Here is a 144179-nt window from a genome sequence, read left to right as displayed (position 1 = left end):
AAGACATGTATTTTACTTCCTAGGCAAAGAAATAGCTCAAACAGAAGCTAAATCGGCCAAACACTTGACAGTGTCACAGAAAACAAAAAGTGAAAAACAACCGCCACTCCCCCCCTCAAAACAACAGAGAACAATTTTGCATGTTTATATTCGCCTTAGCTAGACCAATATTCAACCAGCCTTAATAAGGCCCTTTATGTCATTAGAGGAGAACATTTCCCTGAAGCAAATTCTCAGAGGACATTAATAAGATATGACTCCTAGTTATTTCCATGGGGAAGTCTTATGTTGCTATATATATAAATTAATGTCATTACAGATGCGTTGCCTATTGTAACATGTTTTCTCTGGGAGCCTTTGGGAATCTCATTAATTACTAAATTATTTGTTGTTTGCACAGAGCAGAGAAAAAAATTCTATTAGTAGGACCCTTCTGTCACAAGGAAAAAAAAACAAAAAACAAAACACTTGGCCAGGAAATGTTTCCCCTAGAACTAAGCGTGATTAAGAAAGTCTGCCAATTTTCTTCTTCTTTTCTTTTCTTTTTTTTGCTGGTGGCAGTTATTTGCTTCTTTTCTTATTTATTTATTTATGTCGTCATTTATTTGTACCTTCATTCTGAAAAAAATCTTGTCAATCAGGAAAGGGGTGGTGAATAGTGTTTTTGTTTGTTCTTATTTGCTATAGTCTGAAAATATGGGCTCCTGCCTCTGGTATTTCCCCTGTGGACCCCTCCACCCAGACAGAGACATTCTGATTTTACTTTAAGGGCTGACTTTACATTAATGTGGATTTTACATTAAAGTGGCCTGCAGATTTTTTTTTTTTTTTGTAAATTCCATCCCAGGCAAGTTAAATCTCTTCTATGGAAGGAGAAAGAAGCCCCAACGTGATATTGGGGGACAGGGGCCAGGCAATGCTGAGGTGCAGACAGGGTTTGAGACCCGCTGGGGTAGACCGGGTAAGGCTGTGACTCCAGCCCCACTAGGCACAGGCCTCATTTTAGCTCCATCTACAGCACTTCTCTTCCCCAGATCAGATGTGTCCTTTTAAAAAAAGATTTATTTATTTCAGAGAGAGAGAGAGCGAGCGAGTGTGCGCGCGCACCAGCAGAAAGGGCAGAGGGTGAGGGAGAGAGAATGTCAAGCAAACACTGCACTCCTGGCGGAACCTGACGTGGGGCTCGATCCCGTGACTCTGAGATCACTTCCTGAGCTGAAACCAAGAAACGGTAGGCTTAGTCCACCGTGCCCCGCAGGCGCCCCTCTGATGTGTCATTTTTAAGAGGATGATTATCCAATTCACGAACGACCCACCATGCAACATACTAGAAACCAATCAACATCCAGGGTAAAGTACTAAAAAATTCAACGGTAGACAAATATCCTATCACCGTCACTCCGCTCCCCAAAACAAATAGCATCTAACCAGTGATGCACAGGTTCTCTGCAAACACACACACACACACACACACACACACACACACACACACACACTTAGTAAATCAGAAAGAAGAGAGAACTAAAAGGTCACACTTGCAACTAAATACCTCTCAACATGCCAAAGGGCTGCTGAAAGGCTTCCAGAAACATTACCCTTTTAGTAAATGAAAATTCTCCCTGTTTTGAATTGCTATACGTACAGCGCTGAGTGACTCCCAGGATCCTAGCTGTGGGCGTTATTGGACCGCAACACAGCGCCCACCCGGGTCAGGGGTTCAATTTTGCTTTACCGAAGCAAAGGGCCAGAGAAGCCATTGCTCTTCTTTGAATGCACCCTGGTCCCTGACACTGTATCCTACTGCACTAACCAGACTGCAGTCTCCTTGCATTCCGCTTGTCCTCCGTGGGCAGCCAGTTTTCTCCAACAATGTTTTGACGAGGCTTCCCGAATGGTTCAGGGGTGGGGGGCCACCAGAAGACAGAGCTCGCAGAACTTCCGTCAGGTGGCCTGGGCTCCAGGTGCCGCTGCTGTCCTGGGTGGAGGGTCTTTCTGTCTCAGCGGGAACAAGGCTGAGGAGAAGGAACAACGGCACCCCCAATACTGGAAGCTTCACCCAGAAGCACATTTCCACCCTTCCTTTACCTCCAGTGGGTGTGTGATGGAGTTGGGTGGCTTGCTGTCGGTGTAAACTTGTAATCGGAGGAATTTCTGTGGTGAAGGGGGAAAATAAAGGGTTTAATTATTGTGCCTGCAACGTGTTTGAAAGGATTCATTAGTGGGCTGGCTAAGCGGCTTTGCAAGGCAAGCCGGTTTCCTAGCAGCGGGGGGTCTGTAGGTCATTTATAACCGCAAACAGCAGGCATCAGGGCTGTGGACTTTCAAACGGTAGGACAGCCAAGAAGTTTGTGAGATTGCCTCTCTCTAAACTCAACAGAGAATCCGAATTAGGAAGAAGAAGTTTCTCTGTTCATTCTGCAGGTGGTACCAGTCATAGGACCCGGGCAGGAAATGCTCTCGTTTTATCCCATCCGAAAGTAGAAATCCCAGGGCTGGGTGGTCCTCATCGCTCAAATCAGTAAATAAAAATAAACAGAAAATGCATTTCAAAAAATGACCCATATCACGTGGAATGAGACGGTTTTAGTTAAGGAAGGGCACTAGAAGAATATGCCCAGAAAACACTGGTCATTTTTTATTTTTTTGTTTATTACCAGGACGAACCAGCAGAAAAGCCCAAGGGTTTCAAGATCACAAGAGCCGTCATAAATCCACATACTCACTCAACACTCACTAAAGGCATGCTGGACAGCTTGAGAGCCAATCAGCTTTCTGCAAAAAAAAAATTGATCTCTTCCACCAATTGCTCAAGGAATATAAAATGTTAACAGCATCTCATGGCAGATCTCCGCCCAGAGATGAGCTAGTCATGACTGTAGGGGTAGTAACAGAGATATTGGGATAACTTCTACAGTTAAGAAAAGAGAGAGAGTTTAAGATTTTTACATTAGCATTTAAAAAAGGACAGAAGATGAGACAAACATTTCTAAATGCCGTGCTTACCGTTAAAGGAAAGATAAATGATTATTTATCTGGAGCTCTGTGGCCTTTAAATCTCCGAGAGTATTTTGTGGTTACAAAGTCCTCTGTTTTTAAAATTCCTGACTGTGCATCGGGAGCTGGAGAGGATTATTTCAACCCAGAGAAGTTTTCAGTTGCTATGGAGAGAGCTGCTCTGTGGGTAACAATGAAGGTGGATAAAAATGAGAACTTTCTGTCTGGCAGATTTTCAGGAAAATCAAGTAAAAGTGGCAAATGAACCTGACTTTTTATAGCAATATTTACGAATGCTCCTAAAAGTCTAAGAAAAACTTAGAATTTCTTACAGTCACTTGCCTTTTAAGGGACAGATCTAGGTCAAAGGATTTCACCTTGCAGAATGGAAGGGCTTTGGTGCTAGATCAACATTTTTTCTCCTTTCCAGTTCATTCTGTAACTGTTTTAGCCACACTCAAGCCAAAAATTTGTTGAAAAGATAAGCTGTTTAAAGCCTTAATTATATAAGGTGCAGAGGTTTAAAAGACTTAAGGCGTTTGAAAGTCTGTAAAAAGAGGTCTTCAAACAAGAAGAATAGTATGTGTTGGAGGCATAAAGTTTTTACCTGGGAAGTAAGCGAATGGAGATGGGGAACTTGAATTAGCGTATATATTCTGATCCCAGAGTCTGCAGGAGAAGCGATTACGTAAGGCCCGCAAGGCCCTGGGAAACGCACACCCGACAAATTATTAGCAAAGCAATGACTGAGAGATCAAAGCGCTACATTGTGGAGGAGGTAAGAGATGTTCAAAGCCATGATTTCAAAAGGGACAGAGTGCATGTACGTGGTACATGAAACACAAAGTGATGCTGAAGGATGAAGGCAAGGGACGGAGCTCTGAGTTCAGTTCTGGGGTCAGGGTGAGGGTGGAGGGAGCGGGGCTTCTCGGGGTGGGGGGCAGAGGAAACAAAAAGAGAAAGACATTGGGAGAATCCACTTTCTCTGTCACTAAGGATGTGAAACTGGGAGCAACAGCGGGAGACCACGTACGAGAACGCTCTAACACTCATAGAAACACAGGAGGCAAAAGCTCCCAGAAATGCCCAGCTTCTCTCTAATGACACATCACAGAGCACGTGGATTTACCGAAACTGTCAAGGGACTTGGCCTGTTCCTCCTGAACCCTCTGGTGAGCTCAGGGCTCACCGGGAGGCCATGTCCAGAATCATCAGTCCATGGACGCCTGGGTGGCTCAGTCAGTTAAGCGTCTGCTTTCCGCTGAGGTCACGGTCCCAGGGTCTTGGGATTGAGTCCCGCAATGGAGCTCCCTGCTCGGCAGGCAGGGAGCCTGTTTCTCCTTCTGCCTGCAGCTCCCCCTGCTTGTGCTCTGATAAATAAATAGCATCTTAAAAAAAGAAAAAAAGAAAAAAGAATCATCAGTCCAGCAGGGAGAGGAAGGAGGAGCGGGTTAGCACTCCCCAGCGAGGGCCCTGAGTGGGGGCAGAGGAGGGAGTGGGCTCGGGGCAGAGGAGCACGGAAAAGCTCCTTCCAGGGGGAGGGTGGGGACAGGACACCTCAGCCTTATCTGTCTGAGGGATGGGTTGGGAGGTATCTAAAGCAAAGTTGTCCAAAACCAACACTGAGCACATTACCCAGTCCCCCCATCACGTGCTACCTTTCAGAACCTTGGCTTGGCCTTGTTTTTGGAATTAAAGCCCTGGCTTCCCGGCCCTGCCCTGATTAGCAGCTGAAATCTGTCCTCCGTGCCCAAGACTTACCGGTTGCAGGCGAACCGGATCTTGATTTGCTCTAACCCGGGGTCCCAGGACAGTGGCGCTTCTGAGACTCTAAGAAATCTTCCCGATTCCTCTGTGCCAGCGTCCACCCGGGAAGGCCTATTTTCTAGTCCAGGCTCCCCGTGGCCACGGATTCCCTCCTAATAGCCTCCAGGTCGTTACCTCCTGCAGGAACTCTCAGCTGTTCCCACCACCTGCGCCAGCCTACCCACGGCCACACGACCCTCCCCCCACCACGTCTCCCGATGCGATGTCACACGGCCAAGCCTGCTCTGTTTGTCCCCAGGGCTTGCTGCACCCCACGGTCAGCCACCAGCCACGATCCTGTCCCTGTCCCAGGTGAGACGCCGTTCAGGTGGGGCAGGCAGAAGCCCAGGCTGTAGGGTCTAAGTCAGGCCAAGAGAGGGCCGGCAAGAAAAAAGCAGGAGTAGTAAGGGAACAGAACACTTAGCAGAACCTGGTGGTGTCGCCTTCCGGGCCGGACCCTGGGTTGTAGCTTTAACTGCTTGGGCGCGGCCTGCCTGAAACCAGCCTTTCTTAAACATGCTTGCATCTGCAATCCAAACCAGCCTCTAGGGGTCATGAGTTTCAGATGTTAGCTAGCCCCCTACGTAAAGAAGGGGCCAATTTACCCCTGACTGATAGTTACAAGGCAGTGAGCCCCATTTGGGACCACGCTCATGTGATGCAGTATGTCCTGATACACAGACGCTTTGCGCTCTCACAGGGAGATGAGCGGACAGGAAGTGGGAGAGAAGGAGGACCAGTCTTTCCTTCAGTTCCGATTCTTTGCCTTTTGCTATGGCCTGTGTTTCAGACTTCTACAGGTCTTAGAATGTATCCCACGTGTACCTTGGCTTGAGCTAGGGAGAATTTAAAGGGTCCTCCGGGAAACCTGAAATAAATGGCAGCAACTTAAGAGACTGAAACCAGGATAAAGCCATCTTGTGGGTCTAGTTCAGGGCCGCCCTGTACAGTTCTGCAGGTGGGGCACTGTACAACTTTAGGGATCATTCACTTCTGTGATCATCACAGATTTCTATATTTATTTCAACAATGGTGGAGGGCAGCATGGGTGCTGTTTCAACATCCAGCCTACCCCCTGTGGGGCCAGCTCTGGCAGTCATAGGAGGTCCTAACGTTCTGAGCTGCCACTGGGCCCAGTTTCTCCCCATGTGCCCCTTTACACGGTCTTCTTCCGTTTTTTCCAACACACTAACCTCTCTAAATAATAATAATAATGATAATGCTTATTAACACTTTTTGAGTATCTTCTATGCCTGGGCACTGTGCTAAGCCACTTCACGTCTATTTTCTCACGTTATGTCAATAGAGCCTAATGAACTTCTCGCAGTCCATTTCAGAAACAGCCAGTGTCACACAGCCGGTAGGTGTCTCCAGAAATCCAGGCCCGTCCACATCGAAGCTGGTGCTTATACCACCGAGCACCCTTCGGTTGTGATGAGTTCCCTTGGTTTTATCTGTGTGTGCAAGCTTTTTACTGCACAGCGTGGGGTGGTCAGGATGCACAAAGGAATCCGATGAGAGCCCATCATTAAGGAAATAATCTGCTACATTCTGATTTGTCAAATCTTCCCCAAAACCTTTCAGTCCAAAAATTCTCAGAGGAAGAAGAAATGTAAGCAAAAGACAGAACTTTAAAACAAATAGAACCCTGGGCTCTACTCTTGTGTAAGACTTAGCAGGACTACCTACCAGGCATTTGAAACAAATGCTACTTGTTCTGTAAACGATTTCTCAGAGGAAAAGCGGAATATTCCACGGAGAAGGCAGCCCCTACGGGGTCGGGACTATCTTACCCATCTTCTGATTCTGTGACACTACCTACATCACTGGAGAAATAGCAGTTAGAACATGTCAGTTGTTTTGAACTTAGACCTTTGGGCCATCTTTGATGTGGAAGCTGATCGTAAAAAGAACTTAAGCAAAACATACGTTTTTATCATGTGCGACTTTCAAACAATATTTTTCTTCTCTATAAGCCATCTATGATCACTAATTAAAAAAAAAACTATAGAAAATACCTAAGAGTATATAAAAAAAAGAGAAGGCGCTCTCTGTATTATATCTGTTGCCTTTTAGTGTATCTCTTTTTATTATTTTAACCTAATTTGGATTATGTTATATGCATGACTTTAAAACTCATCATTTTTACTCATTATCAGTGTCAGTCTTGCTGCAAACAGATCCGTTTTATTAGTCATTTCAAAAATTCACCTGCCCGTTTGGCTTTGATGAACCCTCATTTATAGCTTGTTCTCCTCGTCCTTCGTTTCCGCTCTTTTTATTCCCCCCTTCCTTTTCCCTGTCTTTCTGTGGTTCTTTCTGTGAGAACAAAGCTTGGAGGGGCAGATTTTGCTAGGTGTCTACCCCATGGCCATCCTTCCTCCTTCCATCTGTTCAAGGCAGCAGGGTGCCCAACGAAAACCCCTCACTTTTCCAGACTCCTTAGAAGTGAGGCGTGTGAGAACACTGAAGTTCTCAGCCATGTCACCGTCGGAACGCTGGCGGCCTGTCCCTGCAGTTTTGGGGCCCCCACCTCCGCAAGGTCCATTTCGCCAAGGCTTCTGTTCACGTGTGCCACATGCACACGCTCGTACCCCTTGAGACAACAACGGTATGTCTTGTCATCTTTCTGTTTCTGGAAGTGACATTTGCAGACGGGGGAAAAGCTGATAGAAGCGGAGAGTGGGTATGAAGAGGCCTGCTGGCCACTTAATTTCACAACTAGTTTCTGACTCAGTCTGGGTGAATCACTGTGTAAATAGGTGTATTAGTCATCTCTTTCTGCATACCAGATTCACCCAAACTGAGGCTCCAAACAGGACACATTTTTTAAAATTTATTTTTATTTATTTTTTATTAACATATAATGTATTTGTTTCAGGGGGACAGGTCTGCGATTCATCAGTCTTGCACAATACACAGCGCTCCCCACCACACATACCCTCCCCAATGTCCATGACCCCGTTACCCCATGCCCCCACCCCGCTCCCCTCCAGCAACCCTCAGTGTGTTTCCTGAGATTAAGGGTCTCTATTGCCTCACAGTTGCTGTGGGTCAGACACAGCCGATGTGTGCTCTCCTTTCCAGAGCTTCATCGGGCTGCAGCCCAGGTGACCGGCAGCACTGGGATTTCTCTGGAAGGCTTGCGGGTGGAAGGAGGGCCTTTCAGACTCACATGACTGTTGGCAGTGTTATGAATTCTAATCACATTTCCTATTTCAGCCGTCAGAAGGGAGTCACATGTCCCACCCACACTTGGGGGAGAGGGGCGCCAGAAGGAGGTGAATACCAGGAGCTGGGGATCCCTGGGGGGCCTAAAGTGTCAACGGGAGAAGCATGGAGAATTAGGACAGTTCACATTCCAAAAGGCTGTATTTTTCATCCATACTCTTTTCTGGGGAAGTGGAGACGGTGGAACTTCTTACAACATCTTTCTCGATCTTCCAGCCACACCCCAGCTTCACTTGTTTCCAAGCCCTCCTGGGGTTAGCCACAAATATGACAAAGGATATACTCAACATTTAATATTTACTCAGAATCTTCAGCACCAGTCTAACACACTGGAAATTTTTTTCCTTTTTAATTTAATGTCTTCTTTGCTTGTTCCTAAAATGAAGAACTAATCCTTTGTAATTTGAGATGAAAGGATATTAAGGTACATAACCCTCAAACATAGTTTTTACTCCACAAACCAAAACCGTTGAAGTTTCTAGAATATTTTTAGAAAAGTGGTAGAGTCCTGATTTAACGTTTTAGCCTGCTTTTAAGATTAAGATGTTGGTGTCAACACATGGGTATTTCAGAATTATGTGATGCGCTGAAATTTCTATCTTTTGAATATCCTTTAAGTGAATGACAATTTACAAATTTTTTTGGACTCAACTATTGCCAGTGATTCAACATTATTTATACTGATTTAACTAATGGCATTCACAAGAATTCTACAAAAGAAACTGTTCAGTGCTTATTATTTGGTGATTTTATTCTCAGTATGGAAAGAGATCTTATCAATATTTATCCAGTTATTAGGCACATTGTATAAAAATAAAAAGTTATTTTTAAACATTCGTGTATAATGTTATAGAGATCGCAACTATGTCAAATATATTCGTGGCAAGAATATTACTATAAATTAAGTAGTAATAGTTCCTCACTGGTGGTAGAAATATAGGTGACTTTTCTATTTTTTTTAATAATTTCCACATTTTTTATAGTAAATATGTGTAATTTTGCACAACAGGGGAAAAAATCCTCATTTTTAAAAGAGGATTGGAATACATCAATGGTTTTCCTTTTCTAATTCATTTGAGCATCAAAACGCTTCTTTTAAAGGAGGGAATCCTAATATAAATATCTGAGAAGAGTGATAATTGTGTTTTGGAAAGTATTTTTCATTGTTTGTGGAACTCCACAACAGCTGAGGACTCTTTGAAACACTTTTTAAAACTGCCAGCTGGGACAGTTTTAAGAGTTCTTTAAATCAGGGTGTGGTGATGATAGGAATCAGACAGACCTGGGGGAAAGCACACCGGCCCCACGTAGGCTGTGTTACGGGCCCTTTGAGCCTTCTCCTCATTTTTAAGATGGGGCTATCACCAGCTTTTGTGGCATTTTGGTAGCTAGGACACCTGTGAGTTCAATAAAGTGACTGTCATCACTCTGCAATTAGTATGCAAGCACTCCAGTATAATGCCATGAAAAGTCGCTCTCCTGTCTCTCTTTCTTTGGCTCCTTCTGCAGGCCACTTACCTTCACTTCTCTGACCCTGACCTTCTCCAGGTTCTAGCACACATGCTATTCTCTCAGGCGGAAATGGCCCTTCTCCCCTCCGCTGCCCAATCTGTAGTTCCTTTTGCTTGGGTCGCTTTCCCGCAGACCCAGCTCAGACACCACTTTCTTTTAAAAAGCCTCCCGTGATTCCCATTCCTAGCAGAATCCGCATCTCCCGTGCCCGGGGATACTTTGTTGTTACCCTACTCGTCCCGCACTGTGGTGATGTATATGTTTATCTCATCACTGAAATGCCAGCTTCTAGTTCAGAACAGGGCAGGAAATAGAGAGGGTTGTTTGGGAGAAATAATCCCAGCAGAGGGATGTTAGAAATCGGAAGGTGTCCTTAACCATTTACTGAAAAAAAGGTTCCCTTAATAGTAACTTTTCCAGACATAATTTCTAGAAAACCTTGAAATCAACACATGATAACTCAGTTCAGCCAGCACCTGTTTAGACCCTGCGATGTGCAAGTTCCTGTTACAGCTTGGGTGAAATACAACGACATACACTCTCCTATCTCCCGGGCCCTCGTTCTGGCGGAAGACCTCAGCCCAGCCCCAAACAGCAATACCGCAAAGCGGTTCAGGGATCGTCCCGTGTTCTGTGTGTGGGTGGAGGAATTGCTCAGCTCTGATTAGGGAGAGAGGGTAGGACTTCATTTTTAGTGGACTACCTCCAATGAGAAAAATAACTCATTCCAGGGATTTCCTTTTTAATTAAACTTTGGAGAATCGAAGGGAAAATAAAATCATTTCAACTAGGTGTTCCTAAAGACTGGGAGCTGAGACAGGGAGCAGCCTCACCCCCAGCAGTGGCCTTCCACCTTGCTCACTCTATACCTTTTCACCTCTGTTCCTTCCCACACGCTCTTCCCTGCCCACACCCCCAGCCCTCCAATGATCAGTTTCTCTGTACCCTGGCTCATTCCATCCTTTTCAACTTTCTCAAGACTTCTCTGACCCCAATACATACCTTCATGGCTTCTTATAAGTTTTCTCCATTATACTTGCGTCAATAACAATTAAAAGTTCTTCATGAAATCATTTGTTTAAATTCTGTCTTTCCTACAGGCCCCCAAGGTCCACAGGAGGAAGGACTGTCTTCCTGTCACTGCTGTATCCCGGTTTTCACACACAGTGCCTTGCATATATAGTGAATGCTGAATATAAATATCTGATGAATGAATCAATGAATAATCGAATGAACAAGCCAGAGGAGGAGAAGTAGATTAGAACTGTGTGATCGCTGTACGGCTAAAAATCATCCCTGTATGATCAGGAGATCTGCTGCTGGGGAAGGAGGGGACTACCTTAAAAGAAAGTAGCTAACCCACTGCAAAAGAAAAACTCACGTCAAGATGATAAGGTGCTGAAAGGAGAAAATGGTATCATGGGGAACCATGCTCTGATCTCTTGTTCTACTTACAATCCTCTTCTTCTATAGACGAAATGAAGGGAAAAAACCAAAAACACAAAACAAGAAAAACTCCAGCTAATGTCTGGGCCTCGCTTGCTGAACTGAGCACCTTTGTTCAAATAACTGCTCTGTCCCAGGATTCTTACTGTGAAGGGTACATTGAAACACCTAGATCGGACCTTCCTTGAACTGGAAGGCGTGTCTGTATTATAAGGAGAAGCCTCACTGGTGTCCCATGACTGCTGGTAAAGAGCCCTGGATTCACGGAGAGTGGAAGCCTCAACTTGACCTGGTATCATTCACATAGTCCATGAGGTGAATGGTGCCCCCCAGAGACGTGCAGTGCAGTGGCCCTATTCACTGTATTTTGGGATTGCCCATCCAATTTTATTAGTCACTTTCTCCAGAGAAACAGAGCCAGTAGGAGATATATAGATAAAGTTTAGATAAATGATGGATAGATGATAGATAGATAGATGATAGATAGATAGATAGATAGATGATAGATAGATAGATAGATAGATAGATAGATTCACTGATTGTAAGGACTTGGCTGATGTGATTATGGAAGCTGAGAAATCCCAAGACATCTAGTTCAAAGGCCTTAGAACCAGGAGAGCTGATGGTATAAGTTCTAGTCCAAGTCCAAAGGCAGAGGAAGACCAATGTCCCAGTTCAGAGATCTTCAAACAGAGAGTGAATTTCCCCTTCACCTTTTTCTATTCAGGCCCTTACCTGGCTAGATGAGCCCCACCCACAGTAAGATGGGCCATCTGCTTTACCCGGTCTACTGATTCAAATGCTAATTTCATCCAGAAACACCCTCACAGACACTTCCAGAAATTATGTGTAATCAGTTAGTTACCTGGGCAACCCATGGCCCTGTCAAGTGGACATATAATACTATGATATCAATATAATATTATTGAAACCCAGCTTCCTGTTACGTTAAGAACTTCTGGAAACTCGGCTTCTCTTTGAAACTGCATAGCATGTGCCATTTGCACTTTTAGACTTTAGACTTTAAGAGAGTGTAAAAAGATTAAGGCTAATCCAGGGGAAGGCCGGAGGCATAGAGTGCTTTGGGATGGCTTCAGAAATCATAGCTGCCATGTCTTCAGGTAGAATTAAAACTGGTTCTCATCAACCAGTTCCTAAGATAATACTATTCTTATTTTTCAAATGCCATTTGAAGAGAACAGACCCTGGAAAATCGCACTCAGCATATCCTGTCCTCATGGACATACATCATTCACAAAACTGAAGTTTGAGCCAATCTATTCATGGTGGCCAGGAATTAGCCAGAAGAGTATATAACGAGCAGCCCCGGAAGTTGAGAGAAAGGTTTCAGACAGATGTCAGTTTAAATTCTGGCCTTATGACCTTGGTCAGTTTACTGGATCTTTGTAAGCTTTGGTGTCTTTGTCTCTGAAATGCAGATGATGATTTAGTCCCTATTTTATGGGAGGATTAAATGAGAGAGACAATGTCAAGTACATCACCTAGTGCTGATAATGTCAAATGAATATTACTGTTGTTATTATTAAAACCAGGATTTTGTTAGATTGCTTTCTTCTATGAGTTGACCCAGCTTCCCATAGATCATCAGTGATCGCCCAATCCTGCGCCGTCTCCAGCGGCGCTCCGTCAATACCTTGTAACAAGACTTCTGGTGAAACATGGTGTGTGTTTCTCTCAGAGCTCTCCTCCAAACTCCACTATAATGACAATAGAAGATTTTTTAAATAAAAGATGCATAGCTCATCAAATAAAGGGAAAAAAAGGAAGAAAAGCTTAGAGGGATGAAAATGGATGAATGGACATTCCTATATATACACATATATGTGTGTGTATATACACTACTGTTAAGAGTTTCTTATATATTCTTCCAGAGAAGTGCTGTGCATATATAAATATGTGTGGGTATGTGTATGTATACGTGTGTGTGTGTGTGTGTGTGTATTTGATCACTAGAAGAATATACAAGAAACGTCCAACTGTGGTTGCCAGTGGCTGATGGAGAAGGTTGTAGGGGTGGGTGGTGCGGGGCTTCACCATCTTCTTGAATCTTTTAATTTGTGTACCCTATATTTGCATTATCTATTTATTCATCCTGATGATGATAAATGTAACAAAGTGAAATACCTCATTTGTCATTCTCAGTGCTGATATTGGCAATTCATCTTGAAATCCTTGATATCACACCCTACCCCAATGGCCCAGGGGAAGAATTATATCCTGGAGAAATCTGCTGGCCCTGCACCCCCACCACTATGACCCCCTGTTCTGGGGGGGCTGTCTCTGGGGAATACTGCTTTGCTGCTGGCGTCTTTGGGTTGTGCTGGCCCTGGCCTTGGTTTTCACCCAGCAGCTACCTCATGGCCAGTTCCATTCCACCCTGACCTCTTTCACCTTTGGGGACCTGTGCTTCCTTTTTCCCAGGAAGGGAGTTCAGATAAAAGTACTTGTTTTCCCTACCTCCTTTCCTTTTTTATTTCTTTCAAAGTCAACTTATGGACTCAAAAGCCAAACTTCCCAGGCTCCATTTTTGGTTCAACCACTTGCTAGCTGTGTGAATTTCGATGACTTTCCTAAACTTTTTTTCAGTTTTCTCAGTGACGAGAGGATAAGAATAGAAACTTGCCTTCATAGAGCTGTTGTGAGGGTTCACCTAGATTAAATTAAATACTAATACAATTCATGATTGTACATGGCACATAGGAAATGCTCCATGAGTGTTAGGCGTTATTTGCATATTTACATCGTATCACGCTCAGATATTTATTGAGCATGCCTACCTCACCGTGCGCTGGTGAGACAATGACGAATGGAGCATGATCGCTGCACACGATCACAGTTTGTCAGAGAAAATCCTGGCCAACAGTCCACCAGCTTGTAGCAGGGTAAGTACAATGATACACATAGCAGGTTCTGTGCGAATCCCTTATCCCACGTGGGCGCCATGGGGGCCAACAAAAGGCAAGTTGACTCAAACACTAGTAAAAACAGAGAGGTCTGTGTGAAATCAAGTGAAGCAGAGAGGTTGGAAATGCCCTTGAACAAAATGATTATCACTGAGCACGAACTGCCATCTAGCTTCAACTCTCAAGGTTTCCTCGGGTGACATATAAATAAGACTTCTGAAGTGACCCCATGGGGAGTCACGGCTTTTTTCTGGCTCATTAGCAGACAGAAGCCTTCAAGCACTTCCTTGGTCTAATGGCTTAGCCTGTGCAGGCTTCTCGAGAGGAAGGTAAGGGAGTGTTGAGAAAGGCAAGGGCAACTCTACCTCCTGCAACAAAAGTGAGGTCCTGAATGGCCCTGGGGTTCACATTTCTGTAATCTAAGCAGAAATCAGGTGCAGTCAGGTGGCAGGCTCTCAACTCTCTTGGGTATGAAAATTTTCATAACACGAACTTAATGTTTTCTTTCCATTTTTTCATCAAGCGTATTCTGCTTGCTGAAGTCAGCAGGGGTATAATAGAGTAATAGTAAGGTATAGATTCTTGACAAATATATATATTTAAAGCCTCCCGCCCTGAACTCAGCAGACACCATGATTTTCTCTCCCAGCCTGACATTGTCCTCTCTAGATGGGGCCAGAGAAAGGGGTCAATGGCTTGGCCTATCTATTCCCTTGCACACTTTGTAAGCCTCTAAGTTGTCTCAATCTTACATAAAATAAGCAGCACAGATTGCCCAGAAATGAGCAGCACTGAGAAATATTTCTCTTCACAGGTCTCTAGGACTGAGTGAGAGAAAACTTTAGAAGAGGCTGTGTGCACATGTCTTCCCCAGACAGGAAGAACCTGACTGGAGCACATGATCTGTAACTGTGTGTAAGTTTTTCTTTATTTTCCAGATGTTAAAAACTTCTACAAGAAAAGGAGAGCCAGGGCATTGCTAAAGTCCAATTTACCCAATCCTAGCCTCCCCCAGGGTGGCGATCCATTGAAAAATCCAACAGCACCCACTACAGCCTGACTCAAGAAATTCTCAAAAATAGCACATTTGCAAGAGTAAAAAAATAAGTGACAGAAAACAGTGTTGCCAAGGATGTGAAGAAATTGGACCTGTGAAGAAATATGCACTGTTGGTGGGAATATAAAATGCTGTAGTCACTGTGGAAAATAGTATGGTGGTTCCACAACAAATTGAAAATAGAATTACCATATGATCCAGCAACTCCACTTCTGAGGATTACTCAAAAGAATGAAAAGCAGGGTCTTGAAGAGATTTGTGCACCCATGCTGAGAGCAGCATTATTTACAAGCACCAAGGGTAGAGCAACCAAGTGTCCAAAGACCAATGAAAAGATAAACAAAATATGGTCTATACATACAATGGAATATTATTCAGCCTTTAAAAGGAAAGGAATTCTGGGGCCTCTGGTGGCTCAGTCGATTAAGCATCTGCTTTTGGTTAGGTCATGATCTCAGGGTCCTGGGATGGAGTCCCACATCGGGCTTTGCGCTCAGCATGGAGTCAGCCTCTCTCTCTCTCTTTGTCCCTCCCTCTTGCTCGTGCCACCTCTCTCAAATAAATAAATAAAATCTTAAAACAAAAAAAAAAAAAAAAGGAAAGGAATTCTGACACATCCCACAGTATGGATGAACCTTGAGAACGTGACGCTAGGTGTAATAAGGCAGTCACAAAAGGCCAAATGTGCATGATTTCACTTACATCGTCTACTCAGAGAAGTCAAGTTCATAGAGGCAGCAAGTAGCATGCTAGTTTCCAGGAGCTGGGGTTAGGGGAATGGAAAGTTGGTTAACGGGTACCGAGCCTTAGTTTTACAATATAAAAGAGTTTGGGAGATTGGTTGTACAACAATATAAATATACTTACTGCTGAACTATACACAAAAACGGTTACAGTTGCAAATTTTATGTTAGGTGTATTCTACCACATTTTTATAAACGAACGTATGCGTGGATTTAAAGCAATTCGGCTGGGTAAAAGTACCCACGGACTTCTTCGCCCCTTCCTGCTGGTACCTGTCAACTACCCTAACTCAGTGTTTGCACAGCAAGGAAACTACCTCACAGCAAGTGCTATTTCAACACACCAAAGAAAGGTAAAAACGGTCATTTAAACTGGCATTTCTCAACCATGGTCCGCACATTGGAAGCGCCTGGATGCTTTATAAAAATATCATATCTAGACCCCAGCCCTACAGATCTGATCTAATTGGATTAAGGTTGGGCCAAGGACATTGATACTTTTAAAAGCCCCCCAGATGATTTTTGCAGTGACTCTAGAAAAGTCTCTTCTTTCTTCCACCTGGGCTTTGGGTTCCACGGAAGTAGATGCCAGGGAGGCTGTATTCCACTGATCATGGCCTCTCACTGCTGGTTCTTACACTTTCCCTCTCTGCTAGTTCCTTTCCTATACTCAGTTGTACTGAAATCTTTCCCTCCAGCAACTTGTGCCCGATGTCTTTTCTCCTTCACCAGTCTTCTTGAAACTGCTCTTGCCAAGGCCACAAATGACTCTTGTAATGCTAAATCCAACAGACAGCTTCAACCTATGTCTCACCTGACATCTGGCAGATTCTGGCAGAGCCTACCCCTCCCCCACCATCCTTCTTGAAGTGCTTCCTTTGCTTGGCTTTCAGAATATTCTAGCAGAATCCTTCCTCTCTGCCAGCTTCTTTTGAATTTCCTCGTAGGTTTGTATCCTGCTCCTCAATGTTGATGTTAGCCCTTCGCTGGATTTTGCCAGAAGCCCTCTTGTATTATTTTATTTTTTAAATTCTTCCATTGATTCAGTGGCATTAACAAATGTTATTGAACACCATCATGAGCCAAGGACTGCAGAAGGCACCAGAAATTCACTGACAAATCAAACTAGACATTGGTTCCTGCCTTCATTACACTGAGGAAAGAGAAACCAAACAAATAGAGAAAATATTAAAGAATTATGAGCATTATGGAAACAAGCTGGAGGCTGAGTTGAAGATCAATGGAATCGTTGGCTGCCTTAATGAAAATGACCTGAGGGATCTAATAGCTGTAGCTCTTGAATCTGGGAAGAAAGCACGTTCCATGTGGAGGGATCAAAATGTGCACAGTCTCTGGAGTGAAAGAGTTCTACCTTCTGAAATGCTGAGAGGAGGAGTTGGCTGGATTATGGGTGGTGAGCATGTGGCAAGCCAGGGGCAGATCACGTGGATCCTACCAGTCATGGTAAGAATGTTGAGTGGTCTTCTAAATGAAATTAAAAGCTATTGAAAGGTGTTGAGTTGTGGAGTGACATAATATGACTCACATTTTAATAAAGTCACTTGCTGCAAAGTGGAGGACAAATGGAGGACAACAGAAGCAGAAATAGGGAGATCAGGTGGCAGGCTACTTTTCTATTTCAGGCAAGGGATAATGGAGGCTTGGACTGGGGAGCAGCCATAGAAAGAGGAAGGCGTAGACAAGTCCAACAGCTTATTTGGGGAGTTGAATTGAACAGACTTGGTGACAGTTATAGAGAGTGAGGGAAAGAGATGAAATAAGAATGGCTCCAAGTTGTCTAGAGTGAGCGGCTGGATGGCTTATGGTCCACTGACAAAATGGAGATCAGAGTGGTAATAGCATGGGAGCAAGGCTGTGTTCTATTTGGTTAAAGGTGAGATATTATGAAATATTCAAGTAGAGCCGTCAAGTAGGCAAGTTAATAGTTCCAAGCACAAGTTAAGGCTTAAGATATAAATTTGAGATTTATCAGCACGAACATGATATTTTTTAAAATGTTTTATTATTTATTTGAGAGAGTGAGTGAGAGTGAGCAAGCACAAGTGATGAGTGGGGGCAGGGGCAGAGGGAAAGGGAGAAGCATACTTCCCACTAAGCAGGGAGCCCAAACAGGGGCTTCATCCCAGGACCCCGGGATCATGGCCGAAACCCAATGTGGATGCTTAACCAACTGAGCCACCTCGGCACCCCATGAACATGGTATTTATTCCTTCTCACACTTATTTATTTTTCTAGGATCTTATTTTTCATTAAATGACTATTTACAAAAACAACACTAATTACTCACCATACATTTCACAGAGGTTCTAACTAGAATGGGCTATAAACATAACATCATATCAAAAGGGAGAAAAAAAGGCAAGATCCACAAGAATTCTTTCTTTAGATCTGATTCAAGTTGAAAAATGACCCAGTAAACTAAGTCCATGATGAACTTGGGATCACTTACATCTATGCTGACAGAGTTATTACACTTTCCTGGTCTATAACATAACTTTTTTTTTAATTTCAAAAAGAGGAGGGAGCTTTTAATAATACATTAATTTCATAACAAATCTATTAAGTATCTGTCATCTCTCTCAAACCACATCAAAATAATACATAAAATAATACCTAATTCAGACTTAACAGATAACAAAGGAACGAGAAATGTCCCAGAGATTTCCCAGCACACTTAATATAGAAATTGTTTTTTGTGCAAGTGTCCTTCCAATAATTCCTTCATAATCATCTAAAGCCTATTAGTTAAGCACTCTGTTGGGTGTAGTTCTTCTGGTAGCTTTTAAAGATAAATATGACAAGAAAAATTAAAAGGGGGGCGCCTGGGTGGCACAGCGGTTAAGCGTCTGCCTTCAGCTCAGGGTGTGATCCCGGCGTTATGGGATCGAGCCCCACGTCAGGCTCCTCTGCTGTGAGCCTGCTTCTTCCTCTCCCACTCCCCCTGCTTGTGTTCCCTCTCTCGCTGGCTGTCTCTATCTCTGTCGAATAAATAAACAAAATCTTTAAAAAAAAAAAAAAATTAAAAGGGCCACCAAGGGTAAAATCTGTTTAGTGCCATTCGGAAGATTTGTGACAACAAGCATGTATTGCCCAATGGATCTGTGCTGTCTTGAGTTTGTTGTTGGCATCTTCAGCATTTTTATAAACTCTGTCAAGACAGTGCTGACAATGGCCTCAACTCTAGATTTTTCTGTCATCGGTAATCTGCATATTATGTCAACCTCCTTTTTTTTAAAGGTTTTATTTTAATTTATTTGACAGAGAGAGAACAAAAGCACAAGCAGGGGGAGGGGCAGAGGGAGAAGCAGGCTCCCCGCTGAGCAAGGAGCCCGATGTGGGGCTCCATCCCAGGAGCCTGGGATCCTGACCTGAGCCGAAGACAGATACTTAACCATCTGAGCCACCCAGGTGGCACCCTCAACCTCCTTCTCAGAAATTGTAAGTTTTCATACTGTGCATGTGATATTGGGTGTGGCCTTCAGCCCCCTGGTCAGTACGGATGGTTCCTTCATTTCTGACTCAACTCTTCACGCGCTGGTGGTGATCACTGTTGTCTTAGATAGGACTCCTTAGCGGTGATGGTGTTGACCATCCCCGTGATGGTAGTTTTGGCCTCAACACAACCAAACGGACATAGCTCTGCATTCTGTACTAACTACAGAATCTCCTGCTGGAATCGCAGGGGTGACTGCCTTCGCGGATTTGTCAAATATTTGGGGAAGTTGTCATGTTATGATTGGTGTGTTCCGAAGAACAGAGTGTGTCTATTTGACCCATTTACCCCTGGCTAAGTCCCAGCAACAGCTTTTGGGTTTGTAGCTTACTCTGTTGTCATTTTTCTGTTTTGGTTCTTTACAGCGTTTTACTCCTGGATGGACACTACTATCAGATACAATGGGAACTGAAATACCACTGAATGAAGAAAAGAAAGTAAGAACCAAAAAATGCATGACTATGGATGTCGACGGCTACCCAGGTGTGGTACCTGTTATGGTCACTGAGGTACCACGTTTTCCATTGTCTTGGTCATTTTTGAGTGCCACAGGGGTGTGGCAGCCCCCAAAGTAGCTTAGGTTGGCCAATCCCAGGAACTCTTGGAAGGAGAGTGACTGTGTTCTTTCCACCAAGAACTCACTCTCATTCTCTTTAGACCTTTTTTTAATCTTTTCTTTTCTTTTTATTGTCTCAGTCTATGTGATATGTGTTGGCAGAAATGTCCTCTTAGCTAAATCATCCTGCTTCTTACAAGAGAGAGAGTATTTTGTGAGCGGTTCTTTGATATCCTGAGGCTTGGCACTGGGAAATGCTTGGCTGAAGACAGCGCAAAAGAACACAGTGGCTTGGATACTCTAATGATCGACTTCAGGAAAAGTTACCTGATACTGTGCTGGCCTCCCCAAACTTGTTCTCCCTGTTCCTCTCTGCCCTCATGGCAACCCCGGAGGACTGAGATTTTGCTGCCTGTCGCGGGAGAAATCTGGCTTTGAAACAAGAACAGGGAGGAAGCAAAACAAGCACAATGACTATACCCATCTTGAGGGGGAGCTCAGAGGAAAGCTGTGGCTTCACAAGTTCCAGTTGGCGGAGGCTCTTCAGAGATCGTGCCAGATTCTCTGTTGCTTGGCAGTGGAATCTTTGTCAGCTGCTCAAGCAAAGAAGGCCCCACACTGGATCTGCTTCCTTCTTCATGTTCTGCAAGGTTGGCCTGGGGGTCCTCACTGGGTGAGGAGTGGCCCCCTGGATGGTCAAAGCAGGAGTCCTGCTACCTGCTTTGTGGTACACACACCACTGGTGCTTGAGTCCAGGTGTTTCCAGCAGGGATGTGGGGAGGTGGCCCACAGCAGAGTCAGGGGCCGATGGGTACATAGGATATGGAAGCAAGACTCTTTCAACAAAAGCAGTTCTTGCATAATCCATGTCTAGTTACAGCCTACTAACACGTGAGAGCAGAGGCCCAGAGAGAAGTCTGGACACATCCAGAGAAAACCAGGACATTTTATTGAGACCCAAAATCAATAACACAAAACACACAGAGATTTTGCTCATCTCTTAACCCAGGATTTCCTCAAGGGAGTCAAATCTTGCCTGATAAAACAAACTGTCATATTCAGAGACATGGATACCCAGAGACTATCAATCCCACATCCTTCCTTCTTCTCTGTTAGAAACTTCAAATCTCCTCTGTCCCCACAGCTCAAGAGCCAGGACCTGTGGGTTTGGGAATTAACCCCTAGGGTGGCACATGGCAGTCAGCAGAACACACTTCGGGACCATCTGGAATTCATTCAGTTGCAGGCCATTGTGTCTAGCATGACAGGAGCTTAATCAGTTTCCCTGTTACCTTCAGAGCTAAGAGCTGCTCCTGATTTCCACAAAATTGAGGGAAAATAAGAGACAGAATCCTCTTTTAAGTACTTATTACAATTTTTATCAAAGAAGCTGATGAGGTTCCTTTTCTCTCTCACTTCTCGAGAAAATAAAGGTGAATTATAGAGTTCTGATGGTCACAGCATTAGAAGTTTTCCGTGTACCTCCTTTTATAACATGCGCAAGCCCTGAACACCACAACTGACATTTCCATGAGCTGGGAATCTCTCTAGGGATAATTTCTTTGCTTTCTCTTACAAAAAAGAGAAATGGTGCTTTTCATAAGGATATAGAGTTCTGTCCAGGACCATATAATGTCTGGCTTTTCCCTTCCCTGAGTTGATGTCCTAAGACTGGACAAGAGAGACAAATCATCAACTCACACATATTCGTTAATGGTGATTATAAAGGGGGTGTAGGCGCAGGATAGCACTGGGAGAATGCCTTAGACCATTTGGGCTGCTCTAATAGAATGCCATGGATCAGGTGGCCCAGAAACAACAAATATTTATTTCTCACAGTTCTGGAGGCTGGGAAGTCCAAGATCAAGTTGCCAGGAGATTCAGTGTCGGATGAGAACCTGCCTCCTGGTCCATAGACAGTAGTCTTCTTTCTGTGTCTTCATACAATGGAAGGGACAGGGAGCTTTCTGGGGTCTCTTTTATAAGGGCACTCATTCCATTCACAAGGTTCCACCTTCATCACCTGACCACCTCCCGAAGACCCCATGTCCTAGACCATCACATTTGGAATTAGCTTCTCAACATATGAATGGGGTTGGGGTGGGGAGATGCAAACATTCAGGAGAGAGCAGAGAGTATAAGGGAGTTTATGAAAAGTAGGGCGGAAAGATTTTAGCATCAACAGTTCCTGGTTAATTAACAGAAAGAATGGAAAAACTGAAACTTTGGTTAACTCCCATGCTGTTTGGCTATCCTGCTTTTACCTCACGGATTATGGGATTATGTGAGATTTCTAACAGCTTTGAGGAAATGCTATCTCAATGCAAAATGATTCCGAAATAGAGGCATCAAAATCATAGCCTGAGGCCATCAGAATCTCTCGCGAGGCTTGCTGGAAGGCATATTCCAAGATTCCAACCCAGCTCTGCTTAATCAGAATCATAACCATGAGCCCAGAGGAACCTGTATTTTGAATAAACTCCCTCTGTGGCTCTTACCGCCCATCAAAGTTTGAGAACCCTTGCCAAAGCCCCAAATCAGGAGTAAGCCCAAGGAGTCTTGAACTTTTCTGTCTTTAAAGAAAACAAAAGTTAACAGAAAAGAGAGCATGATTGCTTTATGGAGTTCTCTCAAACTCCTGGAGAACTGTGTACATGAGCTGTAATCAGACCCAGAAGGAGAAAGCTGTGATAGGAATGGTTTTCACTCAACCCACAGAGCTAGTTGAATGAGATCAACAATCTTTGCCAAAATCTAATCGTGCAGAGCCGCCATGAATAACTTTAATATTTTAAAGCCCCCACAGCACAGCCAGGATCTCCAGCCAAACTCAGGGAGCCTTTCCAATGTCAGTGCCATCTTTTGTTTAAAATTGCTGCCTGTCAGGGGCTCTTCCAAATCAAAAACCTTATTTATAGAATGCTAAGGAAATTCTAATACCAAAATATGTGTTGCACCAGTTTGGACAAAAGTTCCAGTGGAAGGAATCTCCTGAAACCTTTTTATGACAACATCTATTTAGGCTTGACCAAAAACAATGTTTTAAGGAAATTTTCTTATTTGATATTTGGATACCATATGAATTCTCTAAGAAAAACCAGAAGTATGAAAGGGCAAATTATAATATTACTGTTTTGGGTTGTATCTTCTTTTTAGTAAAAAAAAAAAAAAAAGTTATATTAAGAGCAGACATCCTACATTGTGAAATTCACTAACTGCCCTCTGCTAACTTGAGAATATTACCATATTCATGTTCTCAAGAATTTTGACCTACTAGGGAATCCTGAAGAATAATTAACACCTTCAAACTTGTACTATTTAACATTATTTCTTCATTATCCTGTTCTTAAAGTCACTGGGAAGTTTTTGTTGGTTTGACCTGCTCTGTTCTGCTGGTCAAGCTACCTGAGTCCTGATGCCTGAGTCCTAGATTCTCGTTTCGTGGGTCTGAGGTGAGGCCCAGGCAATTACAAAGTACAACCAGGGTTGAGATACACATTTATAGCCAATGTAATAGGTTTTCCCTAAGATATTAGCAGAAAAGAAATTCTCACTGTGTCTTACATTCTTCAAATTCAAGGGTTTCTGAATTCAGAGGGTTTGTCAGCCTCCGATTTTGTTATGCAAACAAGCCAATTGTTCTATGAATCCCACAGTTATGGGATCTAAGTCTCCAGGAGTCTCTGAGCCTAATTCTTCCTGCCTCTGCTGGAGTAACTTAGTAGCTCCAAACTCGAACATTGGAGTAAAAAGGAGTGTTATTTCTGAGGCCCTCTTTCAGTGAGGCCAGGTTTTGTATACAGCTTTGATAATGTGTGTTACGGTAATGAACTAGCGGGACATGTTGTCTTCTTGGCTAGGTCATCTGGGCAGAGCCTGACATGTCAAGGTGCTCTGAATGCAGATGAAGTGAGGAGAGGACCAAACCGAAGACTGCCTGCTGTCAGTGTTTGAGGGTGTGACCTCTAAATTTGAGTCCCTACCACGTTGACCCCACTTGACTCCCTATCTATCACCAGCACTTTCTCATGGTTGGTTTTGCTCATTTCCTCTGCCTGGCATCTGTTCCTACCTTCCCCCTCCCCACTGAGATACTCTTTTCTCTCATCTTATCAGACTGTGCTCAGGTCTCCTCTCCAGTGGCCCCTCTCTCAGAAACTACTCTGACATTCAGACTGGTTCTCTAGTGAAGCTTTCAAATGAAGCATAGTTTAGGGGGCCCTCACTTGCTTGTGTCCCTTCTAAGCCGGTGGACAGGGTCCTGGCCGTGTTTTCACACGGTTGTGTTTTTAAAATAAGATGTGCTGAAGTAAGATGCTCTAACCCTAATTGTTTCAGACTCTCTACTCCTACTCCCCTTCCATTAAACTCCCTTTTGTGTCGGGTAGCATGGGAGTGACCGGGAGCACTTTGGGAATCAGGGTAAAGGGACATTGAGTTTGGAACACGGTTGGTTTAATGGAAAAATATACTTATGTGGTTGTCAATATAGGAATGGTCTATCAGTCAGGGTTCAGGCAAAGAAAGAGGACCAGTAGGAAATACTAACATGATAGATGGATGATGGATAGATAGATAGATAAATAGATAGATAGATGATAGATAGATACATAGATAATAGGCAAACCTCTATAGAGACATAAGGAATTGGCTCATGTAACTGGGGCAGACTGGCTGAACAAGTCCACAAGGCAGGCCATCAGAAAGGGAGGATAAGGAGCAAGCCGAACTCCATTGGCCAAAAACGGTTTCCTAAAACCAGGAGTTTGCCCTCAACCCCCACCCCAGGGAAAGCCTAAGCCCAATTTTGAGGGACCTTTTAACTGATTAAGTCAGGCCCATGCAGGATAATATCCCCAACTTAAAGTTACCTGATTAGGGACCTTAATTACTTCTGCAAAAATCCCTTCACAGAGCAGCTAGACTCATGCTGGATTGACTGAGTACCTGAGTTCAGCCCCGTGAAACGGTCACGTCTATCAGCCACCTCACAGCTTCTGGGAACGTACCTACCATCCACTGTATCAGATCGGCCAGCCCTGGCTGAGAACCGGAATTTATTCAGCAGCATAAGCATATCCTAAGGTACCCAGGAGCAAAGTAAGTGGATTTAGAGAAGAAACAACATTTGAAATATTTGAAACCAGATGCTAGTCTAGAGAAATTCCTTCAATTACCACAGGGAAAAAAACTGAAGTAGAAATTTCAGTTGTCATCATAGCCGAATCAAAATGGAAGGTTGAACTAATGCAGCATATGCAATATAAAAGCATTATGTGGTTTTCCTTTCTCTCTCTCTCTCTTTTTTTTTTTTTTTTTTGCTGGGAATGTGGTACAGAGCTTAATCAAATATGCCATTTTACCTGTAACTTGGAAAAACATTTTTGGAACATTTCAAAAAAAAAAAAAAACAACTGAGAAATTCTTATAGGTGCTGGCAGACTGCACATTTGGATGTGTAGAAAATATACCTTTTTTTGTCATTTAAAAATTTATTTGTTAAAGGGGCACCTGGGTGGCTCAGTCAGTTAAGTGTCTGCCTTCAGCTCAGGTCCTGATCCCAGGGTCCTGGGATCCAGCCTCACATGGGCTCCCTGCTCAGCGGAGAGCCGGCTTCTCCCTCTGCCTCTGCTGCTCCTCCCCCTGCTTGTGCCCTCAATTGCTCTCTTGTGCTCTCTTCCTCTCTCTCTCAAATAAATAAATAAATAAATAAAATCTTAAAAACACATTTATTTGTTAAAGAATCAGAATAAAATGCAAGTCAAATGAATGGGAATATGAAACAAAGCAAAAAATTAGCCAATAGAAAATTGAAAATGAAAACTTTGAAAATTGCAAAACGAAACCAATAGAAATTATTCTGACATCAAGATGGAAATAGGAACAAGAAAATTTTCAGATCATTCCCAAAGCAATAATTTATTAATAGGAAGAGATTAATTTCAAGTTGGAGTAGTGAAGAGACTCTTAGATTATACGGTAATTTAGTTAATGATGAGAATGAAGAGAACTAAATCACAATAACCATTAGAAAAATATTTAAATTGATAGCTGATTTGACACAAAATACCAACCTCAGCAAGCACTCATAATATGCCATTATAAAAATGTCAACAAACTGATTAGTGATTATGACCAGATTCAGAGGTATTTACAATTACTCGTTATATGCACATGCACACACGTGAACTCAAAATAAATGCCCTAAGTATTAGTGCTTATAGATGAATGAAATTCAAAAGGTTTTCCCATATTTGACCTTAAGCCTAAAATTTATACTACATTATCAATAACAAGTTATAGAGTTAAAACTATAAACTATCAAAGAATTTTTCAAAAATTTGCTCTATCATGCTGAAGACTGCCTTATCTTTCTACTCTCTCTATAAAAAATATTGCAAAACCATTGCCATACAAAGGGGTCTGATGGTTAATTTTATACGTCCACTTGGCTGGGCCATGGTGCCCAGATATTTGCTTAAGCATTATTCCAGATATTTCTTTGAAGGAGTTATTTTGGATGAGTTTAACATTTAAATCAGTGGACTTTGAGCAAAGCAGATTACCCTCCTTAGTGCAGGTGAGTCTTGTCTAATCAGTTGAAGGCCTTAACAGAACAAAGAATGAACTTCTTCCTTGAGTGAGTCTGCCAACAGACTGCCTTCAGACTCCAACTGCAACTCTTCCCTGGGTCTTCAGCCTGCTCACCTCTTCTGTACGTTTTGACTCACTAGGCATCTGCAATTGCATGAGCCTTTTCCTTAAAATATATCTTTCTCCATTTAGGTAGATGATAGTTAAGTAGATAAAAAGATAGATGAATGATAGATCGATGGATAGATAGATAGATAGATAGATTCTATGGGTTCAGTTTCTCTGGAAAATTCTGACACATGGGATAATGAAAAAGAAGTGTTCTGAAGTATCTGATAGGCTGAACTGCGTCCCCCCCCCCAGCCACATTCAAATGTTGGAGCCCTAATCTCTAGTATCTCAGAATGTGTCTGTATTTGAAGATAGGATCCTTAAGGAGGGTATTAATTTAAAAACAAGGTCTTTAAGGTGTGATCTAGTCCAATCTAACTGGTATCTTTGTAAGAGTAGGTAGGACACACACACAGACGCAAGGGACTCCTGCACACAGAAGGACAGCTATATGAAGGGGCAGCAAGTGGGCAGCCATCTGCAAGCCAGAGAGAGAGGCATCAGAGGACCCCACCTCCCCGCCAGTACCGTGACCACAGACTTCCAGCCTCTAGAACCGTAAGCTGTAGGAAAGCTGAAAGAAAAAAAACTTGCATTGTTTAAGCCACCAGTCTATAGTATTTTGTTATGGTACATCCTAGAAAACAAATAAAAGGATATCAGGCAGTTAATTATTAAAAATAAAGTATAATTGTCCTGAATTTTATGATATTTGTTATAGCTGCCAACTTCAAAAAATTTGTAATTTCTCATTTCTTTTTTCATTTTGAATAAATTTTCACTTTTGTACCTACTTTTTTGTATTATCTTTCTTCAAGAGGGCCCCCCCAAAGTTAACTTCTCAGACCCACAAAACCCAGCTCTTGCACTGCCGAAACCATGTCTGCATCTGTCACTGCTCCATTAATACCTTAGGCATACTTCAAATTGAAATTATGTGAAGTGGGGCTTGTGTTACCTAACCTTACTGTGGTCATCATTTTGCAATATATATGAACATCAAATCATTATGTTGTATATCTTAAATTTACACAGTTGTATGTCAACTATATCTCAATAAAGCTGAAAAAATGTTTTAAAGGTTTTATTTACTTCAGAGAGTAAGAGGAGAGAGCATGAGCAGGGGGAGGGATAGAGGGAGAGGCAGACTCCCTGCTGAGTGGGGAGCCTGATGCAGGGCTCAGTCCCAGGATCATGTGCTGAGCCCAAGACAGACACTTACCCAACTGAGCCACCCAGGTGCAAGCTGAAAAAATACCTTAAGCCTATTTCTACCAGTGCGTCTCCCACATTTGATGTAAAATGATCTGTGCCCAGACATCTACTAGGCTGTGCACGTCTTGTGAACAGGCACTGTTCCTAACCCATACTTGAATCTCCAGGGGGTAGCTCAATGTCCGGCACACATAACAGATGCTCCAGAAATATCTGACGGATGAATGGGCAAATACACAACCAGATGCAGTAGCTAATACTGAAAAATGAATCAAGAGTCTGCCGGTCTCTACAGATACCAATTTTGACTTTAGAGTTCAAGTTACAGACTATTCACATTGCCTGAGCTCAACTGGGGGGAAAAATATCCTTAAGAATCTTCCAGCTGCTGGATTCTGATACAAACCTGAAGCAAGCAAGCCACTGAGGAGAGTACTTAAACATTGACTCCTCCAGATAGAATATCTGGTTACGAAATGAAACAGCTCAACTCCAACAACCAAAACCAAAACCGCATAGACTGCTCTTCACCACTCTACATGCCTCTCCCCCACCCGCAAAATAGCCTAGATATTTTAGTATTGTACTTGGATACATGTGTAGATACAAATGATTTCATTACCCGATTATCTGTTTGAGTGGATAAAGTGAGTGTGAAATACAACGCTCAGTCCTCTGCCAAATACGGACTGTTTCTTGAAAAAGTAAGACATTTAAGTCTGAGATACATATTTGAAGTCCAAAATATTTTCTGTGCATCTGCCGCTCTGAGTTAGAATCACTTTTGTGAAGAATTTTTATATCATGCTATGTATTTCTCCTCATTTTATATTTCTAATTCTCTTTTGTATCTTGAGGGGCAAAAATACATATATTAGGAAAAGGATATATATAGAGTGAATATATAGTGTATATATATATTAGGAGTATATACTACATATAATATATCTTATACATATATAGCATATATATGTATAGTATATTTTAGTATATGTAGTATATATTATATATATTATATAATATTTAGTATAGTATCTATATAGATAATATCTATATATAGTATCTATGTATAGTATCTATATACTATGTATATATACTATGTATATATAGTATATATCTTTATATATATCTATATATACTATATATACTATATATACTAAGCATACTCTATATATACTATAGTATTTATTACAGATACTATAATATAGATTATATATAATATATATACTATAGTATATCTATATAGTATATCTAGGTCTATAGATCTATATATACTATATATCTATAATACATACTCTATATATACTATATATACTATGCATATGTATATATCTATATATTTATCTATAATATATACCTAAATATACTATATACTATATATAGTATATATATCTAACATATATAATAGATACTATATATAATATATATGTAATATATGTGTACATATATGTATTACGAATATATGCCATATATATTATATATACACAGGTATAGCATATATTCCTAATACATATATCCTAATATATATATTAGGAAAGTCATGTCTTTAGTATAGTTCACTACACACAGATGTGATACTACTGCCATCTTTCCCACTGAAACTTCTTCAAATGGAAAATGCTCCATTCCTACCAAGAAAATAAAAAGCAGCCTGTTTCCTACTGTTTCAAGTATGAGAGGGAATTGCTTGTACTCAGCAACCTTTCCACAACTGCCCACCTCGCACTTCCTATTTCTTTCCACCCATTATTCATCTGAATTGGGGTATTAGAAACTCCATCCCAATCCCGCCCAATGTTCAGCTTCTCCATCTGCTTTGAATTACAGACTTACCTGAAAATCTGCTCTTTTCTTCCCAGAAAAAAAAAAAGGTCACAAACACAAACTGACACAGTGTTTTGCATGCAATTTTTGGATGTTCCTAGATCTCTTAACGCCACCTGAGTCCCGTCCCGAGACCTCAGGTAAGGAATTCCTGCCCAGCAGCAAGCCCTTGACAAAGGCAAGAATGAGCTGATAGTGTGGTACTTGTGTGAGATGAGAACCCTCCAAAGTATTACAGTGTACAGGAAGCTTTATCGAAGGCAACATTTTTAGGGCAAAAAGGAATTATTAATTATTAAAGTGAGAAAAAGATATTTAAAGACCTAATTCGCAGTAACAGTGCCTTTGTTGAATCCTAACTTGAATCAATGTTATAGGGGAAGATCTGGGAAAATTATGCAAGTCACTGTGAGAAAAAATTCATTTTATACCTAGTGTTTAAGCAACGTATCTTTTCAAATAGATGGAGGGTTTCAAGGATTCCTCTACTAATGACAGTGTTTATTTTCAGAGTAAAGTATAAAGTAAATAGATAAATAAGTCACACTTCAAAGAAAATTGACATTTACCAAGATCACCAAAATACACATATATTAAAAATAGACCTTGTCTTTGATGTTTATTTCACATTATCTAAGTACATCCAGTTATGCAAATTTACATTTTTATTTCACATCTTTGTGTTCCTGATATACATATAACAGGACAAAGAACACATTTGCAAGATTCAGGCTGGAAAACCTTGGTCAGAGAAAACAAGATTCTCAGCTGCCTCCTTCTTTCTGCATGTGTACAAATACAGTTCTAAATAACCGAAGTAAAAATCAAGATTGGTAAGAGAAAACAGTGACTAAGTTTTCATGCCACCCGAGGTTATTGGTACTTGATTTTTTAAACGGCCTTCTAATCTCCGAATTACAATTCAACAGGTAACATTTCTTTGGGAGCTCCTTAAACTATTTCAGGAAGCTTAGGTCTCTGGGGTTCTTCTAACCCGCATGGGGTTGACACTCGCTACACAGCAGTGATGCTTAAATTTTAAGTTGGCATTCCTGTGCCGTGTGTTCACCTAAGCTGTTTTTTCAAGTGGTAGTCAATATCCTTATCCCTCTGTTGTGAAAATCCCTTGCCAGACTAGAACATGAGCAATTATTTCTTCAATTAGGCAAAGAAAAAGGATAGGCCAGGTCAATACAGTACTACTTTTAAAGAAAACAATCACATTGCATTAAAGACCTTAACATTTTAGTTATAATGTTATGAAATTCAAATATACCTAAATCACATTAGGATACTAGATGCCTGCATGTTCATTCTGTTCAATGTTGCCCACGAGATCTTTCATATCACTAGTTCCTGGACTTGATCTGCTGTTAAAATAGAGAGTGTTTTCAAAAGTGTTCTCTTGAGGTAAGTGCACACGTCTTTTCTTATAAAAGAAATACGCTGCGAGGCCAGCACCTGTTATGATTAGGAGGACCACCATGACGACGACTCCTGCCACGCTGGAAGACTGTTTGGAAGGGCCCATCTTCCTTGGGTCAGCTAGGAATGAATAAAATCATGAGGAGAAAGGTGGAGGGAAGCAAAAGGTAGAATGCTATGGAGAACAGGACAGATTTTTTTTTTGGAAAAGCTAAATTGCATAAATGTCCTTTCGTGTCAAATATTCTTTGACATTCGTCAGATGGAAACGCAGGACATGAAAACAGGAGTCCGTGTGGCATCAAGGATTATTTTAGAAGTTAAGATTATTATTCAGTTGCAGGAATATTCCATCTGTTAGTCCATGTTTTTTTGTTTTGTTTTTTAAAGATTTATCTATTTGTTTGAGAGAGAGAGAAAGAGAGTGAGAGCGAGAGCATGGGGAGAGGCAGAGAGAATCCCAAGCAGACTCTGCACTGAGCATGGAGCCCTGCCCAGGGCTCGATCCCAGGACCCATGAGATCATGATCCAAGCTGAAACCAGGAGTCGGGTGCTCAACCAACTGAGCCACCCAGGGACCCCACTTACCATCAATGTCTTAAAATATGTACACCTGTTTCCAAAAAAAGGTAAGGCTCCTTACAAATACATCATATGAAGATAAATAGAATAGTGATGATAATGATGATCTTTTTAAGAAAGCAAGGGAGAAAATTAGGGAAAAGAGAAAATAAGAGTGGTGGGAATCTGAACTCAGGAGTATGATGACTTAACAAATAGCACCCAGGAGGCTAATACGGTTTGCAGGCAAACCATACATCTCACTGAGTTTTTTTTAGCTGCCAACAAAATTGGTGAAGTAAGGTCAGTTACCCTTAGTTACCAGATACAAGTTGTCTATAAAAATAAAATTGAAAACATTGCTTAAAAAAAAAAACCCACAAGGATTCCTGAGAGAAACGTCTCCTGTGGTTTCCACAAGGCACCTCTGGAATGCAGCAATGTCTTCAATCATCACTGTGGTAAAAACACCAACCTGACTCCAAGGTCTGCTTTCCTAGGGCATCATTCAAGGGAGGTCGATGACACAAGGACAAAGTCTAATGTAGCTCACGCAATCGTACCAAGAGTACAGGGGCATATGAAGGGATTATTAGGGTTTTTAAAACAAGCAAACTATTGATATATTACGAATACAGAACTTAAAATTTCATAATGGTCTTACCTTTTGTTGTAATTAATGTGTGAGTAGGTTCAATGTCAACAACTGTGAAATAAAAAAATTAATTAAATACTTTAAAAACCCATAATAATTGCATTCAGGTAGGGACTATTATTTCGTTCATAGATACAAGGAATCCTCCATATCTGGTTCGTGGTGATATGCTATATAGAGATAGACGATAGAGGGTAGATAAAGAGAATCTAGAAGACGTATGTGCATATGTATGTATTCATACATACATACACTGCACCAAAGTGTCTCAAACAGAGCTAGAAAAGACTGAAGAAGTACACAAGTCCAAAATAATAAAATCTACTGGGGGATAGAGTGTTAATGTATCTAATCCATTTATTTAAATCTATTATCTAATTAATAATTTTATCTCTCAGGAAGGATATTATGTGAAGTGGAATGGCATAAAATATTATTAAAATCTAGAGAGTAACCACATCGTGGGCATAGAACACTATTAATTCCACCAATCCCTATCTTTACATGATCTGCCACTTAATCTCAAAAGAAGGTTTAATTGGTTTTACATGATTTATTCCATAGTAATCCCTAATCCCTTCTGGTTTGGTGGAGATGACAAACTTTACCCCTTTTCCTTTGATGCTGTAAGGCTTTTGTAAACTCACCCTCCAAACCGCCTGCAACTTCACAGTCCATATGCCTGGGTATCCCATCATAAATGTCTTGATATACCAAAATTATTCCGTCAGCCACACAGGGTATGCTCCCTCAGAGCTGTGGACAACTGGTCAGCAGGGCAGACTGGATTTTCCACTTAGGCAGGGGGAGAGTTTGCATGGGACCTGTAACTGCATTATAATCCCACACCTGACCCCTTAATAGTTGAAAGAAATAATGGCCTGTGAACATAGGTACTGCAAGGAAAATTCTTACTTACTTTTTGGTCTCTTACAAATATATCCTTTGTAGGAAGAACAGTGAACAGTATTCCAAAATCCAGACGATGCGGTTAAAGCTACACAATCATTTCGTTCACTAGAGGGATCTCCTGTGTTCCAGTTGGCAAAGGAGACTGGATTGTTGTTCACCCACAACCACTTCCCTGATGATCAGAAAAAGTCAGTAAAAACAGAAGCTAAAAATCACCCATCTTCAAAAAAATTCAACCTATTCTTGCACAATTTCTCAGCATATTATTTTATACTATAATCAATAGTTATTTACAACCAGACTTTTAGTATGCAAGATTATAATGACCAATTATTACAGAGAAAAAAAATGAAAAGAGTATGTTTCTTATATAGCTTAGTTCAAAATTGATTCCTAGTTAGTACAAACACATATACTTATCCTTCCCTAATTTTCTTTCTGGCAAAAGATAGAAATTATTTTTTTAAAGCTCTTAAACTAACTTAGCTACAGAAAACACTCTTTTAATCAACAGCCTTCAAGAAAGCATAATATGTGAGTCACTTAAACTTTCAGTTCTTATTTTAAATGAAAATACAAGTTCGAATTTTCAAACTCTTCATAAATTAATCGTTACTTAAGGCAAGAGTTTCTGGAATGGAAAACTTGTTTTGCACAGAACATTTTGAAATATCTGTGATTAGATAATTGTTCTGCAAATTCACCTTCAACATTTCTGAACAATCCTATCCAAAAATTGGTTTTGCTTTGAAGTGGCTCTACTCGATAGGATAGAAAACTTGATTCAGCAGCACTTTCAATGGAAGCCAAAGAGGAGCCTGCAAAGTATAAAAAACAACACAATTTAAGTACTAAATTTTAAGTACTAAAAATATATTTACAATATTTTACAATGACAGTATTGATAGTAAGAGCAATAAAAATCACCCCAACATCTCCACTTAAGGGGAAGAATTCCAAAGAGTAGACATTTGACTTCTCAAAATTTCAGTTTCCCTTCTGAAAATATGATTTTGGGGTGGGGGGACTGGGTGGCTCACTCATGTAAGCCGCCAACTCTTGATTTTGGCTCAAGTCACGATCTCAGGGTCATGAGATGCAGCCCTGCATTGGGCTCCGCACTAGGCATGGAACCTGCTTAAGATTCTCTCTCTCCCTCTGCCCCTCCCCTGCTCATGCACTCTTAAAAAAAAAAGGATGATTTTTTTTTTTAAGCATAATTTTTGTACAAGCCCTGAACGAGCTGTTGCAGGACACGTGAAGACCAGTAGGACAATGTGTCTTTTTGTTTGTTTGTTTTAAAACTCTGCTTTAATGTTTCACAGGCACTTCAAGCTCAACATGTACAAAACAAAACTCATTAAATTCTTGCCTAGTAATCGTATTTCTCCTTAGCTGTTACATATCAGCAAGCAGCAGCCTCTTTCCACTTGCTCAAGCCTGAACGTGAGAGTCATTCTTGACTTCCACCCTTTCTAATGCTTATGCCCACATTCTGTTGATTTTACTGCTTAAATATTTGTCACACCTGTCTGCTTCTCTCTGTTTCTACTACGTCTACCTTAAGAATGGCCACTCGCATCTCATACTCAAATTATTGCAATAGCTCTTGTGGCAGACAGAATCTACGATGGCTCGTTTTGATCCCTGCCTCTTGATATTTAAGCATTTATGTAACATCCTCCTCTTGAGTGTGGGTTTGGGTATAGCGACGTGTGTGTGTGTGTGTGTGTGTGTGTGTGAATTTTTTTTTTATTTGAGTACAGTTGACACATACTGTTACATTAGTTCCAGGGGTACAACCCAGTGACTTGACAAGTGTATATATTATGCTATGTTCACCACAAGTCTAGTTACCATCTCTTCCATTACATCAACTATAATATCACTGCATTCTTTTTGCTCTGCCTTTATTCCCTTTACTTACTCATTCCATAACTGGAGGCCTGTATCGTTCCCTCTCTCACCTTCACCCATTTTGCCCAACCTTCTACCTTCCTGCCCTCTTGAACAAACCATCAGTTTGTTCTCTGTATTTACGGTACTGATTCTGCTTTTTGTTTGTTTCTTATTTTTTCCGATTCCATTTATGAGTGGAATCATATGGCATTTGTCAGACTTATTTCACTTGGCAAAATACCCTCTAGGTCCATCCATGTTGTCTCAAAAAAAGCTCAATCTCATCCTTTTTATGGCTGTGTAATATTCCAGTGTGTGTGTTTGTATGTGTGCATGTGTGTGTGTATTTTCCTTATCCATTTGTCTACTGATGGACACTTAGGTTGCTTCCATGTCTTGGTTATTATAAATAATGCTAAAATTAACATAGGGGTGCATATATCTTTTTGAGGTAGCATTTTTGTTTTCTCTGGGTAAATACCCAATACTGGAATTATTGGATGATATAATAGTTCTATTTTTAATTTTTTGATGAATTTCCATATTGTTTTCCACAGTGGCTGCACCAATTTACATTCCCACCAACAGTGCATGGGGGTTCCTTTTTCTCCACATCCTCTCCAACACTTGTTCTTTTCCTTTTGATTTTAGCCATGCTGACAGTTGTCAGATGGCATCTCATTGTGGTTTGATTTGCATTTCCCTCATGATGAGTGATGTTGAACATCTTTTCATGTGTCTGTTGGCTGTCTGGATGTCTTCTTTAGAAAAATGTCTATCCAGGTCATCGTAGAGTATGTCTTAACAAGGTTATGGTTCAGGAGATAACATAGATAGATGGGTGGATTAGAAGAAAAAATAAGTGCGATATGTAACTGACATGTCAAATAGGGAGAAGATGTGTTTTAGGTGGAGCAACTAAAGGGGAGCATGGAGAAAATAGAATTTAAAATATTAAGAAGCATAGGATTTCAATTGGAAAGAATAGAAAATAATAAAGAGAAGGAATGAGAGAGGAGACAGAGAGAGGAAGGCATAGAGCTTCCTCAAGAATGTGGCACGCAGATACGTGGATTCGTCCATATTTGATTTATGATGATATGATATAGACAAATGATGGATAGATAGATCTATCTACTGGAAGGAACTTAGACTGTTAATAGATGCCTCAGTTTGGAGGGACTACTCTGGTCAACAGGTGAAAAAAAGATTTGGGTTAGGCTTCCCTGCAGATGCAAAGAGATGGGTATTTAAGGTAGTGATAAGAACACTTAGTTTTTTCAGGCAGCAGGATTAATTATGAGTCCCGCTGTTAGGTATAGGACTGTACAAAGTAACGAGAGAGGGGAAAACTGAAAGACGGTCTAGATCACTATGGTATCAACATCTCACATTACATTAGGGTTGATTGAGTGTTGGCATTAGAGTTTATAGCAAAAATCCATAGCTTTATAATGATAACAACTTTATAATAATAACAATAATACATTTTAAGCACTTTATTCCAGACATTTCACATTGTGCTTTACAAGTATGATCTCACTAGGAATTTATAACCACCTTATTAAATGAGCACTACTGTTACCTCACTTTATAGATAAGGACCCAAAAGTACAGAGGGAAAGTAATTTGTCAAGATCCCAATAATAGTGGAGGGCTGAGTCATAACATGATCCAGGCATTCTGAATCTCAAAACCCTACACTTAACCGTATGCCTGCAAGACAGGTTCCTGGGTCCTGTATAACCCCCTTGATGATTGTTTTTATTGCATGATTATATACTCCACTGTTTAATATATTTCAAAGATAATAACCATTTCAAAATACTTGTGACATGTTTTGATAAATGAGAATCATTCATTTTATTTACAGGAAAACATAGTCACCTAAAATTGAAAACAAATTTTCTCCACATTCATTGCAATTAAAAAAAAAAAACAGCAACATGAAGGAAAAATATTTTTTAATTAAAAAATTCCAAAGCAGACTTCGGTGACACCATAAGGAATGGCAGAGTTAAGTGTCCGTGAAAATCCTGTCCTCTACAAAAGCAGAAAGAACACTGACAAATTTCAGAACCCTAAAAATTAATCAGCAGCTTGTAACAATCCAGAAAGTATTTATTTGAAAAATATTCAGTCTTTGGATGAAGAGTGAGCTTCATGGTGTTTTAACTTGTTCTAATCTCATTGCCTTATCCTCAGCTCTCTATTTACCTTAAAAACAAACAGCACCCAAATCACAGTGAAAACCAGCAGCCTAGAAGCCACTGGAATAGTCAGAATGGGGTTGGAGCTCTTTCAAAGTCCCAATTCAAAGAATTTCCATTATTTTATCTCTCTGACAGTTCCATGGAAAGTCTCACTTGCAAAGCTTGGCTTTATTTGTTCTAATTCAGAACTCGACGGTGTAAACAGCCTTCTTTCTGAGGGCATTTTTCAAAAACTTTCAGGGGCAATTGTCTAACATCACAGATGTCTGAGGCAGGGATAACAGGTGAGGAAAAGAAGATAACAAAGAAAAAAAGCTTACAGGGAAAAATGGGAATAAGAGGTCCATAGTGAGCTCCAAAAAACTTCAATCCATTCTTGGGAATTTAGAAGGCGACCGACATCTACTGGGGCATGTACACACCAGGGACCACATGCATGCTTATGAAAAATTTGAAGGACTCCTAAGCTCTCATCCCTGGCTAACCTTGAGGGTCTGCACAAACAGGAAGTGAGGACTAAGGCAGAGTTTTAAGCTACTTGAATGAATGTGGAAAGCAAGATCTTCAGGCAGAGTCCCTCAGGAAAACCTGGGAGACTTACTGGTTCTAGGCATTTAAAGAAATCTGTTTCCAATCATTAGCTGACCACTAAACTAACTGAGTATGACTGCAGTGACCACACATGAAAAAGAATACAAACTTTACAGAATTAGTGAAGGAAAATCTCTAAACCAGAAGGAAACAACACAGAGCAACAACAGTATACTCTGTGGGATGGAAAGAATCTCATTGCCAGAGTTGCCCATCATATTATTTAAAATGTCCAGTTTTCAGAAAAAAATTACAGGAAATGCAAAAAACAATAAGGTATGGCCTATATCCATGAAAAGAAGCTGTCAATACGAACTGTTCCTGAGAAAGCCACACCTTCGGTTTACCAAAGACCAAATCAACTATGTTAAAGAAATAAAGGAAAACATGTGTAAAAAATGAAAAAAAAAAAAAAAAGTATGAGTAATGTCTCACCAAATAGAGAATACTGAGAGAGAGATGGAAATTATTTCTTAAAGTTCTGGAGTTGAAAATCACAATAATTGAAAGGAAAAATATACCAGAGCAGCCTAACAGCAGATTTGATTAAGCAAAAGAAATAACCAAAAAAATGAAAACAGGTAAATTGAAATTATCCAGTGTGAATAATGGGGGGAAAAAAGGAAAAATTTACAGAGCCTCCAAGATTAGTGAGACATCATCAAGTATATCAAAACATACTTAATGGGTGCCTGAGAAGGAAAAGAGAAAGAGGCAAAAAGAATACTTGAAGAAATAATGGTCAAAAATTCTGAAATTTGATGGAAAACATTAGTGTACACATCTAGGAAACTCCACATCTATCCAAGCGCCAAGTAAGGTAACTGCAAGGAAATTCACATTGCAAACTATCAAAAGATAGAGATTCTTAAAATTAGCAAGAGAGAAGTAACTCATCATGTACAAGAGATCCTCAAAAAAAAACTAACACTGATTTCTCAACAACCAGGGAGGCCAGAGGGCAGTGCACGAGATACTAAAAAAGTCTGGAAAAAAAAAAATGATTGTTGACTAGCAACTTTCTATCCAGCAGAACTATCCTTCAAAAGTGAGGGGAAAATTAAGACATCCCTAGATAAACATGCCCATTTTTCAGCCTTCTCTTGGAGAGGGACTGACTGCATCCTTTACAACCCACTGCCCTGTGGTCCAGCTGCTAATTTGCATGCATCTAGGGTCAAGATGTGATCTTCCACAGAGCCTGGGGGGTATCTGGTGAGTACTTCCGCCACCTTTTTTCTCTGGCTTGGCTCAATGACAAAAGCAGGTCACCAATATTTCTATGGAAGGAGCATGTACACACACCTGGCTTACATACTTTCCTAGCTGCTACTTGAGGGTCTGGCATACAGTTATGTGCTGACTGTGATTTTCTCCTTTGGAACATCATAGGACCCTTGCACACACTCAACTACTGGGAGCCACTAAAAAAAAAAAAAAATAGATGGCAGTGTAGACCATCACAAAGGTTTGAGAGACAAGCAGGAGGTTGGGTTGGGTTGACTGATGAGGTTCATCGCCTACATGACACCAGACTTTCAAAACTGGGAGTGGTGTTTGTTTTATGCAATGTGCAGAAACCAACACAGAGAGCCAAGGAAAATGAAGAAAAGGAGAAATATGTTCCAAACAAAAGAACAAGATAAATCTCCAAACGGATCTTAATGAAACAGAGATGACTGATTCATCTGACAGAGTTCAAAATAACAGTTATAAAGATGCTCACTGAGGTCAAAAAAGCAATGCACAAAGTGAACATTTCAACAAAGAGAAAGAAAGAATCTAAAAGTACCAAACAGAAATCACAGGGTTAGATAATGGAACTGAAACACAACGATAGTGGGATTCAACAGCAGACCAGATACAGTGGAAGCAAGAAACAATGGCCTAGAAGAAGGGGGAGTCAAATATATCCAGAGGAGTAAAAAGAAGAAAACAGGTGGTAAGCTCCTTGTCATTCTTCTTGGGGATAATTTTTTTTTTTATATATTTGACACCAAAAGCAAAAGCAACAAAACCAAAAATACATAAATGGGACTGCAACAAACTAAAAAGCTTCTGCACAGCCAAGGAAACCATCAACAAAATGAAAAGGCAACCTATGGAAGGGGAGAAAATATTTGCAAACTGCATAGCCTAATAAAGGTTTAATATCTAAAATACACGAGGAACTTACATAACTCAATAGCAAAAAAACAAATGGCCCAATTGAAAAATAGGCAAATAGAACTGAATAGACATTTTTTTCCCCCAAAGAAGACTTAAAAATGGCAAACAGGTACATCAAAAAATTTTCAACGTCACTAATCATCAAGGAAATACAAATCAAAACCATGATGGGATGAGGCATCACCTCACACCTGTTGGACTGGCTATTATCAAAAAGATGAGATAAATGCTAGCAAGGCTATGGAGAGAAGAGACCCCTTGTACACTGTTGGTGGGGAAGTATACTGATACAGCCCCTATGGAAAACAGCATGGAGTTTCCGCAAGAAATTAAAGATAGAACTATCGTATGATACAGCAGTCCCATTTCTGGGTATATATATCCAAAGGCAATGAAATCACTTCTCAAAGATACCTCTCTACTCCCATGTTCACTGCAGTATTCACAACAGCCACAGTACAAAAACAACCTAAGTATCCATCAACAGATGAATGCATAAGGAAAATGTTGTATGTGTACATATATGTATACTACACATACACAGTATATATATCTGTGTGTATATATGTGTGTGTATACATACGTGTGTATATATATACATATATATACACATGTATTTGTGACATATGTATTTATTTATTTGTGACGACACTGACTAACCACATTATTCTAAGGAAATAAGCCACACAGAGACAGATGAATACTCCATGGTATCACTTATATGTGGAATTAAAAAAAAAAAAAAAACAGAAAGAATGGTGGTTGCCAGGGACCGTGGGGTGGGGTGGGGGAAAAATGGGAGATGCTGGTGAAAGGGTACAATGTTTCAGTTACAAGATAAATAAGGTTTTAGGATCGAATGGATAATATGGTGACTATAGCTGATAATGTCGTATTATAAAATTGAGATTTGCCAAGACAGTAGAACGTAAGCGTTCTCACCAGAAAAGAAAAGAAAATGGGTAAATACGTGATATGATAGATATGTTAATTAACTTGATGGTGAGAATCCCTTCCCAATGTACACCTGTATCAAATCATCACATTGTGCACTTTAAATGCCTTATAATTTTATTTATCGATTATACCGCAATAGAACTAAGGGAGAAAAAAGCCTGAAAGTAAAAAAAAAAAAAAAGTCCAAACTCAAGGTTGACTTTTGAATGAATTTGAAGGAAACGAGAATATAGCTCTTGTGTGTGTGTGTATGTATATATATATATATATATATATATATATATATATATCACTGTTGGATAAAGAACACGGACTTAGAAGATAACCAAAATTTAGGAAAAGAAGAATTCAGTAATTTTTTTAAAGTGGGATTTAATTAAGTGGATTTTTAAATGCACTCTGAAAAATTAACTTTAATATTTTTATTTTGAGAGGAACATTATCCATCTATGTCATGTCTATTTGAATTTTGTCTTGTTTTTCTTCACAGATAAGATAATCAGAGCTAAATGCTTTTCTATTAACAGTCAAGCAAAATGGTTCCGGGGCACTGTGGAACCCAAGTTTCTAATGAGAAGAGGTGAACACAGCACTCTGGACAACTGAGAATGACAATCCTAACAATTTAGAATATTAGGGCAGAAAGTAAGAAAGACTTGTTCAGCAACGATTACTTTCTACTGTAATTCTTTAAAATTTTGAGGCTACAATGTTATAAATCACATGGGAGGGGCATGATGTTGCCCATTCTGTTACAATATAAATTATGGAGAAACATAAACAGGTGTTCTCACATCCCATATGATTCTAATGTACCGTGTTATTAGTACCATGGTAGTCCAGAATAGATGATGATGGGATTTTCTTACAGTAAATGTGGCACTTACCCATTCGGAGGCATTCCAGAGAGGCTTGACCCCAGTTTCTTGTGTATGACGATTCAATATAGTAGCAGTGACTGTGGAAAGGAATCCACGCTGTGTGCTCTGACTCGGGGCATCTTCCAGGCAGCTGTGGGGGCTCGGTGGCAGGGTTTTCTGTTCATAAAAAGACATTTAAAGTAAAATAGGGGGGCCTGGGTGGCACAACGGTTAAGCGTCTGACTTCGGCTCAGGGCGTGATCCCGGCGTTGTGGGATCGAGCCCCACATCAGGCTCCTCCACTATGAGCCTGCTTCTTCCTCTCCCACTCCTGCTGCTTGTGTTCCCTCTCTCGCTGGCTGTCTCTATCTCTATCAAATAAATAAATAAAATCTTTAAAAAATAGAAATTAAAAAAATAAAGTAAAATAAAACCTGAAGTTTCTGTAGTATAATAGTGTAGCAGCTAAGGAAAATTTTATCACCAATCATTATTTTTTAAAAAGGTTCCCTAAAAACAATTTGCCAAGAGAGTCCCCCTTCAAGACAATTTTTCTGGAATCTTAACCCCTATTAACACTTGTTAGCTGTGACTGATGTCTGTGATATAACGAAATGTGACAGTTAAAACTCTAGGCCTGTATCCTTATTCACTTCTAGGACTGTATTCTAGGAAAGCTAAAACCATAATATCACTGACTCTGATTAATCTATTTGCATTCTGATAAGAATTATTTTGATACAGGTGTGCTGTTGATATAAAAGGTAATCGTGATTTCCAGACAAATCTGACATCATAGATTCAGAGGATAATCTCAATAATAAAAATTCAGAAATCCAAAAAGTGCAAATGAACTCTAGCACTGAAGAAAATTTTCTATCTCCATTATTCGGATCTCTAGGCATTTGTCTATTTCCAAGTCAGTCTTTTGTGAGGTGAAGGGATATGTTTTAGTATCTTATTCTTAAGACCCCCAAGACATGTTACTGTTTAATAATACCAATAATGAGCTTGTTGAGAAAATTTCAAATCCCTCGATTGTTTTTGTGTATTCAATTACCATCTGATCTTTTGCAGAGAAAATAAAAACTTTCATTGCAGGACGCTGTCTTCCAGTAGCCTTCAGAATCCATATAAACGCAGGCTGATTTCAGTCTGGGCTCATCGGCAGCCCAGTTAGTATACCTCACCCTCCACTTGTCAGTCCAAGCATACTCGTTATTGGTCTGCAGGGAGGAAAACACCGCTAACATGGAGTCTTGCCTCAGTTAGAAAACACCAAGAGCCATATGCACCCCACTGGTCATAGCAGCATTGTCCACAATAGCCAAATCGTGGAAGGAACCGAGATGCCCTTCAACAGATGACTGGATTAAGAAGTTGGTCCATATATACAATGGAATATAACTCAGCTATCAGAAAGAACGAGTTCTCAACATTTGCTGCAACATGGACGGCACTGGAGGAGATAATGCTAAGTGAAATAAGTCAAGCAGAGAAAGACAATTATCATATGATTTCTCTCATCTATGGAACATAAGAACTGGGAAGATCGGTAGGGGAAGAAAGGGATAAAGAAAGGGGGGGGTAATCAGAAGGGGGAATGAAGCATGAGAGACTATGGACTCTGAGAAACAAACTGAGGGCCTCAGAGGGGAGGGGGGTGGGGGAATGGGATAGACTGGAGATGGGTAGTAAGGAGGGCACGTATTGCATGGTGCACTGGGTGTTATACGCAACTAATGAATCATCGAACTTTACATTGGAAACCGGGGATGTACGGTATGGTGAGTAACATAATATAATTAAAAAAACATTAAAAAAAAAAAAAGAAAGCACCAAAAGAACCCAGGGAGGAGTAAAAGTGCATTTAGGACTGTGATTGGACCAACAATCGTCAACATTTCAGAACAAAAAGGACATTACAAGTCATTTCTACCAACTTAAATTCAGGGGTTGTTACTTTTCTTTTAGAGAGACTCTTGGAGTTCCCCATAACTACACCCTTGAAAGCTACTTTGAAAAACACAGACTTAGAAAAACCGATGTCTTACTCTATGAAACTCTTTCTTCACAGGTTTTCAGTGTAAAATACAAATTTTGTCTTCAGAACAAATAAAATATTTATTGTATTATCACTGAAATAATAAAAATTAAGTAATTTTCACTGAACTTACTAGACCTTAGAGAGAAATACTAATCTCTTCTGATCTTCTCCCTGAACTTAATAGACCTTGGAGAGAAATACTAATCTCTTCTGATCTCATTTTTTAGTTTTTTAAAAAGTGCACACGACAAATGACAGGCGAGTTCAGATGGACAGGTAACAGAGGAGCCTAGGGGTCTTGCTTTCCAGCAAGGTGGTCTTTCAACAAATCATGACAGTAATTTTTACACAGCTGATTGTTTTATTCAATTTTCACACTTACTTTCTTATTAAATTTAGTAGAATGAATTTATGATCACATATCAGTTACTAACATCAAAAATATTACTTATCAATAATATCCTTTTAACAGTCTAAGAGAGAATTTACAAGTAATGCCTAAAAAATATGATATATATAGTATTAAAGAGATAAATGAATTTTGAAATAATTCAAATAGTCTCCATTTTAACTGCATTATTTAATTTACCAAGCCAATTACCAAAGATTTAATGACAAAAGCAAAAGCATGTGTTATCCCAAGTTAAGATTTTGTAGTATTCTATCATGTTTAATCAAATAATGCTTACATAGTCATTAATTCCACAGACATAAGGAAGATAATACTACTGTTTTAATTATAAATATTGGTATGGTGGAAAAGCTGCTTAATCTCTCTAAAAATAAATAAAAGCCTATTTTAAACTCACGAGAGAATTGTGACCATGTCTATGAGAAGAAAATGAGTGAACTATCAAGCAAATTAATCCATAAAAACAGAGTCAACATAGACATAAAAATGTCTTGCCTAAGTTTAATCACAAAAATCATTATGGAACCACTTACTTTTAAATATTTATTTCCCTACTCAGGAATTACTCTGAGCACGAAGTGTACGTTTTGATCTCTGTAGCACAGCATTAGAAGCTCTATCACTCTGACGCCAACCTACTTTCCAGTTCTATCTCCTGTCTTTTCCTCTCTTCGTGGTTCTCCTTCCTTGTGTTCCACCACCCTAGACTACTTCTATAAAGTCCACTTTCTCTGAGGAGCCTCCTCAGCCTTCTTCCCTGACTCAGCCCATCCCTTTTCCCTCCTCTTGTTAGCACTTTAATATACCTCTCTTCGACATTTTCGATCTTGTCTCTTAGTTACTTGCAGACATCCCTATTTCTTCTATTAGGAAGTTTGCTGGCTGGCTAGCGAAATAGATGGAGGATAGACGGATCACAGGGCATCAGAGAAAACTCGGAGGGATATTTCGGCAACTTCATCACCACTCTTAGTTCTGTGCCCACAGCCCCCGCCTGCCACCCCAATCCTCTGCCAACATGCCTTTTTCTTTTACGGAACACAGAGAATTGACTGCAGTGAAATTCTTCACACAACTTAAGGACTGATAACTCTAGAATGGCTTGCCACAAAAAATAAGAAGTGTCCTCATGATCCAAGAACCATGCCCCTGATCTGCTTGCTTAATTCCGATGGCATAGTTGTAATTGGGACACTAGAGAGGAGTTAGTTAATAAATACAAATGCTTAGATGCAGAATCTAATTTTAATATTCAAAAGCAATATTAAAGTTAATATAAGCTATATAAATCTTAGTTTGATTTCTGACACATATCACTAGCTTGCTAGATCCTTGAAAGCATTGGATCCTTGCAAGATTGGGTCTAGTTCATGTCAGCATCATATGTATCTCCCAGTACAGTGTCTTACATATAACACATGTGCAGCAGAATGAATAGAAAGAGAATCATGCTTAATCACAATTTATCAATCATGTCAAGTCACACATGCTTCCGGCATCTTACCAAGTTGCTGTTCAGGGCGATCCACACAGGTTCATTAAATCTTTGCATTTGCATCCACGCAAATGCATTGCTGTAGGGATCGAGAATGCTAGCAATAAGGGAACTGTGAAGCTTGCAATACTTCTCTGCTTCATGCCACTCTAATTTTAATTTCATGAGTGAATAGTTACTTTCACCATATTTAATAAAGCCATCTGTTGGAATTGTTGTTGGAGGATTAGGCAAGGAAGAGTCTGGAATAAAAAAATTCGTCTTCATTAGCATTATCAATATACATTACTTTGAGCGTTAATGGTACACTTCGTCCACTACCGTATCTTGTACATTATAAAAATAATCAGAATAGCATAAATCTAAACCATCGGGTGCTAAAAATATTTTCATGAGTCATTTCACACTGAAAAACAAAGTTCTGTTTTTTAAGCAGTATGGCTGGTTGAATGAAATAATTTCCAAACTGTATTTAGACCATTAGTATAGATACGTGATCAAGTTTCTAAACTAAAATAAAAAACCCAAAAACCAAAAAATGGAAAAAAGCAAATAAAACCAAAAAGCTTGCAAATTCAACGAAATCTAGTATCTGAATGAAATCACACAGTTTAATCCCATCAATTAAAGAATATCTATCATCCTGTCATTACTAATCTTTATTTTATCATCTTGGTCATATTTCAAGGTCACCAACAGTCTTCCTCCCCCTCCTCTGTCTGTTGCACCCTCTCCATGAATTTGCATCTATTTGTATCTATTTGACTCTACCTGTTAGTAATGCACCTTTGGGAACTGGCTTTAAGTTTTGGCATGACGCCAGACACCAGTCCTGGGCTCATTGAACCCCTATCCCAGGATCAGGCTTTTCTCCTACTGATGATTGCCTATGCCCTTCATCCAGGCCTCCCATATCTTAACCAAACTGACTCAGGGGCTAGAGCCCTTCTATGCAGAGCCACTTTGGCTTTCTGAACTTTTTTCCTCAGTCCTCCAGCATGGGTTTCTAATGGCTGTTGTAGGCCCATCCATCCTTTGTGCCACTTACTGTCAACACCCCAAAAAAGATCTTCTTTCTGTGTCCCCTAATGGATGGATGCCCTAAAGTGAGAGGTTAGTGAATGACAGCCACAGGGTGAAATCTGGTCTGTTGTCTGTTTTTGAAGCCAATGAGCCAAGAATTGCTTTTAAATGGCTGACAAAAAATAATAATAATAATAATGAAATAAGAATAATTTTTGTGACATGTAAACATTATATGAAATCCAAATTTGTGTCTATAAATAAAGTTTTATTGGATCACAGCCACGTTCACTTGTTTACATGTTGTCTATGACTGCCTAGTATCATGTCAGGGTTGAGTAGTTGCAACAGAGAATGCATATTTACAGCCTAAAATATTTACAATGTGTCTCTCTACAGGAAAAAAAATGCCAGCTCCTAGTCTAGGGTTCTACATGTCCTTGCCTACCAATTTTGTCTTGGCTAATTCTCAGACGTGTTCCACTATATACCGCCCTAATCTACCATCTGCCTTGTTCTATCACTATCCAAATGCCAAACGTGCTTTTGATTACGCCTAGTGTGGTAATGACTTTATTTTGGCAAGGGGCACCTTCCCCTTTCTACTGCTGTTGCTGCCACCTTGTGTTAGTAGAAGAATATCATCAAACCAAGAGACCCAGATCAGCACCCTCACATGGTACAGCTTGAAGAGACTGAATAATCTTACAATTTACCAACTCGGGGAGGTCTGGGTTTGTCTTAATACCTGCGGAGGATTTGGGGGCCACTAAACGTGGCAAATGAGGCTTGAAAGCTTAAAAAAAAGTTTCACAGACAGCTATATGCAATTAGGAAACAGCTCATCTGTCCAATTGGCTTGTTTATTAACACATTCATAAAATAATTATAAGGAAAAACTAAAATATTGAGAGGTTATTTTCAGGTGGTTGGATTGTGGGCGACTTTTTCCCCTTCTTTATGCTTTTCTGCATTTTCTAAAACATCAACAAATATGTGTTACATATTTTTTAAAAGTTTTAAAATGGCTAAATATATAAAACATATTTTTAAAAATATATATTCATATATTACATATATATGAATGAAAACACAAATGTATATGTGAATGATAAATATTTTTTATTTCTCAATAAACTTTTATCAGTGGCAAATAGTCTATCACTTAAGTGTATAATAAGGAGAAAAAGATTTTCAAAGAGCTTGTGAGTCGTCCTTCACTCCTGGAAGGATAGTCCCTCCTTTCCTCAAAACAGAGACTCAGATGGTATGTGTGCATTTCTGGTGGCCTAAGATTCTGGTACCATAGGACATAGCACAGAGGCAAAGCGACAGGTCCTGGACCAGCTTCTGAATTAATGAAAGTTTAGAATTTCTGCAGTACTTTTCAATCATCTGAAAATAGCATAAGTGATTTTCACTCTTGGTCATGAGTTGACCTTAGCTCCCGGATTCCCTAGAAAGTGTAGAAAAATTGATTTGATGTATTAGAAGAAGTACCTTCTAATTTGAACTCTAAGAGCTGTTCTCAGGATGAGAGCAGCTCACCCCACCCTGCACCTTCCTCTCTAAACCATCTTTTAATTTCTGACCCTCTTTTTCTGTAGCTAGCCATTCGTATTCTTCTTTCGCTGGAGACTAAAGCGCGTACAACCATAATCTGGACTCTCAGTAATTATGCACATTTTCTGTTTTATTTTTGTTTAACTATAGGGCTTCTTAAGATACAAAATGAAACACAAATCCGATATCTACATTTTTAGGGGTGCCTGGCTGGCTCAGTTGGTAGAATATGAGACTCTTGATCTCGGGGTTGTGAGTTCAAGTCCCACATGGTGTATAGAGATTACTTAAAAGCTTAAAAAAAAAAAGATATCTAAACTTTTAAAGGCAGAGGATACAGAACCAATGAGGCATATATGATGTTATGTGCCACTGGTTCTAAAATTAGGCAAGCAGAAACAAAGTATTCTTATTGTGACATTTTTTAAAAGGTACAGGTAAGTGAAAATCCTACATTTCTTACGAAGTTGGAAAAAGTTCCAACTTCAAGTGTAATCTGCACAAAATTTTTTGGTAACGGATGAAGGGGTACGCTCATGAATAGTTTCTAGAAAATGTCCCCCTTTTTCTCTGTCACAGGCACCCATGGATTGAGGTGAGAAACAATTGCATGAGAATAGCCATTCTTTAAATAAAACTTTATGTCTTTAGAGCAGTTTAAGGTTTACAGCAAAATTGAGAAGAAGGTTATTTTTTAAAAAAAAATATTAAATAACCCCAGCTCTATGGGCAGGCGAGGTTTAGTAGAACTTACCGGAAAGTGTCTGGCATATGTAACCCCGCTTACTGTCACACGTGTCATCCATCCATTTTCCTGCATCCCTTGATTTCCCTCCAATAATAACCACACAGTCAGCCTGTACATTTTCAGAGAAAGGAAAATAAAAAGCAGTGTGAATCAAAAATTGTTTAAATCAATTCGTTATTAAGCCAAAAAAAATCCCTCATTCCTAACCACCAAATTTAAAGACCATCCTAAATCATTTACAGTTACATTCAATTCATCCTTACTTGCCATGCAACTGCTCGCACTTTCCATGTGGACCTCTTACACTGAACTATTTTTAATTAAAAATCAGATAGCTCTGGATAATTTTAGAGACAGGTCTGAGAAACTTCGCTATCAGAAATGGCATTAATCTCTAACAAAATTTAGCAATCAAATCTTAGGAGAACACAATATCTTCTCTGTATAAATTCTCATGATTCAAGCCCCAAAACAGTAGCCTACCGTAAAAGAGAAGTAAGTATAATCTATATTTTTCATTGCTAATTTAATTTATACAAGTATCATTATGGGTTCAGAGCAAATTGCTGGTGTGTAGCTAGAAAGTTGCACACATTATTTGCCATCTTACAGGGAAGTATGCCAGGCTGGAAAGAGTTTTCTATTTTTTATTGTGAATATGTTTGCAATATCAAGCTTCGTAGGACAGTCTATGAGCCGAATCAAGTAAAAAAGTCATGAAACCTGCACCTGCCAAAGTTTTCAACCAATGTCAGATGAAGATTTTGATTTATCATGTGTTGGGCTTCTTTAACCCATCAGTTCTAATAATTATAGCTCACACCTGTAATATCTGACATTGTTGAGTACTATATACATATTAATTCCTGTAAACTCACATCCATCCTTAGGTTGGTACTATGAGTATGCCCATTTCATAGATGAGAGATCCGAGGCACCTGTTCATTGGGGCGCAGGTTAACTTGCCCACGGTTATACAGCTAATAAATAAGAGGCAGGATTCAAACCCCAAGCATTCTGTCTCCTGGCAGAGACCTGAGCCACTGCACTGCCCTGCTTCCCAACAAGTGAGGAATTCAAAGCGTACTGTAAGCAGGGTTTCTTGTTGAGAAAGAGCCTCAAAGGAAGGGAAGATTGTCCTTGAACGGACAGAATGACTGGAACTTCTCTCCAGTAATGAAGAGTAGGCCAGCATGCCAATGATGAGAGCAGAAAGATGGAAAGAACCCAATCCTTGGCTTTATCCCCCTCATTCCCTGATCCGTAGCTTACAAATGCTGCTCTGGCTGCCTTTGCAACCTTCCAGCCTCCAGCCTCATTAACCCACGAACTTCAACTCCCAGGAACTCCCAAGCCTACATTTAGATGCTCCACTCATTCCCATCTTCCTTCTTAACTATTCTTATCTTGCATTATCCTGGCTTACAGCCTATGCTCTACTCCAGAAAACCTGTACAGAGCAAGCATGTTTCCACCACAAAAGGCATATGAAAAGTTCTCTCACGCTCTGTTTATCACACTGAATTTAATCCTCTTCATCTTTCAAGTCCTGAAATTGTAACAACACAGTATGTGTATTTTGATTCCATTTTTTTGTGAAATAAACTTTCTATTTTTCACAAAGAAAAAGCCTAAAAATAAATTCAACAAAAAATTAACAGTGTTTTTCCCCTGGATGGTGAGATTACGGATTTTGCTTTTGTTGTTTCTGCTTGTCTTTATGTTCTCAAAACAAAAAAAACTTAGGCAAAAATAAGATTTTTTTGCTTTACACAAAATTCACCTCTGATCTAGAAATTTTTTTAAGCAAACCTCACCCCACTCCATTCTAGTTCAACTTCTTCAGTAAGTTTTCAGCGCTCAGGAATGAAATGAAGATTCAAAGAATTTCTCCAAAGAAAATCACTAACCCGTCACCTAAATATATCTACCCTACACAGAGCTCACCCAATTAATTATCATAAAGGCACCATTTTGATCAGATCATTTTTCTACTCTAACCTTTTTTTGCTGCCCATCTGACAAAGTCCAAACTCATTCCCAGGGCAATTAAATTTCTCTAAATCCTGCTGTCAACCTTTCAAAGTTTATTCCTACTTCTTTTCTGTATAAAAGCCCTGCTATATCCCAAGTCATTTACTCCTGCCCAGACCCACCTGGTGCCTTTTTCTTGAAGACTTTATGCACCTTGCCCACTTAGCATGGTGTTTCCCACCTCCCACACCCAACTTCTCCAATCACTGTTTTAAACCTCTTGAGGAAAAGACCCATAGTTGATTCTTTCTCATATTCCTTCTCTGCATCAAATGAAAGGCTCCCTAAATAAGTATTGACTGCTTAGATCATTCCTTCCCACAGTAGGCTTCTTTCCTTCTAATTGCTACAGGGCTTTATCATTGATCCTGTCATCATACAGTTGCATTTCTTAACTCTCTTCTTTCCTGTATCAGACTTGCAGTCTAACATGAATATAAGCTTCTTTAAGGTCAGAATGAAATCTTCTGTTTCTCCATGTTTTTCTCAATGCCTAGTGTGGTGTTTAGCATGGACTGGTTGACTGTTCAATGATGCAAGATTAAAAGTACTAAAATAAACACTCGCCTGTCTCTTAGGTTAATGTACGAGAGCAGCTAGCATGGGGTTTGGCACATGGTAAGTACTCTACAAATGGCAGCTCAGTCAGGATAACTTCTATCTTTAGAAGGAGTAGTGCTGCCAATCATACAGCCCTCATACTACAAGCTTCAAGGGTTAGAGGCAGCTGATACAAATAAAATTGATAACTCTGAGTTCAAGTGTACATCCTGACCGAGAACATAGATCCAGGCTGGAGCTGGCTTTCCCATCCCTTGAGACCATCACCACCTACCCCACAAGTTGAAGAGTTTGTAATTGAATTTATACGCCTTCCCTCAAGGCTGGCTCAGTCTGAAACACTTAAGATTTGTGAGAATGAACCAGATCAAGGAGAACTCTGGTGGATTTTTTACAGAAGATGAATCACTAATAGGCTGACTCCAAGCAGGCCGACAGTACACAGAGAGGTGACCTGAAACTGATATTTACATCTTCATAGGAAAGACTGCTCCTTCTTCCACCAGGATAACCTTTCCCCCAGTTTGTGTAATGAACTCCTCGCCCATCCGTCCAAAGGAACGTGTGCTCTGAATTCACGTCATTCAGCCCAGTCCAGGCATTAAAAGTGGAGTTCTTCATATGATAAGTAAGAAATGCTGAAAGAAAGTTCCACAAGATAATTTCAGCCTTTGGGGGAAAATACTCAAAATACGGAAAATATTCAAAATACATAATTTTAAAATACTGAGTATGTGATTAAGGTCTTTACTATTATTTAAAACCACTTACCAGGAAAACAAACACATTCTAACCCTAGTATTACCTTATCAATTCAGTTCGTACTTTGGAAAGTTTCATATAATAAAAGTCTAGGTTTTATCGGGGCCACTGCAGATAAATGGACAGGCTGGACTGTGCCCAAGGGCAGTGGGGAACTGGGACAAGGGTGGCTGAGTCCACCCAATGCCCCGTGCAACACGTTTCTTTCTCATATTTCTCATACACCCCAATCTGGGCTGTGGCTGCCTGCCGTCCTGCAGACAGAGATACTGTTTCTAATTCATACACACTCATCCTATGAGTTAGCAGGTGTCCTGATTCTTTAAATAAAATAATCTGATCCTAAAAACTAGGGGGCAAACAGACTTTTAATTCAGAAAACTTCCAAAAATGAAACCTACTTGTCAAAACAAGAAGCATGAGGCTGTCAAGTTATCACGACTTTGGATTTCCAAGTCATAAGAGCTACCCAGTTGGAACCCTCACCCCCGGGCAGCAACTGCTAAGGGGTCAGTGGCCATCCACCCTGTGTGCTTGGACCAGGGGGGCACCCTGACACTAAGCACTTGCATTATTAGGAGAGAAGATCTAGAAAAATGCAGAGAAGGTAGAGCCAGTGTGGCCTCTTTCTTCCTTGCTCATTCTGTGGCAGAGAGGAGGGTGGTAAATATCCAGAAGCTGTAAAAGGCTTCAATGAACACGTGCCCCATCCCTTGTCTATGTGCCCTTGCGTGTGCCCCCCACGCCACCTGGCTGCCTGCCAGGAGCCGAGGATGCCCAGGTGAATGAACACCAACCGGACAGAACACCTTACAACACTTAATGCTTATACTCGACTCCTGAATGCACATAGGAGACTGAGTGACTAAGCATCTGGGTCACGCAAAGGAAATGCAAAATAGAGAGAAGCCCAAAGAGATACAATTATCTGTTTCTTCATGAAACAAACATTTCCACGGAAAGGCCATTGTTACATGTTTATTTTCCTGCTAGGGTTCCAGAGGCAGTGACCGCTCTGCTCAGAGGTTTGCTTCTTTCTCAACTGAAGGTAAAAGGGAAATTTTTTTTCCTTTCAACATTTTTCAGAGGGAGAAGAGCATGGCTAGATATTTATTTTGGTTTTATTTTATTTCCTAAATAAGGTCTTAACTTTCCCCATCCCCAAATTAAAATGCATGTGGAAAAGGACTACCTGCCAGTATTTCAGCACTGACTTTTTTTCTGCCAACAACCACAATAAAACTTCAACAACGTGTGCCGGTTTTGCCAGGAATAATGTTATTTTATCTGAAAATTGTTTCCTTCTGCACATCTCTATTACACAGGTTCTAATTTTGTGATGCCAGGAATCAGCACTTTGTGGTTAAGAGAAGAAATCAATTATTATGTTTCTCTGCTGGGTAGCTAAGCCCAAAATGTGGTAGGCCAGTTGGAGAAATATGAATATTCTATTCTGAAAATGTTTCTATTGTGTGCTATGGTTTGACCCTTTTCTTTCGGTGTCTGGCGAGTTGCTGAACTTGACAAAGGCTCTCAGTGAAACCTTGGTTGATTTATTGTGTCATGTGTTCCAAGAGAGCACTGGCGGCACTTACGGAATAGAGAAAACATTTGAGAGATGGCCGGAGAGTGTTCCTGGGGCTTTCTTTGTATATTTTCTGAGACATACCATGTCTTCCAGGTAATGATTTTGGAAGTCAACCTCAAACCCAAAAGGGAATTTAGAAATTATGCAGTTCCCCATCTCCCCCTTAACAACGCACATAAATTCATTCGTACAAATATTTACTGAACATCTTTCATGCTATGTACCATTCTGACTACAGCATCCAGTTGAGAACGTTCCAACGTAAGCATTTTCACAGCTCTGTAGAGAACTCACAAAGCAGCTCATTTAATCAGTTCTAATTGTGAGAACGACCTCGCAATTTTGAGCCTAAATCTATTTCTTTGTAACAGCCATTCATTTGTCCTAAGTCTTCATTCTGGAACGATACGGGTCTACACCTTCTCTTTTCATAGCCCACACCCCCTCTTTCCAGGCTGTGAAAGCAGAAGGTCTCTCAAATATGCCTCACTTGCTGCCTGCAGAGCTTCCAAACCCTCCACGAATTTAGTTACTGCATCACATCCGGCTGGTCTGGTCTGCAGGTGGCCAGCATCCTCCTCCAAGTGATAAGTCACTAATCCAGCTTAGTATCTATTTCCGGTAAGGCAGCCATGAAAAGACCATGCAAAACTGGTCAACTATCTTTCTCTTGACAATATACTGAACTTTACAATCTGCTATATGGATATGATGAGTTTTCTCCTTCAGTGTTTTCTTCAAAGCTCTGGTTTATCTTTATGTTTTATCGGGGGGGAAAAGTCCCAATTTGTTCAAATTTCCTATTTAAAAATCAGTTTTATTGCATTTTAAGGTATGTGATCAAGTGATTAGAATTGCTAATTTTCCATTTCACTCCTAGAACTACTCAACTTCCTTGGCTCTTTGGGGAATAAACTCGTTTGGTGGAAACAGAATGGAATGTAAGTTGAAGGAGCCAGTTTGATTCCCAACCCTCCCGCTTAGCAGTGGGTTCCCTGAACACCACTTCCTCATTCACAAGTGGGGTGATGATAACTGGCTTAGCAGAGTTGTCCTAACAATGAAAAAGGTCTTTCTATGTTAAATGCCCAGGGTGGTGCCTATAACTGAATAAAATAGTTCTCCATGTGAGTTTGGGTTCTCTCCCCTGTCTAGAGTTTATTCTGGAAAACCAAAATATCATTTACTATCAGCAGGGGGGGAAATTACATAGTTAAGTGCATCACGGATTGTACAATGTCAGCATACCTTGCTCTTTTTCATTGCGGATCGATACCAGATTTCCCCCAAATCCTATGCAAGCTTTTCGTGCCTCTTGCCAATTTTTTCTTTCTTCTTCCACAAATCCAAAGATTTTGAAACACTTCGATGAAAGGAAAAAAAGGGACTAAGTACAGATCATAGTGTTTCCTCTGAAGAAATGAAAAATTTTCACAAAGATTATAGCTGCATATAAATTTTCTCCAACCAAATAGAGATCCAAAAGGTTAAGAGAGTTTTATCACCCATGAACTTCCTTCGCAAAGTTTTTTTCTTCCTCAGAACAAAGGACACACATCTCTAAGTACACTCTCTAGTTCCATAAAGCATTTGACATAGGAACCTCTATCTATCCTTGCCTACATTTTTCTGAAGTCCTTAGGTAAGCAAAAGTTACCTCTGAGCTGAAAGATTGGCACTGTCACTCTCTGTATTGATCAATACCAAGACGACCACTAATTTTCTTAGTACCTTGTTATTGTAAAAATTCCAGCCTTCCTTACAACCTCCTGGGACTGAAGGCACCGTTGGAGTCACGGTGGCATTGATGCTGCTATTATGTCTCTGGCAGATGAAGGCATTTGGATAACCACAATTAATGTCATTCCAAAACCCTGGCAAAGGACAAAGAGCCAAGTTAGACTTTCATATTTGCATTTAAAAACATTCTTTTTTTAAAAAAAAATGCATTTATGTTTTAGAAGGATTCTCAGAAATGGCTTTGACTACAAACATTTTTACACAAGTGGCTAGAAAGATCTTTGCCCTGCCCTTTTGTTCTTTCACTGAAACTGGTCAGAGTTCAACTTTATAGAGAGCTTCCTGGGAACCCAGAATAAACCTGGTGTTGCAGATGTATTATCTAAATAGCCAGTAAGAGCTAATAACAATAATTTAATAATACCTACACTTAGATATACCAAGCATTTTCTTAGTGTTTTAAGGTATGTTATATCTTTAATCTTTTCAACGACAGGTAAGTTCCGTCATTAATCTCATTTTACAGACAAAGATGTGGAGACAGATAAAGGAGATAGATAAACATTCTGGATATTTTGCTCAAATCAAAACATAAAGAAATACGTAAAATGAGACGTGAGAAGACTGTGTCATGTATTAGAGCAAATGTTAACCATCAATTCTCACAAACCAAACAGTGATGCTGCTGAAATTTAACGTCTTTATTTTCTCTGCTTTTCTGGCCTGCTTTAAGTGAACAACTTGCTACCTTTAGCCTAGGGACGTAGCAAATGACACATCACACCACAAGGCAAATTCAAGATTTTTATATTGTCTACCTGAATTTGAATACATGGTCACGCAGTTTTCATCGTCATTTGCAAAATTAGGTTCACCTGTGGCCCAAGCCACGTAATCCACTTTGCTTCCGTCCATCCAACTGGAGAAGAAAATTCAGGCATTTAGCAATAATAATCCAAACATTAGGATAACTGGCTACAGCCTGGTGTGGGGAACAGGTTAGTCAACGAAGATGAACAGGGCACAGGATTTTAAGCAAACAGAAGAGAGGATTCTAGAAGACCAGCAGGAAAACTCCCAAGTGGTTGGTGCTTCCCGTGGCACTGTGCTCCTTCCTCTGCGGCAACTCAGTGCCCTGGCTAGTCTGTCTTCTTTTCCCTCCCTGGAAGAAGCTACCTTTTGTCTTGAAGTGAGAGAGGTCATGGAGACCCCGGTTTCTCGGGAAGTGGGCCAGAAGCAAATAGCCTCTCGGAGTGATTCCCGCAAAACAAAACCACCCATAGAGAGAGACCAAGAATTCAGAGTCTCTCATTAAGCCCATCTTCTGATTTTCATGTTTGTTCTAGGCTTTTCCTAAGGTATGTGGGCCAATGCTTATTTTCATAAATTATAATTCAGAGTCTGTTAGCTGGAAAGAGAGCAAGAGATCATCAAATGGACCCTCTCATTTAAGAGATGATTGAAACGGGTGCTTGTCCAAAGAAGCATAAAGCACTTCCGATCTTTAAAAATAATGAGTGTGAGTTTGGGTCTCTATTGCTCAAAAATGGCAATTAATGGTCAAGCGGAACATATGTGGCTAAAACATCTGTGACTGAGCCAGGAAGACATATCTGCTCTTCAAACTTAGGAGAACATGTGTATTAATGAACAAGGACGGAAACCCCAAAAATGTACTAATTTCCTCCCTCCCACAGCTTTTCCTGGCCCCTGTATCTAATGGAAAACAGTACAGTCATTCCTTTGAAGGAAAAGCATTTCAGGCAGTGCGAGGGCATTTCAAAGTAGTGCTGTGAAAGCAGTAAGTGCGGCAACATAAAAGGACCCTTTAATTCTGTGCGCCAAGGATGGTCTAAATGGGAATCACAATTTTCAAAATAAGTTCAATATTCACATTTGTATAGCACATCTTCTTACTAGATCACTGGCTAACGTGTGATGATACCCTAAAACAAGATAGGTGTTTTGCAAGATTAAGTCAAACTTTGAGTTGTCTGTTTGAGAATTACGATGTTGAAAATATTCAACAGGATTTTTAAAAATTCTTTTTGTCTTTTTAAAGACCCTTTTTAGATTGAGAACTCGGTAGGATTTTTAAAAATGTATCCAGCAAAGCTAAAGTGCCAAAATAACTCTTACATGTTTTATCAGATCACTCTCCGAAGCAAAGTTGTTTCATTTGGATGTACTTACATAAACTTTTTATCCAAGCTGATCCGTAAGCCAATAAAATACGCTGGCTGTGCATCATTCCTGTTTACCTGAAAGACGGAAGTTGACATATAGTTCAATCCTTACTTATATAATGAGAAAATTATTTTTTAAATAAAGATTTATTTATTTATCTGCGAGATAGAGCATGACTGGGGGAGGGGCAGAGGGAGAGAGAGAGAATCTCAAGCAAACTCCATGCTGAGTGCAGAGCCCAACGTGGGGCTCGATCTCAGGACCCCAAGATTATGACCTGCGCCAAAACCAAGACTTGATGTTCAACCAACTGAGCCACCCAAGCACCCCTATAATAAAAAAAAATCCTTAAATAAAACCTACTTATTAATTAGGCAGCCCATCTGGGACCTTCTCTAAGGGGGGATTCATGCAGAAATTCTGTCGTACATTCAAAGTTATGTTTTTCATAGAAATAATAAGGAAAATATTAGGGTGCTTGGCGAAGTCAGAGGAGCATGTGACTCGATCTTGAGGTTGTGAATTCGAGCCCCACGTTGGGGGTAGAAATTACTTAAATAAATAAGCTTTAAAAAAAAAGAGAAAGAAAAATATGCGCACTATATAAGAACCTGAATTTATAAAACGAATATCTTAAATCATTCTCTATAGTACCAAATGCCTATAGTTATAAGGTTGTTGAAGATATCCTTTAAAACAAAGTAACCATTTAGTACTTGGCTTAAGGAAAGTCTTCATCCACATATATATTTGTGCAATATTAGGAAGTTCCCTAAAAATTTCAAACCAAGATATATCCACAAAGATGAAGATAAGTCACACTACACTCTAATACCTTGTAAGCAAATGAATTTTTATTTTCATTATGTTCACCTTATTTTTTTCTGCTTTCCCTCCTAACTCCCTTCTGGTAAGCAGCAAGGATGCCATGAAGATTTTGAAAAAGAAATACTAAGCCAACTACCTTTGAAAAGAATAAACTATGCTCTCACTGTTATGTGACAATTTTGGTACAACCAAGGAAGACTTTCATGTGAATAATCAAGCTGTACTTTTAACCAACAATTCGGTTCAACTAAGATGGATTTTTAAATAATCAACCTACACTATATACAAAGGGTCCAGGATTGATCTATAACAACTAGTTAAGAATTATGATCTTTGAAGATCAAATTAGTGAACTCAAAGCTATCACGTCTGGGTCCTCACAAAGTCTTGACTAAAAACTTTCTGGGGTCTGTGATTCTGCACTGAATATTTAAACAAACAGGTCACTCATTTCTGTTATGGCCAGCATCCACCTCTCCTCCTCTGGCATTGACATCTTTGTCCTGACCTTAGAAAATTCAAATTCAGCCCATAATTTGAAACTGCACCATGGGATACTAATAGTAAACTCTATCTTTGCTTATTGCATCACTGTTTCATTCTCCAATTAATCAAATTCTTACATATTTCCATAGAAACTTCTTTTTACTTTCACTTTGAATAGAAACAAGATCACCAAAGTTCTTCTTGCAAAATTCTCGGGCTTTGTCCATGGTTTCCTTCTCTTTGCTAAAATAATACTGGTAGTCTTTGTAAATAACCCACCCATCTTCAGTGACTGGTGGATCTGAAAAATTAATGGAAAAAGGGTGAATTTTACAGACAAATTCAAGAACCCAGCCTGTGTGGTACACAAAACAGAAAAGGACAGAGTAGCTTTCTCAGCAGTATCTGCAACTCTGAGAGCGCAAAATAAGCAGGCTGTTTACGCCAAATACAGACTGAATTACCTAAGGCCTGATATCCACTTTGCACCAACTCTGGAACTTTTCTTCTCGATTAAGTTCCATGTATCATCATTGCATCAAAGAACTCCCAATGTTACTTTTATCAATAGATCACATAGCTGGCAGGACTTACCAGGACTAACTTCACCCCTGATATTCTGAGTTCAAGAAGGGGAAGCAGGGAGAAATCAGCTTTCATATCAATATAACAAAGAGCCTGTAATAGATGGACTTGGGCGCTTCAGTGTATAACTGGAGAAGCAAGGAATTCACACACCAGGGGGGCTCCTAAGCCTTCTTCCAAACCATGGTATTCTACAGTTCATGCTACTACAGGCTGACTACGAGCCCCCAAAGATACCCATGTCCTATTCTCTGGAATCCGTAACTGTTACCTTCTATAGAAAAAGGCACTTTGTACATGATTAACTGAAGGGTCTTGAGAGGGAGAGATGATCCTAGATTATCCGGTAGGCCCTAATGTCATCACAAGTATATGTAAAGAGGGAGATCTGACTATGGAAGAAGAACGCAATGTGATCAATGAAGCAAGATCCTACACTGCTGGTGTTTCAAGACGGAGAAGGGGGCCACGAACTAACAAATGCAAGGAATGCAGTTCTAGAAGTTAGTAAAGGCAAGGAATTAGATTCTCCCTTAGAGCCTTTGAAGGAAGCACGGTCCTGACAATTTTAGCCCAGTGAAACTGAGTTCATATTTCTGAATAAGTGTGCGTTGCTTTAAGCCACTGAGTTTGTGGTAATTTGTGAGAGCTACCCCTGGAAACCGATACAGTACTCAAGAGGAGATCTGCCCCCTTAGATAGGATTCAAGAGCCCTTGAGACATTGTATTAAAATGCCTTGTGTTTGTGCATATGAGCATCTGTCTAGAGGATAAGATCCACACTTCCACAAGATTCTTGAAGATATTGAGAACTCTGTTCTTCCCAGGTTTAAGAATGTTTCATAGAGAAAGGAAAGGGGGGAGGGAAGGCTATCAATATGGAGATCACGAAATAAGGAAACACCTACTGTCTTGAGGAGCTGGTGTTGGCTCAGGTTTTGGGGTTTGTCCTGGAAAACAAAAGAAAATCAGATCATAAAGTGTGCTTAAAATTCTGCACTCACATATCCTTCTAATTTTACTATTTTCCTGGATCAAAATAGCTAAAAACATAACTGTTCTCTCTTTCTCTTTCTCTCCCTCTCTTCTACTCCCCAGTTCTCCCATCATGTCATGGAGTTGGAGAAGGAAGGACACAGAATTAGGTAAGTCATAGCCACCAGAAACTGGAAGACACTTTTCAGGCCCGACAAATGGTGTCATGGAAAGGAAAGAAAGGAACACAAGTTTTGGATTCAGAAAGCCCAGTTTCGGGGCGCCTGGGTGGCACAGCGGTTAAAGGTCTGCCTTCGGCTCAGGGCGTGATCCCGGCGTTATGGGATCGAGCCCCACGTCAGGCTCCTCTGCTATGAGCCTGCTTCTTCCTCTCCCACTCCCCCTGCTTGTGTTCCCTCTCTCGCTGGCTGTCTCTATCTCTGTCGAATAAAAAAAAAAAAAAAAAAAGATTTAAAGAAAGCCCAGTTTCAAATTCCAGACTGGGGTTTAAATTGTCTACCATCAATTCTGTCAACTGCTAAAAAGAGTTAGGAATATGTTTAGAGAGGCAAGGTAAAATACATGTGCTGTTGGTATATAGAAGGTAATCAGTAGATGTTTGGTTGACAGTTATGCATCCCATAATTAGCTGTGAAATTACTTAAAATTTCATTATTTGAAACCATTAAAGACACTATTTATTTACAAAATATTTTCTTCAAAGAATCTTATTTTTGTTAAAGGTATGTTTTGCTAAAAGTTGAAAGAAATATTTTTGTTTTCAAGTAGTTAATGATATATCTGGACTTTTCTGGAACCTGATAAAAGCACTCAGGTTACCCACAGCTTGGCTTAATGTAGTTAACATCTGTAAGCATAGAGCTACTAACAATACATAAAGAAACTAGTCATTGGTAGCTTGGAGACCTCTAAAGAAAAACTCGCCACTATTTATTCCTCCATTCTGAAAACTGTGAAAGCACTAATCTATGCAAGAGTGAGGAAAATAGGCAGACGGATGGTGAGAGAGCAATGGTGTCTCTAGCAGTGGAGCTGGGACAGTAGCCAAGGTCCCCAACAGCAGAGGGCAATGTGGTTCCACTTAACTGTTTACAAGGAAGGAAGATTATGTATATTGTGGTTCAAGGGAAGATCTGTTCATTCCTTTATCTTAACATGAGAACCTGGATCCTCTTACCTCAATGCCTGACTTGGACATGTGGAACTTTCTGAGTCCACATGATCATGACTGACAACATGCAGTGATATTTTTTTGACCACTAATAACATGGTGGGTATAATAGCACCAGGTGCCTCAAAATGGTGCTTGTTCTTTGCACTGAACATTTATTTAAGAAATCCATATTTAGAATATTTGGGAAACTTTCACCTATCGGATGGCTAACATAAGTCAGAGAGGGTAACTATTCCAAAAAAGAAATGGCATTTGCATTACTCTGCTTACAGTATAGACTACCCCAGCCACTCCCACCCCTGCAGAAGCTGAGCCAGAAACACAGCCTGTGGGAACTATTTTAGAGGACGTGACTCTTGTCCAGGATTCCCGGGTGGCCTTTTGATCTTCTGTTCCTTTGGAACATTTATCTGTGCTCAGTGACTTCATTCTTATCCTGTGAAATGATGGCCCCTGCCAGTTCCCTTATTTTGTTATTTTGTTTGTTTGGTTCTGCTAATAAAGGGAAAATATTGGGATATCAGCAGGTTGCTTTCCAATGTGAGATAAAATAAAGGACAGGTCACCATACCTTTTTGTATCTGGCAAATCCAGTTGTTAAGATGTTCGCAGTTAATGTCATTCCAGGACATACCAGAGTCCCCTTTCAACTCACCACAGTATTCAACATTTTGATAATTGTTAGGTTCTCCATAAGCCCAATTTTCATATGAAACCTATGTCCGAAATATTACATTGCAACGATTAATCATTTCTATCAGGCCACTTCCTATCATTTATCCAAATGGGAAAGGAAAGGTATATCAACATTTTAAAAAATCTATTTACTTTTCTTTGCAATAGGTTTGTTTTGAAAGCAAGGTTTATGAAAATGGGTGGGAAAGAAATAGCTTTCATTCTATGGAAACTTCCAAAGTTGAAGAGAATATGCTATTAATTATTTAAAATTTTCTTTGGTCTTATTGATAGAATAGATTCAGGGTCACAGAGGTGGGATTTATATCTAGGAAAAACTTGGTAAAAAAGCCCCACTTCTCAGTATTGGGAGTTCCTAAAACTCTAATATCCCTAATTCTTAAGGGGTCGTCTTTCAGTGTGATGTTGGAAACTGTCTCTTCGTTAGATAGGTAGGATAGAGAAGGACAATTAGTTCTTCTTATAAAAGAAAAAGACTCATGAAATACTGCTAACAAAGCTACCTCACTTCACCTAAATTAACAGTGGAAACCAATGGGGGGTGGGCTCAGCTCCCCTTTGCTGTTTTCAGTGTGGAATCAGAGCCAACGGAGTCTTAGACAAAGCATCTTCCAGAAACATCAATACGAAATCCAAGTGTCCATGGAGCTATCATATAAATCACTTAACTCAAGTGCCTTGAAAAGTTGCTGATGGTTTGTAAGAGGAGGTAGAACTGAAATTACATAAAATCACTTCCTGGGATGACCAGAACGCTAAATGCTGCCAGCATGTGCCTTAGCCTCTCACTTCTCCATTCCCAAGAATGGGGAAGGCTGACAAGTCCCAGTGGTTACTAGTGGATTCTCGAAAGCTGTTTCCACATCTCCTGATCTATAGGAAGCTATAGAATGCTCCATTTTTTATATTGTTTTTAATTTTAATTCCAGTTTTAATTTTAAACAATTTGAAAATTCCAGTTTCCAATTTTAATACAGGGTTATATTAGTTTCAGGTGTACCATACAGTGATTCAACACTTCCACACATTACTCTGTGCTCATCGCAATAAGTGTGCTCTTCATCCCCTTCACCAAGTTCACCCATCCCGCCACCATCTCCTTTCTGGTGACCACCAATTTGTTCTCTATAGTTAAGAGTCTGTTTCTTGGTTTGTCTCTCTCTCTCTTTTTCCTTCGCTCGTTGCTTTCCTTCTTAAATTCCACGTATGAGGGCAATCACACGGTATTTGTCTTTCTCTGACTGACTTATTTCACTAAGCATTATACTCTCTAGCTCTATCCATGTTGTTGCAAATGGCAAGATTTCATTCTTTTTTATGGCTGAGTAATATTCCATTGTATATAGATATATACACATATCACATCTTTACCCATTCATCTGTCAATGGACATTTGGGCAGCTTCCATAGTTTAGCTATTATAAATAATGCTGCAATAAACATAGGGGTGCATGTATCCCTTTTTATTAGTGTTTTTGTATTTTTGAGGTAAATACCCAGTAGTGTAATTGCTGGGTCATAGGGTACTTTTATTTTTAACTTTTTGAGGAATTTCCATACTGTTTTCCACAGTGGCTGCACCAGTTTGCATTCCCACCAATGGTGCACAAGGGTTCCATTTTCTCCACATCCTCGCCAACACTTGTTTAGAACTCAATATTTAAGAAGTTTAACTAACTACTTGCACACAAATTTTGTGTGATAGAATGAAAACATTGTTTTATTTAAACTAGCAAAATGAGTTTTCTAATTCTTTTTCATCCAGCCTACTGTGCTTATACCTTGGATGAACAGGAGAACAGTATCAGGGCAGGAGCAGAATCATGATCCAAAATAGCATTTCCTTTTGCATAGAAAAAAGTTTCTAGCTATCATAATAACCTGTTTTACCAAAAACTTGGATTAAGCCCAAGGATAACATCAAAATAAATACACAATAAAGTAAGAAAATGAGATATTAAATCAAATTACTCACAGGAGAGCCATCACTCCAAGTAAAGCCCTCTGAAGGGCTTCCATATGTCAACCCCAGCCAAAATAGTTCATGGTAGCTTCCGCTAGCCCTGCAATTTACAAGACATAAAGACAGCTTATACTATTGGATGAACCAAGGCTGGTTACCTACGAGAGCTAATCAAATTTGAAAGTTATCTTCCAAACCAGGTTAAGAGATTCAACAAGTAAGTATAAGCATTATGCAATTACTATGCATTTTGGTATAGTCCATAAGTATACTGAAAATGAGCCACCATTTGAGAATACCTAATTATAAAGCACTGAAAGATAGTAATTCATTTATTCATTTAATAACATGGATTGAGTGTCTTGTACTTTTATAGAGCAATTCATCACAGGATTTATATGTATAAAATTAAAGCATTTGGAACTGAAACCAGATCAAAAAGGTCTTATAGGGGCGCCTGGGTGGCACAGCGGTTAAGCGTCTGCCTTCAGCTCAGGGCGTGATCCCGGCGTTATGGGATCGAACCCCACATCAGGCTCCTCCGCTATGAGCCTGCTTCTTCCTCTCCCACTCCCCCTGCTTGTGTTCCCCTCTCTCGCTGGCTGTCTCTATCTCTGTCGAATAAATAAATAAAATCTTTAAAAAAAAAAAAAGGTCCTATGGATTTGGGATATAATTTAGGCACTCAAAGTAACATTATGAGCCAACAATTTCAGAAATTGAAGAATTTTCTCAACATCATTGGCACCAAAGAGGTAAAAGAAGGGAGTATTATGTAGAACAGACACTTACGCTATCAATCGCCAGATTGTTTGCTGTTCTTCTTTATTATTGATACTAGCTAGGTCACCGCCCAGAGCTTTACAAAAATCTCGAGATTCAAACCAGGTTTTCTTCTCATGTTTTCCTTTTGCAAACAGCTAAAGATGATATAGTTTCAGAAGTTATTTTGGGGTACTCGATTGCTTATCAAATCAAAAGACAGAATTATTTACTTCTGATGAGATTTCATTCTATAGAAATTAAGACACTGCTATGGTGCAAAACAATGTAATTCTCTTGGTTGAAAATCAATTTAGGAGTAAGTATTTGGGTAACAAAATGTGTGGGATGATATTTTGCTGAGAAAACCTTAGAAAATAAAAGCATTTTATAGCACAGGAGAAATTAGATTAAAATCTTATAAGTTTCAGGCACATGGGTCAGGCATACAGCTCACCGTGGAAGACAGGATTAATTTGGTTAAGTGTGAAAAGTAGCACTGAGATGGGAAAGAAAGAAGAATTTTATTTATTTATTTTTTTTTAGAGAGAGAGAGCACATGCAAGCAGGGGGACAGGAGGGGCAGAGGGAGAGGAAGAGGAAGAGAGAGAATCTTAGGCAGGCTCCATGCTTAGCGTGGATCCTGACACAGGACTTGATCTCACGACCCTGAGATCATGACCTGATCTGAGATCAAGAGCCAGACACTTAAATGACTAAGCCACCCAGGGACCCCAAAAAACCTTTGATACAGAGAAAGTAAACACAAATGAGGAAAAAACTTCCAAACAAACAAAAATTGTACCACAATTTGTTATCCTGTTTAAACAATGAATAACCTGGCAGTCTTTCAATACTTAGTTGTTGGTGTCCTTTACAAAGGTCTTGACTTTTTTGCTTACAGTTGCATATTTTAACAACTATTGGAGCACATGCCACAAAAGACACTTATTTGGCAAAGCATCTAAAAGGTTATAAGCTGAACTAAATTTAATAGATTATATAAATTAGGGAATATCTCATATTATCCACAGGTCTGTGGTGAAATGGAATCCCAGACTGGGAAATACCTATCTGTATGCAAATAGTATAGGAGTCCATTGTATCCACCAACTTTTGTAACTTTCATTCATTGTTTCTCATGAGTCATGGTCCCCACCATCACAGGCTTGTGGGAAATAGGATTTGCTCCCAACAGACTATGGGTGCCCAGCTGTCACCAAGCAACCCAACCAATCTTCACCTTGACCCTAACTTGAGCCATCTGGACAAAAGTATCTTGAGCAGGTTTCCACATCAGTAACTCCCAAGACTCCTGTGAAAACCTCAACCTTCTTGACTATGAGATTTTATTTTCTTAAATAAATTTACTATCACTTAAATTTTATTAATAACTCCCCTATCTTAATCTGTACAAGGATGGTCTATATATTTCCAAACAAACCCTACCTAAGCACCTCCAAAACTATATAATTTTCTAGGGAAGCCCATATTCTGATTTGTTGACTATCCACCTGGATAACGTCTCTACCAGAACACTGTTCACTTCCCAGCTCTGGAGAATTCTGCCACTTCTCTCAAAATCCTGCAACAAATCTCCACAGCCTACTACCCTTGGAAGAACGGCTGTGTATAGGATGAAACTGGCCTTTGTGTAGTTAATTCCAACAATTCCAGACGCCACAGTAAACACCTGATTCGCTTTGTGTTCATCCTCAACTAACCCATTTACATAGTCCTCTCCTGTCTTGGCCCTAAACATTCCCTCCTAGGTAAATTATGTGTTAAGTCCAGACTGGCTAATCAGGATTGAACAGGTTAGCAGACTCTGTGGCTAGTAGTGGGACTGACTAACCCAACCAGGCACACCCCTTGAGTTACAGAAGACTAACAGCCTCATTCTGATACATGTGAGTAATTCAAGTTTTCCCTCAACCTTCCCTACCTTACAAGGCATGCCATGGCCATATGCCACTGAACACAAGACGACCTGAGAGTGGGACACTAGAGAACAGCGTCATGAAGCAGTAGATAAGCACATTTCTGTATTTGGCTACATCTAACCTTCTCAAGAAAGGATGTGACTTACAAGAGTGAAAAAAACACCCCAATGCATCATTCACGGAGGTTTTTGTCTCATTTGTTTTTCAACTTGACTCCCTAAGAAGAAAATGGATGGGACTTGCAATGGATGAAATGATAGCAGAATATCAAATTATCATTTAAAAGGCACAGAGCAGCCATGGGCCCCTACCTTGCAATGCCTTCATCTCCCAGCAGACGTTTACAACCAGGGGCTAACTCAGAACCACGGAGCATTACCTCTCGCATGCCCATGTGGCATTATCAGTGCACTTACCTAAACACTTGGGCTTTAAGAACAGGGCAAAATGGGATAGCATGAGTTGAAACAGAAATTTTCATTAAGATGCAAGGAGGTGGGAGCTCAGACTAAGGCGAGGAAGCTTGCGAGAGAGGAGAGACAGAGGGAGAGTGATGACAGCAGGGGGCATGAAGACAGTTTCTGTGAGTCATGTTAGTTGGTTAAAATGCAATTGGTCATTAGCAGGCACCCAAGAAGAGCTTTTTAAAAAACTGAAGCCCAGCTCCCCTTCCAGATTAATAAAATTAGAATTTCTGCAGGTCGAGCCTGGGCACTGTGGTTTTGGCTCTATGTTAATTCCTCATGTGATTCTTTAGGTCGGAACATATTCCACATTCTTTTTTAGCTTAGCAGTCGATACTCACCTTGAAACACAAGCTTGTTTTACTGCTGGTGCCCCAATCCTCTGGACATTTGGGTTCGGGAGTTGTCGTGGGCTCCGGCGGGCGAGTGACTCCTTCTGCCCAATGTTTGCATACAAATTTTGCTTTTTCTTCACATCTCAAAACATCCCACAAGCCCCCTGCAACTCCAGTTCTCATGGCAACACATCCTGTTTTCCGCCCTGTATTAAATATATAAAGTAGAATTCACTTAACAGGTGCTACAGACGGCTGACCATGCTCGCAGAACACAGTACAAACTGGACTGTGAAACTAAGTGGTAAAGTCTGCATGTGGAGAGGGACGCCTGGTGGCTCAGTTGGTTAAGGGTCTGCCTTCAGCTCAGGTCATGATCCCAGGGATCCCTGCTCAGTGGAGAGTCTGTTTCTCCCCCTGCTTGCGGCTCCCCACGCCACCCCCCTCATCTGACAAATAAATAAAATCTTAAAAAAAAAAAAAGTCTGTGCATGAAAAGAAAATATGGAGAAGAAATCCAGTAGCATTTGGCAATTCATTTATGCTATTTTCAACTGTTATTTACCTTTTATTTGTGTGGCCTACATCCCTAACAGAATTTTGATCTCATATGTCAGGGTTTTTTTTGTTGTTGTTGCTGTTTTTTAAGATTTTATTTATTTATTTGTTTGACAGAGATAGAGACAGCCAGCAAGAGAGGGAACACAAGCAGGGGGAGTGGGAGAGGAAGAAGCAGGCTCATAGCAGAGGAGCCTGATGTGGGGCTCGATCCCATAACGCCAGGATCACACCCTGAGCCGAAGGCAGATGCTTAATGACTCCGCCACCCAGGCGCCCCTCATATGTCAGGGTTTTGATAACATTTTGTATTTCTAACATCTGTCAGGGTGCCCCCTATACAGATATTTAACAATACAATAATTTTGGTATGATAAAATTTACCATAATGTTAAAAATAATGATTTAATTTTTTAAAAAGTTTTTTTAAAGCCATTTTTTCCCCATAGGGCCTTTGTAGGTCTTTCGGAACAGAAGTTCTTCTCACACTCCAAAGTGAAATACAACTGAGCTAGAGATTTTAGCTATTCATTGAATATGCAAATACCTTGGACTTGTTTCCTCTACTTAAAATGCAAATATCACTACCTACCTTACAGAGCTGTGATGAGGGCCAATGTTAGTGGATAAAAAGGCACATAAAATAAAATGAGGACTATAGTCAGCTGAACAATGTAAAAAATCTGTTTTATAGTTGTGATTATTTCCAAATAGTAATTCCATAAGATGGAACTTTGAAAACAGCAGGAGTCTTTGCTGCTAGAATGAGATCATCTTTTTTTGTTATTCTCTTAACGGACATTAAGTGTTCAGAGGAAACTCTCACAGTTCTGAGGAGGCACATCTTTTCCAAAACATTTTCTCTATGATCTCTGATTCTCTATGGCTCTGATTTCATCCATTTTTGTTCCCTAAGGACATTCCAAGATTAATCTCTCAGAGTCCTACTACTGAATGAGCAACACCAATAAAAAAAAGTTTAGCCTAGAAAGTAAGAATTACCCCTCCTACTGATGTTTAAAACAAAACAAAAAAGTGTATACACAGTTCTTAATATCCTGCCCGGTTAATTAAAAAAAAAATTGAAATCATACTTTGAGAACATTCAATAATTCACTAAGAATCACACTATCCAAATTATTGATCTATTTTCTTTATTTGTCAATAATTTGAGAATACACATTAAAAGAACTTCTGAAGATTAGGGCTTATTAGGCCAAGTAGTAAGTTCATGCACTTGAGCTAATGGTCTTCCTTTAGCTTTTAGCCCAGGCACAACAAAAGATTTGCTATAAAGGATGTGGAATTTCCGGACAGTGTCATACAGAGTCATGTCCTATGCTGTGATACCAGTGTATAAAGAAGGCAAACAATCTTTCAGAGGCTACTTCCATTTTGTTTTATTTTTTTTAAATTTTTTTAATTTTTTAAAAATTTTTTATAATAATTTTTTATTATGTTATGTTAGTCATCATACAATTCATCATTAGTTTTTGATGTAGTGTTCCATGATTCATTGTTTGCATATAACACCCAGTGCTCCATGCAATACGTGCCCTCCTTAATACCCATCACCGGCCTAGCCAAACCCCCACCCCCCTCCCTTCTGAAGCCCTCAGTTTGTTTCCCAGAGTCCATAGTCTCTCATGGTTCATTCCCCTTTCTGTCAGAGGCTATTTCCAGAACTACTTACTAGGGAAAGCAAATCAAAACTGATAGGGAGGCACAGTGTTTTGAGTGCAAGTGACACAGATTTGGGAATCACATGGGTTAGTCTAAATCCACGTTTGGAATATTTCTAGTCACGTACATTTTCTGAGTTCTAGTTTCCACATCTTTAAAATGAAGATACTTCAACTCACCTGGTAGGTTACTTACAAGGATAAAATAAAATCCAGGACATATAAAAGGCTAAGTAAGGCAGTGCCTACAAGAGAGTCGAATAATGCGTTCCACACAAATGCGATTCCTTGTCCCGCCACCGAAGCCCACTGATGGTCCCATTCATCATTGCACTCTAAAGTTTTAAATCCCTTTCATATAGTTTTAACTTTACAGAAATAGGTTAACCATTTGGAACATCTGTGGCCATTTAGGATTTCTTAAATTTTTTTCAAACAGAGTAGTAGCAGATAATGGGAAGTTTTATCTTTCCTGTTTTCTTAGACCACTGTGAACTAATTAGAAAATTAAAAAAAAATAAAGAATGAAATATAAAATGCTGAGAACATAATTGATACACACAGTCTATGCCAGAAAGGTACATGGAAGGATAATGGACTTGTAGGGTAAATGAAAGCCTCAGCCCCAAGCATTGCACATACCTGGCATATCTGAATTCCAGTGGGTGAACTGAACCTTTTCCTCAATGGTCCACTGAAAGGTCCCTTTGTTTTGCACATCCGAAAGTCCTGTCCAAAAATATCTTTCAGGCCTCAATCCAACCAAACTAGTCAGAAAGGCTTGTTCATATCTTAAGGAAAAAAATTAATTAAATTTTAGAAATTTGAATTTTTCCAATTAGCCACATGAAAAGTATCTCAGTTGTATGTTTGAGTTATGATTTAGTTGGTAATCCAAACATCTCATGTTATATTGATAGGTCATTTAAATTATGCAAATTTCTACTAAGGAAATGAGGGGAAAACACCAGAGAGCTGAGTGAATAAAATCATTCAAATATACTCAAACTATTTCTCTCTATTCCTCACCAGCCCCTCTGCCCTTCCTCAAAATGTAAGAGAATTCTGAAAAGGCAAAGGAGAAAACTACAGCATTTCAAAATACACTGTTTAAAAAATTAGTCCAGGGGTGCCTGTGTGGCTCAGTCATTAAGTGTCTGCCTTCGGCTCAGGGTGTGATCTCAGGGTCCTGGGATCGAGCCCCGCATCGGGCTCCCCGCCCTGCTAGAAGCCTGCTTCTTCCTCTCCCACTCCCCCTTCTTGTGTTCCGTCTCTCACTGGCTGTCTCTCTGTCAAATAAATAAATAAAATCTTTAAAAAAAATTAGTCCACTTCCCCAATATTTCAAATGCTCTTGGTTAAGTAAATCATGAGGGTGTAACATTATCAAGGATGATACAGATGGAAAAATCTGTGTGGATTTCCCCCTCAATTTTATTCTCTTATCTCAGGTCTGAAACACAAGAGAGAATTATTGAGGGAAAATAGAGAAGCAGAGATTCAGTCTAGAAAGAACTGGGCACAGAGTCACAAATTCCCACATTTTCTCTCCCTTTGGATCTCATCCCTACATTTGGCGTAATCTGGCAATGACACAATTTGGTTAGTAAAGCAACCAAAGTCTGTCTTCACGGACAAACATTACACAGAGGCAGCAATGCAGGCAAAAATGTTTCTTTGGAGCAAAAGAAAAGTGAGTCTTCAAGTCTCCGGGAACAAAGAGAGGTGGATGACTCCAGAGAGAACAGAGAGGGAGATGCAGAGGTTACCGTAATAGGATATTTATATGACCCTACTCTGAGTAATTTCATTCCCTAAACTGAACAAACAAGAAAATGTTAAAGTCCTAAATTCAATTTTTATCAAATGTCTAGAAACCAAATTTAACCACAGAGTTAGTGAGCTCCTGAATATAAATATCATGGAAAACAAACCTAAAATATAAAATATAGGGAAATCTCTGCTCCAATGAACCAAAAGATCAATTACAGTGCAGATCAGAATAAGTTCCTATAGTACTTAAAGACATAAAGTTCATCTTGCCATAAGATAAAAAGTATCTATATTCAGATTTTCAGGTATTAGCATTATATGAGTGTGCTACACTATATTAGACATGTAATTGTATATAAAAAAGGGCATGGTTGAACCACAAGCTCTTTTACAAAGACTATGCAAATTCTATTATATCTTTCTGGTTTTGGTTTTATCAGTGGATTTTTAAAATATCAATAGCATTCTCTACATCTTATTGGGTATGCCTTGATAGGTCAGTGGATATAACTTAGAGTATTAAAACTCAATACCTTCTTACCTTTTGATTATAAGTCAAATGCACATTTTAAAATTTTCTTTTAAGTTTCTTCTGTGCTTAATCCAGTGCTTTGCAAAGATTAAGGGAAAAATAAATAAAAACTAAAACCTCTAAGATGGTTGGGACTCTAGAAGTCAAAAGTTATATAAAATCCTCTACGTCTATGTGATTTTTCTGGGTCTATCAGTCTAGCAAACCTAGCAAAGCAAAAAACAAACAAACGAACTAGAAAAACAGAAGAATGTAAAGGAATAATAAAATATTCAGTAAATCTCTTACCACCTTTTTTGGCGGAGGTAGTGGTAAAGACAGCGGCATTTTTGAACTAATACATTTTACTTCGCCTCCCTACTTGAAACAATTTGATATATACTAGATCAGAAAAAAGTCTGATCCACAAACTATGCTGACTAGCGTATTAACAAAATTTTCTGAATATCGCTTTATAGTTCTAAAAGGAGCAAAATAGTTTACACTACTTGCAATGAAGAATCCAAATAAGGATATGATTTTTAATGCTCTTACTTTCACAAGCCATACCTCAACAACACACATAATTTACAGAAATTTAGAGTGTGTTGATATCTAGGCTTCTCTGAAAACGTTTCATTATCTGACATACATTCAAATAAAATTAAAATAGTTGCATACCTGTCTTCAACAGTTGTTAAGTAAGCCTTCTCATTTATACAGGTTTGGTTTGCTTCCATAAATGTTGAAAGTGTGTGTCCAATCAAATAACAGTAGAAGCCATGTCTTTTCCAGCCCTATTAATGTTATCAAGCAGATTATCAGGGATTTAATTAATATTGAATAATACTATTTGAAAAATTGCTCTATCATGAAACATAAATTGATAAATGACAGAAGTATGTAGAGAACACAAATGTGGAAAACTTGCAATGCAATGAAAAATATTTATATGAATAAAGAAAACAGTAGTACATTGTTCCTCTCATGACACAAAACTAGGGTCAGGGCATTCATTCTCTCCCCTCCTGATACATCTTCCAACAAAGGTGATTTGTGAAATGCGTACTGAGGAACCTGAACAGAATGGCCAAGGTTTCTGTGTTAGAATAGGTAGCCACAGGAAATAATTTGCTGAGTAGCAAACCTAGTTGCATACTAAAGCCAAAAGTAGGTAGTGACTGTAAAGCTGTATCATCTGGTCCAAGGAGAATTCTTATCAAACTTCTGGCAACATGATTCAGCAGGGTTCCTCTCCCATATTTCAAAGACACAGAAATGCTAAATAAAAACATAACAATAAACAAAATATCCATACTTAAGGAAATCTTCAGGTACGGAAAACATATGGAAAATGAAAATGCTAGAATGGGAAATGCTCAAGCCAAGACTATAGTTGCCCCATCATGTACCAGACCCAGACTAGGGTACTAGAGTCTAGAGGCAGGGGTACTCCTGTCCATATAAATGAGGGTATTTGGCCATCAGCCCACCCGAGGCAGGGAAATGGAACTGAAGCTCTTACATAAAGATGATCCCACTGGGCCGTTTGAGTGGCTCGGTCAGATAAGCAGCTAACTCCTGACTTCACCTCAGGTCATGATCTCAGGGTCCTGGGATCGAGCCCCATGTTGGGCTCCATGCTCACCAGGGAGTCTGCTCTCTCCCTCCCCCACCCTGCCCTGTTCATGCTCTCTCTCTCTCAAATAAATAAATCTTTTTTTCCCCAAAAAATATATGGTGCCCATTAAGGAGAGCCCCTCTGGGAAAGGAGAGTGAGAAAACTCTATTCGCAGAACCAGGCAATAGCAGATTCTTGTCATCTGCCTGGGGTTCCAGGTGCAAAAAAAAAAAAAAAAAAATCCTTCTGTTAAAAATAAATACTGATTCTGTGCCAGAGATGGGTGCTGGTCCCAACTTGACAGTATTCACGTTGTATTAGAATCCACAGCCAAAAACATAAAATAAATCTTGGTCTACAAAAGGAGAAATTCCTAGGCACTCAGAGAATTAAAATGCAGAACCACACAATAGAAATATTTCCACAACACAGGTCATGTAAGACTTTGACGTTTGAGGCTTAGGGTGGGGATGGGATGGGGACTAATCACAGTCAAAAATTACAAACCATGTGAGTCTCATTTTATGGGAAAATCAGCAAGTAACGTAATAAAATAATCTGGAAAAAATATAAAATAAAATAAAAAATTAAAAAATTAAAAAAATAAAATAAAATATAAAAATAAGCCTGTGTGGCTCAGTCAGTTAAGTATCTGCCTTCAGTCTGGGTCATGATCTCAGGGTCCAAAGATTGAGCCCCATGTTGGGCTCCCTGTTCGGTGGGGAGTCTGCTTCTCCCTCTCCCCCTACCCCTCCACCCCACTTGTGCTCTCTTTCCCTTTCTCAAATAAATGGATAAGGTCTTTAAAAAAACGTGTTTCAGATTACTTAACAAGAGAAGACAAAAGAAGAAGGAGAATGAATAATGAAAGATCAAAGTGCTATGAACAAAGAACAAGAGGATCTGAACACACAAAAAATAGAATTTCTAGACATATATAATCCTATAATCCTGAAACCATGTGGTTTTAGGAAGATTAGTCGTTTGAATGAATGTAGCAGAGAGATGAACATATTTAAAGAGATTTGCAAAACATGGAAAGAAAACAAAAAATAGAATGAAAAGCTTGAAAATCAACCAAAGAAAAGTTTCAGAATCACCAAATAAAATTGACTGATAGTTTTCAAGAATTAAAAGAGACAAATTCTAAAAATGAAGCACACTAAGTACCAACAAAAGAAAACTAATCCAAGTCTCAAGATATTGTACTAAAAGCCTGCAGAATGACAATGAGTACAACTTAAAATCAGAGAGAAAATACAGAGTACCCACTTTTAAAAAAGAAGAATTAGCTTAATAACAGGAATGCCAATGGCAAAAATAAGGGCCAGGAGAAAATGAAATGATACACACACAGTGCTGTCTGAAAACTGCTCTCAACCTAGCATTTTAAAACAACCTACCTAAACTATTCTGCAAAGTGAGAAGGGATCAAGACATTTTCAGATAAAGACAGAGAGTTTTCCACTCCCATATCACCAGTGAAAAAAAGTCACTCAAAGATTTACTTTGGCAAGAAGGAATTTTAAGTCAGGAAGAATAAATGGCCTAAAAGTCACATGGAACAAAGAAACCAATAAACGTCTTAGTGAATCCATGTCTAAATGCCTGTATGAATAGCAAAGATAACAGTTGCAGGGGAGAAGTTAAGGAATGGGAGATCAACAAGATACAGAGTCTAGTTAATATCCTGTACCCATGTCAATTACCTCACTGTGCTACTGTCCTCTAGTTACATAAGAAGTTCTCACTGGAGGGAGGAGAGTAGATGGCACCCGGGAATTCTCTGTGCTTTCTTTCTCAGTTCCTTGTGAGTCTAACATTATTTCCAAGATTAAAAAAAAAAAAATTGTAATATTTAAGTGGAATAATAAACTTCATTTTGTTCAGGAAACAGAGACAGATACTGATTAACGTCGAATCAGAAATGCATGTTAAAAACCTAAGGTTAGGGTGCCTGGTTGGCTCAGTCTGTAAAGCATCGGCCTTCGGCTCAGGTCACGAGCCCAGGGTCCTGGGATCGAATCCTGCATGCCGTTCCCTGGTCAGCGGGGAGTCTGCTTCTCCCTCTGCCTCTCCCCACTGCTTGTGATCTCTCTCTCTCCTCAAATAAATAAATAAAATCTTAAAAAAAAACAAAACAAAACCTAAGGTTAACCATTTAAAAAAAAAAAAAGTGGAATATATTTTCTCAAACCTGTAGAGGAAAATGGGATCAAAACATTCAACAGAACCAGGGGAATGCAGGAAAGGACAAACAAGAGAGAAAAGAAATCAGAACAGTAAATAAAATAAAGCTCAGAATAAGATGGTAGAAACAAATGCAAATATATCTGTATGCAAAAAAAAAAAAAATCTGAACTCGTGTTTGCCAATAAAAAGCCAGAATTCCTCAAATTAGATAAAAAATAAAAGTGCAGATATATATTTATAAGAGCCATTCCATGACATAGAAGGATTAAAAGCAATTAATTGAAAAAAAGAGATTCTAGGGAAATACCAAGCAAAAAAAAGCTTCTGCAGCAATATTGATATTATTTAAAATTGACTTTCTGGTTAAAAAACATTATTTATAAGGAAAGTAATTACATAATTAAAGGACTGATGTATCAGGAAGATATAACACAGATGAAAGTATATAAAACAAAAACTGACAGAATTGCAAGGAATATAGAACATCTAAATAATATAAACTGTTAAGTTTTCTTCCCATCAACATATATAGACCTTGAACTGAACAATCAAAAGTCATTCTGTCCAAGCACACTGAATATTTACAAAATCTATGAACTAGACCATAAACTCTCAGCAAGTAACAACAACCAAAATTCTATATGATCACAATGAAGTGAAATTAAAATCAATGGTCTCTAATTATTTAGAAACTAAAAAACAAAATTCCCATCACTACCACCAAAAACCTCACTCATATCAACACTCACAGACACACACACACGCACTTCTAAATAATTCAAGGATCAAAGAAATCTTAATGAAAATTAAAAATATTTGGAAGTGAATCATAATGAAAGCACTCAGTAAGAAAACTTGGTTGGTTGGTCCAGGGTTCCAAGTTTACCTTTCATTTCTGTAAGTATTTAAAAACATTCATCTGAATGTCACATCCATTAATCCCACACCTAAAGCTACTGGTACTAGATTTTATAATTTCAGATTTCAAACTCATCCACAGGATTCCTCCTCAGCCGGGAAAAGGGAACTTCTGTATCAAGCAGTGTAACATTTGCATTTGTCAGACATCGTGGAATTTCAGCGACTCAGGACCACGTTGCCCCAATTTTCCACAAAGCAAGGAATTGAAAACTGAACCCCAGATCTGTATAACACACCTGTGGTTTTGAATTCTCAAAAAGATCCCCACACCACCAAGGGCTCAGGCCCAGAAAGAAAGAAAGAAACAAAAAGTCGTTATCTTTCTTTGCTAGTGAGTGGATTTTTTTGTCGTTGTTCAAGTCTTCCCAGCCCTCTGAGCTATAGCAGGTATTTTTAAACTGGTCAAATTATTTAATGTCTCTGAGCTTCAGTTTCCCCTTCTGTCTAATCAGGAACATCATGTTTATCATTTAAGATCATTGGCAGCATAATAACTACACTCAACTAACAGTTATGGATATTATCTTATTTTTCTTATTACCACCCTACTGATTAAACTGAATTTTACCAGACATTGTAGATACGACAATTACTACACTATATATATAACTATTATCTGTATAAACTGTTACATGTATATAAACTTTGATCAATTGTATAGAAGTAATGACATTTAAGGATTATTTCTTATTTATGGAACATTAAAATAATATACACTGTCCCGTATATCCATATGATTAGGCAAAGAATATGTAAGTCCACTGGTAGCGAACCCAGTAGTCCCACTGGAGAGACTTGCGGTCGAGAGGCCAGGGTTCTAACCTTGCTTCTGTCACTCTAAGAAAGTCGTAACTTCTCTGGGCTGAATTTCCAGCACATAAAAATTAAAGGGGGGGGATTTCGATTATCCCAAAGATCCTCTATATCTCTAACGGTCTCTGATTTTGTGTCTGCTCGATGTTTCCTGATGGTTTATTTGGACAGTCCTAAATTATGTTTTATGAACTCTCAGCCTTCTGGTGTTTGTGACAAGATGATCTGATCACAACATGACATGCTTGGAAAGAAAATTAGTTTCTACTTTATTTTTATCCAAGAGAAGTGAGAAAGGAAAAAAAGAGGAAGACAAGCAACTCAGCAGTTAAACAGGAAAATGATAACCATACACCCTGTATTTTGTTGTTTCTCTATGCTGTAGAAATTGTTTCACAGAGATTATTTACTTTAACCTCAAAGAATTATCAGAGCTGCGGGGAGGTAGTACGAGCCGAGGGACAGGGTGACGGATACTAAGATGACAAGGCTTTATGCCGTGTAGCTGGCTCCTGCTGGCTCCACCAGCTAGTCTGAACTACTGGGAGCAGTCCCCATCAGCACCAGCATCCTCAATGGAGGACATCCTTATAAATGGAGAAAAGGACAGCATAGCTGGCTACCTGAAACTTATGGTTATCTACTGGAAATGTTTCTACAAGCCATAGGCTAATCGACTACCAAGGCCTCAGTGACCCTTCTTCCATGACCATAACCCACCTGACTCTCGTTACCCTCACCAGGCTCCATGAGTGGTTTTATTCTCTGTTCTCGCTCCCCCATCGGGGTGGGAGAATTCCCACGGCGTTCTGAAAGTTGCTGCTGACCGCCTGCACCCATAGTAACCGTAGAGAACACCCGAAGAGGCTTTCAGGAGGAACAGTGATGCCAAGCCCTAACAAGAACCCGTTGAATGTCTAAACAGCTAGAACACTCGGCTACCCTATGACAATAAAAAAGCACCTTAGTCGCCAAAAAAATAAAGCCAAGATATCACATCATATTTTCAGGTCTGAACTTACTGTGCACGCCCTATACTCACTTTCCGGCAGCCTTGTTCTACTTGCACTGCTCCCGAGGGTTGGGTTTGAGATCTCATCTTACAGATGTAGTCAAGAGGCCGCTCGCAGGCCCGATCTGCCCAGTACCCATCCTGCGGAAAGCCAAGAGAAAAAAAAATGAAGGATTACCAGTTGTTTGACTCTGAGGCTGTTTTCTTGTAATCGGGCCTCAGAAAGGAAAACAAAGGCTGTTAAGAGAAAAATGGCATCTCTGAAAGGGAAGGTAAATTGACATTGTATAGGTCAACAGCAAATTTGGTTCTGGCTACAGAGATGTGAAAAGAGATTAGAGTCCCCCGATATGTTTTATATTTTGGCTGTCCATGCCACTGTGTAGAGGAATCTAGAGAGAAACTAAAAAGCTGGTAAGCCTTTAAGTGATGGTGTCAACAGAAGGCCTACATGCAAGCAGCCTCTTCCGTCAGCTGTTTTCAAGTTAACCAAGTACCTAGAAAGCCACCCAGAAAAACTCCCTCACCCAACACACCAAACTTGAAAACACACCTGAAACCAGTCATCTCTCCTCCTTTTCCAATTCATATTCATGAGTGTCCTCCTGGGTCTAAGTCTCCTCGTCCCACTCTGTTTCAGATCCGGCCTGCTCCCCCTTCCTTAGCGACATCACATCAAAATGGCCTCTCCTCTCCTTCTTGTAACTACCAACCACCTTGAAAAAGGTTTTCTATATTTTCTGCCTCCGATTCCTCATTTCTCACTCGGTCACAACCCACTGCCATCTGGTACTCAACCTTCAGCCAGAGTAATATTTCTACGTTGAAAAATTGGTCTTGCCGCTCCTGGGCTAAGGCATACTTTCTCCACCTCAGTACTCATTAGTGTCCCTACTCACCCTTCCACCTCTAACTCTGGGCTTTCGGCCATACTGTCCTTCAGTTCTTTGCAAGAATACTGCTTTCTGGTTTCCTCTTCCTAGGACACTTCTGCCTATCCTTTCAATAGTTAACACCTGCTTTTTTCTTAAGCTTTCAATTAATCACAATGAAAACAACCCCAATGACAAAATAGCAGCTTATACCTACTGAACAACAGGCTTGGGTCTGTCACTGTGCTTCTTATACGCACCAACCCCTTCAATCCTTACACCCACCATGAAGCTGGGTACAATTATTATGCCCATCTTATAAATGAGAAAATAAGCCATGCATCGAAACCCAGCCTTTTAACCACCATGTCCGTTATCCATTGGCAAAAGATAATTTGATGATATTCTTCAGTCACTAAAGTCCTATTTAGGACACGGAAGCAATCTTTTCACACATGACATCTCCATGTAACCTAAAAGAACAAACGTAGCTCTCCAAGTACAGACTGCAGATTGTGGAACAGAGAATAGACCTAAGTACATCTACTCACAGCAACCAGTCAAAAATAGAACCAAAGCTCTTGTTTGATCAGTCAAGCTATATGTATTGCCCTTTAGAACCCAGCACAGGAACCATACGAATATGGGTTACTGGTTATTTTCATCCTTGACCTGAAAGTTTCTGTCTGTGGCTTTTCTAGTCCTCTTGAAAGTTTGACTTTACCAAAGAATTGAAATATAGATAGATCACCTAGACTAGAAACAACCTAAGTGATGATATGTAGTGAGTGAGGCAGGAAGAAAATAGCCTCTGGTTTTTGCTAGATATCAGCAAATAAAGTTGCCTTACCTTGCCTTTCATTACAACACAGTCTTCTTGCCTGTTGTTTTCATGGCTTGGTTCCCCACGAAGCCATTTAGTAAATGTAACAGGGGTCCCATCACTCCACTCAAAATACATTTGAATCTTGATATCATTTAAGCCGATCCATAACTCATCATTTGGCTCTAAACAGGAAGAAAAACACAAAAGTAATGTACATATGTTTTCTTTCCAAAAATCAGGAGGTTATCAGGAAAGGAAGGCCCCCTGCTTTATTAACAAAAGTTCTACTCCCTTAATATTATAATGGATAAAAGACCATCCTCTTGAGTGTTAATCTGAGATGTCAATTACATTTTATGCTGTCAATATTAGTTTAATTGCACAATGTATTCTTTACACTGTGAAGGCAACCTTATTCTTTAATTGTGGGAGTATCATATATCTCCTGGCAGTTGCTGAAATGAGCCTGAAGTTGCTCCATCATTACCCCCTCTCTTGTGAAGCTACTTTTTTGTTATAAGTAACCTTCCATAACAGCTCCACTCACAGTGTTGGAAATATGATAGCTTACTTATATATTAATCTATTTAACTATTACTCAATCTCATGAACGTTTTAAAGTACTATTAAAAACCACCTCTATTTTATTACTATGTCCTTATGAAGAACATTCTAGGTGTTTCTGTTAAACTTCAATATCTGTAATAGGAGTGAGAAGATACATAAGCTGAGGTGTTGAGCTGTCTCTCCTGACATTTGGGACTTATTTACTAGTATATAAACATAAATGAATCTGTAATCATTTTCACCATGATATACCAGAAAAACTCAAATAACAAATAAAGGTTAAAACAAAAATAACCAGGTACATATATAAAATGTGATCATTTTGTTTTATTCTACGAGGAACATTATTGGCTTTACCTGTAGTTAGAATTCTAAAAATTCTAAATATAACTAAAATGGGACAAAATTTAAGACCTAAGTTTTCATGGCTAGAAACATATATATTTGCAAATTCAAAAAATGAAATACACACTTCAATATCCATTTAATTTGTACTACTGGAAATTTCATCATGAATGCTTGATTTATGTTCTTCAAATGGTAAAAATAAAATTGTCACAGGATTATAAAGATGATGTTGCAGTAGAAAATAATAAAAATGCCACACTATGGAGGAATTTCCCTAAATGGTTTCATCTCTTCCTCCTAAAAGTTGTCACTCAACTTTGCTTTTGGAGAAGTCCCTGACTGGCCCATTGCCAGCCCCAACAGATGTTTCCAGTGCCATGGAGCATGAATGACATTGTCAGGATGATCCCCTTTTCCTTTCACTTAATTGGCAAATCATGATCTTTGGGGCAGCAAATATAGGCTTAAAAATGACCTCATGTGCCCTTCCAGGATTTAGGTTCAAGACTAATAAAAACCTAAACTCTCAAGTCCCACAGTTAAAATAAAGTATTAAGAGTTCCCTATAAACATTTTTTCTCACCAAATTGTGCACCTCCCTCTAGTTTTTCTAATTCCTAAGCACAGTCAAGACTCTATTAAACTATATAATACATGAGTGTAAAAAGTTGTTGGACCAATTGTTATGATTCGGTTCGGGAAGCTGTCTTAGTTGATGTAGTCATAACTTACCCATGCGAGTCCCGATTTCTCCACTGTACGTCCACAATTAACATAAAAGGTATTATCTCAACTACCTAAAAAGTTTTTCTAGGCTTTTGATTTAGAAACAATAATTTTCTTAACTTTATTTACCTTTATCAATACTATTTTTACTGTTTTAAATAAATAAACCTTATCAATTAAAAAGAAAGGGAGGATTTCCCTAGTGAAAATTTATTAATTCCTAAGCTGAATTTTAAAGCAAGCTTTGCCAGAGGTGGTTCAAGATGGCTGACAGGCAGACCCTGAACTAACTTCCTCCCACGGATACAACAAATCTATAGCTACATATGGAACAATTCCCCCTGAAAGGCACCTGAGAACTAGCTGAATGACAACTCTACAACAAAGGATAAAAAGGCCATGTTGAGATGGGTAGCAGAACCAGAGACCCAGTCTTGCTAAAAACCCCACCAGGGTGTAGTGACCCACCATCAGGAGGGGTCTCACAGATATGGAACTCCTTCCCAGAGAGCAAGGGGTTTGTGTCTTACATCAGGCACCCCAACTATCCGGATGTGTACTACAGATGAGCCCCCAAAACATCTAGTTTTGAAACTAGATGGGGCTTAAATCCAAGAGAACCAAAGGGCTGTAGGGAATAGAGATTCTACTCTCAAAGATCTCATGTGCAGACTCACTCACCCTACGGCCCAAGGCAAAAGCAGCAGGTTTTTTGGAAAGACTCTAGACCATATGCAAAGGAGATTCATTTGCTAACCCTAAAAATTCTGCCAGAGGGGCAAAAACCTGTTGGAACCCTCTCCAGAGAAAACTGTGAAAAGGCACCATTTTTGCATTCTTCCTCTACTTTGCTAGTGTGGGCACGAGCGAGCGCTATTTTTGCACCATCACTCTAACCAGCTAGTGCCTACCCCACCACACTGATGCTGGAGCCCTGCCAGAGGCAGGTGGGGGGCCCCCACTCCCCCTCTGCCCCTCCCCCAACTCACATTTGCTCTCTCTCTAAAATAAATAAATAAATAAAAATAAATCATATTATCATCTCAATAGAGGCAGAAAAAGCAATTGACAAAATCAATATCCATTTATGATAAAATCTCTCAGTCACTTGGGAATAGACAGAATGTACCTTAACATAATAAAGGCTATATATGGTGAACCCAAAACTAACATACTCAAAAAGCTGAAAGCTTTTCCCTTAAGAACAGGAAAAAGGCAAAGATGACCACTTTTGCCACTTTTACTCAACATAATACTGGAAGTCCTAGCCAGAGCTTAGGCAGGAATAAGAAATAAAAGGCACCTAAGTTAGAAAGGAAGAAATAAAACTATGACTATTTGCAGATGACATGATTTTATAGACAACCGTAAAGACTTCACCAAAAAAACCTGTTGAAACTACTAAACAAATTCAATCAAGTTGCAGGATACAAAATCAATATATAAAACTCTGTTGCCCTTTTATACACTAACAATGAACTATAAGAAAAAGAAATTAAGAAAACAATCCCACTTTCAATTGCATCAAAAAGAATAAAATACCTAGGAATAATTTGACCAAGAAGGTAAAAGACCTGAGACCTGCTCACTGAGAATTATAAGACTTGATGAAAGAAATTGAAAGCAACACAAATAAAGAGAAAGAGAGTCCATGCTCAAGGATTGGAGAATTGATATTATAAAAGTGTCCCTGTTACAGAAAGCAATATACAGATTCAATGTAATCCCTATCAAAATATCAGTGGCATTTTTCACAGAAATAGAACAAACCTAAAATTTGTATGGAACCACAAAAAATGCCAAATAGCCAAAACGGTCTTGAGAAAGAACAAAACCGAAGGTATCAAACTATATTACAAAGCCAAAGTAATCAAAATAGCATGGTATTGGCATAAAAGCAGACCCAGATAAATGGAACAGAATAGAGAGCCCAGAAATAAACCCATACATATATGGTCAATTAATTTACAACCAAGAAGGTAAGAATATTCTGTGAGGAAAGGATAGTCTCTTCAGTAAATGGTGTTAGGAAAACTGGAAGCCACTTACAGAAGAATGAAACAGAACTACTATCTTACACCATACACGTAAATTAATTAAAAATAAAGACTTAAATATAAGTCCAGAAAACATAAAACTCTGAGAAGAAATAATAAGCAGTAAGCTCCTTGACATTGCTCTTGGCAGTATTTTTTTGGATCTGACTCCAAAGGCAATGGCAACTAAAGCAAAAATAAGAGAATGGGGCTGTAGCAAACTAAAAAGCTTCTGCATAGCAAAGGAAAACATCAACAAAATGAAAAGGTAACTTCCTGAATAGAAGAAGAGATTTGCAAACCATATATTCATTATGGGTTCATATCTAAACTATATAAAGAATTCATACAGTTTAGTAACAAAAAAACCCAATCTGATTTAAGAATAGGCAGAGGATCTGAATAGACATTTTTCCAGAGAGTACATCCAAATGGCCAAAAGACACATGAAAAGATGCTCAAAACCACCAGTCATCAGGGAAATGCAAATCAGAACCATAATGAGACCTTACCTAACACCAGTCAAACTGATTATCAAAAGGACAAGAAATAAGAAGTGTTGGCAGGAACGTGGAGAAAAGGGAACCCTCTTGTGCTGTCGGTAAGAGTATAAACTGGTGTAGCCACCATGGAAAACAGTACGGAGTTTCCTTAACAAATTAAAAATAGGATTACCATATAATACAGCAACTCCACTTCTGGGTATTTATCCAAAGAAAACAAACACTAACTCAAAAAGACGTATGCCCCCCACCAATGTTCATTGCAGCATTATCTACAATAGCCAAGATATAGAAACAGTGGATGGACGAGGTTCTCTTCAACAAATGAAGAAGATAAGGCATATATATGTTCCATTGTGTACACACACACACACACACACACACACACACACACGGGTTATTATAAAGCCATAAAAAAGTATAAAATCTTTCTATTTGCAAGGACATGGATCAACCTTGAAGGCATTATGCTAAGTGAAATAAATCAGACAGAGAGAGACAATTACCATTTGATCTCACTTATATGTGAAATCGATAAAGCAAAACAAATGAACAAATAAAACTCTTAGATACAGAGAATAGATGTGTGGTTGCCAGAAGTAAAGGAGAGAGAGGGTGTTGGGGAGAGATGGGTGAGGGGATTAAGAGGTACAAACTTCAGGAGCACCTGAGTGGCTCAGTCAGTTAAGTGTCAGGTCACAATCTCAGGGTCCCGGGACCGAGCCCTGAGTCGGGCTCCCCACTCAGCAGGGAGTCCGCTTGCCCCTTTCCCTCCCGCCACTTGTTCTCTCTCTCCCTCTCAAATAAATATATGAAATCTTGTTTAAAAAAAGAGGTAAAAACTTCCAGTTATAAAATTAAAAAGTCATGGAGCTGTAATGCACAGCGTGGTGACCATAGTCAATATTGGTAACTAGGTTTATCGTGGTGAAGATTTTGCAATTGTGAAATCATTATGTTATACACCTGGAACTAATAAAATGTGTGTCAATTATATTTCAATAAAAAATAAATAAATAAAAGCAAACTTCATCAGCCAACTTCCCTAGGTAGCTATAGCAATAAACATACAAGCTTCTCTTATACTATATCATGTTACATAAAGTCGAGAAAAATTTGCACTTTGGGTCTATGGCATCTTAACTCATCTGTTTTCCAGTGATTCCTCTGCAAACTTTATTACCTGCTATAAGTATCATGACTTGTATGCCATGATATTATTCAGACATACCAGTCCTGCTTACATTATCATCGTCTAGTCTGAACCCTCCAGAATGGACAGATAGAAAGTATCAAGAAATTGTTTACAGGCTGCCGCAGGCTATTATCAGGGCCTGTTAAATGGAGTGAAGTACACAGAGTAGAAAGAATTCCATTTGGCACAGGTGCTAGAAGTACTGGTGTTTTGGGGTCTTTGCAATCGCTTTCTGTGCCTACACTACTAATTCCTGTCTATTTATCAACTTTTTCTTCTCCCCTCCCCCTGACTTCTATCAGTTTTCAGGCAATAAGTGTCAGGAAGCAGTCCACCACCATCCATTTCCTCTTGTTTTGCTGGGTGGAAATGAACAGCTGTAGCTAGTCAGCAGGCTCGGCGGGGGGGGGGGGGGGGGGGGGGAGCAAAAAATGATCTTCACTTAACCAGCAGGTACCCCTGAGTGCCAGGTAGCATTCCATTCCTCCTCACCTGCCTCCTCTTCGGGAGAAGGGTTCCTAGGTCATTTTCCCTGGTTTTGTTTTTTTTTGTTGTTGTTGTTGTTTGATAAAACCAATTTTTGAAAACTTTACAATATTTTGTTTGGTACCTTTTCTATATAATCTTTAAATTACATACCTAAAATTGAGGCATACCTTTCTTTAAAGGTTTGAGGCCAACACCTAACCACCCCAATAAAAATATCCTGTTTCTTTCACTGCTCAACACCAGAGCAGTGCTAGCTAAGTTAATAAAGAAAATAAAATCCAGAGTATGAGATGGTTCGTTTAGAGATGTTTCTGGTGAGAGAAAATATGGCATTTAAAAAGGAAAATACATACACGCCAGTGCTTCCAAGAAATGAAATATTACTGACAAACTTCAGGTAGACTGCTCTGAATGCAGATTATATTGAGAAAAGTAATATTTTTTAAAATGTCAATTGACTACGTATTAAAAGAAAAATCAAATTATCTCTTTGAAAAAAATTCTTTACATTTCAGGGTGTCTGGCTGGGTCAGTCGGTTCAGTGTTTGACTCTTGATTTCAGCTCAGGTCATGATCCCACGGTCCTGGGATCAAGCCCTGAGTTGGGCTCCATGCTCAGCGCAGAATCTGTTTGGGATTCTCTCTCTCCCTCTGCCCCTCCCCCACTCGTGCTCTCTCTCCATCTCTCTCTAAAATAAATAAATAAAATCTTTAAGAAACTCTTTAAATTGCTAAACAATTTTAACTTTTTATGCATGATTAATATTTACTGTATGTATTAAATAATCTCATTATTAATTTTAAATTATTAAATTAAATTTAACATTTATGATTAAATGGGTGGAGAGTGAGGGAGGTAAGCATATGACTGCTGTAAGGTTTCTCACCATATCCCAGTTGGGAGATGATAAAGTCAAATTCCTCAATGCTGTGGATACTGGCTAGATCACCACCTTCCTTCCGACATGCAGTCAAGGCATCTCTTTGGATTTTCTTCTCCTCTCTGTGAATCTTGTAGCAGTGACCTGCGTACGGCCACCACTGACTTGGACAGTTAGTAGGTACATCACTTTCTAGAGAAAAAAAGAGTTTGGAAAACATTTAACAGGGAAGTTTTTTAAAAAAAATGATAACAATTTTCTATCATTCGGTATACAAAACAATTCATAGTTATAAGCATTTCAAGGTAATATTTATTTTTCCTTTTTGGCTTACATAGTCACAAAAGATAAACTGGGTGGGGACAGAAGGGCCACCAAGGAACCACAGAAACCACAGGAGCGTGAGCTGGCCACCTGTGGCTCTGGATTGACCCACTACCTCCGGTTTGCTCCCGCAAGACGGCGTATGATACTGCGGTGACCACAGGGATTTAGTCAGACGTCTTTCAGGCAAAACCTGAATTTGCCACAAGTTGTGTTATCTTGGGCAAGTCACATCGCATAAACCAAAATATGCATATATTAAAAAACATTTCAATAATATTGATAACAATACTAATTGGAAGTTATCCATCCTCACTCCATTCTTCTGAACTAGAAAACATTTAAGATAATGTTACTTTAAATTATAAATACACAATTATTATGTAAGTCAATGAGTAATAGTGGCCAACATCCTAATTATTGCTACTAAGGGTTATGGTCAAATTTCATAAATCTTGATTTCGTATTGCAAAAATGAACTGTAATAGTCACGAGCTGGGGAAAGGGAAGGGAAAGATGTTGGAAGGCAGAAACTCACGTTATTTATCCTTGGATGCCCTAGGACTGGCACGCGGCCCCGCACGTGGCAGGTGTAATGAATGTTGGTCGAGAAAATATATTTGATATGCTGCAGCTTATCATTGCCATTTACAGATACTCTTTCAAACTGCAATTTAGCAGTGTACCTTGCTTAAAGACGGATTGTATTACCAAATGAATGTTAATTTACACCTTTGTTGGGTAGTGACTGTTCTCAAACGTGCTGCCTTAGCAAATGGTCAATACAGTAAATGCCTGTTACTCGTTTAATGAATCCGTTAAAGCCCTTTCTCCTTACACACCAGGACTGTCTGCCCACATCTTTGAGTCCAGGATTCGGTTTACGGTAGTCATGTAAGTAAACAGTCACCCATGATGACCAAACACTGTATTACTATCACAGAAAAAAATGCACATACTTAAAAAATTCTAGCCCCTCAATACGACTTAGATATTCGACAAGTTGGTTTAGCTCTAGAGCCCTCTGGTGGGATGTTTTGATTTTGCTACCTAGGAAGCTGAAAATAATGTCAGCAAATGCTGAGGCCTTCAAAAACCGAACAGGTGACCTTTAAAACTATCTTAAAACGCGAAGTCCGCCAGTGAAAAGGAGTTCCATGGGGCAGCCAGAAAAGGTCACTTGTTCCTCAAGAGCGACACTGTCTAACAGAGATACGGTGTAAGCCACGAATGAGAGTTGCATACAGAGTTTTTAATTTGCTAGTAGCCATGACAAAGGTAAAAAGAAACAGGTAAATTTAATTTAAATAATTTGCTTTATTTAACCCAGTATATCCCAAATATTATCATTTCAACATGTAATCAATAAAAAAGAAATCATGAGATATTTTCCTTTTGTGCATGGGAAGTCTTGGAAATGCCGCATGCATTTTACACACTTAGAGCACATCTCACGTCAAACTAGCACCACTTCCTGCTCTCAGTGGCCACTTGTGGTTACATGGCTACTGAACTGGACAGTGTGGTTCTAGAGACCCAGGAATTACGACGAACAAGGTAGCATTGCAGGGTACAAGGTAGAACTCTTGCCCCAGGGGGTCACCAATCATGTGTGCTGCATAATTTTAACTCTCCTAGGCTTTTCCAAGTTCTAGATTATCTGAGTTTATAGATAAGACAGAATGATTCATCCAGGAAATACAGAGAAATTCAAAACCCCATGTCAAATGAAGGTTAGGAAGTGAAACAATGTGAGGCATAGTAGAGAAATTAGACTAACTTATGGAATGCTTGACAGTTTGAACAAATTTTCACAGGAAAAACAGGTATTAATATTTCCCTTTACAGATGAGGAACCCAAAACGGGGGGTTAAGTAACAAAGCCAAGTTCCAATTCTGCTTCCTATACCAGGGAAGCAACAAAACAACCATTCTCCTCTTCCCCTAAGTGGCAATTCCAAATCTTCTGAAGGAGAATTGTATGAGCTTTTCCACGGAGAAAGAATTATACTACTCCCCTATGGGAGGAATAGAGGAGATGAAGTACAAAATGATGGAAGTCTCCTGGACACATGCTTGCAGTCATAATGGTGCCTCTGTAAATATCATCGAACCCAAGAACCAGGACACTCATCTGTACCCACTGGAGATCCTGACCGTATCTGTCTCTATTAAAATTGCAAATACACCTACTCCTTGTTCTGGCAACTCCACTCCTAGGAATAATCATGTGCATGAAATGACATGTGTATAAAGTTATTCACGGTAGGATTGTTTGTAATACTGAAAAATCAGAAGTAAATTGAAGGTCCATTAACAGGCGGCTGGTCAAAAAGTATACATGGCCTCTCACTGTAATGGCTATCGTGCAGCCATAAAAATAAACCAAGAGGCTATTTATGTACCATAGAAAGATGTCCAAAATTTTTTATCTGGAAAAAGTGAAGAACATACGCATTGCATGCTGCCATTGGTAGAAAACAGACAGAAATGATCATAAACGTATCTGTTTATGTATTTATAGAATAACCAGATAAGGATAAACACCTAGAAACAGTTACTTATCAGGGAGTACAACTGGGTATTAGAAGGTAAGAGGTAGAAGGAAAATACTATTTTTTCTATCATTTTGTACCTTTTAATTTTCCAGCCATGTCAATTATATTTTAAAGTCAATTTTATTGACTTCAAAAGTCAAGGAGAAAAGTCAAGAATGCCACACTGTCAGATTTCTCAAGCAGAACACACACATACATACATATTCCCTTTAGAGTATTGAGTATCTCCAAAAACAGCTGATAGTGAAAAAAATGAAGGTTGTTTGCTTTTTGTCAATTTGAAAAAAGGGTGCATTCTTATGTTAGTAACTTAATTCTTTTATAAAATTATAAGAGAGAGCACAACTGAATTCTTTCCCCAGAGTCTAACCTATATATAAAATTCAGTTAGTACTTTTTGGATGTTTTATCCATTTCTGTGTAGACTTCCATTGACAACGCTAAACTTACGGCCCTAGAGCGCAGATGCATCCTTAAATAGCAAGAATATAATAAAACATCCTCTGCAGATATTTATTCCCTAGCTTGGATTCCAGTTTTGTCACGTGTGCAAGTTTTATATATCCTCTGAATATTCTCTTCCTCATCAAGAGTGTGTGAATAATAATGCCTTACTCATAGGGCTGCTATGGGGATTGAATTCTTATTTACGTGCTTTCAAAGGCTTTGTACATGCCTGAACACCACAGCACACTCAGGAAATGTGAGTGACCATTACTAGTAACCAACAAAAAGAAATTCCATAGGAATAAGCTTCCTCCATAAATTATCAACAAAACCTGTCATTTCACACAGTTATGCGAGGCTATAATTTTCGTCTTTCAATTATAATATCTTCTACACTTCACATCAAATAGGTCACTTACCAGAGGGAATCACAAAGGAATTCAAAGTTGTGTTGCCCTTTTTACAAATATAGCCTAGTCTCTGAACACATTCCAGATTTTCCCATTTAGCATTTTTCCCAGGATTTAGTGACACACAGCTTTTTCCAGGTTCTGTTGACGGACTTCCTTTGGGGAAAAAGAAAAATCAAAGTGGGATTATTGTAGGTATTACAAGCAGATAGCCCCCACAACCTCAGGGCTTCATCCTTGGGATTTAACGGATCTCATTCTGTCTCTGGCTTCACATTTACGAATAAATCTTTACTGACTGCAGAGCAAAAGTTACGTTGAGTATCTATTTCTTTTCTTGTCCTTAGATCATTCCAATGTCTAAAATGTTGATTATACAAGTTTACTTCTTTGAAATAACTTTTTTCACAATATCAATAATAAAGCTAGACCGTATCATCTTGAACAGTCTTCACACTGGGTTTTGTTATGTATAACAAAATGCACAACACATGATGTTCCAGAACAGCCATATTAAACACTGTAAATACCTATCAAAAAGCTAAGTAAGGCTAACTGTGAGGAGCAAACTAGAGAATTTCTGAACACAAGGAAACTTTCTCCAACTAGAGAGAGGAAATGGAAAAGGAAGACAGGAAAGAGGAGAAAGACAAGGGAAGGGGAGCTTGAGAAGCAGCATGACACGGGAAACGCTGATAAAGTACACCCCAAACTCAGACTCTTCCTCAAGACTTTCGACCCAGTGTACTGAAGATTTTTAACCGCTAACCCTTCATCTCATATCTTACTGAAAATTGATTTAAAAAAAAAAAACAGATAAAGTCAACTCTGGGAATACAAAATGCAATGGATACATGCAGTGATACCTGCATCTCTCATGCTTTTTTGTTAGCTAACACAGGATTTTAAAACCAGTGTTCTGAAAACTAGCTCGATCTCTCCCCTGAAGACAGGGTGGTGAGCCACATTTTGTTAACAACTCTGTTCTGTGACCTCTGACATGTATATAACCTGGAGCTCACTTTGCCTTCCTGCTAGATGGTAATCACGTCACCTGCTCCATCAAGCTTTTGTCAACATTTTTTGAAAGTTGTGGAAGAATACACAAAGAAAAACATTGTCAGTGGTAAGGACTTTAATATATCAGTTAGTTGTCTTTAAATGGCTACAGTAGTTACATATTTGAATTCACAATTCTACAGCATTTGTGTAAATTATCCTGACCTCAAATGTGAATGTATTTTAATAGATGCTTTACTTGGTAAGTACTCAATTGAATACTTAATCAAATATTTCATGCAATAACAGCTTCTAATATTCCACAAGTTTTCTGATTTTAGTTTGAAGAAACTCTCATATTATTTCAGAAGGTGATTTAACTTTACACCTCTTACTTCTCAGGAGTAACCTTTCTTTTCCTTTCTCATCAATATTCCAATTTCACACCTCACTTTCACTGAAGTTAACCCACCAATTTTCTCACTGAACTCTTGGAATGCAAGAGGTTCACATTACAATAATTACTCCAAAATTGCAGAATAAATAAAGTGACTTGTCAAACGTGCAATAATTAAGCGGCAAAGAATAAACTCTAGTTCCTTTAAAAAATGATCATTATTATCTAATGATCTGAATGAGCCCAACTGGCATTCTCCAATTTAATTTGACTGAGTGAGTAAGCAGACAAATTAAATCCTCACCCATGAGAAGGACATCTTATAGTCCCTTGAAGTAATGTTTAGCTCCCATATTATAGAGGAAAGCAGAGCTGACTCTAGTTGACAGCCCTGTAACTATGCACTGAAGGAATGCATTGGAAGTGGAATTTCATAGTAAAAGCATGTCAATTTAAACCAAAATATATCCCCTAAAATTTCCCTTTTGTGTTTTAGCGTCTACTCTGAACATTCTTTCCCTTTCTTTCTTTTTCTCTTCTTCCTTCCTTCCTTTCTTTTCAAAGTTTTCATTTTCTTTAAATACCATAAATCAGGAACATAGAAGAGAGTTTAATTTCCTAAGCCAAGTGCAAAGCCATTCAGTGGCTTTTAAGAAAGAAGTCGGAGCATATGAAAAAACACTACATCCGTATTTTCTCACAGCAGAACTAGTAAATGAAAATGTGACCCATCCTTTTCCACACCGTGCAGACATTAGTAGTCATTAATTATTGTACTCTTTGCTAATAAACCAACATTAGTACAGGGTGGGGTTGGAAGTGGGGGTGAGGAGTTCTGAATCACACTCAGTAGAACGCCTCAAGCAGCTACTAAACGTTGGCATTTGTGAATAAGGTAAAAGTTTTTTGTCATCATTGGTCCTTTTGTTTTCTCTGAATGACTGCTGTATATGTAAAACACATTTATTATTTAGTCTCCTTTATGTTCTGTTACCTATATGTTATAAAAATGTAGACATAATTAGTTCAGAACATTTTCTGTCATCCAAAAAATTAGAAAGCTGTTGAAGGCTTAATCATCAACCAATTGTATTTTTTTACAATTAAACCACAAATTGCCAACAAAAGTACTAATGAATTATTATGCTAGCATGGATTATCATCTGTGTCTGAAATATTATTTTAATCCAACTACATTAGATTAACAACAGGAGAAAATGATGCTAAGATCATTATAACAATGACAGAAATATCACAAATATCGCAGGGCTCAAGATAATGAGAAATTGTCCAGCCCCAAATAATTCATATTCATTTAAGTTCATAGTATGTGTGTGTGTGTAAATATAAATAAATACATATAAAATCTTTGACTATACTATATAGCATTTTATAGTGTATATATCTCATAAGTATACATTTTATATATAAGCACATTGTAAAATTCGATAATTTGATTTTGAATATAATAGCTAGCAAATCAAAGATACTCAGAGAATACATTAACGGAGTTCTGTATTGATTTGTGTGATAATCCTGCCAGATGAATCCCTAGCCCACGAAGTAGGTATAACCATATGGTTTTAGTATATGCAAATCCAGTTGGCAGATTTCAAAGCAACGTGAGAAATGGACTACATTTGGTAGTCTCCCAACTCTTTTCTTCGAGCTCTCCATGTGAGATGATGACGATCTCCATGGTATCCAGATAAATTAAATCTAGATGAATTATCCACAGACAAGCTGGACCCTACCTGGTAACCAGTTCAAATATCGGAATGGACTGCCACCACTCCACTGCCATCCACTGTTGAAACTGAGGCTGTTAAGTCCAATCCAGAGTCCTGAGGTCAAGGAACTGGTTAATCCTATGGAACAGAAGCAAAAACAAACAACAAGACTGATGTTTGGGAAAGACAATGGAATCAAATTCAGAATTAAATGCTCAGATCAAAATGTATTTGAGGAAAGTACTAAAAAAACCATGCCTAACATTTCTCCTTGGATTCTCTGGAGGTGAGTACACTACCACCTCCACTGGCAGATAAAGAAACAGAGGTGAGAGCCTAAGTAAGATTCTCAATAAGATCTAGTAAGAGTCTTGCTAAGCTTTTAACCCAGATACGACCAGGCTTCAACCCCAACGTCTTGAATACTCCTATTGGGTGGTATGAGTGTGCTTTTAATTTGGATAAGACTCTCTCATCAAATAATAACATTTTTACTTCATTGTAGAGTACAAAAAAGATTTTTTTTAAGATTTTATTTATTTATTTGAGAAAGAGAGAGAGCATGAGTGAGAAGGAGGAGAGGGAGAGGGACAAGAATACTCCATGCTGAGCACAGAACCTGATCTCACAACCCTGAGATCATGACCTAAGCCGAAATCGAGTCAGACGCTTAACCGACTGAGCCACCCAGCTGTACCTAGAGTACAAATAAGATGTATCATGAATGAAATACAAAGTTTTCCATCATAAAAACGTTAAATAAACATTTCCATCTATCATTCTCATAAATTATTACCTAACCTTACATTCCAGAACTTATTCTGAGAATTTTATTTCATGACATTTTTAAAAATCATTTTTTCTTTTCATTAATATTTTGCTTAAAGTCTAAGCAAATTTTTTTGGCTAATACAAACAACACTTTGTTTAGGCACTTCATAAATCATAATTACAACGTTTCAAACTCTGTGCAGTGGAAGGGATTAGGTGGGGCTGATGTATAATAAAAAACAAGTCACATGACCTCAGTCCTCTGGCGTCAAACACTCTCATTTGTTACCTACCTATACTTTAAAAAAAACCACAGATTCTCCGTTCTCTCTACATGGTTTTCAGTTGATTAAAAAGAGGACCACAGGGGAAGGGAGGGAAAACTGAATGGGAAGAAATCGGAGAGGGAGACAAACCATGAGAGACTCTGGGCTCTGGGAACCAAACTGAGGGTTACAGAAGGGAGGGGGTGGGAGGATGGGATAACCGGGTGACAGGCATTAAGGAGGGCACGTGTGGTGATGGGCACTGGGTGTTATACACAAATAATGAATTGTTGAACACTACAACAAAAACTAATGAGGTACTTACTATATGCTAGGTAATTGAACATAATTATAAAAAAAAAGAGGTCATAAAAAACAAAACTATCCCTTGTCTTTAATAAAATACCAAACTTAAGTTGGTATTCTTGTCAATAACGAGAATTACCACTTATTCTATTCAGAGCACTGTATGTGTTCATTTAATCCCCACAAACTATGATAGGGGTTTGTGACACCAAAACCCAGACTCGATAGTTCTCATGCCAACTGAGCTATGTCAAAGTCACTAATATTTTCCCCAATTTTCATTAGCTCATGTAAGCAGACATTCATGTTACCAATTCAAATGAATGGAGGTCACAGTGACTCAGAGCCAAATCATCAGATCTCACATTTATTGCACCCACTTCCATAAAAGTGCAGATGACGGTCTTAGAGATCATGTGACCTGAATGTTGCATTCAGTTTACTCAGCATCCGGCAGAGAGGCACTTGCAAAGGGCGGTCTAAAGATCCACTTGAAGATATTGATTAGGTTGATATTGACTAGGTAGGTTGAGGTTTAATAAACTGAACTGAATTCAATACCGGAACTATTTACTGAAAAGTAAAACCTGCTGTATGATTTCTTTAAATAAAGTAATAAAATAATAATGGGATGAAATTAAATACGAGCATGTAGAAATCAGTGAAAATTAATTCAGATTCACTCATTTTTATCCAATGTTCTAGAAAAAATGTTTGAGTTAGCACAGCTCTTACAGACAGGGACTTTATGTACCTTGGCAGGTATCTAGTCCCCAAACTCTCCATTTTGCAGAGGAAGAAACTAAAGACAGAGAGATTAAGAAACATGGGGAGAGGCAGAGAATAAGCAGATCAGGATTGGAACCCAGGGTTCAATGTCATTTCTCCACTGGATTCAACCCCTGTTTAAATTAATTTTGCCTGTGAGTTACTACTATAAAATCTTTTCTAGATAACTTTAAATGTTAGGGCACCTTTAAATAAACAACAATGAACTAGACAGCTATTTCTCATACATGTCATTGCTCTCCAAACAATAGCCCATGCCAGAACTCACTCCTAACACCTGTGAAGACTCAGCTTTTGGTTTTCCAAAGTTGGAATCTTACCAAAAAATAGAAATGTTTATTGTAATCTCTACCAAGGAGATGAGATTATCAAAAGGGTAAGTCTTTATATTTCTTTAGTCCTAAATCTCTGGGGTAAGCATCACCAAGTATGACTGCATTCATCTGAAAAAATAATAATAATGTGATAAAAATTCATTCATATGAAATTAATTTTATAATTATTTATCTTATCAATGGTTACCTTTTAGTTTATCATTCTTTACATATAGTTATTAAAACCATATGAGTACTATAATATTACTTTGGTCACTTTAGGATGAATTAAAGAAATCAACTAAAAAGTTCTGTCCTATCTCATTTATGTAATAGGTAATTTATAGCGTGTCAAGAGGATACACTTGTCTACTAGTCTGTGCCTTAGAAATATCATTCTGGGGACGCCTGGGTGGCTCAGTTGGTTAAACGTCTGCCTTCGGCTCAGGTCATGACCCCAGAGTCCTGGGATGGAGCTCTGCATTGGGGCTCCCTGCTCAGTGGGGAGCCTGCTTCTCCCTCTCCCTCTGCCTGCTACTCCCCCTACTTGTGCTCTCTCTCTCTCTGTCAAATAAATAAATAAAATCTTAAAAAAAAAAAAAAGAAAGAAAGAAAGAAACGTCATTCTGGGATCAGTGTCATACACTGCATTTTATGTTAGTAATTACTCTGTTAAATACCACTGAACACTAAATGATTTTTTTCATAAATTATTTAAAGTTGTAGTCACCTGAATGATAATCTCTATACTTACAGAGGAGTATACTAGGGAAAATGATGCTGAAAGCAGCATTTCACAAATGCTAAATATAGCTATTCCCCCAAATCAAATACTCATGTATTTAAAAAAAATTAGTTAAGAAAACAAGCATTTATAAGTTTTCAAAACTATAAGTAATTTACTGATTATAGGAAGAATTAAAGTAGATTTTGCCCGAGATTGCTTAAATTACTGTTTGGCATAGCCAAGCAAAGATGATAGCTTCTTAAAGGAATTATCTATCCTCTGACATCCCACATCTGCTCTAAGTACTTCCGGATTGTTTTGAAGAATTAAATTAATAAATACTTCTTAAACAAGGGCCTAACACATAATACATGCCCAATAAATGTAAGCTATTATTGTTGTTGTTGTTGTTGTTGTTGTTGTTATTACTCTATGTTGAATCAAGGTTGTCAAAAAGTGTGATTTGCTGCAACATGGACGGCACTGGAGGAGATAATGCTAAGTGAAATAAGTCAAGCAGAGAAAGACAATTATCATATGGTTTCTCTCATCTATGGAACATAAGAACTAGGAAGATCGGTAGGGGAAGAAAGGGATAAAGAAAGGGGGGTAATCAGAAGGGGGAATGAAGCATGAGAGACTATGGACTCTGAGAAACAAACTGAGGGCCTCAGAGGGGAGGGGGGTGGGGGAATGGGATAGGCTGGTGATGGGTAGTAAGGAGGGCACATATTGCATGGTGCGCTGGGTGTTATACGCAACTAATGAATCATTGAACTTTACATCAGAAACCAGGGATGTACTGTATGGTGACTAACATAATATAATTTAAAAAATTAAAATAAAGTTTAAACAATTGTGATTAGAAACAAAATTCAAATTTTGTGTTAAATATATCATCACTTAAAGTAAATGAGCATCATCCACGAATTTCTTTCTCCAATGTGGTTTTGTAATGTCATAGAGAAACCAAGGGGTTTTTTTAGCATTACTACACAAAGTATCAATTCCACATGCTGAACTGTTTAGTTCTTGATTTTCCAGGATGTATGGTCTGAAATGATTATGCACCTCCCTTTGAACCTGGTTATAATAGAAGATGTATCCATGTTACCCTTAGCTTTCATCTCTTCTGCATTGTGGTCCAATTCATTTTCCAGCCAGCACCAAAAACAATCAAGTAGGCAAGCCAACTTTCACTTCCTACATCTTCTTTCAGTTCTGTAAATCCTAATCCTGCACATATGTAGTTATAACTCTGATTCAGGAATTGAGGATTAAATAGCTTCCCAGCACTTTGGGGGTAGAAACAGAAATGAGAATGATGCATCGATCATGGATGATGTGAGAAGTTGCCGCCGGGCAGACGCTAAGCCCTGCAGACAAGGGGGAATCAGACTGGCAGTTTAGACTAAGTTCACCAGAACAAGGAGCTGCTGACACCTAAATTAAGGGTTCTCTTAATTAGAAATTCTCTTCATTTCGTGAGTGGGACCCAGGCAGAATGAAATGTAAAGACAGTACTCAGTTCCAATCCAACTATTTTCTGAACAGGAGGCAGTAGGCAAGTTTCTAGCTTCTCCCTGTTATTTCATCTATAAAGTTGGCACAATAGTATTCATTCAGGAGGTTGGTGTGAGCTTTAGAAAGAAAACACAGTGTCTGGCACAAAGCAAATGATCAATAAATGACAGCTAAATGTATCTGAGTCATAAAAACGGTTTACACATTTAAAAAAATGATATTTACACTGCTCACAATCCTCACAGAAAATAAATCTGATTTTAAAAGTATAACTATTTATGGATATATTTTTTTTATTTTAGTGGCATATTTCCCCAAAGGGAGTAGATCACAATCCTACACTCACATCATTATTTTCTAGAATCCTCCCCACTACATCCCACTAAATCCTGAAAGTCTTGACTATCTTCCCTCCAAAAAAACCAAGTTCTGTTTCACTTTATGAGTTCCCCTTTAGGATTTTTCCCCCCTAATGCATGATATTTTTGACTTAAAGAAAAGCAGGAAATACTACAAATCTCATTAGTGAAATCATTCTTATCCAGATCTCAGTTAAAATGTGCTGGCTAAAATTCCGGAGACTTGGATAAGATTCAAATAAGTATCTGAGGTGAACTTGGCCTGGGAATCTCTTAGCATTTGTTTGCGCTCGGAGGGACACTGTCATACTCATGGCACTGGCTGGTTAGGAAAGCATTTCCCAAGGCCCAAGCTGGAGCCGCTGTCCCACCCACATCACCCTGTCCTCTAGGTAGCTGTTGAAGGCAGGTAAAAAGTAACCTCTGTTCTGTCCCTTGGCTTCCAGAAAGCCAGAAAACAAGTAAAACTTGGAAGAGCCAAGATAATACAACTCAGAGTCCCTTAAAAATTTTTTTTTAAAAAGCCAACTGAAACCATTTAAACTTTTTTTTAAGGTTTTATTTTAATTCCATACATCACCCTCTGCTCATCACCACAAGTGCTCTCCTTAACCCCCATCACCAACTTACCCAACCCCCCAACTTCCTCCCGTCTGGTAACCAGCAGTGCGTTCTCTGTAGTTGAGTCTGTTTCTTTGTTTGTCTCTTTCTCTCTCTCTTTTTGCTTTGCTCTTTGCTCATTTGTTTTGTTTCTTAGAGTCCACATATGAGTGAAATCCTATGGTATGCGTCTTTCTCTGACTGACTTAGAAACCACTCAACTCTGGTAGGGTTTTCTCTCACCCATGCCAGCATGCACAGAAAACACCTCGGTTGTCTTAAGTCATCTTCTCTTCCTTGATCATCTACATGAATTTGGTTTTGTCTCTTTCCGTGCTTTCTGTCATTATTTTTAGACATGGTTATAAATATTAATCACTCCGATACTGTGCCCCAATACTAGGAAGGCCCCCCAGACCAACACAAAACAGAATAATCGAGCAGACTTGAGGCATAATTCCTTCTCTGAGTTTACGAATACACAGTGAGGCCAGATTATTTTTCTCCTGTCAGTCTCGGTAATAATAATGGAAAGAAAATGGTCAACGGCTGCCTGTACTGAAAGGAGACAATTAATAAATGTTAAACCTGGCACCTAACTGTTGCAGGAAAGCTTTCATTACCCTGGAGCAGTTCATGCTTAGTCCTCAGGAAGGGAGGCAGAATAGAAAAATGCATTTTGCAAGATTTTGCTAAATAAATGTTTGTTACCTCTTTCCTCCAAAAAGAGAATGCAATAAACATCTGCAAATTCAATTAAAAATAGTAATAACCTACAGGAGAAACATGGTCCAGTTAATGAAGAGTATCCTCCAAAAAGAGAAAAAGAGGCCAAGGTGGGGACACGCTCTATCCCTCGTGTTGGTTCACACACTCTCCCCTTTAACAGAGAAAATCACTGAGGCCCAGAAGCTTCACGGCGTCAAAGAGCCGAGACCCAGGCAGTCAGGCTCCAGAGCTGACTCTCTTTACTCCTGCACGCTGTTGCCTGGGGGCTGGTCGGTTGGAATGGGTAGGCATTGCGGACACAGCAGGCGCTAACATGGTGTTCCCTCAACCACTTGCTCGAGAATCACCTAGAAGTTTGACAATATGCAGCTTCCTGGGCCCCATGGCACCTCTACTGATCTAGCATCTCTGGGGTTTGGGCCCACGCATCTGCATTTTAACCAAGTTCCTTGGTGATTAATAAGCAACTTGACATTGAAGGGCCACAGCACTTACTGTCTTCTTGCTGTAAACCGACCACCTGTCCACACATGAGGCTGAATTTATAAATAATTCTTTTTACTGTGCCCCACCTTCATTTGTCAGGCAGCAAACATTCTTGGAGACTCTCTTCTTTGGAAGGTTCCATGTGAATCTCTTTGGGGGTTGGGGAGCATTAATACTCATAAGACATTCCTGATTTTCAGCCATTTGCCCCTATAATCCATTCTCCACACAGCCTTCAGTTTGCTTTCTTCATGGCACTTACTAAAATTTGTATTTACCTGGGTTTTTTTTTTTTCTTGTTTATGTCTGTTTTCCCCACTGGACTTTAAGCTCCTGGTAGACAGGACATGGCTAGCTTTGGTCACCATTGTGTCCCTAGGACCTAGCATAATACCTCACACACAGACACTAGCCACCGTAATGAATGAATGAATGAATGAATGAATGAATGAATGAATAAAAAATAACAAATGTACTTCTAGTCTTGTAGGGGAAGTGGGACACATGTGTGTAGCTATTATAAAAGCAGTAAACAATTAAGAGAAATGCAGATAGAAATGGCTAAGACTGCATTTCAGCTGTATGAAATTTTGGGAATTCCAGGTACAAGAAATGGCATGGGAAAAGATGTAGCAGTGAGAAAGTGTTAGATGTTAGAGTGTTAGATAAAGATGAGAAACCCCAAACTCTTCTGTCCAGACTGCAAAATGCATGAAGGGAAATAGCAGTCAGGCTCAGAAGGCCAGGCAAAGGCATTTTGTTAATGATTTGATAGGAAATAAGCTACTAAGGGTTTTTGAACATGGTAAGTCATAGGATCAGAGATCTATTAATCTGGTAGCAGTGTCAGGGTGAACTGGAGGGAGGGGATTCTGGAACAGGGGACTGAGGATGCTTTTTCTCCCCGCTCGTTTCTGCTCCTAATCTCTCTGTTCCCCAAGTGTGGATTTCAGAAGCTACAACAAATACTTTCATCACAAGCAAACATTCGTGCTTTCCATCTTCACAGTCCTATGAGAACAAATGCTTAAAAAAACAAACACATCGTGGAAAGAATACCAATAGGGCCTGAAGTCCTGTATAGGCTGGGAGTTTGAGAGACAGGAAGCCGAAAGGACGCAGAATTTCCGAGCTGCTCTTGACTCATCCCTGCTTTTGCAGCAAGAGCGTTTACTTCCATTCTCCTTTTGACTCCCATGATGCTGATGCAAGACCTCTGGCTTCAGGTTAGACCTGGAATTCCTGACCAGCACAGTCCCCTTGCCGTGTCCAAGAACATCACCTTTCGATTTTGACCTCTTCTATTCTGAGCCCAGATCCATTCTCAGGATCCTTCTTAACACAGGTTCTCGAGACTGTCACAACTGATGGAAGAAATCCTGAGACAAAAACCTATTTGCCATTCCAGGGGCACATTTGTGTCCCACCCCCCCAACTTTGTGACATCTGTTCAGGACTGACTCTATCCTGATGTCAATAATCGCATGGGCTGTCTGCTTCTAAGGTAAACTAGATGGAAATAAAATCATCGGGATCTTACTTGCAACCTCTTTGCTTTTGCCCTCATTACCTGTTAGGTACGTTTGCTCGTGTATCTCCGTGACACTCAAGAGTTCGGCACTCTGTTGTTGGCAGCTTCTCCGTGCCTGGTGCCAAGTTAACGCAGATTTGGAGTTTATCTGGTAGGAAATGCCAGTCAGCGGGTCTTTATTCCATAAGCTTTCACTGCCCTCAACTGTAAAAGAAGGCAAACGCGATTGGCTGCATTAGGCATAGAAAAGACTTTCAGGGAAAAATATTTCTTAAACGATTCTAGTAGCATTTTTGTCGGAAGCATATTTGTTTTCCTTTCTTTTCTTTTACTTGTTTTTGAAGTGCCTGTGAGATTTTCTTCACTCCTCTGATGAACAGGGGGAGTTTTCAAAAGATTGACCACATCTCATTCTTTTCATTTGCCTAAGAAAGGAAAAGAGAGGCACTGTCTCCCTATTTTTGTGTCTGAATATTTGGGATCAATTGAGTTGGAAAGTGAGGCAAATGCAAATACTAAGAATAGAGATGCCAGGTCAAATTCCTTAACCTAGAAAAAAATAGAGGGGCAAGAGAACATATAAATCTTCTCTCAGCAAGTGGATATTTTGCCTGTACATTCTAGTTGGGTCTTTTTAGACCAAAGGCATGGGCGTTAGAAGGCCACGTCATGGACTCCACCACCAGGCTGACCTGGACCTGTCACTCACCGGTGGTTTGTCCTTAGTTCCAAAGCCTTATTTTCCCACCTCTAGGATGTATTAAATCTGTGTAGCCCCAGGCAATAGTAAAGGCTGATTGTTAGTTTTCCTTCCTTCAGAGTAAAAAATAATTCTTTGAGCTTATTTTTGCTGTGCTATTTTATGATTCCCAATACAGTCTTTAAACTTAGTTATACGTTATGAAAGGCCAATAGTATCGATGGGTAAATATTATTTATAGTGTGTTACCTATAAGATGTTTGGCCAATTAGTCAACAAATGAAGTATTTCTGTGTACTTCATGTTATAAAAACATCCCTTTTCTCTTTTTAATAATATAAAATTCTACCCACGAATCCTAGGGAGTAATAATTTCTTCACTTTTTTGTAAAGAAGAAAAGGAATCATGTAACTTCTCAAATTTTCTGAGAAGTGTTCAACCTGCCAAGAAGTTGGCCAGTTTCCTGTAAGCATATAGCCTATGTCATGAATCCTTGGACATGACAAGGAAGTGATCTTTTTCAGACACATCACACAGATTGTGATATGAAACTTGTGGTTCCACGGCACATCAAAGAGGAAGAAAAATAACCCAAAATTCCATCCAGGCAACAACATAGACATTTCTAAGATGTTTTCATTATAAAATTACTATATATTTACATAAAAATAAATTTGAATTGGTAATGTTCAATTTAAATGATCACGATCTGAGATCTTACTAGTTCCATATCCAGATGGATTTTCTCCACATAAGTGAGATCATTCAAATGAGACTGATTGGAGGGCTACTTGAAGATATATATTTTTAGAAATTTGGAGTTCTAATATGGTAGAAAATGTGAGACACACACACACACACACAAAAAAAACAAAAACAAGGGGGATTATTTTCTTGCCCAGGAATGGAAGAGAGGGATATACATGAACAAAGAAGGAAATGCAATTTGACTCTTCTCTTTATTTAAAGAAAGTATACTTTGTACTTTAGATCAAGAAATTAAGATCTTGGGGCGCCTGGGTGGTGCAGTCGTTAAGCGTCTGCCTTCGGCTCAGGGAGTGATCCCGGCATTATGGGATCGAGTCCCACATCAGGCTCCTCCGCTGGGAGCCTGCTTCTTCCTCTCCCACTCCCCCAGCTTGTGTTCCCTCTCTCGCTGGCTGTCTCTATCTCTGTCAAATAAATAAATAAAAAATCTTAAAAAAAAAGAAATTAAGATCTATTTCTCAATGAATGTATAGGTTAGCTGAGTCTACACCTCCCCGGATTGTTCAAATTCCTGCAGTAAACCAGAACAACTGATGTGGAAAGCAAAAGTTGCAAGCTATGGAGAATTGAGAGAAAGGGTCTTTTCCTTTTCCTGTTCTCATGATACTTTAAAATAAATGTCTAAACAGAAGGAAAACATTACAATAAACAATGCAAAGGACAATGAAAAGCACTTATTAAAATGTCACTAGGTCAATAACTGGTACCTTGTCTTCCTGTATTAAGCCTGCTTGTTTAAGGCTAGTGTAAAATAAAAGGTTCTTTTGAAAGGAACATGAAGTGAGGAAAATGAAGTAGATTGGGAAATCACAAAGCCCTTTAAGAAAGGCATGAAATGTATAAAATGGGCTTTAAATTTTTAATGCATATTGAAATCAAACAATTTTTTATTCCCTATAGTTATTTTACTTTACATTTAACTATAGTTCTATAGAATATATATATATATATATATAGGCTTTGAAGACATAAATTAGAAGTAATAAGACTAAAAGATTATTCAAAAGAATACTCAGGATATCTCTCCAACACACATTGATCCCAAAGTTGTGAAGGTTTTTTTCTGTGTGTGTGTGTGTGTGTGTGTGTAGTTTTTTGTTATTAGTGACTGGCCATTTGTCTTCTATTTAATGACTAATTAAATCGTACAAATATCCAACAGCCCCTTCATCAATACCACTTAAGTGCAAGATGCTATAGTTAGTCGTATGAAATCCACACTCCCAAGAAACTCCATGACAATAGATTTAGAAAATATCATTCCTAGTAAGTAAAGGTGAAAGACACTCCTCAATCATTGGAAAACAAGTACTGCTTTATCTTAGGGGAAAAAGTAGCTTGATTCCAACAAAAAGATATCTACTATAGAGGTCAGACATCTATAAGCCTTTCACGGGAATCAAACCTCTAAAAGTTGTTATAAGAGAGGCAAATACAATTACTTCACCCAGGAAAGGGAGAGCAGCGTTGCCATGAATGGGAAGCCTGTTTTTGTAGATATTCACCCAGAACATAGGGACTGCACACAGAACAGAATTATAATAATATATGGAGCTGAAAAATCAAATTTATTTTAAGTGGGATTATAAATCAAAAGAGAGAAATAAGTACGATTCTTAGACTTTGGGATTTAACTTAAGACACTGAAACATTTTTGTGAATTATTTCATAATAATGCTTGGAATAATGTGAATGTGGGGGGATGTGTGGTCCCCAAAATTCAGCGGTAAACAATGCTAGTGTGATTCAGGTGTCCTTACAACCATCCCACACTGCACCTGCACCCAGACTCTTCCCCTGCACCCCCCCTCTGCCAGCCAGCAGGAGAAAGAGTTCTGGGTAATAGCACAAAACAGGAGTGGCTGTGATCCATAAAGTCTGAAGGAGCAAAAGGTCAGGCAGTAAGACGTTTGGGGGGGGGGAGAAAAGGAAGGGGATAGCTGGCAGCAGGCTGAGGATGTGGGGCTGACATGGAAAATGAAAGAACCCCTCCCTTGCCTCCTTCTTCAGTCCCAGCCCTGCCTCCCAAGGCTGATGCCTTCCTCTAACCCCTCCTCCACCATCCCTAAACCTGCTACACTGTTTCTTTAAAGATTCTTTTTTCCCCCAAGATTTTATTCATTTGAGAGAGAGAGAGAATGAGCAAGTGAGAGCATGAGCAGGGGGAGAGACAGAGGGAAAAGCAGGCTCCCCATTGAGCAAGGAGCCCGAGGCGGGACTCGATTCCAGAACCCTAGGATCATGACTTGAGCGGAAGGCAGACGCCTAACCGACTGAGCCACCCAGGTGCCCCTCTTCACATCTTCTTGAGTGTGGGAGGAACACAGGAGAATTCTTATTTTCTAGCTGCTTCCCATCAAATCATGCAAAGCCCCTTACTTCGTGTTACTTCAATAGTATGTTTTAATCTTAAAAATCCTTCGAGCATAAAAATAATCCACTTCCATTTCATTCATAGCTATGTTAAAATAAATGATACTGTTCTTAAATTAAATTTACTATCATTACTATTCATTACTACCACTTTCAGAGAAAGGAGCCCTTTTCATTACATTGGCAAAAAGTCAGGAGCCCCTTTTGTGTTGTTGCGGCAGAAGTCAGGAGCCCCTCCCATCTCTCTCGCTCCATCAAACCACGTGCTTAGGGCATTAAATTTTATTTTTGATCTAAGGTTTAATAAAGATACATCCCAGGGGGAGGTATTCAGTATATAATGCATCGTATTCAGTATCATTTACCCTACAGTCTTAGCAGTAAAGATCGGAGACAATGGCATGTGCACAGGGTTGCGGTGGAGTGTGACAAGTTAATAAATGGGAAATAACTTTGAGGGGGAAAATGGTCTCAATAAACACAAGGTCTTATTGCCACAGTGCTGTCCTAAATGTGGCAAACTCTTCTTGGTGCTAACATTACTTACATTTCAACGGACAATATCCAAATAGCTTGTCCGCGTCATAGTCTGCAGTGGTTCCACACCAGAGCCACCCGTCTGATCGCCCAGCACTGGTGCAATCTGCATACCACTTGTTTTCAAACTTGAATGGAAAGGCACACGTTGCCCCGTTGGAATTGCCCAGCAGCGTGTACATGTCTAGAAGAGACGCATTGATCACATTTAGAATGCCAGTCAATCTTATGATCAGTGGCTTTCCACTAAGAAGGATGCCGAAAGAATGGGTCTTACTCTTCTGACCACATTTGATGTCCCCACACCGGGAATTCTTTGGTCTTCACCTTCTCTCTCTACCCCATCTTTTGCTGCGTATACACAGCGGTCTGTATTAGGAACAACTCTAGTACCACTGCACTTTTGCTGTGTTTCAGGACAGATTTTCCTCTTTTCTACACCTGCCTTGACTTCTGCATTTCCCCCCAGAACAGAGAAGAGGCCATCCTTCCTCTTGCTTGGAATCACAGAATGATTGAATCTCTAGATGGAAAAATAGTGAGATAGCTGTGTAATTCAAATGCACAGCCAAAAGTTAAATCCCCTCCTACCACTTCCTGTCAAGCCAGCCTCTACTGCAGTCCCTCAACAATGACTATGAGAAATGGTTAGAATTTGGACATAATGCTCTAATCCACATCATGGAAAGAAAGTACTCGAAACCACTGGATACCACTGAAAATCAATATTTGTCTTTCTTTAAACTGAAATCAGACAGAGCAAAATGGGAAGCTCTGGGTTTGCCTAGAAGAGAAAATTGAAACAAATAAAAATCACCTTTGATTATGGTTTGGCTGAAGCCAAAGGATTAGAGAAGCTCGTATCTCCACTGACAACCACACCACTCCCCTAGCCACATTCTCCGAAATGTTTAGTGTCTCTGTCTCTGTAGGGACATCCCCTGGGGAAACAATAGCCTTCTATAGGGAAGTAGTTTGCCTCCCACCACCGGCTGACATTCAGAATTTGTCCTAGATAAAAATACTCCTTCTTAATTAAGTTTTGTAGATTCTATGACTTTAAAAAGTCCCTAAAAGACATGTTAAAATCCAATTTAGACAATATAAAGTTTGTAAGACATGCAGCACAACACCTAACATATATTAAAATCATAACACACATTAAGTTCCTTACCCTCTTTCCTTTCCCTTTACTTACTGGTACTTATCCAGTGCTCCAGACAAGGTAGGCTTATTTACATTTCCTGCGAAATTACTTTTTCACCAATTAGCTAGTTGTTAGGAACTTCAAAATACAATTCTAGGTTTGTCCTACTATATTACAGGACCAGTTTTCCGAATCATATATTGTATAAGGAACATGCTGGATTTAGGTATAATTATGCCACTCTTAATCACTGGGATTCCTGTTCCTTGACATGAAGAAGACCTATTAAGACCACCTCAGGGTTAGTTGTACGTTCATTAAATTAGCCAAGAAATTTTCAGTGCTGTATTTATAGTTCTCAGTCAGAAATGGCCTTTTCAGAAGTAACCCAATTTATTTAACAAAACCCTGATGAGGCCAAAAGAACCAAGTTCCATTCTAGCCACTTCACTGACAAGTCATATAACTGCAGTCAATTTTTCTTCCTCTGTGGTCCAAACTCTCAGAGAACACTTAGATCCTTCTAAGTCTACAATTCTGATTCTATTATTCTAAAATAATCCCTGGCCCCAGCCAGTTGTTTTCCTCAAGTTTTCTTTAGAGAGACAGACTCCACATAGACCGTCTCTACATTGTCTTCAGATCAAATGTGTATTCCAATGAGTAGATTCCAAGGTCACTCTGAAGGGCTAGATCTTCTAGCAGGAAAATCTTAAATACTGAGAGAGAATTGGGGAGCAGGCAAAATGTGGTCAATGGACAATCTTCATCCAAGCACCCAGGTGCTCATAGAAATAACTCAGTAGATTTTTAGACCCCACCCCCCATGTCTTATTTTAGTTTCTGGGTGGGAGGGGAACCTTGGTATCTGCACTTTTAACAAGCTTTCCTGGCGATTCTTAATCATATTACACTTTAAGAAACACTATCCTAAACCTTATGCATATTCTTCTCAAATAAGCAGGAAAACAGGGTGGTGGGGATGAGGGGTGGGGTCCATGTAACTTCAGTGATGTATTTTTAAATAAAATAAGAAGTCCGATGTCTTAGCATCAATCTTCCTTGTTTTGAATCCCTCAATTAGAACTACTGTCCCATCTGTGGAATTTGACTCCGTCAAGTTTGGTTCACTCTTATTCTGCTAAAGTTTTCTATCAATTTTCTCTTGAAATATGGCTTAGATTGCCTCATCTATAACTTCTATAACTTCTAAACTTTCATTACATTCAATAAATGCCTCAGGAGAGCCTCTTCCAGAGCTCTCCTTATCACTCTTGTTCCATGCCTACATTTCCTCCTCTTTATAAAGAAGGAAAATGGAAAGCTAACAAATTATGGTCTTACAAAAATCTGAACTCCCAGGCTCTGATTAGCTATGACAACTGGGTTCAACCAATCTTTGTAGCCTTAGTAACATAGTAATTTTGGAAACAGGTAATCTCTTATTCCAAAAGGCAGGCTCTTCCTCTGACCTTGAGGTTGTTCTCGATAACACTTCCAAATAACCAAGTGTCCAAACCTGGAATGTGGTTATAACATCATCTGACACAAGGAGGCTTTGTAAAAGGCTTCAAGTTCTGTTTAATCGTGTTGTTTCTGCTCAGCCACCAGAAAATGAAATTTGGCCAAGATAAGAGAAAACTAAATACTCTGGTTTTATTTAACCTTCAAGAGTTTAAGAACCAACTTCTTATAAAATTATGTTCTGCCCCACAGGTGCTACCACTTTCTAAAATAGCTATGTTGCATGGTAATTTACAGGCTAATTCCCTAGCTCTTCTAATCTTCTGATTACTATAGTCTTTTAATATGCATAAGGTGACAGAGAAACATTGGGAAACTTAAAAGATCAAGTAATGCCAAGATTTCATTTTAGGCGATCTGACTTGGGAAAGAATGTTTTCCATGGGTCATTTCTCTAGGGATAACTTAAATCAAAGGAAAAGAAACATCTGGTTAAATTCATTTATCACTACAACCATACAGTGTCAAATGGGAAGTTTTTGGTCAAAGACTACAGTGAACATTCATTTCTAAAAATTGTACTCTATAGTTTAAAAAACCTTCACTAAAGATAAAAAAAACCACACACAAAACAGTCATTCCATTAATTATAAACAAGCTAAAATACCGTTCAGGACTTTTTACTATATTTATTCACTGTCATTTTCTCCTAGAACACAGAATAGTTTGAAACACAAGCACAATTAATAATTCTAGCACAAACTAAACAAGAATATACGTTTTTTTTTCTTGAATTAGGTTCCAACTAAGAAAGATGAGAAAAATTTGACACAAAGTCAAGATATTCCATGCTTCTTACCTTCATAACCTCTAGAGCATAAATCATCTGTGGTTCCATAGATTTTCCATCTGCTCCATAAACCGGAACCCTTGTAAAGCATAATATTCTTTTCTTGTTTATTGCCATAGTTAAAAAATAAATCTTCTCCCTTGATCCCCAAAAGTGTGTCATTTTTGCACTCCCATTTCTGAAATTCGCTCTTCGGGTCACAGGCATACAGAGTGACAGCGACCCAATCCGTTTTTGATGGTACCCCCAGACATAATTTAAAAGCAACACTCATAATCCGGGATTCAGACACCCATCGGAATTTCTGTGCTTCATTGTCCTGGTTGCAAACCGCTGTTTGGACTGCACTGGGACTTAATGCTTCCACGCAGCGCTTGTGATCTTCATTATATATTAAAAATTGCTTAGTGTCTGTTAAAAAAAAAAGAAAGAAAAAAGAAAAGATGCTTAAATGGATACATTAACAAAGAATATTTTAGGTCAAAATTCCCAATGTTTCCATTTCCATAAAACTTATGATCCCAGGAGAAGGGTGAAGGGGACTCTGGGCCAGCTCAGCTCCCTCTGCGAGGGGCTAGGGACGACAGGGTAGGGGGGTCCTTGAGGCTGGAGAGAGAGACTGGGGGGAAGCCCTCTCCCCGGGAGAGCACAGGGCCCCCAGCAACTGCCTGGAAATCCTCAAGACATCCTAGTTCATTATGGGGAGCATTACAAAAAGGCCTGCCTTAAATGCACACGAATTGTAGTGCTATCAACATAAAAGGTAGAGAACAAAGAAAGAAATAATAACCATCTGAGAAAAGAAAATTTAGATATGAGGGACGCCTGGGTGGCTCAGAAGGTTAAGCTTCTGCCTTCAGCTCAGGTCATGATCCCAGGGTCCTGGGATCCACCCTGTGTTGGGCTCCTTGCTCAGCACGGAGTCTGCTTCTCCCTCTGCCTGCCACCCCCCCTGCTTGTACTCTCATGCTCTCTCGCTCTGTCTCTGGCAAATAAATAAATAAAATCTTAAAAAAAAGAAAATTTAGATATGAATACAATAAGCTGTAGAATTAAATATATGTATACCCTGGAATAGAATTTTGAAGCCTGATTCATCCCTACTCTCTTTGAGATAGAGGAAGCTCATATGTAATTATTTTAACTATAACATTAGCGAGGTTTTTTGTAACTTAAAAGATAATTTTATTTTAGGAAATTTTACCCTTATGCCCAGCAAATCTTTGAACTAAATGCATTCTGGATAGCTCCGTTAGCGAAGTGTTTTGTTTTGTTTTGTTTTTCTTTGCAACAATAGATAACTGAACAATTTAGCATCTAGAGCTAAGTTAGCATCTGTTATATAATTTTAACTTTCATTTTATTGGCATACTCAAGCTAGCCTTTATATAACAAAAAGATACAAAAATGTACTTATAAGTGTAATAATTCGTTAAGTTCGCAGTAAAGGTTAAATAAATGTTTTTATTTCATTTGAGGTAATATTTATGATAAAAACTACAAATAACAGTGTTGTTTTATTCTTATAATTTGGGGCTAGTAATTTAAATAAGTATGTGTAGACGGCTTATACTTACAGTACATAGCTGCTAGCTGGCAAAACTGAACTTCCTCTTGCAAAAAAAAAAAAAGAAGAAGAAGAAAAGAAAAAGAAAAGAAAAAAGAAAAAGATCTGGTAAGCATATTTTTCCCCCTTAAAACTGAATTCATGTAAAGGTTTTCCCTTTTTATTTTTTTTTAAGAATAGATAAATGTCATTTTATGACACAAATATCAAACTTTACCTCAAGATTTACCAAATTCCTTCTACGTAAGTGTTCTTTCAAAATGAGCTGGTAGTATTGCAGATAATCGAGGGTCGGACTAAATTTAGCTCATTATTTTTAATCAAATCATCCCAGTGAAATATACCAAAGCAATAAAAGTACCAATAGCAGAGTCCTTCACCATTTACAAAACACTTCACAAGCCATATTCTATTCACTGTCCTCAACACCCCTGTCAGGTTAGCACCATTACATTCTGAGATCAGTTCCTGGACCATCAATTTAGGGCTTTGCCTTGATCTTTGCCTTGAAAGATTATTCTTCCCTGCCCTGCTGCTGCATCTGCCCTTGTCCCACACTTGTTAGAGACCTCCTGCTTCCAACCTGTCTGGGTTCCTAATTTGGTGCTTCTTTGAACCTTAGCCGGGGTTCCTTGGCTGGGTTTCTCATTTCTGTTGGTTTGATTTCTTGGAACTGGGACTCAATAGAGTCTCAATTCAGAACACCTGTTTCTGTTGGCTTCTCTGGAGCTGACATCTGTCACCCGAGCATGCAATGCCTGGCCGGAGCTCCTCCCATCGAGCTGAACGCCTTCCCAGAGTTGACCTCAGCTTGTTGCTGCTCATGCCCTAGTGTGACAAGTTGAATAACTTTCTGCAGTGGCGATAAAATTATTTATAACATGCTCTTCTATTCATAATAAAACACAGGAGATGGGAAAACAAAAAGTTAAAAAAAAACCCAATTACTATGATAATTTACAACACACAAATGTAAATCTAAATAGATGGATGGATGGATGGATGGATAGACTGATAGATAGATAGATATAGGGATACACACACATACAAGCACACTCACACACCCTATTGGTTCTGTTTCTCTGGAGAACCCTGACAAATATCTGTCTCCAAGGCCACCACCTTAGACCAAGCCACCATAGTCTCACTCTGGTCTTCCACTCTTTGAAGTGCAAGCATCCAAGAAGCTAACACTTGATCCTCCCAGTTTCCTGGGTGAGATGGGCCTGATTTGCCACCTGACTCCAAATTGCAGTACCTCCCTAACGTAACAGGTTGTTTCCACTTAACTATATGAGAGTCCGATGTCCTTCTGTTTTTGTAGTCTCGTTAGCAGATTACCTGTGATATGCATCCCATTCAGGTGGATGCTTATTCAACCATAAAATTGTTTTCTTTTTCTTCTACCTTTGTGAGAGGTTTTCCAAGTTGGGAGGAGATTTTGTTTTTAACTATGTTTTCCCAACAATTTAAATCCTTCAAGAGTATGTTACTGTACACAAGAGAAAAACAGCAACCTCCACATCCTAGCTCCCTAGGGGGGACCTGATCCCGTCCCTGCTCTCACATACCACCTTCCAGCCACAAGGCCTTTCTGTTCCTCAAACACTTCATTTCCACTTGAGAAACTTCATATTGCAAGTTCCCTCTTCTTGGGATGTTCTTTCAGGTCCCAGTTCAAGTGTCAACTCCTTAGCAGAAATTTTGCTCTTTTATTTTCTATATAATATTCACAACCATCTTAGTATTCCTTTAAGAAAATCATGTAGTTATGTTTTGTCCATGTCCCCCAACTGGGATGTAAATTCCACAAGTAGAAAGACTTAATCTTTCGGGTTCAGGACTGTATCCTCTCTTTTCGAAGCATAATAGTCAGTACACAAATATTAGTTGAATGAATGAAAGAGCATTAATTAAATCTGAAGCATCTTGACCAATAACCCAGATCCGTTATTTTATTTAATAACTGATGAATGATGATGGGTGTATTTAATGTTACCTCTTCCTCTGAACGTTTATTTTTACCAAAGAACAATTTAGAAATGTTTATACAAGGAGTACTTGGAAATGAAAAGTTTCTATTTCAGTTCAACCTTATCTATTCTGGTTTCCTTTATTTATCTTTGACATTAGGGAGCGGGGCAAGTTTGATATTGTCTTTGCTAGACAATATAAGGAAATGTAACATTATCACTTTATGATTCCACAATCATCCATTATTCCTCTCTCCCACTAATCAACACGGAGTTTTGCTTTTATCATTTTCTCTCTGCCGTTGTCTCTGATTTCTTCCTCTGAAACAGATTCAAGGCCTTGACCACAAGACAGCCTGTGGTATTTTTGCCACTATTGACCACACCAATGTTTTATATGTATAAACATTCTGTTCTCTGTCTATACTAATTATGTTATTACAATACAAGCATTATGAAGCTAACAAATGAGGACAGTGGAATTGCTATATTCATTTCTCTGCCATCTCAATTATGGGTTTGAATGTGTGTTTTTCTTTCTGCTTTTTAAATACTTACACATCAGAAATTTATTTACAGAATTCAAGAGACCCTTCTTCCATCTTTAACTCTATCTTCCTCATCTCATATTAATTTTTTGACAGATACATGCCAGGCACTGTGCAGGTGACATTGCAAGGACAAACCAGAGACAACTTCTGTGACCCACTGAGCTCACACCGCCTGTAGTTAATTCAAAGGCAGAAACCTCAAAGGTCAAATATACCCAGGAAAGAAGCAATAAATTTCAATTCAATATCTCAAGTAAAAATAACCGAAGACTAGATATCCAATAACATAAGCATGAATATTCTTTTTTTTTTTTTTTTGAAATATCTTCCATGCCCAGCAAGGAGCCCGATGCAGTGTCCAAACCCACGACCCCAAGATCAAGACCTGGGCTGAGATCAAGTCAGATGCCTAACCCACAGAGCCACCCAGGCGCCCCATGAGGTTGAATATTCTTTTAAGCAAATTTTAACAGTTTTACATTTTTCCATAACATTGAGCAAATAATTAAATTTCTAAATGGACTAGCACAGAAAATTAGGTTATTAAATTCGACGACCTAGAGCTAGAACTTGTATATGGTGTATTTCCTTATACGTTTGTAGACTTTCCCCACTACCGATACATAAAATGCTGACCTGCAAACACAAAAAACAATCTTTTGCAAGATAGAGAAGCTGGATACGAGCAAAATAAGTGGATATTTTGTAGCAGACGCTGCCAGAACCCTACTTATTTCTTCTTGCCTTTTGCCATGTCAGTGTATGCAAGCCCCGTTCCCCAACGTCAGCATAGAATCTCCGGGCCTGGGCGCATCAGAGACCCCTGTGCCTACATGCTGCGAAGGCAAGAAAGGTCAGAGAACAAAGGCCCCCAGGAGTAACCCTTCACCAGTGACTGATAGCAATTGATGAATAAACACCCCAAATCCCTGGCTTGTTGGGACTCTGAGGCACATAGTCTTCATTGTTACCCAGAGCACCCCAGCAGGGCTGAACTCCAGGGGTCCCCAGTGGTCATGGGCTCCTTCCTTTCCAGTCTCACCTCCCCACTCCTCTGCCAGTGTTTCCTGGGACTGTTTCCCACATGAACTACTGCACCCCAATCGCTGTCAGAGATAGTGTCTTAGACAACCCAAACCAAGAATTCTGTCCCTAAAGTCTCAGTTAATGAATATAAAACCTACATAGATGTCCTCCAAGGACCAAAGCTGAGTGAAAAGCAGATATTTATCACACACCAAGTACATGCAAAAAAAATCTATGCCACGTGCTGGGGGCAGTGGGGAGGCAGACTAAGGATCACAGTGTTAGGTTTGGCAATATTGAACAAAAGAATAAAGGAAAAATTGAGAGTTATTTTAGTTTTCACTTTGACCCTTCATTTATTCACCAAACATTCAGAGAACCTAATAATTTAAGTTACTGCATTTGGCCATTTGGGGAGGTACAAGGGTGAATCCAATACAGGTTACAATCTCAGGAGAAAGGAGAGGGCAGGAGTAAGGAATTTCTCCAGCTTCCTGTGTCTCTTCCTAAAGATATGAATAGCTACACCCTTCCTGGGTTTGTTCACTCCCATCTCAGTAGGTCTCCTCGGTCTGCTGATCTCTTTACCTGGGTCCTGGATTCTACCCCCTTCTGCCTCTCCACTTGTTCTCCCTTCCTTTCTCTCCTAGATGTTCAACCTCAGAATGCCAGCCTCTCCCCCAATTCTCGGACAAATCAACAAGATCTGTAGGTAAGAAGTTGACCTTATACTACTCTTTCTTCTTTCCTTCACAGTCACACTAACTAATTAATCTTTATGTATCATGTCCTTTTGATCATGATATAATCAAAGCTCTGATGCTCACTGGCTGTGTGACTTTGGTCAAGTTTCTTAACTACTCTGGGCTTCCTTTTCTCCATCTAAAAATGAAAGGAAAATAACAGGACCTGCTGGTTGTTGTGAGGATTCAATGAGATCATCTAAATAAAGCACTGAGAACAGTTCCTCTCACATAGAAATTGCTGTATACGTGTTAAGTATTATCATTAACTTGGGAAAATCAGTCTTGATGACAGTATGAAATGGTTGAAAAGAGGATGAGACTAGAGAAAACAGAGCTGTTGCAGCAGCCCGGAGGCGGAACAGAACAGAGATGATGGAGACTCTAGAGTTTCCAAACTCAAGATGTGGTGGAGAAAGGTATATTCTTTGGGTCAGCAAACTTGTGATCAAATTCTGACTCCACCATTCACTAGTTGCGTTGCTCAGTTAAATTAATCACTCCTGCCTCGATTTCCTCATCTGTAAAACAACGATAATAATGCTCCGTGATAGAGTTGCCATGAACTTCTAAATAAGATAATTTATGTAAAACATCCAGCATATCATTTTGCATATAGTAAAACCTCCAGGGTTAATGCCCTCCTTCCCCTCGCTGAGTGAAAAGTCTAAACAGTTGATACAAATAGAGGGACTAAGTCCTTCTTTGACATATTGTTGTTTTGACCACGTTTTACATCTTTCCTGGTCAACACACTCCAGCTGGCAAATTCTTAGCCTCAGAGCCAGAAGGTAATAGTCAAGAATCATCTCTGGTCCTTACTGGCTTCCTGACTTCTGAGCCTGTTTTCTCATGTAGTAAAAGGTGGATGGCAACACCCATCTATCTTACCTCATGGGGCTATTGTTAAGGACCTGAAAATGATTAATGAATGGGACTAAGGATCTGAACGTACTTTGTGACTTTAACTTGGTTTGTAAGTGGACAAATTTGTCTTAGAATGCTTTCTCCTTTCGATGTCAGTTTCAATTCTTTTTGAAAGGGTTCTTGCTTTCTTACCTCCTTTACTCTCACTTTTGTTCTGATTTCCACTAGTCTCCTCTATGGACCAAACTAACCACATGATGTTTCCATCAACAACGCTTGATGGTAGCCAAGAGGCAAGAGGACATCAGTGTTCTCATTTTGACATCAGTTTGACTCCCTCTCTGCTATGGAGATTTGCTACTTCAGAAGCCACTTTCCTTTTGTTCCGTTCCTCTTGTGGCCTCTGTGACCTCTAAATTCTCCTTTAGTTGGTCACGTTCCAGTCCCAGAGGCCAGATCTGAGTGTTGAAGGATGCCTGTGGTTTCTAGCTTCCTTGTGAAGACAAGGGTCTTTGTCTTTAACTGACGTTGAGCACATTTGACTCTGTAAAGTTCACACTTAACCAATGATGACTCCTCCTACTGAGAAATGAGGTTCAGCACCCTCATAAGGCACTGAATTGTCACTAACAAAACAATTGTCATCTTACCTTTATCTGCAATATCCTACAAACACAGATCTCCATTTCTCAATTTCAGAAAAGTCAGATGAAGTTTGGAACAATAACAGGAAAAAAAGACAAACATAAGAACAATGGAAAAAAAGAAAGATGACAAGAACTTGTTTTTGCTCAGTAACTTTAGAAAGTATGTCTTAAATCCGGCATCTTAAAGAAGTCATCCATAAAGGAAGAAATGAGGAGACTAGAAATAAAATTAGAAATGTCATAAGGAAAACTTTATGAAAATTAAAATGACAAAGGGAATGCTAGTGGGGAATTGTTTCTTGAAGAAATTCTAGATTGGTACTAACCAATCATTCATTCAGCAAAACATGCATTATAGAAAGAGTACTCCATTGGGAGCCAGGAGTCCTGAGCACTAAATGGATTGTGCCATTACCTAGTTGTGAGACTCTGGAAAGATCACTTAACCTGTCAGGAATTCAATTTTCTTTCCTATAAAACACGGAGGTTGGGATGCAGCTTGTGGTTGTACCAGGGATCAAATTCACTGTATTTGTTTTACACTCACTGGCTAGCGAGGTCCTATTTTTGGCATCTTTTCTAGCCCTGTCTCCAGTGACATCACATTGGTAGTTTGAAATCAACCATGGCAGGAATGTTACACCATGGAAATCAGTAAATGCCACAACTCAGTGCTTTTTTTCTTCTTCTCTGAGAATCACTGGTTAAGTTTACTAACACACCATTGCTTATGAGCTAAGCCATCCCATTTTAAGTCAAACTCTGCCAAGGTCTAACCTCTGTGTCTGAGCATCTCTCACTATATCACTACTATGACTATATCCCCACTGAGGTCTAAACATTAGTGCTGAATGCAATTCTTCCTGCTAACAGGCAGCAGGGCAAGAAAAGGGTAAGAACTCCCCTCCTTTAAGCTTGACCTCCCGGCCCCTCCAGGTATGACATGGATGCTCACAGTACTGATGATGTGGGATGTGCTCAGGGAGGTGGAAGAAAGGGTTCTGGCTTTAAAAAAATAAACCACAGAAAGTAGGGAGACCTTTCTATGGGTTTTCTTCATGGGTCGGGAGCCAGGGCAGGGGGTGCTGGGGGTAAGGGAATTCATATGCCCTTTGTTCTTCTTTCTTTCTTCCTGTCTTTCTTTCTTTCTTTCTTTCTTTCTTTCTTTCTTTCTTTCTTTCTTTCTTTCTTTCTTTCTTTCTTCTTTCTTTCCTTCTTTCGGTTTTTTTTATTTATTTGAGAGAAAGAGACAGAGAAATAGAGCACAAGCAAGTAGAGGGGCAGAGGGAGAGGGAGAAGCAGACTCCCTGCTGAGCAGAGAGCCCAACGTGAGGCTCAATCTCAGGACCCCAACATCATGACCTGAGCCGAAGCCAGCCGCTTAACTGACTGAGCTACCCAGGCACCTCTGTCCTACTGCTTTGTTACTAAGCAGTAACTAACCTCTGTTCATGTGCTGTTTGAACGAAGAAAAGGTAAAATCAGAATTACAGGCTCTCAAGTTAAAGAAAAAAATCTGGAAGGGGCTCCCTCACCCATGTGTTTGTTTGTTTTTTTATTCTCTGAGTAAACAGATCTTCAGCACCTCCCTGCTTCCCCCATATTTGTGCCTATGAAGAGGAAGACATTCATCAGAGTAAGACATCCTGCTGTCTCGAGGAGGGAAACTTTCTTAAGCAAATTGAGAAACATTTCTTGCCACATAGCATTGAGTCAGTTTAAAGAAAATTAGTATCTCTACTGCCCAGTATGGTGGCCATTAGCCCTAAGGGTCTATCGTACACTTGACATGAGGCCAGTCTGAATTGTGCTCTAAGTACAAAATACACACTAGATTTTGAAAATTTTTACTTTTAAAAAATGAATGTAAAAATATCCCATACATTTTATACTGATTAATCTTCCCCAAAAATATTTTGGATATATTGGGTTCAATAAGATATATTCATAAAGTCAATGTCACCTGTTTCTTTTTACTTTTTTTAGTGTGGCTCCATAAGGTAACCACTGACGTTTCTATTGGAGTGCCTGGGCTAGAATCCAGGTCACATGCAGAGCCCTGGAACTGTTCATCCAGATTCGGTTTGAAGACCTTCAGTGACAGGGAACTTACTCCTAAGCAGACTATCCTATTTGAGACAGCACAACTCTTAGAGTTTCACTGGTCTTAGTTTTAACTAAACTTGGGGCCATGAAGGATATATTCATCCTCTGCCACAAGACAGACTTGCAAGATGAACACTGTGATAATCTCTACCACTACCCTGTGGTCTTCTCCCACTTGGGTTAAGCATTTCCTCCTCCAGCACCCCTTACTCACTGAGAGATATGCTTTGTAGCCAGGAATAAGGCAAAATATCTTTTCAGGCTCCAAGAATCTTTCTTCAGCATGGTTTCTTGGGAAATCTCTCCCTTAAATGCTTAATATACTGCTTTTATTAGATAATTAGTTACTACCGTGGGAACAAGAAGTCACTACTTTTAATAGCTAGCAGTTAGGAAGCAATTCCTATGAGCCACACTATGTTCTAAACATTTTCCATTTTGTAACTCATTGAATCCTTGCAAAAACATGGTGCAGGTAACATTACGCTCGCCATTTTATAAACAGGGAAACTAAAAACACAGGATAATTAAGTAGCTTCCGGTAGGGGCAGGGGGCTTTCACTTGTGCTTTTATAATCACTGCTACTTCTTTTTTCTTCTTTTTTTTTTTTTTTTAAGCAGACTCCACACCCAGCATGGAGCCCAATGCGGGGTATGAACTCAACACCCCAAGATCAAGACCTGAGCTGAGATCAAGAGCCGGATGCTTAGCTGACTGAGCCACCCAGGTGCCCCATATAATCACTGCTACTTAATGCTCATTATGATTTAATGTTTTCTGTGGTCAGAAAACCTCTCTGGAAGTCTCCTGGTGGTCGGCGTTTCTGTGTTATTAGCGTGCTCCCAGTCCCGCCCCCGCCATTACATAGAGAGCATGGAGTGACGTTGGCACAGACTGCACACAGATGACCTGTGCTAATTTGGGAGAAAAGAAGGGGGATCAGGAACCAAAAGTTCAAAGTTGAGATCCCTTCAATCTCATTTCAAAAGGGAATGAAAATTCTAACAGGTACTCTCCTTCTGAAGTTTAAGCAGGTTGAGTCTAGAGAACTAGAAAAGAGACTCGACAATGTCTTTGAGAATCGAAAAGCTGTGAATCTGTTCCTCCTGAATAATCACCAGTCTCGGGGTGGGGGGTGGGGGGGAAGAGGAAGAAAACAAGTGTAAATCAGTTTGAACAACTTAGAATACTGATAAGGATGAACTTTGTAGCTGTAAAAAACTATGGATGGTTAAAAGGTTTGTTCACAGAAAAAGACGCATTGTGAAAATCTCATGGAATCCATCTTTGGAGGATGATTTATGATCCTTTCCTTAGAACCACAGTGAAGAAAGACAGCAATGCCTCCCTCCTTTTGGCCAAAAACATTCAGAAGATATTTCTTGGTGGTTAGACAGGAGTATTGGTGAATTGAAAACCAGAACGCACAAACTACAGAGGAAATGCCTCTAAGAACAGAGCAGGGAAGGAATGATGGGACATAAGAGAAGTCAGGAGGAGACAGGGGTTCCGTGGGGCTGGGGGCCAGGCAGCACCTCTGGCCCGAGAGGCAGCCTCCCTACTCCCAGTCCCTGGCTTCCAGGAGGAGGCAACGGGTTTCCTGCAGAGCTGGTGGTGCAGGGGACTTTTGCTTTCCTCCTCACCACAGGTATTGAAAGGAATCCATTAACCTTGACCCAAAAGGGAAGGTGTCCCCTCGCCCCCAGGCCCCAAATCAGAAAGCTTCTGTTTCAGTCAACTTACCCAACAGCTGTACAGCAACCGGAATGAGAGAGAGGAAAACCAGGAGCAGGGACGGCCTCATGTCCCAGAGTTTATCCTTCGCTTGCACTGATGGAGAGGAGGGGGTAAGAAGGAACCAAAACAATGCAGGCACCCAATCACCCCTTCCCTTACTCTGTTTTCAGAGCTGCCCTGCTGAAAAGAGGTGTGGAGGAAGCTCTCACTTTTAAAGAGCTTCTGAAATTAGGGAAAACCTCCAATAAGGAGATATCCTGTCACATGAGGGTAGTTGGAAAAACAGGAATTCAAAGTTACAACTTTGCTTTGTAAGCTAACTTCTGAGAAGAGCAGACACAGAGGAAGGGAAGAAAGGGACACATGTGGGAGAGGGGTGAGGAAGGCGGGGTGGCGAAAGGGTGATAGTGAGAAACGCAGAACCAGGCTGGCCCGCAGAGAAGGGGAGAAGTGAAACAGCTGTGTGCCTCAGGGCTGGCTCAGAAGGGGCTGTGTGAAGAGCAAGCAGGAGGCCATTACCTGGGCTGGAAAGCTAGGGTTCCGTCTGGGAAGCAACTGAGCCAACGGTCCCTCAGCAGACAACCCCAACCTAGAGTGACAGAAATGGCAGGCACTAAAAAGGCAGTTTTATGCTGGAAACATTTTCTTCAGGGCTGAAACGGATTCCCCTCATTCTCTATATTCCGTGCCTGGAGTGTCTTTTTTTCTTTGATTCAAAAGACACAGTTCTCACAGAGCATTGTTCCTTTAGGCAGAAGGAAAGTGAGAGGCTAAACCTAAGAGGGAATCTCCTCAAGGCTGGGAGGCAGAAAGTTCTAGAAGGCTTTCTCTAGAAATTTCTCCAGAAAAACAGAGAAAGCTGTGACAAAAGATCCTTGAAGCCCAGCCTCAACCATCCTGGTCCTCTTAGAGGAGAAAATCTGCTCATTGGGTCACACGTGATGGGTAGAATTGTTTCCTTAAAAACAAAGATGGGAACACCTGGATGGCTCAGCTGGTTAAGCACCTGATTCTAGATCTCAGCTCAGGTGTTGATCTCAGGGTTGTGAGTTCAAGCCCCACACTGGGCTCCATGCTGGGCATGGAGCCTACTTAAAAAATAATGATAATTTTAAAAATAAAAAAATGAAAACAAAAATGTTCATTAAACACAACATTAACCCCTAAACATCTACTTTGCTATTTTTCAGAAGTAAAACATGTATTAAGAATATCTTAATGCAGATATCAGTAATTAGATAGCCAACCACACCTAGAATGTTATAAAGATTGCCAATTCAAAATGAAACTGCTAGAAACATTGCATTTTTTGGAAAAAAAATTTATTTTTTTTTTTAAAGATTTTATTTATTTATTTGACAGAGATAGAGACAGCCAGCGAGAGAGGGAACACAAGCAGGGGGAGTGGGAGAGGAAGAAGCAGGCTCATAGCAGAGGAGGCCTGATGTGGGGCTCGATCCCATAACGCCGGGATCACGCCCTGAGCCGAAGGGAGACGCTTAACCGCTGTGCCACCCAGGCACATAAATATAAATATATTTATTTATTTGAGAGAGAGAGAGCCAGAGATAGAGCATGAACAGAGGAGGGGGAGGGGCAGAGGGAGAAGGAGAAGCAGGATCTCTGCTGAGCAGGGAGCCCAAAGCCGGCATGATCTCAGGACCCTGGGATCATGACCTGAGTCAAAGGCAGACACTTAACAGACTGAGCCACCCAGGTGCCCCTCTTTTTGAAATTTTAAATAAGTAAATTATCATCAAGTGGAAAGCCCCAAGATTGACCATTTTTGTGAAAATTATAAAAGTTATAAACTGCTTCCTAGGAAGAAATGTGATATACTCCGCTTACTGATTTTTTTAAACATTCTAAATTTAAGATTATTCAGACAGGTTGCAAAAGATGGTAGGAATGTAGGACACAGGACAAAAGTTTGATTTTTTTTGTTGTTGTTTTTGCATTTTTTTTTTCATTAAGACTTGACTGACAAAAAACGTTAGTTATGAAACAGATGAAGTGTGCCTGGGTGGCTCAGCCGTTAAGTGTCTGTCTTTAGCTCAGGTCATGATCCCAGGGTCCTGGGATCCAGCCCCGCGTTGGGCTCCCTGCTCAGCGGGGAGCCTGCTTCTCCCTCTCCTGCTTCCCTTTCTTGTGTTCTCTCTTGCTGTCTCTCTGTCAAATAAATAAATAAAATCTTAAAAAAGAAAAGAAACAGATGAAACAAAATGTTTGTTCCTGAAACACTGTTTCAGTGATTTATCACACACACAAAAAAGATATTTTAAATGAGTCATTCATGGCCTTTAAATGTAAATAATTTACATAAATTCAAAACATTTTGCCTAATTTAGATTTATATCAATTTCAGAAGCAAAGAAAATGTAATTGTATTCTCTCTACACTCATCCTCAGGGTTTTTTGAATTACACAAATGTGTCACATGGCCAACCAAGATCAGTGGTAAATCTGTGACTTTGAAACAAAAGGAAGCCAACTGTCCCACAAAGAATTTACCCCAAGGCCTTGACCTTATTGAAACAAAAATATATCAGGCTAGAAAGGGTGGACAGGCAAAAAAGAAATCCAACTTTTGGGAGAGTGACATCACAGGAGATGATGGAATAGGAAGATGTAGGTATCCATCATTTCATCTAAACAACTATTGAACTGGCAGGAGCTGTCTGAAATAACTATTTTGGAACTCTGGACTCTAGTAGAAACCTTGAAACACCCAGTGGAGAGCTGGTAAATTTCAATGAATTTCAACATTTTCCTTATGGTAATGGCTACCATCCTCCTTCCCCAGTCTTTGTGGCTGTCAGTGAAAGGGCAGCAGACTGTTTCTAGTGCAGCTTGCTAGACCCAGGGTGGACAGTAAGGACACTGTCCTTCAAAATAGGAGTTGTGGGTTCTGAATCCTGACAACTGCTTTTAATTGCTTTCAACACTTATTCAACATAGTACCAGAAGTTCTAGCTTGAGCAATTCGTCAAGAAAAAAAAAAAAACAAAACAGTTAAAAGTATCAAAGCAGAGGGGCGCCTGGGTGGCACAGTGGTTAAGCGTCTGCCTTCGGCTCAGGGCGTGATCCCGGCGTTACGGGATCGAGCCCCACATCAGGCTCCTCCTCAATGAGCCTGCTTCTTCCTCTCCCACTCCCCCTGCTTGTGTTCCCTCTCTCGCTGGCTGTCTCTATCTCTGTCGAATAAATAAAATAAAAAAATCCTTAAAAAAAAAGTATCAAAGCAGAAAAGAAGTAAAAGTATCTCTCAAGAAGAAGTAAAGTTACCTCTTTTCACAGATGGCATGATTTTATATGTGAAAAACCCTAAAACTTCCACCAAAAAAAAAAAAATTGTTAGAGCTAATAAACAAATGAAACACAGTTGAAAGATACAAAATCAAAACACAAAATCAGTTGCATTTCTATATACTAGAAATGAAAATCTGAAAAGGAAATTAAGAAAACATTTCCATTTGCAATAACCTCAAAAGAATAAAATACTTAAGAATAAGTTTAACCAAGGAGGCAAAAGACTTATACAATGAAAGCTACAAACATTGCTGAAAGAAATTAAGACCTAAAAAAATGGGAAGATATCCCATGTTCATAGAATGGAAGACTTATCATTAAGCTGACAGTACTATCCATAGAGTTCTATAGATTCAATGCAATTTCTATAAAAATCCCAATTTTTTGCAGAAATTAAAAAAAAAACATCATAAAAATCACATGAAATCTCAAGAGATACCACATAGGCAAAATAATCTTGAAAAAGAATACAGTTGGAGAACTCAATTCATACTTCCTGATTTCAAAATTTACCACAAATCTGCAGTAATCAAAATAGTGTGATGCTGGCATAGGGGAAACAAAAGACCAATAGAATAGAATAGAAAGCCCAGAAATAAATTCTCACATATGCGGTCAATTGATTTTTCACAAGGGTGCTAAGACCATTCAATGAAGAAAGAACAGTATTTTCAACAAATGGTGCTGGGAAAACTGGATATCCACATACAAAAGAATGAAATGGGGCTTTTGCTTATGTCATGTACAAAAATTAACTCAAAATGGATGAAAAACCTAAATTTAAGAGCTAAAACTATAAAACTTTTAGAAGAAAACATCAGGAAAAATCGTCATGCCGTTGGATTCAACAACGAGTTTGGGGGGTGGGGTGGATATGACACCAAGCACAGACAATGAAAGAAAAAATAGATGAATTGGGCTGCACCAAAATTTTAAAAATCTGTACATCAAAGGATACAATCAAAAGAGTGAAAAGACAATCTAGAGAATGGGAGAAAATATTTGCAAATCATATATCTGGTAAAGGATTAATACCTATAATATATAAAGAAGTACAATTCAATAGCAACAACAACACAATCAATTTGAAAAACGACAACGAGCTTGAGCAGACATTTCTCCAAAGAAGACACACAAATAGCCAATAAGCACATGGAAAGATGTTCAACATCACTAGTCATTAGGGAAGTACAAACAACACCACCATGGCATATCACTTCACACCCATTGGGATGGCTATTATCAGAAAACAAAAACAGAAAATAAAAAGCATTGGTGAGGATGTGGAGAAATTGGACCCCTTGTGCACTGCTGGAGGGAGTGTAAAATGATATAGCTACTGTGGAAAATAGTCTGGCCATTCCTCAAAAAGTTAAACAGATCATTGTCATAAACTCCAGCAATTCCACTTGTAAGTATATCCCCAAAGAACTGAAAACAAAGACTAAAACAGATATTTGTACACCAATGTTCATAGCAGCATTCTTCATACTAGCTAAAAGATAGAAGCAACCCAAGTGTCTATCAGCAGATGAATGGATAAACAAAATGTGGTGTTTGTCACACACACGCACAATGGAATATCATTCAGTCGTAAAAAGGAATCTGATACCTGCCACAACATGTACAACCTTGAAAACATTATGCTAAGTGAAATAATCCAGGCATAAAAGGGCATATATTGTATGATTCCACTTATATGATGTATGTAGAATAGACAAATTTATAGAGACAGAAAGAATAGAGGCTACCAGGGACTGGTGGGGATGGGAGAGTGAATGTTATTGTTTTGTGGGTACAGAGTTTCTGTTTGAGACAATGAAATGTTCTAAAAATAGGTAGTGGTGATAGTTATACAACATTGTGAATATACTTAAAGCTACTGAATTGTACACATAAAAACGGTTAAAGTGGGAAATTTTATGTTATGTATATTTTATTACACCAAAATAAAATCTATTACCATATTCTGCTAAGTTTTGGTTCTGGTTTTTGCTTAGCTGTTGATGATGGTGGTAGCTTTTAATTAGCACTTCTTTCAAGCTAATGAAGTGTTTCTATAAAATTAAGAAAATCCTTACTTTTTTCATTGGCAAGATAATTGCTGAACTATTTCATTTCCTCCTAGACATTCTCTTTCTCAAGCATCACGTACTTCATACCCACTCAGTTCCATAAAGATTAACTTGGTGACTCTTTTGCTCTGAAACAGTTCCAAGAAAATTAGCTCAACACATTTTTTGTAACCTGTTCTATCATTTCTCGTGGTTAAAACTGGTGACTAATTCAGAAGTTCATTTTGTTTAAGCAAGCCTGTCTTTTGATGGGCAAATTTGCTCAATTGGTATCACAATAATTATGACCCAGAAAAAAAAAGAAGATATAATTATGCAGCTGAGTATAAAAACTTAAAAATTTAAAGGATGGAATACTGTTTCCTTATGTTCTTATTCCTCACATTTTCCAATCCTTACCAAAATATGCCAAAACACGAATAATGCATTTGCAGTTTAATAGAAAACAATTGCCTTGCCACAATAAAAAAAATCTTTGTATTGAATTATTTACCTAAAATTTGACTTCAATTGTAATTGCCTTCAGATAGAATATTTAGATTGATTGTAATTTACAGGCTATATATGCAGACTATTTGAGGGCCTGTGAGTTTTACACTTCTTTAATTGGTGTTATGTTTTGTTTTGTTTTGTTTGACACCACACACATCTTTATAATAAGCTTATTTAACTTTGCAAAATGATTTAATTAGAATGTTATTTGACCCATTTAGTACTTGAAAAAAAAGTTTTAAGAACAAGATTAAAAATGTACGTTATGACCTGAAAATGACCGAGACTTTATAGTTGGAAGCCAAGACACAAACACATTAGATTTCTTCTCCAGGAATACAAAAATACGTAATGTTACCTATAATATTTAGCAATAAAGAATATAAATGTTACATCTATTCACTGAAATATTCTGGAAACTCTATTGTCTCAGATACCTAAATCTTAAAAAAAAAAATACATTGTTGAGAAAGAAGGCATTTCTGAAAAATCCATTAATATTTTAATTTCAATGCATGAGAAATTATGAGTTTTTTTAAATAGGCACATCATGAAAAATCAATATTTGTATATATATATATATATAAATGCAAACTTTCATAGCAAATATTACTATAGTAGATATTATCCAGAACACATATAAAGTCATTTTTTTGCTATATTTAAGACTACAGTACTTTTTTTTAAGATTATTTTTTTAGGACACTTAGTTTACGATAAAATTTAGAGGAAGGTACAGAAATTTCCCATTTACTCCCCTGCCGTCACATGTGCATAGCCTCCTTCATTGTAATCGTCCTCTGTACTCTGCCTGTTCATCTTTTTATATTGTGTCTGTAGTTTTCCCTCTTCTAGAATGTCATATAGTTTGAATCATGCAGCATGCAGCCTTCTCAAACTGGCTTCTTATATTTAGTAATATTCAGATAAGTTTCCTTCATGGCTTTTCATGGCTTGCTAGATCATTTCTTTTTAGTGCTGAATAATATTTCATTATCAGAATTACCAGTTTATTAATTTTATCTACCAATTTACCTACAGAAGGACATCTTTCTTGCTTCCAAGCTTTGACAATCATGAATAAAGCTGCTAAAAATATCCACGTTCAAGCTTTTGTGCTGACGTAAGTTTCCAACTCCTTTGGGTTAATGCCAAGAAGCATGATTGCTGGATGGTATGGTAGAAGTATGTTTATTTTGTAAGAAACCATCTTTCTGTCTTCCAAAGTGTCTATACTATTTTGTATTCCCACCAGCAATGAATGACAATTCTTCTGTTCACATCCTCCCCAGCATTTGGTGTTGCCAGTGTTTTGATTTTGGCCATTCTAATTGAGGTGTAGTAGTATCTCATTTTTGTTTTAATTTGCATTTCCCTGATCGCGTGTGATCTGGAATATCTCTTTGTATGTTAACTTGCCATCTGTGAGGTGTCTATTCATTTGGTGAGGTCCTTTTCCAGTTTTAAATTGGGCTGCTTGTTTTCTTTTCTTTTTTTTTTAATTTAAATTCAATTAGCCAACATATAGTACATCATTAGTTTTTGATACAATGTTCAATGATTCATTTGTTGCATATAACACCTAGTGCTCATCACATCACATGCCCTCCTTACTGCCCGTCACCCAGTTACCCCATCCCCCACCCACCTCCCTTTCCGCGACCCTGTTTGTTTCCTGGAGTAGAGACTCTCATGGTTTGTTTCCAGGGTCGCTTGTTTTCTTAGTGTTGAGTTTAAAGAGTTCTTTGTATATTTTGGATAACAGTCTTTATCAGATACGACTTTTGCAATCATTTTTTTCCAGTCTGTGGTTTGTCTTCTAATTTTGATATTGTCTTTCACAAAGCGGAGGCTTTTTAATTTAATGAAGTCAAGTTCATCAATTATTTCTGTATGGATCATGTCTTTGGTGTTATACCTAAAAAGACATCACTATACCCAAGGTTATCTAGGTTTTCTACTATGTTATCTTCTAGAAGTTTTACAGTTTCATATTTACCATTTAGATCTATGATCCATCTTGACTTAATTGTTGTGAACGGTGTAAGGTCTATATAAGATTAATGTTTCTTCCATGTAGATATCTAGTAGTTCCAACACCATTTGTTGAAAAGACTGTCTTTTCTCTATTTTATTAATTTTGTTCTTTTTCAAAGATCTGGGGTGGTTTTTTTTTTTTAATGTAATGTTCCATGATTCATTACTTGCGTATAACACCCAGTGCACCATGCAATACGTGCCTTCCTTAATACCCATCACCGGCCTAGCCAAACCCCCACCCCCCTCCCCTCTGAAGCCCTCAATTTGTTTCCCAGAGTCCACAATCTCTCATGGTTAATTTCCCCTTCTCTTTACCCCTCCTCATTCTTCCCTTCTTTCTCCTACCAATTTTCCTATTTCTTATGTTCCATAAATGAGTGAAACCATATAATTGTCTTTCTCTGCTTGACTTATTTCGCTTAGCATAATCTCCTCCAGTCCCGTCCATGTTGCTGCAAATGTTGTGTAATTGTTCTTTCTGATGGCTGAGTAATATTCCATTGTGTATATGGACCACATCTTCTTAATCCAGTCATCTGTTGAAGGGCATCTCGGCTCCTTCCACAATTTAGCTATTGTGAACAATGCTGCTGTGAACATTAGGGTGCATATGGCCCTTCTCTTCACTACGTCTGTATCTTTGGGGTAAACACCCAGTAGTGCAATGGCTGGGTCATAGGGTAGCTCAATTTTTAACTTTTTAAGGGACCTCCACAATGTTTTCCAAAGTGGCTGTACCAACTTGCATTCCCACCAACAGTGTAAGAAGGATCCCCTTTCTCCACAGCCTCTCCAACAATTGTTGTTTCCTGCCTTGTCAATTTGTTGACTATTTTTATGTGGGTTTATTTCTGGTCTCTCTTCTGTTCTATTGATCTGTTTGTCTATTATTTTGTCAATACCATATTGTAGCTTTATAGTAACTCTTGAAGTCAGGCAGTATCAATTCTCCAACACTGCTCTTCTCCTTCAATGTGGTATTGTCTATTCTGAACATTTATCCTCTCCATATGAACTTTAGAATCAGTTTGTCAATATCCACAAAATAACTTTCGAAAACTTTCATTGGGATTGCACTGGATCTCTAGATCAAATTGTGAAGAACTGACATCTTGACGATATTGAGACTTCCTAACCATGAACATGAAATATCTCTCCATTTATTTAGTTCTCCTTTGATATTTTTTATCGGAACTTTGTAGTTTGGTTGTTAGTGTTGTTGAGTTCAACCATGTCCTTACTCTGCCGGCTGGAACTGTCCATCTCTGAATAGTGGTGTTGAAGTCTTTCACTATAAAAGGAGATTCATCTATTTCTCTTTGCAGTTCTATCAGTTTTTGACTCATGTAGTGTGATGCTCTGTTTTTAGGTTGCATACATGTTAAGAATTGTTATGTCTCCTTAAGAAACCCACCCCTTTATCATTATGGAATACCTTCCTTAATCCTGATAACTTTCCTTACTTTGCAGTCTTCTCTTTCTGAAATTAATATAGCAACTGCTACCTTTTGTTGTTGTTGTTGTTAGCATAAACATAGTATATTTTTCTCCATCCATTTACTTTCAATCTATATGTGTCCCTATATTTAAAGTGGGTTTCTTATCGATCAGAGAACTTGGTCAGATTTTTTGATCCACTCTAGATTTTATTTATTTATCTGAGAGAAAGAGAGAGCATACACACACACACACACACACACACACACACACACACACACACACGTGAGCAGGGGGAGGGGCAGAGGGAGAAGCAGACCTCGTACTGAGCAGGGAGCCTCAGGCAGGGCTTGATCCCATGACCCTGAGATCATGACCTGAGCCACAGGCAGAGCGTAACCAACTGAGCTACCCCGGCTTCCCTGACAATCTCTGTCTTTTAAAGGGTATATTTAGACCAATGACATTCAGAGTGATTATTGATAAAGTTGGATTCATATCTATTGTATGTATTACTGTTTTGTTTGTTGCTATTTTTGCCTTTCACTCTTTTTCTGCCTTTTATGGTATTAACTGAACATTTTATCTGACTCCATTTTGTCTCCTTTCTCAGCGTCTCTATTATACTTCCTTTTTTAAACTTCTTTTAGCGACTTCCCTAGAGTTTGCAACATACTCTTATAGCTAATCCAAGTACAGTTTCAAATAACGCTATACCACTGAACACGAAAGTATCTTAAAATTTTAAAAAATTACTAATCCCTTCCTCCCATCACTTGTAACACTGCTGTCATTTATTTTACTTACATATAATTGTATAAAGCACATATGTATATGCTATATACATAAGCATACATAAATGAATACATTGTTGCTATTATTACTTTGAACAAACTGTTACTTCTTAGGTCATTTAGAAATTTTTAAATAATTTTTATTTACCTTCATCAATTCATTTTCTGATGCTCTTTCTTTCTTTATGTATCTCAGTCTTTTTTTAAGGAGTCCTTTTTTTTTTAAGATTTTATTTATTTATTTGACAGAGAGAGAGACAGCCAGCGAGAGAGGGAACACAAGCAGGGGGAGTGGGAGAGGAAGAAGCAGGCTCCCAGCAGAGGAGCTGGATGCGGGGCTCGATCCCAGGACTCTGGGATCACGCCCTGAGCTGAAGGCAGACACTTAACAACTGAGCCACCCAGGCGCCTCTGTAACTCAGTTTCTGACCCATTTTTTTTTTTTTACCTTCTAAGAACTTCTTTAAACATTTCTTGCAAGACAGGTCGACTGGCAACAGATTTCCTCAACTTTTTTAAGTCTAGGAAAGTCTTTATTTCTCCCCACCTTTGAAGAATAATTTCACAGGGTACAGAATTCTAAATTGGTAGTTTTTTCTCTTAACCCTTTAATTATTTCACTGCTCTCTCTTCTTGCTTGCATGGTTTCTGAGAAGGTAGATGTTAGAGGTAAGGTGCTTTTTTCCTCTGGCTTCTTTCACGATATTTTGTCTTTGACTTTTTGTGATTTGAAAATGATATGCTGAGGTGTAATTCTTTGCCATTTATCCTGTTTGGTGTTTTTTGAGTTTTCTGAATCTGTGGGCTTGGTGTCTCACATTAATTTGGGGAAATTTTTAGTCATTATTTTTTCAAATATTTCTTTAGTTCCTTTCTCTCTTTCTTCTGTTTTAGTATTCTGTTACTCATAACTTATGCCTTCTGCAGCTGTCCCACAGTTCTTGTGTGCTCTGTTCCATTTTTTCAGGCTTTGTTTTGTTTTCAAAGATTCTATTGCTATATCCTTTAATGCAGAGATTCCTTCCTTAGCTATATTCAGTCTACTAATAAGTCCACCCAATGCAGTTTTCATTTGTTACACTGTTTTTTATGTCTAGCATTTCTTTTTTGGTTCCTTCTTGGGATTTCCATTTCTTTGGTTATACTGCCCATCTGTACTTGCATGCTGTCTACTCTATCCATTTGAGCCCTTATTATATTAACCCTAGTTGTCTTAAATTCGTGGTCTGATGATTCCAACATCCCTGACATGTCTGGTTTTGATGCTTTTCTAGCTCTTCAAGTCATATATATATATATATATGAAAATATATATATATTTTCACACACACACATTTTATATATATATATGTATATATATAAAATGTGTGTGTGTGTGTGTGTGTGTGTGTGTTTTACCTTTTGGTATGCCTTGTAATTTTTTTTTTTGATAGCTGGACATAGTATACCAGATAAAAGGAACTTCTGTAAATAAGTGTTTAGTAATGTGGTGGTGAAATATGTGTGTGTGTGTGTGGGAGGGGAAAGCATTTTATAATTTAGGACCAGATCTCAATCTTTAGGGAGTCTATGCCTCCAGACTGTGAAATTCACAAGAGTTTCCCTGTTTTGTTTTGTTTTTTTTTTTCTCCCCTTATCCTTAGGTCAACAAGATAGCTAGAGTGGGGTGGAATTGGGTCTTTCCCTTCCCTCAGGTCAGATAGGCTCTGATGATTATCCCAGCATATTAGGCTCTGGCTAGCTAGTTTTCCCTGAGGGCAGGCTTTATTAAGAAGAACTGAGTGTTCTGGCTTATTTCAAAAAGGTTCCTTTTACTCTCCCTCTGGTGGAAGCATGAGGGAATTTTTCTCCAATATTTGCTATGAAAATTTGGTCAAGCTCCTGGAGGTTAATCTCACAATGGGGAGCCCCTATGACTGGGTCCCTCTGGAGCTTTTAACTCAGTTATATACACAGAGCCTCCAACAATTCATCAGTTACAGTTGAGATTTTCTTACCTGGGTGCTGGTGATTATCTCCCTCAGGAAGCTGTGACTCCCTGTCTGTCTCTCCAATCTTGGAAAAATCCCTGATGTTCTTCTTACTTGTTGCAGGTAAAACCCTTCGTTTTCCTATTCTTTGGCTTGGTTGTATCTTTTGGCTCAACACTCACCAAGAGGGAAACCCACTTTGGAGTAGGTTTCTTTTTGTCAAGGGCACCGCATAAGGATTTGCAGGTTGTTCACTGCTAAACCTAAAGGGGTTCCCTTCCCATTGGCTACCACAATCATACATGCCAGTCCTGAAAAACACATGGAGCAGCATGATTTAGAGTTCATGAATTAATGCCTCTTTGTGAGACAATGAAACACATTCCCAATGTAGGTACGGCAGGGTGGCTCCCCACTAGTGTGCCTCCAATACTTGCAGCTGGACCTTGCAGCCAGCTGCACCAGGGGCTAGCTTCCTATACAAGCATGCCCATTTGAGCCACAGTTGGCCTCTTAATCAACCACACTGGGGCCAGGCTTGCCCACCAGTCACAGCACAGCCATAACAAGAGGGCACATGCAGACCACACAGTGGGTACCTCTGGAGCACTTAGTTCTGGTGACTGGGAGGTTTGTACTTCTGAGTCTCACAGGACATCTGCATAAGGCCACTTCTTCAAGGCCAGGAGATGAAGCTGATCTATCTAATACATAGAAACCAACAGAAAGAGTCAGGCAAAATGAGGAAATAGAGGAATTTGTTAAAAAAAAAGACAAAACCACAGAAAAAGTACTGAATGAAATGAAGATAAGCAATCTACCTGATAAAGAGTTGGAGGTAATGGTCATAAACATGGTCATTAAACTAGAGAGAGAATGAATGAACACAGTGAAAACTTCAATGAAGAGATAAAAAAATATATAAAAAGGAACCAATCAAAGCTGAAGAATGAAATAACTGAAATGAAAAATACACTAAGGGGAATCAACATCAGATCATAGGATGCAGAAGGACAGATCAGCAATCCAGAAGACAGGGTAGTTGAAATCATCCAAAGTGAACAGCAAAAAGAAAATTAGAAAACGAGGATAGTTTAAGTAACTTCTGGAACAACATCAACCATACGAATATATTTTTTTTATTATAGGGATTCCAGAAATAGAAGAGAGAGAAAAAGAGCAGAAAACTCATTTGAAGAAATAATAGCTGAAAACTTCCCAAATCTGGGAAAGGAAACAGACATCCAAGTCCATAAAGCACAGAGTGGCAGACAAGATGAGCCCAAAGAAGTTCACACCAAGACGCATAATAATTAAAATAGCAAAAGGTGAGGATGGAGGACTCTTAAAAGCAGCAAGAGAAAAACATCTTGTCATGTAAAATGGAACCCCTCTAAGACTATCAGCTGATATTTCAGCAGAAACTTTACAGTCCAAAAGGGATTGGCATGATACAGTCAAAGTGCGGAAAGGGAAAAAAAAAACAAACCTACAACCAAAAATACTCTACCCAGTAAGGTTATCATTCAGAACTGAAGGACAGATAAAGAGCTTTCCAAAGAAAAAAGTTAAATTTTATCACCATAAACTGGCCTCTCAAGAAATGTTAAAGGAAATTCTTTAGGTGGAAAAAAAAGGCCATAACTAGAGGAAAATTATGAAAGGAAAAATCTTACTGGTAAAAGCAGGCACACAGTTAAGGTAGTGGATAAACCACTTACAAAGTTGGTATGACTGTTAAAAGACCAAAAGTAGTAAAATCAACTATATTTATAATAATTAGTTAAGGGATACACAAAATAAAAAGATGTAAAATACGGCAACAAATAAAACATTGGGGAAGGCGTAAAAATGCTGTTCTTTTAGAACATGTTCAAACTTAAGTGTCCATCAACTTAAAGAGACTGGTATATACAAAGGCTGCTAAATATAAATCTCATAGTAACAACAAACCAAAACCCTACAACAAATACCCAAAAAATAAAAAGAAAGAATTTCAAACATAACACTATAGAAAATCATCGAAACAAAGAGAAAAGATTAGGAAGGAACAGAGAATAACTACAAAAACAACCAGAAACAATTTTGAAAATGGCAATAAGTACATACCTATCAATAATTACTTAAAGGTAAGTGGACTAAGTATTCCAATCAAAAGACACAGGGTGACTGGAAAACAAACAAACAAACAAAAAAGACCAGGGCTCCTGAGTGGCTCAGTCAGTTAAGCTGTCTGACTCTTGATCTCAGATCAGGTCTTGATCGCAGAGTTGTAAGTTCAAGCCCCACATTGGACTCCATGTTGGGCATGGAGACCACTTAAAAACAAACAAACAAACAAAGACCCATCAATATACTGTCTACAAGAGACTCATTTCAGACTGACAGACACATACAGACTGAAAATGAAGGGATAGAAAAAGATATTCCATGCAATGCATGGAAATGAAATGAAATGAAATCAAAAGAAAGCTGGGGTAGCAATACTTACATCAGAAAAAAAAGACTTTAAAACAAAGTGCATCAAGAGACAAAGATAGGCATTTACATAATGATAAAGGGATCAGCCCAACAAGGATATATAACACTTGTAAATATGTAACTCCCTAGTAGGAGCACCAAAATATACAAAAGCAAATGGTAATAGATCAAAGGGAGACAATAATACAATTGTAAAAAAATTTAACATCCCACTTACATCAATGAATAGTTCAACCAGACAAAAAAAATCATTAAGAAAACAGTGACCTTAAATGACATATTAGGCCAGATGTACTTACCAGATATATACAGAACATTCCATCAAAAAACATCAGACTACACATTCTCTTTAGGTACACATGGAACATTCTCCAGGACAGATCACATATCAGGCCAAAACACAAGTCTCAACACATTTAAAAAGGTTATAATCATATCAGCATCTTTTGTGACCACAATGGTATGGAACTAGAAATCAATTACAAGAAAAAAAAAAACTAGCAAAACACAAACACCTGGAGGCTAAACGACATGCTACCAAACAACCAAAGGGTCAATTAAGAAGTCAAGGAGGAAATTAAAAAAATACCTTGAGACAAATGAAAATGAAAATAAAATGTACCAAAATCTATGGGATACAGCAAAAGCACTTCTAAGAGGGAAGTTTATAGTAATATGAGCCTACCTCAAAAATCTCAAACAATCTAACCTTACACTTCTAAAGGATATGAAAAAAGAAGAACAAAGCCAAAGCTAGCAGAAAGAAGGAAATAGTAAAGAGCAACAATAAATGAAACAGAGACTAAATAACAATAGAAAAGATCAATGAAACTAAGAGCTGGTTCTTTGAAAAGATAAATAAAATTGATAAACATTCAGCNGTAAAGAGCAACAATAAATGAAACAGAGACTAAAAACAATAGAAAAGATCAATGAAACTAAGAGCTGGTTCTTTGAAAAGATAAATAAAATTGATAAACATTCAGCCAGATTCATAAAGAAAAAAAAAGAGGACTCAAAATCAGAAAGAGAAGTTACAAGAGACACCACAGAAATATAAAAGATTATAAGAGAAAACCATGAGCAATGAGTTACAACAAATTGGACAACACAAAGAAAATGGATAAGTTCCTAGATTCAAGACTGAATCAAAAGGCAATAGAAAATTCGAAGCAGACTGAGTACTAATAAGGAAATTGAATTAATAATTNCCATGAGCAATGAGTTACAACAAATTGGACAACACAAAGAAAATGGATAAGTTCCTAGAAATATATAATCTTCCAAGACTGAATCAAAAGGCAATAGAAAATTCGAAGCAGACTGAGTACTAATAAGGAAATTGAATTAATAATTTTAAAAACTTCCAAAAAACCAAAATCTAGGACCAGATGGCTTCATAAGTGAATTCTATTGAACATTAAAAGAGGAATTAACATCTATCTTCCTGAAACTGCTCCAAAAAATTGAAGAGAAAGGAATATTCCAAATTCAGGAGTCCAGCATTACCCTGATATCAAAACTAGACAAAGATACTACAAAAAAAGTTACAGGCCAAATATTCCTAATGAATGTGGATGCAAATATCCTCAACAAAATATTAGCACACTGAATTCAACAATAAATTAAAAGGATCTTATACCATGATCAGGTGGGATTTTCCCCAAGATGCAAGGATGGTTCAATATTTGCAAGTCAATCAACATGATACACCATATTAACAAAATGAAAATAAAAATCCTATCATCATCTCAATAAATGCAGAAAAAGCATTTGACAAAATTCAACATCCATTTATGAGTAAAAACTCTCAACAAAATGGGTATAGGGAGAACATATCCCAACATAATAAAGGCCATATATGACAAACACACAGCTAACATCATACTCTATAGTGAAACGTTGCAAGCTTGTCCTCTAAGATCAGGAATAAGACAAGAAGGCTCACTTTTAGAACTTGTATTCAACATAGCACTAGATGTCCTAGCCACAGCAATAAGACAAGAGAAAGAAATAAAGGGCATTGAAACTAGTAAGAAGTATAACTGTCACTATTTGCAGATGACATAATTATATATATATATATATATAAAATGCTAAAGACTCTACCAAAAAATTGCTAGAATAAATGAATTCAGTAAAGTTGCAGGATACAAAATTAATATACACAGATCTGTTGCATTTCTGTATACTACTAACAAATTATCAGAAAGAGAAATTAAGAAAACATTCCCATTTACAATTGCGCCGAAAAGAATAAAATAAGGAATACATATTTTTAAATACCTATTTAACCAAGGAAGTGAAAGACTTTTACTCTGAAAACTATAAGATGTTGATGAAAGTAATTGAAGTTGACACAAATAAATGAAAGATATGTCAAGCTTATGACATTCATGCTTATGAATCGGAACAAGTAATACTTCTAAGATATTCATACTACCAAAGCAATCTGTAGGATCAATAAAATCCTATCAAAATATCAATGGGATTTTTCACAGAAATAGAAAAAATAGTCCCAAAATTTGTGTGGAAACAAAAAGGCCCTGAATAACCAAAGCAACCATGAAAAAGAACAAAGCTGGAGGCCATTATGCTACTTGACTTTAAAGTATATTACAAAGCTCTAATAATCAAAACAGCATGGTACACACACACACACATACACACACACACACACACACACACACACCGGACACAAAGGTCAATAGAATGAAATAGAGAGCCCAGGAAAAATCCCCACAATTATATGGTCAATTAATCTATGACAAAGGAGGCCAGAATATATGATGAGGAAAAATTCTCTTCAATAAATGATGTTGGGAAAACTGGACAGCTACATGGAAAAGAATGAAACTGGACCACTTTTTCAACCCATATACAAAAATAAAGTCAAAATGAATTAAAGACATAAATTTAAGAACGGAAACCATAAAATTCCTAAAAGAAAACATAGGCAGTAAACTCTTGGACATAAGTCTTAGCATTTTTTTTGGACCTATATCCCCAGACAAGGGCAATAGAAGCAAAAATAAACAAATGGGACCACACCAAATGAAAAAGCTTTTGCGCAAAGCCATCAGCAAAATGAAAAGGCAACTTACCGAATGGGAGAATATATTTGCCAATGATATATCTGATAAGGGGTTAATATGCAAAATATATAAAGAACTAATACAACTCAACACCAAAAAAACAAACAATTTAATTAAAAAATGGGCAGAGGAGGGAGGTGAAGAGGCATGTTCCAAAGAAGACATACAGATGGCCAACAGACACACGGAAAGATGCTCGACATCACTAATAACCAGGGAAATGTAAATCAAAACTACAGTATCACCTCACACCAATCAGAATGGCTAGTATCCAAAGGACAAGAAATAATGTGTTGGTAAGAACGTGGAGAAATGGGAACCTACGTCTGTTGGTGGGAATGTATGTAACATTGTGCAGCCATTATGGAAAATAGTATGGAGGTTCCTCAAAAAATTAAAAAATAGGACTACCATACATTACAGCAATTCTACCTCTGGTATTTGTCAGAAGAAAATGAAAATACTGATTCAAAAAGATATGTGCACCCCTATGTTCATTGCAGCACTGTTCACAANTATGTTCATTGCTGCACTGTTCACAATAACCAAGATAAACAGAGGCAGCCTAAGTGTCCATCAGCATATGAGTAAACTAAAAAATGTTATATATACACAATGGGATATTACTCAGCTGTAAAAAGAATGAAATCCTGCCATCTCCAACAACATGGATGGTTCTCGATGGTATTATGCTAAATGAAACAAGTCAGACAGAGAAGGACAAATACCATATGATTTAATTTATATGTGGAATCTAAAAAACAAAACAAATGAACAAACAAAACGAAACAGAAACAGACTCTTAGGTACAGAGAACAAACTGGTAATTGCCAGAGGGGAAGGGAGTGGGTGGATGGGTGAAATAGGTGAAGGGGATTAAGAGGTACAAATTTCCAGGTATAAAAATAAATAAGTCATGGGGATATAAAGTACAGCATAGGGAATGTAGTCAATAATATTGTAAGTACTATGTANCGAAACAGAAACAGACTCTTAGGTACAGAGAACAAACTGGTAATTGCCAGAGGGGAAGGGAGTGGGTGGATGAGTGAAATAGGTGAAGGGGATTAAGAGGTACAAATTGCCAGGTATAAAATAAATAAGTCATGGGGATATAAAGTACAGCATAGGGAATGTAGTCAATAATATTGTAAGTACTATGTATAGTGAGAGATGGTAACTAGACTCATTAGAGTGATCATTCTGTAATGTATGTAAATATCAAATTACTATGTTATACACCTAAAATTAATATTGTATGTCAACTGTTCTTCGGTTTAAAAAATTTTTAATTAAACAAAATACTGAAAAGCATGGAAGTGAAAAAAAACCCATAGACTTGAACTTTATAAACACGTGTATACTCTTGAAATAAAATGTTAAATTAAATTAGTTGCCCAATAATTTTCCTCCTACATGTACATGACTACACTATTTGTATAAAGTGTGACTTCCCAATATATCAGGTACATCCGTATTCAAATATTAGACACAAAATGCATTCTAAACGCAAATAAGTAATACTTAAGAGTGTGAGCACTGTTCACTCTATAAATTCCAATATAAAGATAAATATAAATATATGTAAAAATATTTTCATACTTAAGAATATTACAAATCAACTACTTCACCATAGGTTTTCCTTAATTAAAAGAGATTATCATAGCATAATTTGGAAGAAATGATTTGAATTCTCATTTTTTAAGAGTTACAAGTACTATAAATTCCTGTTGGATTAACAGATGAGGTGAGAGATGCATTGTTAAACAAGATTAAGGATTTAAACATTAATGGGGAACTCAAAAAAGTAAATTCATAATGAAAATCTTAACAGAGTGCTATAATTAGGGTTTATGAAAACTCAGGAGGGACGGTCAAATGCCTGATGAATCAATAGTCACAGCAACTTTAATCTGTATATTTGCTCATTTTGAAACTAATATTACTTGATGAAAAATTATAATCTGAGGTGATCTTAAGATTTTACATATTATTTTTCACAGATGCACAGGTAAAATTTTTATTCCCAGACAGTAAGCAGGGATGCAGCAAAGAATGAGACAGGAAAATTAAAACAATGCATTTAGCTACTTGTTTCTCTGGGATTTGGTACATTTGAAATATTTATAATTTATCTGGTTATTATTGTTTGCCAGACAAAGTCATGAGAGCATTTCCTATCTCATGTAATCCTCTCAACTCCCTTAAAGTACAATTCTAACCTATTAAGTTACTGTTATTTGTCTCCTGTTTTAAATGTGGAAACTAGGGCTTATCGTGGTCAAAGAACTTGCTCCAAGCCATAAAGCCAGAAGCTAAGCTTTTAATAACTGTGAATAGATTTTTTCTTACATTGTGAGGAAAAACCATAAAGCATAGGGGGCCAGTGAGACTGGGGAATTTGGTGGAAAGTAGGGGTGGCATGCAAGTTCAGTTATCCATCCTTAAACTATTTGTTGCCACAGATCATTGAAAAGACTCGCTAGTTTAACACATTACTCTGCACGCATATGCCTCTCAAGTTTTTCTAGCAGCTGAATATCCAAGAGCATCCCAATATGGTGAAAGCAAATTTGGTAATTATGTAACTAATCACTTAACATCAAGATATTCATTATATATTATCAGGTAAAACACCAATGCATTTGCTGTTATATTCATAAGCTGAACTTCTAATTCTAAACGGGACTTGAGACTGTTTTTAGGATGGCCTGAAATTCCACAAACAAAATATTCTTTGAAATTCACATCTTCAATGTATGGTTTCTTCCTATTATAAAACTTTTCCTAGGTATTACTGATGTACCCAGACTTCATTATGTTAAACAGTATTTATATTAGTACTTCAGTACTAGCAAAAGAGTTGTGCCTTGAACTGAACCAAACATCTGTTAAACTAAATAGCTGTTTATGCTGAAATCAGTCAATTACATAAAAGTCACTTGCCATAGTGGATTAAAGAACATAATACCATGTTTGAAGAAGACCCTAAAACTACAATTCAAATTGTTAAAAAGTATAATCTAAAAATTATTCAAGAATTTCAGGTATATTTTCTAAAAAATAGTTCTACCTAATTAATTCTTACAATGTTCTTTAATTTATATAAATGATAAGAATCTCATTCTTGGGCTGACTTAGTGGGAAAACATGTTTTAATTTTTTTTAAGGCTTTAACAGAGAGTGTTTTGAGGAAAAGTGTGGTATACATAACTAACTAAAATGGCTGACATTTTCTAGAGATCCAGGGGAGTTAACATAAGAATAAAACTTTGCTTAAATTTACCATCATTTCAGTACATTTTTAAAAAAGTGATCCACTACAGTTATTAAAAATAGTGTATTCTTTACAATGTATTCCTCATTTCTTTATATAGTACAAAAACTTAGGCCCAGAAAAAAAAAATACAAATGTGTACACCTGCATAATGAAGAGGTTTGACTATATTACATTTTCTCTTTAAAATGAAGACGTTTCAAAGATAGAGAAAGCCCTGAATTTGATTAAGTGATTGAAGTACACATAAGAGAGAGTCACCAATACGTTTTTACAAAGGCCCAATACAGGTGTGATAGTTCCCAGGGCAATGATTAAACTTATTCTAACAAAAATAAAGGGGAAATCCTGGAGAAGGATGCCCAGGGAATTCAGAAGAGGGTTCTGAGGAGTTAATATAATTCGAAGGAGAGAAATAAAACTGAATATGTAGACTGGGTACACCCAGCCTGACTTATACACGGCAGAGTGGCCAGCTACGCGCACCATCTCTATGGTGTCGGACCACAGCAGAAAGCTCCAGAGGAAGATCTGGGCACGATCGTCCTGCTGGGACATTGTTCTCAGGACTCCTGAGTGAAAGGAGGGCTCTTGGGGTCTCGCCATCACTGGACCGGGGTTCGGTGTCCTTGCTGCTGACGGCAGTGACAACTCAGTCCTCCCGGCCGGATGGGGAGGTGAAGTATTTTCTTCATTTTGCTTCACTTGGTCCGTCACGGTTTTCATTTGCTGCAAATTAGTTTTATGAATGTGCGTATCGTCGTTACCTGCAATAAATTGATTTGAAGTTTAAAAATTGTTTAAATTTTCTGTAAATTAAAATTTCTTTTCAATTTCATGTAAATTTAAATTTTAAAATTTAAAGGTAAAATTGTAAGTGTTCTCTTGACTGTTTTGACATCTGTTTTACACATGGAACTTCAGACAACAAGGGGAAGCATAATAACCAAAAAACAAACAAAAAAACCGCAAAAACCAGAGGCAGAGAAGGTTCTTCATATTTTTTAATTTTTCTAGATACGGATCCCAAGTCATTTCTACCATTTCACAGTACCAGCCATGACTGGTTAGTGAGCTAAGCACTTTCACACATTATCTCATTTAATCCTCAGAAAAAAAGTTGACAGATGGGAATTACTATCCCATTTTATAAAAAGAGAAACTGCAGGCCAAGAGGTGAAATGACACACCAAT

The 144179-nt window shown here is 38.8% G+C and overlaps 3 protein-coding genes across 5 annotated transcripts in view; all 3 read right to left on the bottom strand.

Annotated features, from left to right (window-relative positions):
- Window positions 1-2759, bottom strand: part of SLC39A12 (solute carrier family 39 member 12) — a 72123-nt gene extending 69364 nt beyond the window's left edge. The window contains exons 1-2 of the mRNA XM_034644203.1: window positions 2735-2759; window positions 1811-2151 (exon numbers count right to left, since the gene is read on the bottom strand). Of these exons, the coding sequence (XP_034500094.1) occupies window positions 1811-2068 (258 nt within the window). The 5' untranslated portion in view covers window positions 2069-2151; window positions 2735-2759. The remainder of the gene's footprint in view (window positions 1-1810; window positions 2152-2734) is intronic.
- Window positions 2760-30016: 27257 nt separating this feature from the next.
- Window positions 30017-122700, bottom strand: MRC1 (mannose receptor C-type 1). Of its 2 annotated transcripts, XM_002918637.4 has the most exons (30): window positions 122022-122694; window positions 110807-111208; window positions 107347-107520; window positions 102997-103161; window positions 94580-94693; window positions 91439-91585; window positions 87697-87882; window positions 80970-81127; window positions 79278-79388; window positions 73369-73484; window positions 71046-71194; window positions 68170-68369; window positions 65452-65579; window positions 64672-64759; window positions 62572-62716; window positions 60739-60780; window positions 59382-59545; window positions 57937-58004; window positions 56562-56662; window positions 55735-55877; window positions 55252-55366; window positions 52125-52291; window positions 49065-49167; window positions 45734-45966; window positions 42831-42996; window positions 41798-41947; window positions 33786-33899; window positions 33089-33253; window positions 32179-32220; window positions 30017-31072 (listed from the first exon to the last, which is right to left on the bottom strand). In XM_002918637.4, exons 1-30 carry the CDS (start codon window positions 122080-122082, stop codon window positions 30822-30824), a joined length of 4368 nt encoding a protein of 1455 aa, XP_002918683.1. In that variant the 5' UTR covers window positions 122083-122694; the 3' UTR covers window positions 30017-30821. The 2 variants fall into 2 exon arrangements, 1 of the variants encoding a protein (XP_002918683.1); XR_002142553.2 differs by lacking the exons at window positions 30017-31072; window positions 32179-32220; window positions 42831-42996 and having other exon boundaries at window positions 33117-33253; window positions 122022-122700.
- Window positions 122701-140765: 18065 nt separating this feature from the next.
- Window positions 140766-144179, bottom strand: part of TMEM236 (transmembrane protein 236) — a 57059-nt gene continuing 53645 nt past the window's right edge. For both annotated transcript variants that reach the window (XM_002918636.4, XM_034644005.1), the window contains one exon: window positions 140766-143752. In XM_002918636.4, the coding sequence (XP_002918682.1) occupies window positions 143169-143752 (584 nt within the window). In that variant the 3' untranslated portion in view covers window positions 140766-143168. The remainder of the gene's footprint in view (window positions 143753-144179) is intronic.

The sequence above is a fragment of the Ailuropoda melanoleuca genome, chromosome 15, assembly GCF_002007445.2.
Source record: "Ailuropoda melanoleuca isolate Jingjing chromosome 15, ASM200744v2, whole genome shotgun sequence".
Classification (NCBI taxonomy): domain Eukaryota; kingdom Metazoa; phylum Chordata; class Mammalia; order Carnivora; family Ursidae; genus Ailuropoda; species Ailuropoda melanoleuca.
The sequence above is the reverse complement of the archived record's forward strand: the minus strand, read 5'-3'. Positions and strand labels throughout refer to the sequence as shown.

Coding starts and splice junctions, on each gene's coding strand:
- MRC1 (XM_002918637.4), bottom strand. CDS start 122,082: ATGAGGCCGTCCCTGCTCCTGGTTTTCCTCTCTCTCATTCCGGTTGCT. Junction 81,128..87,696: donor CATCTCCCAACTGGGATATG/GTGAGAAACCTT, acceptor CTTCCTGTTTAG/AGCCAAATGATGAGTTATGG. Junction 64,760..65,451: donor ACAATCTGGCGATTGATAGC/GTAAGTGTCTGT, acceptor TGTAAATTGCAG/GGCTAGCGGAAGCTACCATG.